Here is a 144179-nt window from a genome sequence, read left to right on the forward strand (position 1 = left end):
TTTTAAAGTTGATTATGTGTGCATGTGTGTCCCTGTCTTGGCTGTGTCTGTGTATGTCTGTGTGTGCGTATACGTTCACGCTGTGGCACTGGTTTGGAGGTCAGAGGGCAACTTCATGGACTCAGTTCTCTCCTTCCGCCTTTGCATGGGTCCAGGCTTGCACGGCAGCCATCTTTAACCTCTGAGCCATCTTGCCAGTCCTGTACATAGATTTTTAAAAAAAATATTTGAATTAATTACTAATAATTAAATGTCAGGAAATTTTTAAAGAACTTTAATATGTAAGTAAACACACATAACTGGTCAAAGTGATGAGAATAAGCGACTGTTGAACACTCAACCATAAATGGGGCATCTATAGCCTCACCTCAGGGAGCATCACAACAGGAGCAGAGGAATGTAAGAGGAAGAGTGTTGAGAACCCTGTCTTCTGGAAATACTATAGAGCCATAGCACTCACAGGGCTGGGATTACCCACACAAGGCCTGCATAAGATGGCAGCCCATTGACATTTCATCATGAAACGAAGGGACTCAAGAGACCCAATTCAAACCTGCTGTAGTCAGTTAAGGGTTGATGTTGGCAGGAGGGATATTTTCTTCAATGGTGTAGCAACTGAAAGATACCCAGGTGGCTGTAGATAACCCATCACCCAGGCTCAGGTGAACAACCCTAAGGAAGCCAACAGGTGATTTAAAAAAAAAAAAGACAAGAAACTAGAAAGATGATTCTCAGGGGAAAAGGGGATGAAGGGGACAAAAGAGTAATGGGAAGAGAGCGCGATAAAAATGCATGCCAGGCAGTGATGGCTCACACCTGTTTAATCCCAGCACTTGGGGAACAGAGGCAGATGGATCTCTGAGTTCGAGGCCAGCCTAGTCTACAGAGTGGAGTTACAGGACAGCCAGGGCTGCACAGAGAAACCAAAGAAACCCTGTCTTAAGGAAAAACAAAACAAAACAATGACAAAACAACAGAAAAATTATATACATGTGTGAAAATAACGAAACCCGGGCTGGAGAGATGGCTCAGAGGTTAAGAGCATTGCCTGCTCTTCCAAAGGTCCTGAGTTCAATTCCCAGCAACCACATAGTGGCTCACAACAATCTGTACTGGGGTCTGGTGCCCTCTTCTGGCCTACAGGCATACACACAGACAGAATATTGTATACATAATAAATAAATAAATAAATATTTTTAAAAAACAACATTTAAAAAAAAGAAAATAATGAAACCCATTATGTAGAATTAATATATATATATATATATATATATATATATATATATAAATGGTAAAAAAAACATTGGAAAAAGAAAACACAGAACACGAAACAGTACTGAATCCATGTTCCCACCAAGAAATTTCTAGCAGCTCAGTTAATGCACAAGCTGGCTACTCTCTAGGTTCTCCCTTTGCTCTCTGCCATGGGAGTTGAGGCTTGGGTCCTGTTATCAGGGATCTGGGCCACATGTTCACAGAAGAGTTAAAAGGAAGGGCTCACAGAGATTTTTCCAAAGAGCAAGGAAGCTCGGTTCAGAGCATAGTCACGGTGCAGATTATGGAGGGATGTGCTGTCAGGAACGGCAGTAGACCGTCTCAGTTACTGCTTCTAAGCTGGGATGACACATAGTGTCTTACACTTCCGTATTGCTGTCCATCACTGAAGGAAGTCAGGACAGGAACTCAAACAGGGCAGGATCCTGGACAGGGACTGATGCAGAGGCCATGGAGGGGTGCTGTTTATAGGCTTGCTTCCCCTGGCTTGTTCAGCCTGCTTTCTTACAGAACCCAGGACCACCAGACCTAGGACGGCACCACCCATAATGGTCTGGGCCCTCCCCCATGAATCACTAATTAAGAAAAAGCTCTACATGCTTGTTCACAATATGATGTTATGGAGGTGTTCTCTCAACTGAGGTCTGTCCCTGAACTTGGGGTGACATTTTCTCAGCTAAGCTGGAAGCCAGGAAGTCCCAGGGCTCCTCCTGGCTCTGCCCCTCTCTGATATGGCTTTATAGTCACTTGTGGGATGCCCAGTCCTGGTATCTGAATTCAGGTCCTGTGATTGGATAGCAATTGCAGGAGAAGTTAAATGCACAGCGGGAAACAGGCCATGCGCTAATAGAGCTGTCCTATGCTTTTGATGCTGCCTTTTCTCTACAGAATAAAGTTGCTAGGGCCATCTGGTCTGTGGAAGCCACAGATAAGTGCATCCCATACAACACAGAGCCAGAGAACAATTTATTTAAAACACAGCCGGGAGCCAAGAATCAGTTAAAATGACAATACAGGAGAGTAACCAAATGACTCTCCTAAGAAGCTCTGGGCTGTCTCATATTTTAACTGTGACAATGAAGGCATGAACATTTTGGGACACTAAAAAAAAAAAAAAAAAAAGTCAGTCTTAGCTGGGCAGTGGTGACACACACCTTTGATCCCAGCACTCAGGAGGCAGAGGCAGATCTCTGTGAGTTCGAGGCCAGCCTGCTCTACAAGAGCTTGCTCCAGGACAGGCTCCAAAGCTACAGAGAAACCCTGTCTCAAAAAACAAAACAAAAAAAGTCAGCCTTTAAAACTAAATTACAGACCTCAAACTTAAAATATCTCTTTTCTCTTGGAGGGGAAAAAAGGTCTCAGAAGCACCCTGGATACCATCACACAACTTGTATTTAAGGTTGAGTTCAAATGATTGCCGTAGGGACCCTAGGAGCCTCCTCCTTGGGTCTTCAGGAAAGCCACTCGTCCTAAAGGTCAGACCGGACTTTGAAATGTTCTCTTTAGGCTGATCCTCTCTGTTAAGACACTAAACTAACTCCTTATCAGCATGCTACAGGGACCATATTTGGACCCTGGAGATGCTGAAGCTGATCTTTGCATGTCAGGACCTGTCGACACTTAAAATGGATAGATAGGTGGAAAATAGACAGACAGACAGACAGACAGAGTGATTGATAAAGCCAAGTGAGGTGGCACACATCTTTAACCCCAGAACTCTGGAGGCAGAAGCAGGTGGATTTTCTTGAGTTCCAGGCCAGCCAGGGCTACATATGGAGACACTGTCTCAAAAACAAACAAACCAACAGAAAGCCTGAGAGTGAATTAAATACTCTTACACCTGACTTAAAATAGCCCCCCACCTCAATGCACCTTCCCTTCCAGGCTCTGTTAACCAATATAAAACCCACAGATTTAGTTAGGCTTTTGACATGTTTTCTGGAGACCTGAATCTCATAGAAGCATCATGGAATTCTTTTCCATCAACTAATGCATTCTGAATGGAATGTGGCTATGGGTTGCCTTTTCAGGGCCAACGGTTTCTTAAAGTTGAGGGCTAGGAGTCTAGAGTCAGAGACACCTGGTTTCAAATCCTGCTGAGTTACTGACAGCCCCTGTGACTCTGGACAGGTTACCTAACTAGTGTGAAGCTAGGTGCCTTCTCTGTAAAACCTGGAATAGAAAGGATTCCCGCCTCGCCCAATCACGAGTGGAATTTTAATTACAGGTAACTACACGACAAATTTCCTGCACACCTAGTGACTCAAAACAAGTTATGGACTCACAGTTCTGTGTTCTGAGCTGGTCTAGGTTGGGTGGTTTCATTCAATTTGGGGTTCCTAGGCAGTTGTAGTCATGAGCAGACTCAGCTGCTATGGCTGGATGATTCTGACTTCCTCGCAGCTGGACTGGCCAGCATACCTGGACACTGGCTGGGTCAGCCTCTCTTTCCAACTGGTTTTTCCAGTGGGTTAGCTAGATGTCTTACACAGCAGAATAGGGTTCCCTTGAGTGGAAGCTGCTGGGGGTTTGAGGTCTGAGCTCTGGAATCTACCTTTGCTATAATTTGTTGGTTGAAGGGTCATAACTTTCTTTGACTCCCTGTTTGTCAAAATGACTGAATATGGCATCGGCCACAGCACTCACCATTGCAGGGCAGCATTGCAATCAGCCCTAGTGTCACAGCCAAGGGACAGTTCTGCTTGGCACTGCACCATGATCTTTGGGCTTTCAGACTTCAAATTTTTGAGTTTTAAAAAAATTATACATACATACATACATATATTCTTTATAAAGTTGGCTTTTTCGGTGGTGGTATTTTTATTTTTATTATCTATCTATCTACCTATCCATCTACTGGGTTTTTTTTTTTTATTTTTATTTTTGAGACAAGGTTTCTCCGTAGGTTTTGGTTCCTGTCCTGGAACTAGCTCTTGTAGACCAGGCTGGCCTCGAACTCACAGAGATCCACCTGCCTCTGCCTCCCGAGTGCTGGGATTAAAGGCGTGCGCCACCACCGCCCGGCTATCTACTGGTTTTTTGAGGTAGGGTTTCTCTGACTGTCCTAGAACTCACTTTGTAGACCAGGCTGGGTTTGAACTCCTAGGTGCTGGTATTAGAGACGTGTGCCAGCATGCCTGGCAAGTTTTTGTTTCATTTTGTTTTTTTGTTTTGGCTTTTTTTAAAAAAAAAAAAAAAAAAAAAAAAAAAACATCAGGCCAAGTCCTGAAGATAGCCCATGTATTATGGTTATGTGTTTATTATTATTTTAAGAATTCATATTATTTTAAATTCTATGTACGTATGTGTTGGTATGGACATGTGCACATTAGTGCTGGTGCCCTTGGAGGGCAGAGGAGTTAGATATTGTGGAATATTATTTTAAGATGTGTTACATTTGTTTATGCTGTGGAACATTTGTTTTAATAATGCAAAAATGTATCACATTCTTTTATGTTGTATTTGTTTAACTCTGTGAAGCTGTGTTATTTTGCCTGCCCAAAACACTTGATGGTCTAATAAAGCGCTGAACAGCTAATAGCAAGACAGAAGAGAGGATAGGCAGGGCCGGCAGGCAGACAGAATAAATAGAAGGAGAAAAGGAAGGAGACACAAGATAGAACAAGGAGAAGAGGACATCAGCCACCAGCCACCCAGTTACACAGCAACCCATGGAGAAAGAAGTAAAGAAAGGTATACAGAAATAGAGAAAGAAAATCTGAGAGGCAAAAGATAGATGGATAATTTAAAATAAGAAAAGCTGGCTAAAAACAAGTCATGCTAAGGCTGGCCATCTATAAGTAAGAATAAGCCTCTGTGTCACAATTTGGGAGCTGGGGAGGGGTGCCCCCAAAGAGTAAAGGGTTAAAAACAAACAACAACTTGGCATTCTAAAGTGGAGTTAGAGCGAAAGAAGATCCAGGTACAGTTGAAGTTACCAGTAGCTGTGAATTGCCTGACCTCAGTGCTCAAAACTGAACTCAAGTCCTCGGCAAGTGCTTGTAGCCTTTGAGCCATCTCCCTGGTTCCTTAGCACTTTATATTTTAGTTAGGGTTGTAGGATCCAGGGCAGCTTAGCTATACTGCAGCCACGACAGGCTCAATAGAAGCCAGTCAAAGAGAAGGTCTAAATTTCAGTTTATTCTAAGATAATACCTGGTTCCAGGAAGGACCACAAACTGAGACCACCCAGGCAGCACCCAGTAATGAACCAATCCAACCATTGTAGACAGGATCACCAGATGTCCCTTAGCCTAGCACATACCTACCCCCTTTCACCAGGACACCCCCTGGACACATGTCAGCCAATCGGGGATCCTAAATCTTGAAAGTCCCCTCACCCTCAGCCTCTCCTATGATAAAATCCCCACCCCACCCAGGCTCGGTGCTGTTTGATTGGACTGCTGGTTGCGTTGGACACATTGAATAAAGACTCTTTGCTTTTGCATGTGAGTTTGGACTTGGTGGTAGTCTAGGGGGGACCTGATGATCTGGGTAAAACAGGGTCTCATGTAGTCCAAGATGACCTCCTTCTTGCAATGTCGCTGAGAGGGGGCTTGAATTTCTGGTCCTCTTGCCTCCACCTCCCAAGTGTTGGGACTCCTTAGGTTTTCATTTGTTTTGTTTTGAACCATTATTTCCACAATTATCTGCTGCTTTCATCATCTTTTCAAGGTGGCTGATGCTGCAGGACAGCACATGCTTCTGCCATTTGCTCTGTTTTCTCTCCTTTCCCATTCGATCTGGGTTCCTGAAAATGCAGTTAGCAATATCTCACAACCCATTGTTTACTGGCTGGTTAGCTATGTAATTTTTTTTTATTTTAGTTTCTTTGTGTGTTCTACATCTAGAGTCCCGAGTTTTAGATATTACAAATATTCTCCAAGTCAATTATCAGTTTCTTAAGTTTTTTGTCTTATTGAATGGAACAAAAATCATCATTTTTCATTTCATGTTGGTATTTTGTTTTTAAGAAGTTTGGCTCCTGGTTCAGACAAATGGCATTCTATACTACCATAGGCAGTACATTCATATTGAAACATCTGCCGATGACAAAAATGACAGGATCCAGCTTACTTTTTCTCAATAAAATTATAAAGGGAGTGATGGTGCATGCCTCAAATCCCAGCACTTGGGAGGCAGAAGCAGGTGTTTCTCTAAGTTCAAGGTCAGCCTGGTCTACAGAGTGAGTTCTAGGGCCACACAGTAAGACACTGTCTCAAAACAGAAACAAAAAACCTGCCAGTCAAATTTTTCATGCTAAGAAACACTGTACATCTGCCATGGTTCTGTGGTGCCACCTTTATGACATGCCAAGTTCCTGTTCCCTTTTGAGTTCTCCTTTCTGTTTCATTGGTCTATCTGCCTCCCACTACAAACTGTAGGTGGAAACTATTCTTTCTTTCCCCGACTGCTTGGACCTGAATAATCACACATAAACTATATTAATTATAACACCACTTGGCCTATTAGCTAAGGTTTCTTAGTGTCTAACTCTTATATCTTAAATTAACCCATTTCTATTAATCTGTGCATCACCACGAGGGTGTGGCCTACCGGTAAGGTTCTGTCAGGCAGCTGGCGTCTTTCTCCTTCAGCAGCTACGTGGCATCTCCCTGACTCCACCTACTCTCTATATATATCTCTTCCAGCCTGGCTATATTCTGCCCTGCTATAAATCGAAGCAGCTTCCTTATTAACTAATGATGATAAAACATTCATAGCAAACAGAGGAGAAATCCCACATCAACAAACTCTTTGTTACCTTTCTTTTGTTGATTTTTTTCAAGACAGAGTTTCTCTGTGTAGCTAGCCATCCTGGTACTTGCTCTGTAGACCAGGTTGGCCTGAAACTCAGAGATCCACTTGCTTCTGCCTCTGAGGACTGCAGCTAAGTGTATACGTCACCACACCCAGCCTCTTTATTATCATTGCTACTGTGATTTTGAGTATGATATGATTAGTTTTACATTTGTATCATCTTTGGTCAATTCTTGCATATTTTCTGTAAAATTTCTTACAATTTATTTTCCATCTTTGCGATATGAACAGTTTACCTTGTGCACACGGCACGTAATAGCTAGCAAGACTTTCCTAAGAACAGTAGTGAGAGTTAACTAATACTCAATATGGAGCAGGCTTTCTCTTAGAATTCTGTGTGGAAGGGCTGGAGAGATGGCTCAGAGGTTAAGAGCACTGCCTGCTCTTCCAAAGGTCCTGAGTTCAATTCCCAGCAACCACATGGTGGCTCACAACCATCTGTAATGGGGTCTGGTGCCCTCTTCTGGCCTGTAGGCATACACACAGACAGAATATTGTATACATAATAAATAAATAAAAAAAAATTAAAAAAAAAAAAAGAATTCTGTGTGGAAGCTGAAGCCACACTTCCCTCAAGTCCCATGAAGCCCCTTGAACCTCTGAGGTTAGAGGATAGAGCACCCAGGCTTGAGCCCACAGTACCCCACCTCTGTGGTTGGTTCACCCGTTGGTTGTAGTCTTCTAGCGGTCAAGGCTGATGGCCCAGCTGCAGGTGCTGCAGCCATCGCAGCTGTGACTGTGGGCTGTGCACTGGGTCACACACCGGGTCATGCTGGTTTCAATGGAAGTAGTAATGCTAAACCTACAGAGTCTGCTCTCATTTATCAGGAGGCTGAGGAAGCCAGACTGGCGCAATAGTAGCAGTGTGGTGGCCCTTGCTTTATGAGATAAAATAGTGTTGAGTGTGCCAAAACCCAGGTGACAAAGCTCTCTATCAGGGTTTCGGTAAGGGGCTCAAACATGCAGACTTGCAGGTGGATTTGCCTAAATAAGAAATCCAAATTGAAGAACTGGGCATTTGTAGCTGGCAGGATGGCTCAGCAGGGAAAGTACCGATGATCCCTGGGACCATGGTAAAAGGGGATGTATGTGCTGGCTTAAATGAGGGGGCCCCCACAGGCTCATGCCTTTGATGCTTGGTCCCCAGTCGGTAGAGGCCTTGTTGGCGGAGCTGTGCCACTGGGGGGCGGGTTTTGAGGTTTCCAAAGCCAACAGCATTCCAGTTAGTTCTCTCTGCCTCCCACCTATGGACCAGGATCTGAGATCTCAGCTGTTGCAGCCACCATGCTTTTTTTCTGCCCTCATGGCTCTAACCCTCTGAAACTGTGAACCAAGGAAACCCCTTCTTTTGTAAGTCGGCCTGGCTGTGGTGTTTTATCACAGCAATAGAAATAGTAACTAAGACAGGAGAGAACCAATTCCAGAAAGTCATCCTTTGACCTCCACACACATACTGTGGCAATGCACACCCTCACTGACACGTATGTCAGGAACACACACAATAGACACAATAGGAACACATTTTTTTCAAAATTATTTTCAAAGTACTTTATTTAAAGGGTTTTTTTTTAGATTCTATTTCTAGTTACGTGCATATGTGTGTGGGAGTGAGGTGTGTGCACGTGTGAGTACTGGTGCCAGTGAAGTCCAGAAGACGATATCAGACCTCATATTGCTGAGTTACAGGTGGTTGTGAGCCTCCTCATGTGGGTGCCAAACTCAGGTCCTCTGCAAGAGCAGTGTGTGTTCTTAAGTACTTTTCTTTCTTTCTTTCTTTCTTTCTTTCTTTCTTTCTTTCTTTCTTTCTTTCTTTCTTTCTTTTTTTCTTTCTTTGGTATTTCAAGACAAAGTTTTTCTGTGTAACAGTCCTGACTGTACAAGAACTTGCTTTGTATACCAGCTTGGTCTTGAACTCACTGAGATTTGCCTGCCTCTGCCTCCCAAGTGCTGGGATTAAAGGCGTGCACCATCACCAGGCAAAAAAAAAAAAAAAAAAAGAAAGAAAGTACATTTTACCCATTGTGGTAATTCACTAACCCCGAACTCCCTTTTTAACATTATTACTTTTTAAATCGTGGTTCTGGGAATCAAATCTAAAGCCTATGCTAAGCCATTGTTCTACCACTGAGTCAAGTCCTTCCAATACAAATTCTTATATAAAACATAGTAGTTCTTATTGGAGTCTATATCCAACCTAAAGTCCAGATCCATGTTTGCATATTCAAATCCCTGCAAGTGTTCGACAAGACAGAAAAGCTTTTATTTCTCAGTCTCTATACATACTCCTTCAAGAGACATTGTGATTGACAGCTGCAGACTAATGGGCTAGGGGGAGGCTCAATAGTAAAGTATTTGTGAAGGCCTGTGTTAGATTCCCAACACACACGCACGCACACACACACCTCTCTCTTCAATGTACAATATAGATAAAGCAAGTAAGATTTATAGGAAGCTACCATAAAGAACCCAAACTGAAGAGTAGGGAATCCCGGGGCCGGGGTTCACATTTCTAGATGGAGTCTAGAGTAACATGGTAGTTTCATGCTGGGAGCTTCAAACTTAGACAAGCCGGATTTGAAAGGAATGAGACCTATCTAAAATGAATACTGACACGGAGAGTGTGTTGATGTTTCTGTTCCTGTGAGGCGGTGTGAAGGGTTCACTTTGGATTACTGGTTCAGGGGCTTCGGTCCATGGTTGCTTGGCCCCATCTCTCTGGGCCTGTGGTGACACCGTACATCATGGCCGTGTTATGGTAAAGAATGCAGTCTGCCTCTGGGTGACGCGCCATTGCTTCCTCTCTTAAGAATTCATCCGGTGTCCCACAGGACCACCTGTCAGGAAGTCGGGACCACCTTCAGCTATGCTACAGACATGGAAGAATAGCCTTTTAATGACATAAGGTAATTTTCTTTCGCTGAATTCCCACTCCCTAGTACAATCTCTCCTAAACTACCGTGAGTGTCTGCTCTGTCTGTCTGTCTGCCTGTCTGTCTGTCTGTCTTTCTAGGTTCCAACTCAGAAAATAGCACTTTTCCCTGTTTCTTCTCTCTTTTGTCTTTTTCTTCCAGGTGCTGGCCAGACCTTAAACGTGCTTTCCCTAATACTGTGGGCATCTTTATTCCTTCTCTAAGACTCCAACCATATGGCTGCTTGTGCTTCACTCCCCCGACCTCCATTCCTGCTTAACTCAAATAACATGCCGATTTCTCTTTCTTATTTCCATCTTCCTCCTTCGAGCAGCTGCTGAGATTTACAGCTTACTGCCCCGGGGGTTTTCTTTTTAATTTAAATTTCATTTTATTTTATGTGCGTGGGTGTTTTGCCTTTTTGTATGTCTGTGCAGCACTCGCATGCCTGGGTCCCGTGGACGCCAACGGAAGGCACTGGATCCCCTGAAACTGGAGTTCCAGGCATTGTTTTCTTTCTTTTTCCTTTTTAACTTTTTAATATTATTTGCATGAGTATTTTGCCTACACATATGTCTGTGTACCAGTTGCTTGCCGGGTGTCTCACAGGCCAGAAGAGCGCATGGGATCCCCAGGTACTGGAGTTATAGATGGTTGTGAGGCACCATTTGGGAACTGAGGGTTGAAAACTGGTCCTTTGGAACAGCAGCCTCCTAACTGTTGACTCGCCTTTCCTGTGTGTTGCCCTCTGACTTCACTCACACACACACACGCTAGGGTACATGTGTGCCCCTCCCACATACAATCAATAAATAAATAGAAATTGGGGGGCATTGTGGGGATGGCTCTATAGTTAAGAGCTCGCACTGTGGAGGCGGAGGGGGCGGGACTAAGTTTTCTACAGTGGAGTGTCACTGGGTGAATCAGCCACACTCCAGGGCAGTCCCATGCCCAGCAATGGCTGGCCAACACAAAATAAACTCCATGGTTTTTTATTGTTGCTCTGAACTTTTTAATGTGTGTAGACTTTGTGGGGGGGGGGTATTTTTTTGGACATTTTTTTAAACTTTATTTTATGTGCATTGGTGTGAAGGTGTCAGATTCCCTGGAACGGGAATTACAGACAAGTGTGAGCTGCCATGTCAGTGCTGGGAATTGAACCCGGGTCCATCTGGAAGAGCAGTCAGTGCTCTTAACCACTGAGCCATCTTTCCAGCCGCCCCTCCCTTTCTTGACATTTTAATTCCTCTTATTGGTCTTTTTCCTATTTGTGCCAATTTTCAAGTGTGTGTGTCTTGTTTGATTTTTTTGTTTGTTTATTTTTGAAAGAGGGAGAAAGAATTAAGGTTAGATGGGTGAGGAGATGGACAGGTTCTGGGAGGAACACACACAGACACACACACACACATGCCCCCTCTTCTTGACTCTCACCAGTGGTTTAAGAGATTACGCTTCCCCCCAATCTCACAGGAAACTGGCTATGTTGCTCTCTGGGTTGCTGCCTCGCTTCCTTGGCTAGCTTCATTCCTCCACTCACCAAGTCTGATCTCTTCAGTCCCCACACTGGCCTCTGTAGGACTGTCCTGGATGGGCCAGTTCCCTTTATCATGATTGTCTGTGGCTTTTCTCAACAGTGCAGGCAGCTCTTGGTTGCCCTCTTCTGGGGTTAGGTTCCCAAGCCGGCCATCGCTGTCGCCAGCCACCCCTGAGTTCCAAGGTCCCAGTGAGGAGGCTGCTGTCATTCATGGGTGTTGTCCTTTACTTTATTCTGTGTCTGTGGGACCCAGGCAGAGCTATTTTACCCATGTCTCTATTGCTTTGTATCTCTCTGGGTTTTTGTTTGTCTGTGTTTGGAGACAGGATCTTGGATTGTAACCAAACTAGACTTAAACTCTGATTCATCCTGTCCTGAACTCTGAGGGGCTGGGATTACAGGCATTCACCCCCATACCAGGTTACCAGGTTTACTCATTTTTTTTTTTATCTCATAAATGTTGCAGCTATTTTTACCCACAAGGAAGGTTTGAGGAGAGATGCAATGCTAAGGCCTTTCAGATAATAAAACTTGAAGTGGATTCAATAAAAACAGCTAACAGCCAGGTGTGTACGTCAGTGGACCCAGGGTATTCAAGGCTGAGTTAGGAGGCTAAGGATTTGAGGCCAGACTTGGCTCAAAGTCAATTCAAGAACAGCCCAGGAAGAGACCTTATCCTATAAAAAGAAGAAGAAAAAAAAAGAAACAAAAAAACACAGAACAGCAGCAACAACAAAGGAACAGATAGCATTTGGCACTGTTAGTAAAATTGCTTTTTCTAAAAATGTGAAGAGATTAAATGAGCTGGGTACAGTTGGGAGGTGGAGGATGGAAGATCAGGAGTCCAAGGCCTTCCTGGACTTCTTGAAACTTTGTCTCAATCTCCTCCACCACTACCCTCAAAAACTAAAATAGAATGAAAAATGAAAAGGAAAAATAAATGAAAACATCACATGTGGAGGTGATGGGGGTAAAAAATATTATTATTAGTTTTGTTCTTTTGAGACAGGGTCCCTCTCCAGAGCCTTTGATCCACTGATGCATAACCCTGGCTTTTTGTAAACGAGGCTGGTCTCAAACTCATGGAGGTCTACCTGCCTCTGCTTCCTAGTGCTGAGATTAAAGATGTGTGCCACCCTGCCTGACCTTGGTATCATTCATAAAAGAATAGAAGACTAAGAATGGAAGCTGAAGGGCAATATTATTAGAGCTTGGACAGAGTAAGCAAGTTTCGCATCCTAGCAGCTGCCTGGAGGAGGAAGGTGGGAAAGGCAAAGAGAAAAAGTCTGGTGCTCCAGCTAAGTAGTTGTGAAGGTCAGACACCAGGCAGAGAAGTGGCCACGCAGGTGACAGCATTAGAGATGTAGTTTACAGCAAGCAAGCAAACCAAAAAAGACAAGAGAGAAGGGAAGGGAAAGTTATCTAGTCAGGATCAAGCCCTAGAAAGGTGAGCAGAACCAACAGACCCTTCTGGCATCAAGCGGGTGTGCACTATTGGACAGGAATCACAGTTTGAAAAGCCTGTTATCTTATTACATGTCTAATTATTGCTTCTGTCTTTTTAGCATGGCTGCAGGTGAACAGGCCTTCTAAGGGGTAGTCCCTTAGGCAGTGCGTTGACCTGTCCCTAGCTTGAAGCCAAGACTTGGTGAAACCACCAAACTGGACCACTCCAGGGGTAAAAGAAATGTTTATTTTATTGAGGATCCAACTGCCGAGGCTATGGGAGGGAAGTAGGGAGAAGATCAAAATGGTGGACAAGCAAGTGGATCTTATATGACAGTCAGCAGGATGGAGGCCTTTGAGCTGACTCAGGCTTTTTGGGTTGACCTGGAGCTGAATGCTCTTGCCCAAGGCAGCCGACCTTTGAGTCTGGATTAAAGAAGGCCCCTAGTAAACAGAAACCCACCTCAGGCCCCTGTTTATTCAGTTACAGTCCTTCTGTTTACCCAGCCAAAGTCCTTCTGTTTGGGACTTTGTCATCAGCACCTCCGTTTGGGGGGGACCTCTTTGGACCTAGCACCAGCCCTGCCAGAGATTCCATCTACTTGACCTGAGAAGCTCTTCTTTAGTAATGCCTTTACAGCTACTATAAACTTCGTCTCAAAAAGGAAAGAAGAATTGAAATAAAAATACCCCATATAGGTTGCATTTCCCTAACCACTAGTAAATATCTCCAATGGTTTGTCTAGGTGTTGGAGAGCTGACTCAACAGTTGAGAGCACATGCTGCCCTTGGAGAGGATTGGAGCTCAGCTCCTAACGTCTGTTTCAGGTGGCTCTGACATTCCCTTCTAGCCTCCATAGGTACCTGCACGCACACACACACACACACACACACACACACACAACTAGAAACAAGATAGATTATTAAAACCACAAGTTACATATTTTCAAAAACAAATGAGAATTTTTCGTAGGAAGAAATCACCTTATGTTCACAAGGTAGATGTTTTTCTTAGAAGCCCACAAGCGGTTAAATATTTTTTTCTTTGTATTGATTTTTCCACCATAACATCTTCACCCCGAAGCAATGATTCCTTTTTTTACTGATTAGCAACGTTTTAGGAGAGCCAAGCATATTCTAGCAGTGCCTTTGTGCGGCAGGCAGCTGTCTGCAGTTTCAGTGTAGCGGATCCCTACAAAACTCGGCGCAAGTGGCCTCGCTCACCATCTGTTTTTCTTTACCCACAATAGGGTCATTTAATTTCCTTTCACAACTTTGTTTTCTCAGTGTGCATACCAAAATCTGTGATTAATTCTCTAAGCTACATGACCAAGGAACTCAGGACTAACCTCGGGTGTGGAGACATAATTGCTTTCTTTGATCATCAGCTTGGTTTTCCACAGGCAGAATTCATGGGTCTATAAGGCATGGAACTTCCTTGTTCTTATTTTCCATCCTTGGCACATCTCACATCTAACCAAGGGAAGGTGACTTCTAGCCATTTTTTGCCTTTTTTTTTTTTTTTTTTGGTTTTTCGAGTCAGGGTTTCTCTGTGGTTTTGGAGCCTGTCCTGGAACTAGCTCTTGTAGACCAGGCTGGTCTCGAACTCACAGAGATCCGCCTGCCTCTGCCTCCCGAGTGCTGGGATTAAAGGCGTGCGCCACCACCGCCCGGCCTTTTTTTTGTTGTTGTTGGAGCAATCAGTAGAATAACCTAAAGCATTTCCCTGATCATCTTTACTGTCTTAAACACCTGTATCTTTTAGGCTAATCCAGAAAGTTCAATTACCCTGGCGGTGGTGGTACAGGACTTTAATCCCAGTGCTCGGGAGGCAGAGGCAGGTGGGTCTCTGTGATCTCGAGGCCAGCCTGGTCTACAGAGGGAGTCTCAGGACAACTAGGGCTGTTACACAGAGAAACCCTGTCTGGGGCTGGGGAGTAAAGGGCTAGCCAGGTGTGAGGGCTGCAGAGATGGCTATCAGTAAACTTCTGCATGCGTGCACACACACACACACACACACACACACACACACACAAACAGTAAGTAAATTAAATAAATAGATAAATGCCATAAAAACCAGGCTGGACATGGAGCACACTTGGAGTGCTTGCCTAGCAGGCACAAAGTCTTTGTCTTGATCCCCAGCAATGATGGTTCATGGCCATAACTCCAGTTCTTAGGAGGAGAGGCTGGGGGAATCACCATGAGTTCATGGCCAACCTGGTCTACAAAGCAAATTCCAGGCCAGTCAGGGCAATTTAGTGAGATCCTATCTCAAAAAACAAACAAACAAAAAACCAAAATAAATAATTGTTAAATGAAATAAGTTATCATTAAACAGATTTTGGCTTGGGATTAGGACAAAAATTCCAAGTACTTCCAAAATGAGCTAAATGTACATCTGCCATTTAGTGCTTGTTTATGCAAGGTGGCACTCTACATTAAAAAACATAACATCGAGAAAAATTATAAAGTCAAAATATCAAGAGATTTGGAGGGGCTGGAGAGATGACTGAGTGGTTAAGAGCATATACTTATTATTATTATTATTATTATTATATTTTTAAAAAACCTTTATTTTATGTGCATTGGTGTAAGGGTGTCAGATAGCTGGAACTGGATTTTCAGACAGTTGTGAGCTGCCATGTGGGTGCTGGGAATTGAACCTGGGTCCTCAGGAAGAACAGTCAGTGTTCTTAACCACTGAGCCATCTCTTCAGCCCCCTATTATTATATTTGAAGAGAGAAAGGGTTTCTCTGTAAATCTCTGGCTATCCTAGAACTTACTCTGTAGGCCAGGCTGACCTTGAACTCAGATCCGCCTGCCTCAGCCTCTGGGTTCTGGGTTTAAAGGTGTGCACTACTACCAGTTTAAATCTTTTCAAAATAAATTTTGGAAAACACTAAAGATTTATGTCCTATGTTATTATTCTACAGAAGAGTGTGGATGCCAGGTGGTGGTGGCACATGCCTTTAACCCCAGCACGTGGGAGGCAGAGGCAGGCAGAAACTCTGTGAGCTCAAAGCCAGTCTGGTCTACAGAATGAGTTTCCAGGACAGCCAGGGCTACTCAGAGACACTCTGTCTCAAAAAAACAAAAATCAATCAATCAAATCAATAAGTTTTGGGAGCTGTGAAGATTGCTCAGTGTGTAAAGATACCTATCACATCTACTGCCAAACTTGAGTTCAGTCCCTGTGACCTAGATAGAGGAGCCTGTCCTAGAACCAGCTCTTGTGTGCTGAGATTAAAGGCATGTGCAACCACCACCCAGCTCAAGAGACCAGTTCTGACAAGGAGAGAGAGAGAGAGCGTTCCAAGGTGCTGGACAGAGGAAGTTGGCATCTGGCAGAAATTGAAAAACAGATCAACCATTCCAGTAACTTTCTTTGTAAACTTTAAGTAAAATAATAGATTTGTTTATCACACTAAAGTTGGCCTGTTGGAAAAAAGCTTTTTTTTTGTTGTTTTTGTTTGTTTGTTTGTTTGTTTGTTTTGAGACAGGGTTTCTCTGTGGTTTTGGAGCCTGTCCTGGAACTAGCTCTTGTAGACCAGGCTGGTCTCAAACTCACAGAGATCTGCCTGCCTCTGCCTCCCGAGTGCTGGGATTAAAGGCGTGCACCACCACCGCCTGGCCTGGAAAAAAGCTTTTAATCCCAGTTCCCAGGAGGAAGAGACAGGAAGATCACAGCAAATTCAAGGCCAACCTGATCTCCACAGAATTTCAGGGCAATGAGGACTACACGGTGATATCTGTGTCAAAAAAGAAAGGAAGGAAAGAAAGAAGGAAGGAAAGGAAAAAGAGAAGGAAGGAAAAGAAAGCAGTATATAGATCTATGAGTACTGAAATTAGAGACTGTACATCTGCTTTGAAGCCAGTCAGCATGATTCTGGAATTTTCTACATAAAAGTTCCCCAAAGTGGGCAGCCATTCCCTCGAGAGCAACCTTCTTGTTGAAGACTGCTTTCCTTCTGAGGCTGGGGAGACAACACAGTGGTGGAGGGCTGCCGCGCATGCCGGATGCCTAAGTCTACACCTGCACGTACACCTTCGGCACTTGAGCATTCGGGAGGTGGATTCAGAAGGACTAGACATTCAGGGTCGTCTTTGGAGGTTAGCCCTGAATAGCCAAGGCTGTCTCAAAAACAAAGAAACAACAGAAATCCACTTGCAGAAAATATTTCTTTGCAATCAGGCATAGTGGTACACACCTTTAATCCCAGCACTTGGGAGGCAGAGGCAGGTGGGTCTCTGTGAGCTGGAGGCCAGCCTGGTCTACATAATGAGAGTTACTTAGTGAGACTTGAGGGTGGGGGCGGTATTCCCCATCACGATGTGAACTCTTAGTTGTTCCTACCAGCATGGACTCTAACTCTCTTAGCTGTAAGCCCAAATTGTTTTTTTTTGGTTTTTTTTTTTTTTTGGTTTTTTGAGACAGAGTTTCTCTGTGGTTTTGGAGCCTGGAACTAGCTCTTGTAGACCAGGCTGGTCTCGAACTCACAGAGATCCACCTGCCTCTGCCTCCCAAGTGCTGGGATTAAAGGCGTGCGCCACCACCCCCCGGCCCCAATTTGTTTTTAAAAGCGTTCTAGGGTCTGGAGAGATGGCTCAGTGGTTAAGAGCACTGGCTGCTCTTCCAGAGGTCCTGAGTTCAATTCCCAGCAACCACATGGTGGCTCACAACCATCTGTAATGAGATCTGGTGCCCTCTTCTGGCATGTGGGTATATGTGGAGGCAGAAATGTTTTATACATAATAAATAAATCTTTCTTTTTTTTTTTTTAAAAAAAAAAAGCTTTCTAAAAAGAAAAGACAGGCAGAAAGAAAATAGTCCTTTTCTTTGCAGTCTCATAGCCCAGGCTAGCCTGGAACTCCATGTACAGCCCATATACAGCTTGAAACTGTACAGCCCAGGCTGGTCTGGTGTTTGTGTTTCTCTGACTTCGGATTCCAACATGCCAGGATTACAGGTTTGCCCCACCACTCCTTCACTGTTAGAACAGGGAGCCTGTGAGAGATCTGAGAGTGTCAGAGCTTCTGAAATTCAAGCTTTCATGATTCTATCAGGTCCGGTGGTCTCAATTCATGAGCATTTTCTTTCTTTTTTCAAAAAAAAATAATTTATTTCAACTTTATTTTATGTGCATTGGTGCGAAGGTATCAGATCCTCAGGAGCTGGAGTTACAGACAATTGTAGGTGCTGGGAGTTGAACCCAGGTCCTCTGGAAGAGCAGCTAGTGCTCTTAACTGCTGAGCCATCTCTCCAGCACCCTAGTGGTTTTAAAAGTATACTCCAGATTCCCTTCAGTGTGGGGGATCCTCAGAAGTCCGTGAGGGAGAGATGGGTAGGAATGAGAGGTGTGAGGAAGTTATTGGGGAAGCCCATGGGCCACAGCCCCAGTCAGTGCTGGTTCTCAAACAATCCGAAAGGTGATCTTGAGATTCGGGATTCGTGAGGATTCTTCTGATTGTGTCTCAGACGGCAACTAGTGAGCTGACATTTACCAGTATTACTTACAGGTTTCTGTCCTAAGAAAGGACTGTGGAGTTGTACTTCCTCTTTTATGAGAGAATTACCAAGACCTTGCCAAGCTTGGAAAACAAGACAAAAACCTCAGCAGTAATGTCAGGTAGCTATACTGTGGGTCAGCACAAAACGTTCAGTTTCGCATCTTCTGCTTCTCAGTGGTTCCAAGATCAGAACCTTCTCATGTGTTTTCTATGAAACTGACAAGCACTTACGCGTTAGCTGCGTCTACCAGTCACCGCTAGTCTTCTACAGCAAAGGAGAAAACACAGACTGGGCATTAAAGGGAACATTAGATCTGTAGACTTGAGACCCACTGATCTAGAGTAAGAGTGTTTTGACTCAGCCGAGTGAGTGGCATATACCTGTAAATCCTCACACTCAGGAAGCTGAGGCAGGAGGATTGTGAGTTTGAGGACAGCCTGTACTACATAGTGAGACCCTGTTTAACAAAGGTAACAAAATAAACAAAACAAAATGGTTTTTTTTTTTTTTGCTTCTATTTGTTGTTTTTTTGAGACAAGAGCCCCTTGATACCTGCCTTGAACTTGATCCAGGTTATTTTGATCGCCACCTGCTGAGTGCCACTATGACCTGTTTAGATGTTTCTGGGAACGGAACTCAAGGACTCCACCAATGGTAGACAAGCAATTTACCAACTGATCTATATCCCGGGGTCACCTCCTTTTACACAGAACCATAAATATTTTCATAAGCAGCCCATGCTTAATTGGAACATGGGCTCACTCGGGAAGGCTATGCAGAAGATGAAATCAACTTTACCCTTCCTGGTTGTATCTATTTAAACCCTCTGTGTTGAAAGGCTCCTGTTTGCCCAGGACAAACCCCTGGGCACAATCCACAATCTTTGCTGCCATTTCAGAGTGCGGGAGAATAAGATTGGCCAGGTGAGTGATCTGTATTCTGAATATTCACCATCTCCCATTCTACCCGCTCTTGAGTCCAGAAATTCTGTGTCAGGCTGTTTTGTTTTGTTTTTTGAGACAGGGTTTCTTTGTGTAGACCTGGCTGTCCTGTTACTCACTCTGTAGACCAGGCTGGTCTTGAACTCAGAGATCTGCCTGCCTCTGCCTCTTGAGTGCCGGGATCAAAGGCCTGCAACACCTATTTCAGACCTGTAAGGGAAAGAGATTTTTAGCTATTTTTCGCCCCAACCCCACTCAGAATTTCAAGGGCATTGCCTCCTAATGTTTCCCTGGAAAGTAAGGTTGGGGGGGGGGGGGGAGAGAGAGAGAGAGAGAGAGAGAGAGAGAGAGAGAGAGAGAGAGAGAGAGAACAGTGAGAAGAGACATGAAGGCGCACACAGTTCACACAGTTGTAATCTGGTTCTGGTGCCTGTCCAGACTGGACAGGTTCCTAATGCTGATTCTCTTCTGGTAAGTGTTGTCTAGATACTTTCCCACGTGGAGACTCCCTGGAAGGTTCCATGACACCACCCCCTCAGCAGCATCACCAACAGGAGAGCAAGGATTTGAAGATGTCAGCCTTTGGGAGACATTTCTCATTCAGGCCGTCATCAGAACACTATTGTTGATGTTTAATAGTTATCTCTCTTTTCCCCCAGAATCAGACTTTTGTTTCCATAAATATTGACGGATGTAAATATCTTTAGCTCCCTGTTGAATTCTCATCATTTAGGTCTGGCTCCTAGATCAGAGTAGGGCATCAGTCCATTTAATGGGTAGATGAATGATGATACCGTCACTAAAAAAGATGTCTGGATATTAAGTTTAAGCAAAAACAGCACAGAGAGTCTGAGTAAGATTCTAGGAAAACCCTAGCCCTTCCATTCTGACGTCTCATTCTTGCTTCTCTCTCAATCTTTAATCCACCAACTTCTACTGCTATCAAAGCGATTGTCCTTTTCACGGGTTCCTTTTCCACCTCCAGTTCAGCTGCATTTGTCCTGGGCAGCAGAGAAGGGTGTGGGGTACAGGGAGATTTCCAGGGGTCTGGCTCAGATTCCCTCCGCTCTGCTAAGGTAAAAGACCTTGTGCCCTGGAAGTCGGGAAAACTGGGGAGGAGAGATTGTTTCTTTTTCAATTTATTTTCCACAAAAGGCATCCTACTCTGAGGGGAAACTTCTTCACACCCAGAATAAGTGATTGGCTTTCTCCTTTCAGGCAGCCGTGCAGCTGATACCAAAAGGGAGAGAAACGCCAGTGGTGCTGCACACACTTCTGTTGTCTCGGGTGACCAGACCCTCTACCAAAAGCTCAAGGTCTTCCTGGATTCCTCTGGAGGTCACAGATGGAGGAAAACATTTCACGGTGTCAGTCACCTTCACACGGAAGCTCTGTGTTCACAGGCACTCCCCGGAATGAGGGTGACAGGAACTCAGCACAAACAGCAAAGCCCTGAGCAGATTCTATTTGCTTGGCTCACTGCGAAGTCCAGAGGTCACTGCTTCCGGACGACTCCATCCAGTTGCTCAAAAGATGTTACGGCTCTGACTATGTCTGGGAATTGCATAAGAGAAGAAAGAAAATTCCAGGGTTTGGGGTTTTTTTTTCTACTGGAATTTCCAGATTTTTTTTTCTATTTTGTGACTCCAGTGTCAAAAGAATGGCTCCTCAGTGGTCTATATAGCAAAGCAATAGAGAAGGTTTGATTGGTGTAGCCTAAGCATGTACCTTCAAACCAACAGGGTGCTGAGGAGATGTCTTCTTTTGGTGAGGTGATCTAATGCCCCTTTCTACACCTGGATCATGGTGGGTAGGGGGGAAATGGTCAGTCAGATGCAGTAAGCCCCACTCACAACTCTCAAAATGGGTTCCTCAAGACACTAGCATGCTAGGGCCTGGAGGGTTCAGTCGTTAAGAGAACCTTCTTTCGGGCCTTCCAGAGGACCTGGGGTCTGTTCCTAGCACCCAGTCAGACAGCTCACAACTGCCTATATCTCCAGCACATCTATCCATGTGTATACACACACACAAACACACACTCACAGTAGAAAAATAAAAACAAATCTTTAAAAAAGCATTCTAAAGCCAGGCACCTAGGTGGTACACACATAATCACAAAACTCAAGAGGCAGAGGCTCCCTGCAAACTACCTGAGGGTACAGCTCAGTGGTAGAGAGCTCGCTTAACATATGTGAAAACCTAGGTTTGATGCCACTGTGTGGGGGACAGAGGAAGAGAAGGAAGGAAGAGAGAGAAGAGAAGATGAGAAGATGAGGATGGAAAGAGAAGAGAGAGAGAGAGAGAGAGAGAAGAGGAGGAAGAGAGAGAGAGAGAAGAGACAATGAGGATGGGGAGAGAGAGAGGGAAGAGCAGGAAGGGAGAGAGAGTCCATATTTTTATTTCTATAGGAATCTCTAATGTACTTCCTTTAGCTGGAATCCTGATAGGGTTGTAGAGGCACCAGACTTTCTACCTGCTCTGTGACACGGATATTAGACTTTGCTTTAATAATGCTATGGCTTGGAAAGAGAAAACAAGAGAGAAAAGGGAATAAAAACAAGGAAGAAAAAACCCACAAATAATTAGATAAGAAATCGCCCTGGGGTGAGCGTTGACTTCCACGGTAACTTGGTGTCCTGTTGGAGGCAGTTCCTAACTACTGCCTGAAACAAGCAACCAGAGCGTGTAAATCCACAGATGATGCCAGCATTTCAGTCCCCTCGTGTTTCTTACTCTTTCTCAAGCCTTCAATCAACATCGTTGATAAGTAAGAACATTATTCTGTTTGAATTCAATTCGTGTTCTCTCAATGTCAATTTTGAAAGGGAATCGCTAATAAAACTCGACATGTCTAGAAGCATTGGCGAACAAAGCCAGTAAAAGCGAAGAAGTTTGAGTCTTCATCAAATGGATCATTGCTGAAAGGAAAAAAAAAATCAATAGAGAATAAATCTACAAGTGGAAGGTCGGTGACTTTATGAGAAGCTTTGACTAAAGTGAAATCTAATCTAATCTATACATCATATATTATATGACACATAGAGCACATATAAGGACATATGTCACAGTATTTAGTTTTTTTTTGTTTTTTTTTTTTACATTCTACTTTGTGTGTTTGAGAGACAGAGTAGGAATGTTTAAGGATATATGTACCAGGTATGTGGATCAGAGGACAACTTGTGAGGCTTGGTTCTCTCCTTCCACTGTTTGGGCCCTGAGGTTGAACTCAGGTCTTCAGGTTTGGTGGCAAGCACCTTTATCCACTCTGCCATTTCACTGGCCCCTAATTAGCGTTAATAAGAGAATCCAGAAGACGATCTTGAAGTTAATGGATAACATCAAGTATTTAAGTAAAACCAGAGCACAATTGAACTACTGAACAGGTGACTGTTGTATGTAATGCCTGAAAACACAATCATAATTGCTAATTTAAAATTAAAAAAAAAATAGGCAGTGGGGCATGGGCAGATGATCTAAAATATGTGTCAAGACCTGAGTTTGAATCCCCAGAACCCGTGGGAATTGGTAGCATAAGCAACTTCAATCCCAGCTGGTACTCAAGGACAGGGACAACCTTCAGATGCTCAGGACCAGTTAGCCTGGAGTACACAGAGGAAAATTACCAAGGAGACCCTGCCGCAAGCAAGGTGAAAAGTGAGGACCAATGCTCAAAGTTGTCATCTGACCTCCACACATGCTCATGCCTGCTAACCACACCCAGGAATATGCACACACACACACACACACACACACACACACACACACACACAAAGAGGTTTATTAGACTGTCATCTCAATTTTATAAGGTATTGGCATTTAGCAAAGGATTTTCTTTATGCTTATGCTATTGATATTTTTAGCCAGGTCATTTCGCTTCTCAGATGAAAAAAAGTTTATTGTGTCCTGGCAAGATGCTAACGGCACTTGTTGGCAAACCCACTGACCCAGTACCCACATGGTAGGAGGAGACAACCAATTCCTAAAAGCTGTCCTTTGCCCTTCACCACGTGCTGGGGCACGGGTGCTCATCCCAAGACTGTGTGCTCTCTGTAGTGTAGCGGTTCCATGCTTGCTTAGCACACTGCATAAATAGGTGCAGGGAGTGATTTCTTGGTAAGATTAATACAAACGAGCTTGCTATGGAGTAGAGGACGATCTGGACATTCTGATCTTCCTGCTCCACCTGCCAAGTTCTGGGTCTTTACGGCTCTGAGACCAACCTCAGCGGTTCTCACAGACTAGGCAAGCATTCTCCTGGCTAAGCTACCTCCCCGGGGCCTGACAAGTCTCTTGATCTCCTTAAAGCCATTTCTCAACTTCCAGACTCAACTTTTTCCAACTTACTCTCCTACCTACATCCAGAATACTTCAATGAAATATTAGAGTGTGATCATGGCTCTTTCCTATTTATCTACAGAAACATCTTACCCTCCCTATGTAAATGAACCGAAGGTTCTTTCCCGCAGAGGGGAACAGATCTGAGCTGCTTAAGGTCAGAGTCTCGCCCATCTGTTCTTCTTTCCCTTTCTGGATCCCCATCCACAGAGAAGTTTTCTCAGTGACTGTTTCCCTTCAGGTCTTTGTTCTTTCTTTGGAGACAGGGTCTATGGAGTCCTGGCTGTCCTGGAACTTGCTCTGTAGAGCAGGCTGACCTCGAACTCAAAGATCCACCTGCCTCTGCCTCCTGAGTGCTGGGATTAAAGGCGTGCGCCACCATGCCTGGCTTCTCTTAATTTCTTGTTTCATCAACCTCTCCCTGGGCGTCTTTTCTGAAATGGTGGTTTCTGGGACATGAATCACTTAGGGGTGACTTAATAGCATAATTTCGTGGGCCAGTGATTGACATCAAAACAGAGGAAGATGCCAGCAGTTTCCAAAGTCAATAGGTGACTCGAACCCAGCCCTTTCCTAAATTGTGAGAGCTGGACAGTGGTAAAAAGCTTTAGGAGGCTCCTAAACTGGCAGAGCTTTACTGGGCTCAAGGTTTACTGTGGGGCTTCAGTGGAATCTTGGTTCTCATCCCTTTGAATCTGTATGAAATTCAAACTCACTGCATATTCAAAACTGGACTCCTGATTTCCATATTCCATCTAACCTGTTTCAGACTCTTACCTCAGGGAATGCCACCAGCAACCACTCAGTGACTTAAATAGAAACCAGTTGTTAGAGACTTTTTGGGGGGGGGGGATTTTCGAGACAGGGTTTCTCTGTGGCTTTGGAGCCTGTCCTGGAACTAGCTCTTGTAGACCAGGCTGGCCTCAAACTCACAGAGATCCGCCTGCCTCTGCCTCCCAAGTGCTGGGATTAAAGGCGTGCACCACCATCGCCTGGCTGGGACATTTTTTTAAAAAATGTGTTTTATCTTCATGAACATTTAAAGACAACATTCAGGGAATTCTACATACTATTTTTTGTGTGGGGGGGTGTGGGGCTGGTAATCAAGGGGCTTGCAAATCTCCAGCAAGCATTCTAGCATTGATCCTCCCCGCTCTTTTTGGAGTGTGATAGGTTCTTTCACTATGTAGCCCAGGCTGCCCCTGAACTCACAGAGCTCTGTCTGACTCCCATGTGTTGGGATTACAGAAGTAGCAAATCTGCCTGGACTTTTTGCTTTAAATTTTATTTATTGATATTATGTTTGCATGTACATAGTCTGTGTGTATGTGTGTGTGTCTTGTGTGTCTCTGTCTGTGTGTGCATGTGTGTGCATGTGACGTCACAGGTGTGGGGGACGAAGGACAACTTTGAGGACTCAGTGCTCTCTTTTCACCTTTACATGTATTCCGGGGCTCAGACTCGGGAGGGCAGGCTGGCAAGGCAAGTGCCTGTACCTGATAGTCTCTATAGTCCTCGCTTTTCTTTGATTTGCTTGTTTGCTTTGGTACGGGGTCGCTCACTATGTAGTCCTGACAATCAGGAATTCATTGTATTGACCAGGGTAACCTTCAGCTCAGAGATCTACCTGCCTCTGACTCCAGAAAGGTGGGATTAATGGCTGGATCACCACACTCAGTTCTCCCCATTCCATTTTTTTGATGCCGATTTAAGCTCTCCAGGCTTGCCCTGAATTCGATTTGTAGCTGAGGATGACCTTGAACTCATGATCCCTTATGTGTATGCCCCCCAAGTGCGCCCATACCCAGCTCCTATATACTCCTTTTAATTAAGTCCATATCACTCCACCTTCCCTTGCTTTTTATTCTTTCATTAATTCAATTCCTCATGAGACCCAGAGTCTAGTCAATGAGGCAAATATCAAGTAAATACATTTATACATAGATGTCATTTTTAAGTTATGATCAATGTTATAAGAGAGGACAAGAGGAAGGGGAGGCTTTAGAACCACTACCCACAGGACTGACATTAGAGCTAAGACTTGGAGTTTGTAAGCTGGTGGTAGAAAATGGGAGAGCACTATGTTCCAAGGAGAAGAAACGGTTTGGAACTAATGAGATGGCTCAGTGTGGGACGGTGCTCACACTGAGTTCCACCTCTAGGGCATACATAAAGGAGGAAGACAACCACACAAAGTTGTCTACTGACATTCACACTTGTGCTGTGGTTCACGCACACCTGTATAACACACACACACACACACTTTTAAAAGGCAAAGGCCATATTAACCCATCCCCACATACACACAGACATCATGCCAAGCACTCACACTACAGAAATAAGCTGATTAATTAGAAAAAAAAAAAAGAAACAGTTGTATGGTGACATTCTTCAAGGAGAATTATGGTCTTTAGGAGGAATGGAGATATGGTCCCAGCTTGGGTTGTTTTTCACCTTGTTTACTGGAAATCTCCTACATTCTTTCTCTTCCTTATCTCTTTTCAGCGGAACACAAGAAAGCCCTCCCTAAAGCAGGAATCCAAAGCCCAAGGCTAAGGAGCTAATCTCTCCAGCTTTGTCGGGTTGTGATCGTGATCTCTGTCCTCCAGTCTTGGTTCCGGGAGGACAGAAGCCTCCGTGCGGGCAATCATGGCTCTTTCCACCTGTGCAAAGCCTTTGCTCTAACTTGTTTTTATCTTTGCATCCTTCGTTGTGCAACAGCCTCTAATGGGGAGGCCCTTCCTCCTGGAATTCTTTTCAAACTGCCAGCCTCAACTTTAAAGGGTTCCTCTTGAAAAAATATGACAGCCTTTACCATAGCATTTTTGCAAAGCCTTCAAAGTCTTTTGCTTAGAAAATGTGGTATAATTGAATGACCACTCCATTCAGTGGAGATACAGTAGTGACAAAGTAGTGACAAAGTAGACATTATGTCAATTCTCTTCTTGGGCTCTAGTCATTTGGAAGGTGGACCTACATCTCCATCACTTCTGTACCCTTGACAGCTAGCCCAGCAACAGCATCTAAATCTGAACAGATGTTAGCTAAAACTCAAGCTCAGCTTCGAATGCGTCGAAAGCCATACTCTTTCTACAACTGTGTGCATCCAAATCAAGCTGAGTCCACTAAAGTAAAAAAACACTAACACACTAGTTGGGTGAAGGGGCATACACTCATAATCCATCATTAGAGAACCTGGAGCAGGATTCAGGGTTCTAGGCCAACCTCAACCACATAGCGAAGCCTTGTCCAAAACAGCAAAGGGAACCCAATCGCTTGGCATGGTGGCCAACAGCAGTATTCCAGAAGTGGAGGGAGGACCAGGAGCTCAAGGGTATATTCTTCTATGTGGGCAGTTGGAGCCCAGCCTGAGATATAAGACATAAGGTCTCTCAACAAACAAACAGGCTAGGTGTGTGGCTCACAGCTGTAATTCCCGCACCAGGGAGGCAGAGAAAGGAGACCACGAGTTGGAGGCTAACCTTGGCACATTTTTGTTTTTGTTTCTGTTTTTTTGAGACAGGGTTTCTCTGTAGCTTTGGAGCCTGTCCTGGAACTAGCTCTTGTAGACCAGGTTGGCCTTGAACTCACAGAGATCTGCCTGTTTCTGCTTCCCAAGTGCTGGGATTAAAGGCATATGCCACCACCACCCGGCTTGGCTACATATTGATTTCTAGCTCTGTCTGGGCTACAGAGTGGGAATCTATTTAAAAAAAAATCAAATCAAAACAAATCAGGAAGACTGACAGGGAGGAAGAGACTATTACAAAAATGACAGGCCAGGTGGTGGTGGTGCACACACACGTGCGCACACACACACTCGCACACACATGCACACATGCACACACGTGTGCACACACAACCCTCCTAAAATTTGTATATAATCACAAGGATTGACTAACAATAGTAAAAAGAACAAAGCTTACTAAGCCAATGGTACACAGTTCGAGGCCAGCCAAGGCTGTATAGAGAGACTTGGGATCAAACAAAACAAAACAAAAAGTACTGCTCTGAATGTATTAAAATAGCTTACTTCAAAGACAAAACAGTAATAATAATAAAATGTAATACCGGACTTCAAAACAAAACTACAGAACAAAACATAGGCTGGGGCAGTTTAAATTTGTGGTTGAGTATAGGTCTAACATCTGTGAGGGTCTAGGTTTGATCTCCAGCACTAAACACACACACACATACACACAGGTGTAATGGGAGCTGCGGGCTGTGTTCCTGCCGCCCCAGCTCCTGGTAGCCTGACTAGCTTATGCCCCAAAATAACAACACACAAACCATATTCTTTTAAACACTGCTTGGCCCATTTCTATTCATGTGTGTAGCACCCCAAGGTGCGCTTACCGGGAAGATTTTAGCCTACGTCCGTCCTGGGTCGGAGCTTCATCGCGCCTGCTCTGGAGAGGAGAGCATGGCATCTGTCTCTCAGAGGAGCTGCCCTGCATCTGAGCTCACTTCCTCTTCTTCCCAGCATTCTGTTCTGTTTACTCCACCCACCTATGTTCTAACCTATGAGGGCCAAGCAGTTTCTTTATTTTTAACCAATGACCTTCCTCCATCACACAGGTACATACACACACATACATGCATATATATGTACATATACATGCATACATACATACACACATACACAAAGACAGCAAAAAGAAAGCCATAAAACTGAAATAGTGGGGCTTGGGTGATGGCACTGGGGAAACAGGAGAACAGGTGCTTGTCAGTCCTAACTGAGTTTAATGTCGGGGACCCACAAAGTAAAAGGAGAAAACTGACTTCATAGGATTTCCTCTGACTTCCATAGGCCATATGTGTACCCCTCAGTAAATAAACATAACAAAAAATTAATACCAGAAATAGCATGGCATTGGCATAAAAAAAAAAACATGCAGAAACTGAGGGAACAGAATAGAAGAATCCCAAAATAAATCCAATTATTTATAACCAATTAAGATAACAGCAAAACACTTTGGAGAAGAAAGACTTCTCTAATAAATGGGGTGGGTGGTATGTGTGGCAGATGACTCAGCTGGCAAAGGGCTTGCTGCATCATCGACATGAGGATCTGAGTGCCTGACACCCACACAACAAAACAGAGGCGAGGGTAGTGACCTTGCCTGCAGTCTGGGTACTGGGAGGCGAGGATGGGAGGGACTTTGGGGCTCACTGCACAGCTGGCAAGCTCCAGCTTCAGTGGGAGCCTCCGACTCAAAAACCAACATGGAGGATGACGGAGGAAGACACGGGATGACAGTCTCTGACTTCCTCATGCATATGCACCTATACAACATGTGCATACATGTGCACACACACAAATGTACAGATACATACACAAGATAAATAAAAATGGTAAATCGTGCGGAGGAGACTGGATACTAACATGTAGAAGAAGCCAGATCTATCTCATCATGTTGGAGGAGGCTGCTTGTTGGTTCCCAGCTACTCAGCCCCGAAATAATCACACAGAAACTATATTATTTAAATCACTGCTTGGTCCATTAGCTCTAGCTTCTTATTGGCTAACTTTTACATATTAATTAACTCATCTTCATTAATCTGTGTTTTGCCACATGGCTGTGGCTTACCAGCTAAAGTTCCAGTGTTTATCTCCAGTGGGGCTACATGGCTTCTCTCTGACTCTGCCTTCTTCCTCCCAGCATTCAGTTTAGTTTTCCCCACCTAGCTCTGTTCTATCCTATCAGGCCAAGCCAGTTTTCTTTATTCATTAATGGTAATCACAGCATACAGAGGGAAATCCCACATAATTATCATATTAAAATCAACTCAAAATGTATGAAAGGTGTAAACGGAATGCTAGAAACCATGAAATTATAAAAAGAAACAAAGAGAATGCACTGGACATCAGTCTAGACAAAGGTTTGTCAGAGAAGAGTATAAAGTACAAGTAATAAAAACAAACTCCGACAAATGGGATTATATCAGTTAAAGAGTACCTGAGCACTGGGATGCATCAGCTCGTTGTCACGGTAACAAAATTCCTCACAGAACAACTAAAGGGAGGAGAGGTTTGTTGGGTTCAGGGTTTCAGAGGTACCAGTTCATCACTGCGGGGAGAACAGGGCGAGCAGAGCAGTTCACATCCTGGCAACTAAAAAGCAGTTTAAAAGGGGGACTGGAGAGATGGTTCAGTGGTTAAGAACATTGACTGCTCTTCCATAGGACCCTGGTTTGATTCCTAGCACCCACATGGCACTTTACCACTGTGACTCCAGTTCCAGCAGATCTGATGCCCTCTTCTGGATTCTGCAGGCACTGCATGTACATGCTGTACAGACGCACATGCAGGCAAGACACCCATTCACATAAAATAAAATTAATTAAAATAAGATTGATCAATTAATTTTTTAAAAAAGAAGTAGAAAGAAGGGAATATTGAAAAGGCCCAGGCACACTTCTGTGACTTACTTCCTCCTACCTGCCTCTTATTCTGCCTCCAGGCCCTGCCTCCTGGTCCAGCCTCCTGGTCCTGTCTCCTGCCTTGTACCACCTCCCAAGAGTGGTATCACATCATGAATGCACCAAGGCACTAGTCCCTTGGGTAGTTCATAGCCTCCTGATCTAATGATCATCTCTGGAGATGCCTTTATAGTCACCCCAGAATTGTGTAGCACTAATCTTAGGTGTTTCTTCATCTAATAAATGATGCTGACAATTAAGGTAAATAATAAACAGGGCAAAGGCACAACAGTGGAGTGTGAGAAAGGTGTCATGTGGAAAAGAATTCATATCCAGGACACACAAGGCACACACACACATACCACAGGTGGGTATAGTGCACATACCTGTATTCTTTGCACTGAGGAGGCAGAGGCAGTAGAATCACTGTGAATTCCAGGCCAGTCAGGAATACACAGTGAGAAAATTATCTTGAAAATGAAGGAAGGAAAGATGGAAGGAAGGCAGGCAGGCAGACCACGAGGAGACATCATCTCACTCTGGTTAAGTATCTATGACTGAACATCAGAAAACCAGGGGCTCAAGAGCTGACTGTAGTCATCTTAACCTAGGGTTAAGAACACTTTCGGCTTTTGCAGAGGATGGGAGTTCTTGTGTTCTGTTCTTAGAATCCACATCGGGCAACTCATAGCTGCCTGTAATTCTAGCCTTGCTTGGCACTTGTATACACATTATGCACACACACACACACACACACACACACAGACACGAATGAATGAATGAATAAGTTTTTGTCTGTGGGCTTTTTTTTTCAGAGTCTCATCCTGGCTGCCCTGGAACTCACTAGACCAAACTGACCTTGAACTCACACAGCTCCTCCTGGCTCTGTCTCCCAAATGCTGGGATTAAAGTCATGTACCACCATACCCACCTTAATAACTATATGAAGAAAAAGAAAGACAGGGCTGGAGAGATGGCTCATCAGTTAAGAGCACTGGCTGCTCTTCCAAAGGACTTAGTTCAATTCCCTATACCACGTGGTGGTTCACAACCATTGGTATAATTCCAGTTCCCGGAGAACTGACATTCTGGGTTACCACGCACACTTGTGGTATGTAGACATACAAACAGGCAAAATACACATGCACATAAAAAATGAGGGGGGGGGTGCATAGCTCAGCAGTTAAGAGCACTGGCTGCTCTTTCAGAGGACCTGGTTTCAATTCCCAGCCCCCGCATGGCACCTTATAACTGCCTGTAACTTGTTTTAGGGGATCCGGCACCTTCAGATGGACATATGTGCAAGGCAAAACGCAAATACACACGAAATGAAATAAAAATAAGTTTAAAGAGACAGATGTGGGGCTGGAGAGATGGCTCAGCGGTTAAGAGCATTGCCTGCTCTTCCAAAGGTCCTGAGTTCAATTCCCAGCAACCACATGGTGGCTCACAACCATCTGTAGTGAAGTCTGGTGCCCTCTTCTGGCCTTCAGGCATACACGCAGAAAGAATATTGTATACATAATAAATAAATAAATATTTAAAAAAAAAAAAGAGAGAGACAGATGTGTATGGTGGCTCATGCCTGTAATCCTAACCCTAGCAGTTCGGAAGCTAAAGCAGGAGCTTTAGGACTCCAAGGCTAGCCCGGGTTACACAGTGAGACTGTCTCAGAATGCCAGCGGAGTGAAGGGCCACACTCTAGATCCTGCTGCATCCATTTCCACAGTCAGTGCCCCTCAGGACTGAAAACGCAGCACAGAAGTTGGACATTGAGTAACAGCCCGCAGGGATGAAGGGAAGAAAAACAGGAAGCAGGAAGGCCCCAGGCTCTTTGATTAGATCTGAGTCTTTGGGAAACCAGGCCTATTCTGCGGGAACTGAACGTGAAGTCACCTCCAAGGGGAAAAGATCTGCAGGGCATCTCGAGCTATTTCCGAGAGTCTCTGTCCAAGGGGCACAAAGAAGAGGGTGTTTTCACGCGCACCGGAGACTGTAGGATTCTGGACAATTTCCTGGAATCAGGGGACCCTAGGAGGGAGCCCTTGTTTTGTCTTTATGAAGGCTCTGCGCAAGATCCTGGGTGCGCACCCAAGGACAGAGACTTCCCAGGTCCTCTATGATGGTCCTGTGTACCAGACCGAGGGCTGTGGAAGCCTCATTCTCTTCGGGGGGGGGGGGGAGTGAGAATGGGCCCTGCCACTTAGGATCACCGTGGAGGATCCTCTCTCCACAGGCTACTGGACACCTGCGTCATGCTGTCTTCACTGAAGAGCCACCGACTTGTTTAATGTTGTAACTGGTGGCTCCTCCGACCCCCATCTGAGAGCAAAATGTGAAATTAAATGAATGGCCCTGGAGAGAGGTGGGGGAGAAGAATAGAAGAATAGGATTAGGGTTGTAGCTCAGCGGTAGAGCATGGCTAGTTCAAACACGCGAGGCCCTGGGTTCGATCCTCAGCATCAGCACCAAAAAGAAGTGAATAAATAAATTCTGCTGAAGGGAACTCTGATACTTTTTTTTTGTAGATTTACTGATTTGTGTGTGTATGTGTGTGTGTGTGTGTATGTGTGTGTGTGTATGTGTGTGTGTTTAGAGATGGTTTGCCTGCATCCATGTATGTGCACTACATGTATCCCTGGAGGTCAGGGCCATGTCAGATTACCCGGAACTGGAGTTATGGATGGCTGCATGGTTGTGAGCCAATGTGTGGGTGCTGGGAACCAAATCCACATCCTCTGCAATAAGTGCTTTCTCAACTGCTAAGCCAACTCCACAGCCTCTCTCGTACTCTTCTGATAATAATGCAAATTAGTATCATTATTCTGGAAAACTGTATGAAAGTTTAAGGAACTGAAGGAGATGCATGGAGTCACCCACCTAGCACCCCAATGCTTGGGAGGTACAAACAGGAGGATCGATCAGGAGCACAAGGTTCTCCATCATTTGTTAGTTCAAGGCTAGGACTCCTGGAAACCTTGTCTGAAAAGCAAACCACACCAAAACACAACAAAGACCTAGAAACAGAACAGCCATCTGTCTAGTAATTCTACTCCAGGCTATACCTCCAGTCACAATGCAATCAGCACGCTGAAGAAACACTAGCATATATGTTTACTGAAGTGTGATTCACAATGGCCAAGAAACTGAAGCTGCCTAAGTGTCAATCAACCAATGAATGAATAAAGAACATATACAATAAAATACAACTCAAGAGGGATGCAATCCTGCTATTTGCTGCAGCATGGTTGGAGACCATCAGTGAAATCAGTCAGGCATAGGAAAGACAAAGGAGCCGGGTGGTGGTGGCGGCGCACGCCTTTAATCCCAGCACTTGGGAGGCAGAGGCAGGAGGATCTCTGTGAGTTCGAGACCAGCCTGGTCTACAAGAGCTAGTTCCAGGACAGGCTCCAAAACCACAGAGAAACCCTGTCTCGAAAAACCTTAAAAAAAAAAAAAAAAAGAAAGAAAGACAAAGGACATCTCTCCCTCACGGGAGCTTTGGAGTTGATCTCACAGAAGTAGAAGGGCACTTATCAGCATGGATCAGTAGGTACTAAGCTACAGTTTCAGGGGAATGAGAAGTTCTGGTGTGGAAGTTCACAGTGCAGTGGGCGTACGGAGCTATGTAGTGTATTTTACAAAAGGTAGAGAAAGAGTTCTAATGGTCTCAACATTAGGAAATGACAGTAGCTGCTCTCACATTGGGAAGGTGCTTGCTGCAGTCTGGCAGCCTTAGCTTGTTCTGTAGAACACACATACAGGTGGTTATCCTCTGACCTTCACACGTGCACCTTGGCTCTCTCCCCTTCATAAAAGTATGAAGTTTAGGGCTGGAGAGATGGCTCAGTGGTTAAGAGCATTGCCTGCTCTTCCAAAGGTCCTGAGTTCAATTCCCGGCAACCACATGGTGGCTCACAACCATCTGTAATGAGGTCTGGTGCCCTCTTCTGGCCTACAGACATACACACAGACAGAATATTGTATACATAACAAATAAATAAATAAATATTTTTTTAAAAAAGTATGAAGTTTAAAAGAAAGAAAAAAGGAAACAGTAAAAATCTGAGGAGATATTGGCTTTCCTTGACTAGTATAATGTATGCATGTATTGAAATGCCACTGTACAATTGCCACATGCGCCTTAAAATATACATTTTATATTTATATATAAAATATTCATATTAATAACACATGCATGCACACGCACACGAGCGCGCTCACCCACATACACTGTTGGAGAAATGGCTCAGGGGTTAAGAGCACTGGCTGCTCTTCCAGAGGGTCCAAGTTCTGTAGCAGCACCCAGGTCAGGCAGTTCACAACTGCGTAGAATACCAGCTTTAGGGCATCTTCAGGGACCCTCTCCCAGCTTCTATAGAAACCTGCAAAAGTGACATACACACAAACACATGCACTTAAATTAAAATAGAAGCAAACACTATAAATACAAATGTGGAAAAGATAAATTGCAGAATATTTATTGTACATACTATATCCCAATCTTGCTAAAATACACATGCATATGTGGACGACATGTACCTGCTTGAGATAAAAAAAAAATCTAAGCCGGGCGGTGGTGGCGCACGCCTTTAATCCCAGCACTCGGGAGGCAGAGGCAGGCGGATCTCTGTGAGTTCGAGACCAGCCTGGTCTACAAGAGCTAGTTCCAGGACAGGAGCCAAAACCACAGAGAAACCCTGTCTCGAAAAACCAAAAAAAAAAAATCTAGAAGGGTCACAATAAACTTACAAATATTTAATTCTGAAATATACATATTACTTTCCTACACATATTTTTGCTGTTGTTGTTTTGAGCAGAGTCTTATGTAACCTGGGCTGTCCTGGAACTCTCATTGTTCTGCATCCCAAGGGCTGGGATTATAGATATCCCTACAACACTCAACATGTTCTCAGGAACCTTTAACAAAAGCCAGTTGGTGAGCCGTGAGACGGCTCAGAGTGTAAAGGCGCTTGCCACCACCAATCCATTGTACCTTAGTCCAGTCTCCAGGACTCACATGGGGGAAAGAGCACACGTTGTGGCACACCACACACACACAGATATATGTACACACAATGTAATTTTTTAATTGAAAAAAAAAAGCCAGTTAGTGTGACCTATTCTCATTAATGTGGAATTGACCCACAACTGTGCTAATTCTGAAACACAGAGATTGAATACTGAGCACCAAATGAGAGGTTTTAGCTTTACCGCTCTAGTTTCCTTTGATCAACTTGATTATGTCTTTTACCTTGTCAATTTCCCTACACGCTCATTAGGCAATTCATTAGTCTTGATCTTATAAAGAATATTAATTCATTTGAAGGGAATAATTGTGAGGGTTTCCACATAATTGCACTGGAAGTCATTAATTCAATAAAGTTTTCAGAGCATTCTTTAGGTGATTTTAGGTCCTGTCAAGTTGACAATCTTTCATTTAAATCATTTTTAGATGGGATCTCATTCAAGACCAACCTTGAATCCTCCTGCCTCCACTTCCCAAGAGCTAGGATTATAGGCATGTACCCACTTCCATGTGGTGCTGAGGACTGAATCCACCTTCCCGACTGAGTCACATCCCTAGCCCTAACTATCAGTGGTAACCATCACAGCTGAATTATTCTCAGCTGAGGGGAGCTAGGTGGTGGTTGCTGAGGAAGGGAGATCCACTCTTCTCCGGGGGAGTGACCACTAGTGGTTGGCCCACACCACAGGGGATGACCCCACACCCATGCTCATGTGGGCCCCACTAATCTGACTCAGTGGATTAGTAAAAGAAAAAAAAGAGGACATGGAATTGGGGGGACGTCTTGGGTGGCCTGGTGGGCATTGGAAGGAGGGATTTTGAAGCAGATATGCTAAAGGTACATCGTGCATATGTGTGAAACTTTCAAGTAATACATTTAAAAAAATTTTAAAAGGGAAAGAATAACAATTATTTAACCAAATTTCATATGATAGGAGCTTTCAGAAATGAAAATCCAAAGACCTAGGGAAGTGGTGTTTTTTTTTCTTTATTTTTTTATGTGTTTCGCCTGGGGAGGAGAGAAGAACTCATGGGAGTTACAGAGCTGTGAGCTGCCATGTGGTTTCTGGGAAGTGAGCCTGAGTTCTCTAGTTCAATCTTAGCCACTGAGCCATCTCTTTAGCCTCCTCACAATGAGAGCAAAAACAAAACCCCAAACCTCAACATCTTATTCCTGAAATCCTTCTCTTTTAAAAAAATCTTATCTTGGGTTTGGAATTCACATTAGTACCAAAGTATTTGCCTAGTATAATCAATCCCCAGAACTATTAAATAAATAATAAATATTAATAATTATTAACCTTTCACTGGTTATAGAGTATTGCCTACAAGGCCAGCCCTGGGCTAGGTGCAGGGGATACTGTAGTGGACAAAGCAAGGGTTCTTCTCTTGTGAGGTCCTCTGAGGAAGATTCATTAATCAGCAATGCTTATCTGTGAAACTTGCCCGGAAGGAAGAGGGTGTGACCACACTAAGGAGAAACCGTGTTTCTGATTTTTCTCCAAGTAAGGCATTTGAACTTCCATTTGAATCCGTGGAGAGGCAGAACCCCGACCGGTGAAAAGTTGGGGAGATTTCTTGTACCTTGGCAGTGACTTCAGAGACTGGTCTGCTAATGATAGAACAGGAGCTGTGTGGGTACCATTGCTCCTGTCACCTGACTAGTAAGATCACACTAAGGGTGTGCCAAGCCTCGATAAATAATAAGACTCAACTTATTACTTAGATTTGGTCATGGTTACAACGCTGGCCTTTAGAGGACAGAAGCAGGAAGCGTGAGTTTGGGGCTAGCCTGGGTTGCCTAGTTAGATCTCAACCACTTTATTTTCTATGGAATTCTACTATGGGTTGAACCCTGGCAGGGCAAGGGGGTGAACAGAACAATGTCACCGGAAGTTGGACATGATGAAGCATGCTTATGATAATCACAACACTTGGGAGGCAGAGGCAGGGTTGTGAAAGTTCAAAGATAGCTACAGCTGCATAGCAAGATCTTATCTCCACAAACAAAACGGGGGTGTGTGGGGGGAGGACAAGAGATGGAAAAAAAAGTAAAAGAATGAAAGAACAGTGTCCCAGAGACTCGTCTATCAGGAAAAGTTACAAAAGAGGACAGATAAACAAGCCTAGCTTCAGGACAGTCGAGCTTTATCTTGCAGCTGCTGGTGGCTTCAGCTGGGTCTTTGAAGATAGTGAAAATTTGAGAAGGCGAGCAGGCAAAGAAAGGAAACAATTCTTGGGTAGCAAAAGGAAACAATTCTTTCAAGGATAAAAGAAATCCTGAATACGGATAGGACCAGGTTAACACAAAGACTAAAGGTGGGCGTGTTAGTTTCTGCTGTTACCAATGCTGGGCAGGAAGAAGGAAATTCCATCACTGAAGGGATCAGGCAAAGCACAGCAGCTCGTCTTAGTGGCCGAGAAACGAAGCAGAGGAGACAGGAAAGGGCGAGGGCAAAATGCAGCACACAGGGACACGTCCCCACTAACCTCTAACCTACCTTTCACCACCTCCCAAGAACCTATTCATGAAACCATCAATGGTTAATCCATTCATTAGGTCAGAGCCCTCTTGATCTCCGTAATTGCCCTTACAGACACCCTCAGAGGTGTGCTTCATTAATCTTGTAGGCGGTCTTCAGTTCAATCAAGTTGGCAATTAAAGTTAATCTTCACAGTGGGAAGCCATGCATTCAGCAAACATTGCTGGGGAATTTGCAGCAGGGCTGAAGCTGTACTGGTTGCTGTGGAGAACACTGACAGCTAATGCAGTTTTTAGGGGCTTTGAGTCCATGTGATAAAGACAGGTAAAAACTTAGCAATTAGGAACCCGAGAGATGACTCTGAGGTTAAGATCAGTTACTGCTCTTGGAAAGGACCGAGTTCCCAGGGCCCATTTTTTTTTTTTAAACCCTTGTCTACATGTGGAGGTAGACAGGACTTTACGATAGAACACAGAAGAGATTTCAAGGATTTTTAAAAAGGTTTCCCATATAAATATTTATTTCAAACACATATTTTATTCCTTTTAGTTGTACACTTTGGGACATTTTTATTACTTTACTTATATATGCACAACAATGTAGAGAGCAAAAAGTCCTGCTGTGATTACTATTCAAACTATTCTTTACTATTTGTGTGGGGTTGGGCATAATACTGACATGTTGACTACAAAGGCCCACAAGAAAATTCGCTTTTCATGGTCAAGAAGAAAGGTTCTGGGCTGGATATGGTGGCATACGCCTCTAATTCCAGCACTCCAGAGGCAGAGGCAGGCACACGTCTGTGAGTTCGAGGCCAGCCTGGTCTACAAAGCAAGTTCCAGGACAGCCAGGGCTACACAGAGAAACTTTGTCTCAAATAAAATAGAATAAACCTCAAGCAACAATAAAGAAAGGGTCTGGTAAAGACTCCCCGGCTTTGCAGGAGACCTAACATTTTAAACTACCCAGAACATGCTAATCCAGCTAGGCAATCACAGAGCCAAGGTCCCACTCTCCTCAGGAAAGTGAGACAATCACTAAGATGGGCTCAATTTAAACCATGCTAAAGACATAGGTGGAATAATTATCCCTTTAATAGACAATTCCTTTTTGTTGTTCTTCGAGACAGGGTTTCTCTATAGCTATGGCTGTCTTGGAACTCGCTCTGTAGACGAGGCCGGGTTTCAGAGATCCACCTGCCTCTGCTTCTGGAGTGCTGGGATTTAGATAATGCCTTTTTACATCCCAAAATCTTTACCCATGAGAACTCTCCCAATGAGCCATGCTTTTTCGGGTTGAGGTTTTTTTCTTCTTCCTCCCCCTCTTCTTCCTCCTCCTCTTCCTCCTCTTCTTCTTCCTCCTTCCTCCTCCTTCTCCTCCTTCCCCCCACCCCCACCCCAGACAGGGTTTCTCTGTGTAACAGTCCTGGATGTACTGGAACTTTTTTTTTTTTTTTTTGGTTTTTCGAGACAGGGTTTCTCTGTGGTTTTGGAGCCTGTCCTGGAACTAGCTCTTGTAGACCAGGCTGGTCTCGAACTCACAGAGATCCGCCTGCCTCTGCCTCCCAAGTGCTGGGATTAAAGGCGTGTGCCACCATCGCCTGGCTGGAACTTTTGTTTTGTTTGGTTTTTTGAGACAGGGTTTTGCTGTAGTTTTAGAACCTGTCCTGGAACTAGCTCTTGTAGACCAGGCTGGCCTTGAACTCACAGAGATCCGCCTGCTTCTGCCTTCCAAGTGCTGGGATGAAAGGAGTGTGCTACCATTGTCCAATGAGCTTTCTTATTCGCTCTCTCTTTTTGCTTTTGGTTTTTCGAGACAGGGTTTCTCTGTAGCTTTGGAGCCTGTCCTGGAACTAGCTCTTTTTTTTTTTATTTTTTTATTTTTCGAGACAGGGTTTCTCCGTAGTTTTTAGTTCCTGTCCTGGAACTAGCTCTTGTAGACCAGGCTGGCCTCGAACTCAGAGAGATCCGCCTGCCTCTGCCTCTCAAGTGCTGGGATTAAAGACATGCGACACCACCACCTGGCTATTTTACTTTATTTTTATAAACCAGTTCTTAGTGGGTGGACATTTCAGTTTCTCAGTTTTCACTCTTACTTGTAAGTTGGGGGTAAAAAGCTCAAACAGGACTGTAGATTTGACCTAATATAGTCTTGGGCTATATATTAGTTGATGTAGGCGGCTAATACCTATAAAGTTACTAAAAGAACTAATTAAATTTTCTTGTACACAAAAGAAAAAATTCCTTGTAGAGAGCTTGGTTACAGAAGTGCAAGTTCTCTTCCCTCAGATGGTATAATGTTATGCTTATTTATAAATTAACCTATTATGTGATGTGCCTTGCTAAGACATCATTAAAGGTAGCAGAAAACAATGGGAGGTCTGGTGTAGCTGGTAAGAGGGCCTTGTATTTAACTGTTTTCCCTTCTTTCTGTGATTAGACAAGTAACACGTGCTCTTAGCAGGTATAAAGAACAATTTAAAGAGCCTCTCTCAGTCTGACATCTAGAAGAGTACTTGGTTTTCCCTTAAACATTTGCAATTCTCTCAGCATTTTGAAACAAAGTCTTATGGCCTTGAACTTCCGATTTTCCAGCTTTCAACGCGCGGTGCTGGGACTGCTGGCGTGCACCGTGAAACCTGGCACTTGAAAACTTAGCTCCTTTGGTTCTGTCATTGCTGCAGGGGCAAGCTGACCAGGACACAGTCTGTACTGTGGCTGTTTGCAGGGACTCGTCAGGTAATGCTGGAACCTCGGCTTCTCTCCAGGATTTCAGGACAATAGGTAGCACAGTTAATGCATACTTAGGGCTTTTTTTTTTTTTTTTTTTTTTTTGCATAGATTTGCTCAGAGGGGTGGGTAAAAAGAGGGGCTCGGTCAAAGAAAACCACAGCAGCAGCAAGGGCATGGCCTTTTCAAAGGTGGTCACAGTTCATGATCTTTATAGGATCTCTGTGTAAGATGTTGGCATGTTCTGAGGTTAAGCTTAAAGACTTGCTAAGGAATTTAAGTAAGATCACAGAGTGATTCTTGAGGTGCACCGGGCAGTTAGCAGTTGAAAACACCAAATCATCAGGGTTGTAAGGGACTTTAGGGTGCTGTCACCATAAACAAAACAAAGCAAGCTTTGTTTCAGATTTCCAGAAATCAGGGAAAAGAGTAAGACCACGTGGGTACACACATTGAGTCCTTATGCGGACAGCGTTCCTTGCTATTTTAACTTTCTTCTTTTAAACCTGGGGCAGGGTCTCATTTGTAGCCCTGGAAGGCCTGGAATTTCACTGTGTTGACCAGGCTGGTTTGTAACTCACAGCAATCTGCTTACAAAGTGCTGGCAGGACAGGTGTGACCCATGACTCCTGGATATTTTTCTTTTTTTTTTCGAGACACAGTTTCTCTGTATAGCCCTGGCTGTCCTGGAACCCTCTGTAGACCAGATCTGCCTCTGCCTCCTGAGTGCTGGGATTACAGGCATGTGCCACCACCACCTGGCTGCTGGCCGGGGTATTTTAACTTTCTTGGATTAACTTTCTATAAAAAATAAACTTCAAGGCAAGTGTTGTTCGTTGCACTGAATTCTTGACTTAGAGTTAGTGAGAGGGCTCCTTTTTCTTCTCATGTACCCATAATTCCCACCTCTTTCTATTCTGCCCAGTTTTACACTAATTCTCAGAACCAGGAACATAAGACCGGGAGCTGTGACTTTGAAGGGATAATGAGAATTCCAGGCCAGCCTGGGCTGCCTAGCTGATATTCTAGCTAAAATTTCAAGAGCTAGGTGTGATGGGGCTGTAGCTCAAATATCAAGAGCTAGGTGTGATGGGGATGTCACCCCAGCATTTGGGAAGCAAAGGCAGTAGGATCAGGCGTTATCTTAGCTACTTAACTCCTCCGAGGTGAGGCAGAGCAAGAATCCTTGCCTCTCCGTAACCCCGCCTGCTCCCTATACAAATCCACGTAAAACAAACTGAAGTTTAACCCTGGTAATCAGGTTGAGCCAAAGTCCAGAGAGGAACTTGGAATAGTTTTTAATATAAAACCAGTTTCCTTATGTGAAAAAGGAGAAAAACACACCTTAGAGATTGGTACAGGATTAAAACAGATAGCATTTAGTTAGTTTTAAATCCTCTCTCCCACCCATGCCTGGTGGTGGCTGTGCACGCCTTTAATCCCAGCACTATGGAGGCAGTGGCAGGCAGATCTTTGTGAGTTCGAGGCCAGGCACCAAAGGTACAGAGAAACCCTTAAAAAAAAAAAAAAAAAAAAAAAACCACCACCACCAACAAAACAACCGGGTGGTGGTGGTGCATGCCTTTAATCCCAGCACTTGGGGGGGGGGGGGGAGAGGCAGGCGGATCTCTTGAGTTCGAGGCCAGTCTGGTCTATAAGAGCTAGTTCCAGGACAGTCACCAAAACCTACAACCCTATCTCTAAAATACAAAAAAAAAAAAACAAACAAAACAGAAAACAAAAACCAAACCCAAAAAACCAAAACAAAACACCACAAAAAACAAAAAAACCTTTTCCTTTGTACGCAGGAGGGCATTTATTAATTACCCAAGATTGCAATCTCCACGCTGAATAAAAGTTGAGGTGTAAATTAGGGTGAGTTTACATTGCAGCAGTTGGCGAACTTTTAGGAACACTGCACTAAAACTACAAACCCCACAATGCATATAAAGGCTTAGTTTCTGCTATATGACGTTTCCGTGGCTCTGGGGAATGTAGAGGCAAATATTGATTTTTCTTCGTTTTACGACCGTTTATACTCTCGTTTCTTCCAAACACAACCTTTCTTCTCTTGGAATGACAACTTCACCTTTTCCCAAAGTGATCCTTCAGTTACCACGTTTAGGGAAGCCGAATACTCTAACACTTATTTTTGTTTTTAAACAACAATGGTTTGCGCTATGCGGATTCCCAGGACAACTCTGCTGCAACAATCTACCCGCTGAATATTTGTTAGAAAACACGGATTACTAGCGCGACGCTATCGCGCAGCCCGTCTGCACGCCTGGGAAAGCCGGGCTCCTGCCAAGCCTCGCCCGGGTTCCGCGTGTTAACGTCCCGCACGCTCCGCGCGGCACGCGACCGCGCCGCCCAATCACTCGGGCACTAGCAGGGCCGGCTCCGCCCACGCGCTTCGGAGTGCCCGCGCCGAGCGAGCGGCCCGAGAGTCACCGCGGCAGCTTCTGGCCGAGCGAGCGACGCAACCGTCCCGGGCTCCGCCGTCCGGCAGACGCATGAGCGACGCGCACCCAGCGAGATCGCGCCCACCCGCCCGCCCGCTCGCTCTCGCTCGTGCCCGCCGCACCCCACCGTCCCAAGCTCGGGGAGGGTCGGCCCGCGGCTGGAGAGGGGCGCTCCTCCGGGAACGGCCGGGAATCCCCCCCTTCCACCGAACGTTCGGGATTGTTCACCGTCCTCGCGTCAGCAGCAGGGGGTAATCCCCGGCTCCAGCTGCTCCTGACGTCACCGCGCCGAGCCTCCGCCCCCTCCACCCCCCCACCCCCGCCGCGCGGACCAGCCTCCGGGTCTTCCTCAGAGCCCCGCCCCCTGGCTAGCCACGCCCCTCCCCTCCCCCAGGCGCCCGACGTAGAGGGCGGAGCTTCGCGGACCGGGGCGTGAGCGGTTACTTGGGCCCGAAGGTTCTGTCGTGGAGGCCGTCCTCCTGCCGCCCCGCCCCGCGGGTTCGTTTGCACGGCTTCTTCCACACCCTTTCTTCCTCCTCTTCGCCCGCGTCGCCCCGCCTTCCTCCGCTCACTTCTCAACCTCGCCAGTTCCTTCCCCGCCTCGCCACCTTCCACGATCTCGCGAGACTTGGCCCAGAACATTGCGGATCGGGTCGGCGCCATTTTGGGACTGAGACTGGTTGTGGGGGAGGGAAAAGCGGCAAAAGGGGATTATTCAAAGTACCGAAAACCTCCTCCCGGGATCGAGCGCAGCGGCACCCCCAGGCCAGGGGCACCTCTGGTGGGGCAGAAGGTAACACTGTCCGCCGGGCCCCGGACGGGAGTCCCGGGGACGAGCGGGGCGGGGGGGGGGTTGCCCGTGTCGGCGTTGGGGCTGGAGGGGGTCGGGAGCGGCGTTGGTGGCGCGAGGCGTGAGGTTGCGGGCGGCCCGGGGGGCGGCGTGGGGCGCGGGGCGGCCGCCCTCGGCGTTGACTCAGCCCGGCGGAGCGCAGGCGGGGGCGGCGGCAGTGGGGAAGAGGTGGGCGGCGGGCCTCGGGGGCCGTGGGGGGGTGCTCGGCGGAGGCCGGGAGCGGCGGCGGCGGCCGCGGCGTCGGGCTGCTTCAGGACCCGGCACGCGCCTGCCCGGGCACCGGCCCGGGGGACCGGGGGAAGTGGCGGCCGAGTTGGGGCCTGGCCGCGCTCCGCTCGCCGGCGCTTCGCCCTCCCCGCCGCGCCCGGGGCCGTGGCAGTTGCCGCGGTTGTCGCTCGCCGAGGCGAGCGCTGCCTGCGCTCCGAAGTCGTGTGGGCTCCGGGTCGGACGGGACCTGGGTTTTTGTTTTTTTCGGGGAGAACACCGTCCCTAACGCGGTGTACGAGTGGGGCCCCGTGTCCTGCACACCTTGAGTTTTGACCGAAACCTGTTTGCTTGATTCAGGGAAATAGGGATTGGCACCTTGATCCCACGGCTGCGCCCCGAGTCTGGGAAGTCGCCCCTCAGGCGAATCTTAGGGACCTCCTTGCCACGCTCCCCTCCCACCTTCCCAGCCTGACTTAGTGGGGAGCTCCAGCTGCTCCGATCTCCGAGACGTTGATTTTTGGAAGGAGCGTCCTTCTCTTTTCGCCTCTCGTCCTCGGAGTTAGGTTCACTAACGCTCCGTGGCAGCACCACCTGTCCATTTGTTTTCCTTTGGCACATGGGGTAGAATTAGGGAAGATCCATTGTGAGATGGTGTGTCCGTTTCATAGTTTTAATATTTGCTCAGAAAGTTTTGAAGTTTTGCACATAACAACCTCCGGTGTTCCTCCTGCATACAGTTCCAAGTTCGTATCGGAACTTGCTCAGTGATTCCGTCACCCAGTGTTTTCTGCCCCTCGACTTTGAAGTCCTTTTCATTTAGTAGATTTTTACTGAGGGTTAGGCTCTTTTCCCAGCTCTCTTTTTAGGAATGTACAGAAAGGAGTTCTCGCCATGGGTTGATCCTCCCCACCGCCCCAAAGTGGTGGTTAGTTTTTATCTGAAAAATAAAACTGTGATTTAAGTTTTTTTTTTTTTTTATTAATTTTACAGGTGATTGAATTATGCAGATATGAAGATCATCATCTAGGTTTTGTTTAGGCCCCGGATATTTCAAGTGGCCATTTTGGAATTACAGTTCTGTTTTTGTTTTGGGTAATTTTGCCCCAGAAGTTTATTAAAATTGACAAGAATCATCTCTGAAGTGAATTGATATTGGTAAACAAATTCATCGTGCTACTAAAAGACCCAGTCATTTCTTCAGTATTTTGGTTCAAACGGATTATATAAGTCGTTAAAGTATTTCGTCTGGTGTTATTTTTGTCTCTTCCCCTCTCCTGTTGGTGTTCTCAGCCAAAACTGTAAGATATGTTTGATTTGTGTACTGAGTAGTTTCAAATTACTGTTTAAATATTGCTGAAGTTTCGTGGCAGTTCTTTTTACCCTTACTGAAAGTTTTAGTAATTTTTGACTTCAGCTGTTTTCATATTAAAATGGGACAGCTTTTCTAAATGAAGCCATTGAAAGAATACAGAGCTTTTTTCTTTTTATCTTTTATTTCCTTGGGAATGTAAGATGTTCCATTTTGACACCAGCATGGTAGTATTGAGATAGCTATTTGTCTCTGTAGATGCTGATATTTAGAAGTCATCTTCAGATGTGGAGTTTTCTTTTTGTTTCTGCTTTTTGCACATAAATTGGATATTTCATCTGGAGTGGATAAGTACAGCAGTGACAAATACATGGAATAGTAAAGAAGACCTTGCTCTTGAATCTGAGGAACCTGGCTAATTCCGGATATAGCCATATGAAAACTTCAGAACAAATATGGGTAGCTGACTTCAAATAACTCTATGTCAAATAGTCATAGGTTAAATATCTTCAAAGAACTTGGATATTTCAGAGGATACAAAATAAAAAAACAAACTGGAAAACATAAAGCTTATAGAGAAAAAACCAGCACCCTCCTGTGCAGTCCTCTTGGGATTTGTAAGTACTCTCACGGTGAGCAAATTCACTTGTAATCATAATGTGAGTCATTGATTCTGTGTTACTCTGAAAACCTTTCAGTGTCTTGAAAAAATTTTGCTTTTAGTTCAGTTTCTGGATAGTTTGAAAGTAGTTATTAGCTATATAGTACATTGGATTGGAGACTTTCCATTTTAAGGCTTACAAATGTTTCAAACTTATTACAGTCTTAAGTTAAAATTTTTTTTCTTTTTCTTTTTTTTTTCTCTCGAGAGTGTTTCTTTCTCTGTGTAACAGTCCTGGCCTTCCTGGAACACGCTTTGTAGATCAGACTGGCCTGAAACTCACTGAGATCCTTCTGCCTCCCAAATACTGGGATTAGAGGTGTGCACCACCACAACCTGGCTAGTTTTTGTATTTTTAAAGTTAAAAACAAACATATCTGGTCGGTATTCACTTTAGACTATGAATAGCAGAATAGTAGAAACCTAGAAAAAAACCTACACATTTCACATATCTGGTTGGTTTTACATTTTAAATGCCTTACGTCTTGATTCCTAGTTTACTTTGTAAATGTGAGTTTAGACTGCATTACTATACATACAGTCTAGTGATCTAGTTTAGAGTAAGGTAGTCATAAAACAAAGTAATGCAAGTTTAGTTTCAAATCTGGTATCTTAGGAATAAGCTTGTTTAAGGTTTAGCTATTCCTAATGTTTTAACCCATTACAGATGATAGTAAGTTTATTGAAGCTGTTTTGTGTTTCACACTCTTCAGTTTTCTAAGCATTACTGAGAGAAGCAGAGGAACTGAACAAGTTGACTTAAAAACCTTTAAACTAGCATAGTAATTACATATTCCCCCTACCCTCAGGAATGTTGTGCTGGCTTAAGTTCATAGATAGTTTTATTTAAGTTGTGATATTCATTAATCTAGCAGAAATTCTTTTAATAAATGTAAGAATTTTTAGTGATAACTGAATTTTTTAGAGTTGAGTGGTTTTTTATTTGCTATTACATTTAATTTTTCAGTGTGTTAGGGGATTCCAGAGGGTTCTTTTAAAATGTATTTATTTTTGTTTTATGTACATTGGCGTTTTGCCATGGGTGTCAGATCCCCTGGAACTGGAGTTACAGATAGTTGTGAGCTGCCATGTGGGTGCTGGGAATTGAACTGGGTCCTTGTTAAACTGCTGAGCCATCTTTCCAGCCCCTGTGGTGTGATCTTTTTTAAAATTCACTTAAGTGTATTTTCACACAATTAGTAAATAGATTAATATGGCTATGTTTACTTTATTTCATCTAATACCTGTTCTGAGGTAGACGATTTTAACTTTTCAATACTCTCCCAAAGATTTGCTAGTTTTAATAAATTGTTCATTTTTTCTAAGCAGTTTTCTCCCCTTGTTAACCTGTTGAGTTCTGTTAGTTCCTTTAAAGCAAAAGAAGAAGTAGTCTAGCTGGGTGTTGGTGACACACACCCTTAATCCCAGCACTTGGAGGCCAAGGAACTTGGATCTCAAGTTTGAGGCTAGCCTGGTCTACAGAGCTAGTTCTAGGACAGCCAAGGCTACACAATGAAACTCTGTCCCAACAAAAAGGAAGAAGCATGGTGGCACATGCCTTTAATCCCAGCCCTCAGGAGGCAGAGGCAGGTGGATCTCTGTGAGTTCGAGGCCAGCCTGGTCTACAGAGCTAGTTCCAGGACAGGCTCCAAAGCTACAGAGAAACCCTGTCTCGAAAAAGAAAAAAAAAGGAAGAAGCAGTAGTCTAAATGAATGCTGGTATTTGGATATTCAATTCCCTGTGTTTTACAGACTGGATTATATGTGCTTTTTGTATGAGAAGGTCTTTAGTAGTTCTTAAACATTTAAAAATATTTGAAACAGTTAATTCATTGTGGGTGGCTGATCATCTTGACTCTAGAGTGCTGAAAGTTACCTGTGTGCTGTCATACCAGGCCTTTTGTGCGATATTTTAATACATTGATGAGAACATTTGTTTATCACTAGGGATCCAAGAGTCTGTATTCCCTGCATTCCTATTAATTGACTTTTGAAATTTATTGTATAAAAGTATGTATCTTTAATGTGAAATAGAAATTGAACTTGGTTTGGCGTGGTGGTGTGAGCCTTTTTATCCCAACATTCAAGAGTCTGGTCTTCAGCATGAGTTTCAGACCAGACAAACTAAAAGTATTGGGTGGTGGAGACAAACAAAAAACTCTGGACAGAAATTGAATTGGTATCACCTTACCTTTATTTATAGAAAATATCCATATTTGTTTTCTTGTGATCTTGAAATTTCTAGTATTTCCAAGCAACAATATTAGGGTAAATTTACTTCAGAAACCAACTTTGTATACTTGACTCTTTGGTAGTCTGTTGTGAACTTTGTCTTTAGAGTTGGTCAACAATTGATGTGTTGGGGCTGGGCTTGGTGGTGCACTGCCTCAGTTCTAGCAGAGGCTGTGATCTCTTTTGAGTTCCAGGACAACCAGGATTACAGAGAAATCTAGTCTTGAAAAACAAACAAACAAAAAAAAAATGAAACAGCCAGGATTACAGAGAAATCTAGTCTTGAAATTTGTCAAAAACAAAAATGAAACAAAATAAACCCCTCAGAGCAAATATAGAAACCAGATGTACATACTTGAAAAAAATTTCTGTAAAGTGTCATTGCCTCAACAGCCAGGTGTTAGAACCTCCTGGAATTGAAGTTACAGGCAGTTGTAAGTCGCTCTAAAATGGGTGCCAGAAACCAAATTGAGGTCCTCTAGAAACGTAGCCAGTGCACTTAATCCCTGAGCCATTTCTCCAGCACCTGAATTTTTCTTTTCTCTAAGGTCATTTCATGTAGTCCAGGGTCAAAGTCAAAAGTGACCTTAGGCTTCTGATTGCTTGCCTCTGACTCTTCAGGGTTGGAATTAAAGGCATGCCCCTCTACTCACAGGTTTGAACCTATGGCTTTGTGCAAGCTAAAGCAAACATTTTGCTAACTGAGCTACATCTCCACCCCTTCTGATTATTTTGACGGTTTTCCAATATTTTACTTTCTGGAAATTGAACTGTATAGTATTACTAATTAGTAATTAGCGCGCTACTAGGACCGATTCTTCCCCACCCCATGTTCTCTTACTCATGTTCTAAATAAGGTGCTTTAATAATTACAGATTATGGTGTCATGTGTTTTGCTGCTTACTTATACATGATAATCCACTCCCCCCACCCCAGGCTTTCTCTATATAGCCTTGGCTGTCCTGGAACACACTCTGTAGTCCAGGTTGGCCTCTGCCTCCTCAGTGCAGGGAATGATATCCATTCTTAATTCTATGAGGAAAGTAGTATAATTATAGTGGTGTAAATGAGAAAATTTAGGAAAGTTGAGGCTGGAACAGAGTTGCTTGCTTAGAAATAGAATCCAAGTGACAATGTCTCTCCACCTCATACTCTTAAAACCTCCCCCACCCCCCATGTATTGAGGATGAACCTCTTTCATGTTAGACAAGCTCTAGCCCTGAGTAGTATTCTCAGCCAAGCCTGTACTCTTAATCAGTGTGCTTTAAACTCATCTAAGCTGGACAAACTGTACACCCAGCACAGTCTATACTCTCCATTGCTGTGTTTTACTTACACTGTCTTCTTGTGGATACCACTTTTAATTCATTCTGTTTGAACATTTCTCCCACTTCTCTTTGGTTAACCCTCATTGTACTAATAGAGGTTGGGGAAGCTAAGAGAAGCTACTATTCAGTTTTGCTATTTGTTAATAGCTATTTGGATAATGACTTTCCTTGGTAGTCTCTTACAAATGTGGATCTAAATATTTGTTGTGCCTTACTTTCTCAACTGATTTTGCCCTGAAATTACTATATAGTTTTTTTGTTTTTTTTTTTTTTTTTTTTTTTTTTGGTTTTCCGAGACAGGGTTTCTCTGTGGCTTTGGAGCCTGTCCTGGAACTAGCTCTGTAGACCAGGCTGGTCTTGAACTCACAGAGATCCGCCTGCCTCTGCCTCCCGAGTGCTGGGATTAAAGGCGTGCGCCACCATCGCCCGGCTACTATATAGTTTTTGTTTTTAAAGCTGTTGGTGAGTTGGATGCACAGCAAAAGGAAAACAACAACAAACAAACAAAAACAAAAAACCCAAACATTGAAAGATGGGACATTTTAGTTTCAATGTGAAATAAATGAGAGATATGTGAACTCACGTCAGATGATTTTGTGTTTTGACCATACTGTCTTGATTGTGTGTGTGTGTGTGTGTGTGTGTGTGTGTGTGAGTGAAACAGCATCTCACTATTTCAGTGTTTAACCTTGGCTGTCCTGGAATTTGCTGTGCAGTTCAGACTGGTCTTAAACTTGAGATGATCCTCCTGCTTCTGGCTCCTCAGTTAAATGAATTATGGGTCTGTGCCATCATATTTGGCCTTGTCTGTCTCACTTATTATATTGAAAACCTTAAAGACTGTGTGCATGTGTACATGTGTTGTGTATTCATGTGGAAGTCAGGACAGCTTTCAGAAATTGGGTTTTCTCAACCATCCAGCTAAGGCTTCGCAGCAAGTGACTATATCTGGGAAGCTATTTCACTGACCCCAATGAGACTTTGAGATAATAGTTTATTTAGATGCAGGTATGATGTAAGAAAAGGATAATTTTGAGAATATCAAATACGTAGAAAAAGGAATTATGATATTGTGTATTTACCCTAATCTTTTTTTTTTGGTGGAAATAATTGCCAAGTTGTTATGTAAATTATATATACTTAAAGAGTTTACTTAATTAAATTTATATGTCAAACCAGTGTTTATAGTGTCTTGAGCTATTCTTTCTATCTCTTGTTTTTGCTAATGGCGTTACCCCAATCCCATGATGCCAACCTGAAACTGTATCTTTGACTTCTTAGGGCTACATAGCTTTGCTTCCCCATTTCAAAATTTCATTTGCTAGCTTACTCTTAGGTTGTTTTTCCACTTAAGAAAGCAGCTCATTTATTTCTTTGCTTTTCACTTTACTCTTTTAAAAGTCTCAGAAACCTCCCTAAAATATATCAGGAGTAGCTTAGCTGATGTTCTAGTTTGCTTTAGGTCTTTCATGAAATCTCTGTCGATGCCAACTAGAGCCACAATCCACTTGGATCTCCTAGAGCCAGTAATCTGAGATGAAGGAAATGTATAATACCTTTTACCAAGGTTCAGCCACTTTCTGCCTCTTTAAATGCATGTCTAAAAAGGTTTATGAAGTTAAGACAGAATAAAAGGAAATCCCACCCATACTTTTAATCAAAAGATTTATAGACCTTTTTGTAAAGTACATATGGGTGGAAGGCTTTTCACATAAATAATCAAAATCTTTGTTCCACAAGAGTAGAGTGGGGTGTTAAATAGTTTTGGGGAGAGTATATTCTGAATTTATATGCACTCAGTAGACTTAATAACTTTCCAGGTGCTGTATGACTTGTAGAGATAAGGTGCTTTGTTTTCTTTTTTTTTTTAGGGGCCTTATTAAGGGATGAATCTAGAGATTCACATTCTAGACAAGTAATTTATTGCCGAGCTATACCTCCAGTCTTGTTTATTGCTTATGCTTCCCCCACATACTGGCCTTTCAATTAGTATAGTAAATGAATTAAAAGGAAAGGTTTTATTTATTTTTTTATATGTATGAGTTTTGCTTGTATATTTTTGTGTGTACCGTGTTTGTGCCTGATGAGAAGAGGGTATTGGATCCCCTGAAACTAGAGTTCAAGACACCTGTGAACAGTCATGTGGGTGCTGGGAACTTTTGAGAGCACAGGTCTTCTAGAAGAGCATCCAGTACTCTTAATCACATAATCTCTGTCCCCCTTTAAATTTTATTATATATATATTTGTGGTTTGGTGGTTTGTTGCTAGAAGCCAGAGGTACCAGATCCCATGGAGCTGGAATTAGAGGCTGCAGCTGTGAGGTGCCTCATGCAGATGGTTGATAACCTGTCCTTTGCAGCAGCAAGGATGCTTAACCACCAGCTGTCTCTCTAGCCCTTAGTTGTCCTATTTGTAAACATTAGTTTTGATATACTTTCTCTAGTGACTTATAGAATATTTTCTTACGCTAACTGGGCCATTTGTATATCTTCAGAGAAATATTTAAATACTTAATGAAGATAACCACTGTTATCCCCCCTTCTTGCTTTGTAGCCTAGTCTGAATTTGAATTTATAATCGCCCAGCCTCAGCCTCCATAGTGCTGAAATTACAGGTATATTTCACCACACCTGATATATTTGCCCATTAAAACCTTGTTGTAGATGGTCATATATTTTAGATAGTAACCTTAACCATAATGAGCGAATCATTTGAGACAGGATCTTAGCACATATCTCAGTCTGTCTTGAAACTAAACCAAGCTGGTCTTGATTTCTTGCCTCAGATGGGTGAATGCTGAGATTACAGGGTATTCTAGCACCATTTTCAGCTAATGAATCCTAATAACTAGTCAGTACTGAATTGGTGTTCATAGCATGTCCTAGGCTATTCTAAACCTTTTAAGTTTTGGTTCTATAGACACCTGTATGGGAAGGTTTGCTTACTCTCACTTTACAGTTAGAAAACGTAGGCACAGGGATTTCAGACGTTTTTCTTCTGAACATAAGTATTTCTGTGTCAAGATTTACAGTTAATCTTTCAAGTGCTAATGAGAAAAGCAAAATACTATTCTGTTTTTAGAATATATTTTTGTCTTGGGCAGCAACTAAATTTTATTTTCCCAAGTGAATATGATAATAGTTTGCAGGTTGATAATCATTCAGGAACGTATGTATGAGTTCTGGGACTCAAACCCAAGTTCTCTGTAAGGTAAAACCAAGTGCTCTTAACCTCTGAGTCATCTCAGCTAATTCTTAGGGTCCTTGTGAACGTTAACCAGAATGAGGTATCTAAAATCAGTCATACATTAAAATTCAGTCCAAGATTAAGTAATTTACCTAAGGGGTTAGGTGAGAAAACCAGAATTTGAATTATTTATTTATTTATTTAATTTTTGAGGTGGTGCTGGGGATTGATTTTTACCAAGTATAAATTATGATCTAGTAGAAACAGTGTCCTAGTAGTGACTCTTAGCCCTTAGGTTTTCAGTTCACTAGAACTTGTGATGTGGTGGAAATCTGTTTGGAGAATGGGGAAGGGGCTTTCTCTCCCTCCTTCTCTCCTCTTTTTTCCTCTTTGCATTTCTCTTTCTTTTTCCCTCTCCTTTTTGCCCCCTCCCCCCTTTCTGTCCCTCTCTCCCACCCACCCCCTTCCTATCTTTTCCCCTCCTTTCCTCTGAGACAAGTTTCCATTTTATAGCCCAGGCTAGCCCAGAACTTAAGCATCAGCTTCCCAAGTTCTAGGTGTACAAGCAAGTGTTACATGCCTGGGTATACATCATGTATTTTGGGAACTGGAGATAGAGCTTAGGGCAAGACAAAAAAAAGGAGCACCTAGGGAAGTGTATACCACTTACCTATACCTTAGCTCTTAAGTCCTTTTAAAAATCATCTGTTAGATGTTTGCTGTGATTAAAAACCTCAAAGAAACCATGTCGAATAAGGAAAGATTTTTTTTTAGGATTCAGTCCATCATGGTGCAAGAGCAGAGCAGAATGACTCAAATTGCAGGAAGCAGAGAATATTTGAATGGTCTAACCAAGTTCACTGGCCCCTTCTGTTGTTCTCCTTTAATTCCATGCTGGCACCACCTGTATTCAGGATAGAGCCTTCTGTTAAAATCTCTGGAAGTGCACACTAGACATACACAGTCTTTTATTAATCTCCTAGGCTCTTTTTAATCCACCTTAGTTTATAGAATTAACTATCTTACTTTGTTGAAGCAAAATACCCTCTTTCATATTAGAGCAAAATATTATATACTTGTAATGAAGGTAAATGAAAGGAATTTATAATAAAGTAACACATTTAAACATTTAATGTCATAGTATGATTAGTCTAGAATATAAAGCACCCTTTACTCATTTCTTTGTGTGTCTATGCATATATGTGTTGCCATGCATCCCTGGCTGGCCTGTAACTCACTACATAGGACAGGCTGATCTTGAACTTGAAGGTGATCCTTTTTTGCTTCTTGGTTCTGTTTTGCCAGTGCTGAGATTGAAGGCATGTACCTCTAGTCAGCTTATCTTGTCTTTTAAAAACTAATGTTTTTTATTAGTTTGCACGTTTTTCCTTTTAAAAAATATTTTAAAAGTTTTTTATTGTTGTTATTTTATGTGTATGAGTTTTTTGGCTGCATGTCTATGTATGTGTGAGCATGGGCATGTTGATGTTGGTGGAGGCCAGAAGAGAGGAGTATCAGATCCCTTGGAGCTAACTGGAGTTGCATACAGACAGTTGTGATCTGCCATGAAGTCCTGACATTTGAACCTGGGTCCTCTAGAATAGCTGGGTGCTTTTAACTTCTGAGACATCTCTAGCCCTCCCATATTTTTTTCCACTCTCTTTTTTTCTATGATAGTGTCTCATTGTAGCTCAGGATGGCCAGGACTTTGACATCTTTATATTTTATCTGTGTAGTACTGGGGTTATATAGATAAGTGGTCTGGGCCACCATACCAGGTTCTAATTATTAAAACAATTAGTTTCTTACATATTATACATTGTATTGAAGACATGGCCTTGTGCATGCTAAGCAAGTAAGTATTCTACCATTGAAGTGTACATCCTTCCAGAGTAGATTTATACATTTTTTTAAGTTGAAAATATTTTATTTGTACAATATATTCTGATCATGGGTTCCCTTCCCTCATCTTCTCAGGTCTTTTCCACCTTGATACCTTTCAACTACACCTTCTCTCTTTAAAAAAGAGTGAAGATCTTTTCCACCTTACCACCTTTCAACTACGCCTTCTTTCTTTAAAAAAGAGTGAAATTAAAACAAACAACAACAAAAGCAGAAGAAACACATGCATGTAGAAGGACACCCCGCCCCCCAAAAAACCGTAAAAAAGCTAAGCTGGAACTGTTATATATAAGCAAAAGACTAGTACAGTAAAAAATAACCAAGCAAAGCAATATGATGCAAAAAATAGTCTCAAAAATACCATTGAGTTCCTTTTGTGTTGGCTATCTACTGGGCATGGGGCCTACCCTCAAATGTGGTTTGATTACCTAGTGAGACTATTGCGAAACTAATTTCCTTTGTAAGTAGTTGTCAATTGAAGATAAAATTTATACATTTAAGAAAGAACATATGAGGCTGAATACTAGTCCACTGATTAGTTTGCTTTCTTTTTCCCCTAATTTTTCTGCCAGTTTAATTGTGAATTATAATTAGTCTGCACTGTCTTGTGCCGTAGTGACATTTTTTTAAAAGAAATGATTAAAAGTGGATATCAGTTTCCCTGTACCACTAATTGAAGATAAAAATCAACATCAGGCTTGGGTTAATGGTTTTTGTAGAGGATAAAAACTAAAGTTTATTTTTATCTGTCTGTCTATCTATTTTGTTTTTCAAGATAGAGTTTCTCTGTGTACCCTTGACTGTCTTGGAATTTGCTCTGTATTGAATTCTTAGAGATCCTCCTGCCTCTGCCTCCGGGTGCTGGGTTTAAAGGCATGTGCCACCAATGCCCGGCTAAAATCTAAAACTAAGGGCAAAATAATACCAATAAAACTTTATATCTAACTCTTTTTTTAAGTAAAATATTTTATTAATGAGTACTCTATCTGCATGTGTGACTTTATGCCAGAAGAGAGCATCAGATCCCACTATAGATGATTGTGAGCTATCATGTGGGTGCTGGGAATTGTACCCAGACTTCTGGAAGAGCAGTTAGTGCTCTTAACTGCTGAGCCATCTCTCCAGCCCCTCAGTTTAATGCTTTTACACTAAAAAAAATAATATTTTAAAAATTGGGGCTGGAGAATTGGCTCACTGGTTAAGGGTGCTTGCTGTGCAATGGAGAGGAAGGACTTCAGTTCTTGTTCCAGCACACACATAAGAAGCTGGACATCAGACAAACACACACCTACACAAACACATGTACTTTGTGTGTGTACACTTCCATAGTCTCATACTCACATAAGTTTTATTTTATTTTTTTTAATATTTATTTATTTATTATGTATACAATATTCTGTCTGTATGTATGCCTGCAGGCCAGAAGATGGCACCAGACCTCATTACAGATGGTTGTGAGCCACCATGTGGTTGCTGGGAATTGATCTCAGGACCTTTGGCAGAGCAGACAATGATCTTAACCTCTGAGCCATCTCTCCAGCCCCTCACATAAGTTTTAAATAAAAATAAAAAGACTGTAATGATTCCACTAAAAAATTGATCTTTTATGCCAGGTGTGTTATTTACCTGTAATCTCAGCACTTGAGGCTAAGGTAGGAGGATGAGGAGTTTATGGATATTCTCTATGGCTAAATAGTGAGTTTGAGGACAATGTAGATGATACGAGACCCTGTTTATGTACTCAGGTTTCTTCATGGACCCACTTTGAAGGTAGTTTTATTGATGTATATACAATAATATACTCTTGAGAATTTTTTGAGAGAGGTGTCATGTTACCAAACCTGACTTGTTAATTCACCATGTAGTCATGGAGCATCCTGATCTGTCTTCAGCTCAGCAGATTACAGACATGCCTCACCATGTCTAGCTATACTTATTTATTTTTTTTACGAAAATGAAATCTTTTTTTTTTTTTTTTTTTTTTTTTGGTTTTTCGAGACAGGGTTTCTCTGGTTTTGGAGCCTGTCCCGGAACTAGCTCTTGTAGACCAGGCTGGTCTCGAACTCACAGAGATCCACCTGCCTCTTCCTCCCGAGTGCTGGGATTAAAGGCATGTGCCACCACCTCCTGGCCAAAAATGAAATCTTTGAATATTTGAAATTGTAGGGTGTAAAGTGTCTTCAGCATTTTTTTTGTTATCGATAAAATAATCAATGCTAAGAATGTCTATTCTAAGTATATTGCAAAACGGCAAAAATATTTTTAAGGCCATTTCAGAAATAGTTGAAAAAAATTTCTTACACTTGCAAGTCAAAGTTTACTTAACAGTTTAATTTCGTCAGCACCTTGGCATGGTGGTGCAGATTGTAGTCCTGACACTCGGGAGGAGGCAGCAGGACATCAGCTGTGTAGTGAGCTGTAGTCTATAGTGTGCTATGTGTGAGACCTTAAAAATAAAACCCAGTAAAAATAAAAGCATTAAGTAAACTTCCCAATTTAAAACAAAACCCAAAAAACTAAAATCAGCAGCTCAAACTTTATTTTCTCTCTCTATATATTTAAATTTATCTGTTTACTCACTCACCCACCAGTCCATTTATCCATTTATTATGTGAGTGGGTGTGAGTGCCATAGCATGCCTGTGTAGGTCAGGACAGTTTACCTGAATTGCTCTACCTTCTATCATGTGTCCCAGAAAATGAAGTCTGGTTTGACACCTTTTACCTTTACTAAGCTATCTCTGACCCTCAAAGAGCAGTTCTGGAAAATCCAACATTCTAACACAATACATTCTGTTGATGTGGTACATACTGAGGAATGGTGAGAGGAGAACACTAAGTCTTGTATTCTGTGGTTAGACCATTATTTTTAAAAGCTGAAGCCTTGTATAGATAGTAAAAGCATTGCTTTTGAGAACAATAAAGATTTGAATCTGAGGTGTTTGAGGCAGCATTTATTGTTCATTTGTGTGTAGCTTGTGTGATGAGCTATTGTGAACGTGCTATTGTGAATGTGCTTGATGCAGTATGGATCAGTATTGTCTGAACATCAGTTTATTAAATTTTTGATTATGAATTATTTTTAGTTGCCAAGCATTGAGAATCCTTTTAATCTTTTTTACTGATGCCAGATTTTACACCACTCCCTCATTCAGTTAGGTGATACCATTTGGGGTTGTTGAGGTCCACTAAGAATTTGGGATGCTGTGTGTGGAGGCTCAGGCCTGAAATTCAGGCATTTTGGAAGCGGAGTTGAAGGTCAGCCTACTCTACATAGCAAGTTCAGGCCAACCAGGACTACATAATGAAACCTTGTCTTAACAATAACCCCTCAGAAAAAACCCAAAACAGAAACTAAGTCAACCCAAAATGGGAAATTGAGGACTATGGGATCAGCCAAAAGGGATAGGGTGAATTGGAGAATGTAGGTAAATATAAAATGAAGGGACTGAAATGAGCAATATGTGTAATGTGTACAGTGTTTTACATATTTCATATATACATGAAACATTTACAATTGTTAAGACAATGTATTATACTTTGGATAATACTTAGGTATGATTACTTGAGGTATGATTACTTGGGTAATCTATGGGATGACATCATAGCTTTAAATGGTATATTTATAAAAAAAGTTAGCTTTTTTGAGACAGCATTTGGTTGGCCTGCAAACATGATGTGTTGTTGTTCAGACTGCCCTTGAACTTACGGCAGTCTCTCTCTGAGTTTTGGGCTTACAGGTTTGGATCATCATCCCTGGTCCTGTCTAGGTAATCTTAAATGTTCAGTCCAGATTTTCATATTATGTAAACATTTTTCTTGAATTCTCTACATGTTAATACTGTACTCTTATTTACTCCATACTTACAAGGGAACTTCAAGTCAGTGGTTGTCCTGTCCTCCACCCGCTTCAGTACTTGAGGTTTAACCTGGGGTCAGTGGTCTCAGACATGCTAGGCAAGCACGCTACCACTGAGCTTCAGCCTTAGCCTTTTGAGTGAAGTGATTGAATTTAGTCTTATGCATGCAAGGCAAGTGGTCTGCCCCTACCTGTTATTTCCCTTCACCCCCCCCCCCCCCGTTTCATTTTTATTTTAGTAAATAGCTTCCTGATCTACCTTATCAAAATGAAACACTTGGAAATCATCTTTGGCTTCCATTCCCCCATGGACGCATTCTATTTGTTCCACCTCTTATCTCATCTGCGTTAGCCTCCTTTCTTTACCATTTGTACTGTATAGCTTATTCACAGAACAGAATGATCCTTTAAAAGTACTAATAATTGCCGGGTGGTGGTGGCGCACGCCTTTAATCCCAGCACTCGGGAGGCAGAGGCAGGCGAATCTCTGTGAGTTCGAGACCAGCCTGGTCTACAAGAGCTAGTTCCAGGACAGGCTCCAAAACCACAGAGAAACCCTGTCTCGAAAAACCAAAAAAAAAAAAAAAAAAAAAAAGTACTAATAATTGGGACTGTAGAGATGGCTTAGGGGTGAGAAGCGTAATCTTCTTTTGTAGAGGACTTAAGTTTGGTTGCAGCTATCTTGGGAACCTCTATCTTCTGGGCACTTGTGCTGAACATGGTGGTGGACACACATAATTAAAAACAAAAAAAGTTAAATTTTTGTTCTTAAAAGCCTTCCAGCCGGGCGGTGGTGGCACACGCCTTTAATCCCAGCACTTGGGAGGCAGAGGCAGGCGGATCTCTGTGAGTTCAAGACCAGCCTGGTCTACAAGAGCTAGTTCCAGGACAGGCCCCAAAACCACAGAGAAACCCTGTCTCGAAAAACAAAACAGAAAACCAAAACAAAAGCCTTCCAAGTTGTTTTCTTTGGAATTAAGCATACTATTGTATAAGTCTTTACATTGTTTATTTTTCTCTGCAACTTTGTGATCTTAGTTCCCATTGGCCCCTGGCCACTTTTTTTCTTTGAAAATACCAGTTTCCTTGTTTAAAGTCTTTATGTTGTTTCTTCAGTTTTTTCCCTAGCCCATCCATCCACTTCCTTCTGTTTTTTTCTCTTTCGCATTTCTTTCCCTTTCAGGAAGAGGGCTGTTTTGGAGCTCTTAGGCTCCAGGGATCTTCCTGCTTTAGTCTTTCAGCAAGTTGGACTGTTTCTGTGTAGTACTGCCCCTGGCTAGTTCAATTTTAATTCAGCTGTGACAGATTTTCTCTGACTGTTCTTTGTTTGAACAACTCTTTTTATACTCTTTCATTTCTTTCAGTCCATAATACCCTTCCTAGTTCTTCAAAGCCTGAAATGACCTCTTAATTTCTTATCCCCATCTTTATATCTTCTCATTTTTGTTTCTACAGTATTATTATTGAAAGAATTATTCACATTATAGGTAATTTATTCTTTTTTGTGGTTTAAATTTGGTATATGTAGTTAGTATTTTTATTATAATTTGATGCTTAACTGCTTGGTGATTAGTTAAATTTGTTTTTACAAGATTATTTATAGCCGGATCGATTTGTTATCAGATCATTTAAAGATTTACATCTTTTTTTTTTTTTTTTTTTTTTGTTTTTCGAGACAGGGTTTCTCTGTGACTTTGGAGCCTGTCCTGGAACTAGCTCTTGTAGACCAGGCTGGTCTCGAACTCACAGAGATCCGCCTGCCTCTGATTTACATCATTTGTTGCATGAACTTCTAAATCTTTTTACCTGATAAACACTTAATTACTATCATGCTTTTAAGATTTTTTTCTCTAATTTTAAAACACCAGAATCCACTATTTCTAAGTCTTTGAAATAGAATGATAAGCACAATTTCTGACTCAGAAGTTTTGAGACTCAGGGAGGCTGACATTTATTTTTTTGCGTGTGCATGATATGTGTGTATAGAGGTAAGAGGACAAGAATGCTCTCTCCTTCCACGTTTTTGTGGCTTCTGGAAAATGAACTTGAGTTTGAACAGCAAGCATTTTTTTTTTAACCTGTTTTGTTGTCTGGCTGACCCAGCTATGACTATTTACACCAAATAATGTCTATTATGTATTGTGTTATTTAAGAGGAGGGAATGGAAGAAGGTAATGCAGATTTGTGGCATCAGGATCACATGTGCTCCCCCCTCCCCCCAACATTGTGTCTCTGTAGCCTGGCTGTTCTGGAACTATAGACCAGGCTGGTCTTGAACTTTTGAGATTTCCTTGCTCTGTCTCCCGACTGCTGGGATTAAAGGCCTGTGATACCATGCTTGACAGTGACTGAAATTTTAATCATTTGCTAGTTTGAAGTTTCTTAGTGTGATCTTTGGTTCTGTGTAAGAAAGAGTATTATAGAACCCTTTCTGGGCTTTACTTACTAGGCAGCTCTGGAAAACTGCTAAGGTGAGGCTCTAACCATATTAGGAGACGAGTGCTGAAAGATTTTGGAACCTAAATTAGGTTGAAAACTACTTGAATAGTAAGATGCTTCAAAGACTTTTCCTGTGTAAACTAGATGTCTCATCCTCAAAGTGTGTGGGGTGATAAAAGTGACTGCGAATGTTTTGATATTAGTTCTATGAAGGTAGAACCTTCCAAATACCAATTTGCTAAAAAGACAGACAGTAGTCTATTTGAAGTCTAAAAGGCCTGAGTTGACAGGGAACAAATTTTGACTATATTACTGGTTTTCCCCATAAAGATTATTAAGACCTGTATTATGGTTTGATATATAACTAGACCTCTGAGTCGGAAGATTTTGTGATTCTAGAACGTTGAATGTACTGTTGTGGGACCTGTTACTTTGTTGTAAATAGTTAGGAAAATTACTTTTAAAACATTTATTTAGGTCTGGTGAGATGGTTCAGTGCAGAAATAGTTCAAATTTGGCAGCTTGAGTTTGATCCCTAAAACATGTATAGAGTGTGAAGGAGAGAACCAAAGTCCTAATTTCCACACATTTGCTGTTGCAAACCTGTCTCCTGCCCCTCCCATCATATGCTTGCTTTTCAGACAGGGAGGAATAGTGAAAAATTTCATTATCTTTCTGCATTAGACTTTGAAGAAAGTTTTATTTTCTTCTTAGTTAAAAGTATCTTGAGGTATTGTAGTCTTTGTGACTTGGACTATGAAAGTTTTAAAACGTTAAATTAACGGTAGCTACTCTTTTATTTTAAAGGATAGTTTAAACCCTGTTCTAAAAAGTGAAATTTTACATGATAAGGTAATTTCAAGTTTTCCAAGAACGTTGTTTTTGGTAATACTATTGCCATAAAGACATTTAATTTTGTTCATGTTTCATAGAACTAAATCATCTGTAGGATTTACATAGCCTAGTAGTGTTATGTGTAAAAAACACAAATTAAGGATAAATAAAGCACCTAAGAGGCTTCACAGTTACATTTGGGTAAACACTTAAGTTTTTTTTTAAACCAGTATTAAAACTATGGCTATGTTGTAGTGTAATTCAGAAATTTTGTACATCTGTGAACTGAAAGAGAACTCGAGAAGTTACTTGAGAGTAGGCAATAGATTTTTGCATATTTTAGTAAATTCTTTGGGAAATTTTGAGAGAGATTGGTGTTTTCTTTTTTAAAGGTGTGTGTTAGGGGGAGAGATTGAGTGTGTGTGTGTGTGTGTGTGTGTGTGTGCTTGAGATAGGCTCCTGCCAGCTTTAAGCTTGTGATCCTCCTCCCTGGTCAGTGCTAAGATTATACATGTTCATCACTCTCTTACCTTAAGCAGTGTATAAAGACATGGAGTCCTATTTTCCAGATTCTGTCATTTATTGACTGGTTTTGGGATAGACTACTTATTATTTATTGGCTTTTTGAAAACTTGCTCTATGGACTATGCTGACCTCGAACTCAGATTTGCCTGCCTCTGCCTCCAGAGTTTTGGGACTACATGTGTGTCCACCACCACCCAACTACTTGTTATAATTTTAATTCTGCCCCTTTTGTCCTTCCTTTTATCTGATCCTGTAGTGTTGACGATTTGGTTTTTTTCTTTTTCTTTTTGATATAGGTGCAGGATCTTACATAGTTATCAAAGGTCGGCCTGTAGTAATTCTCAATATAGCAGTGATTGACTTTGAATTTGTAATTCTTTGCTTCTACTTCCCAAGTGCTTAGATTACAGATAGGTTGACACTATTCCTGACTGCTTTTTGACTTTCTCATTCTTGCTCTGTATCCCAAGTGGGCCATGAACTTGTAACAGTACTCTTGCCTTAGCATCCTGAGTACTGAAATTACAGAACATGTGGCCACTGTACCCGACTGGCACTTTTTTAAAAATAGTAAATACTTCTGAGAAAAAAAATTATACTTAAAAGTTTATTGAAAGGGGCTGGCTCAAGGGTTAAGAGTTCAATTCCCAGCAACCACATGGTGGCTCACAACCATCTATAATGAGATATATTCTCTTCTGGTATTTGTGTATATATAAAATAAATAGATCTTTTTTAAAAAAAGTTTCTTGTAAGGATCTGTGGCTACAATCTAGTTTTACAATTATTTATTAGCTTTTTGTTGAAGTCAGGGCTGACTGCTCTCTTGTGCCTTATATCTTCTACTGCTTAGCACAAACTGTTTATGTTGGTCATTCAGTAAATTAGTTGATTTGAATTAAATTTTGTTGCAATTAGTTCACATTGTTTACAGTACAATTCTAGTTTAAAATTTACGTTTACCAACCTTAAAACACAAAAAGTCCCTGTATACCGATTTGTGGAAGATTTAGTCTGCTTCATTTTTGGGAGAAAACTCAATAAGTATAAATTTGTGTACTTATTTTTTTTGAGATTATAATATGATTAAGTCATTGCTCTCTTTTTTCCTCTCTCTAAACCCTCCCATGCACACACACACACCCTTGTCCCTTCAAGTTCCTAGCCTCCTTTTCTTTGTTATGAAAGCACACATGTATGCACGTGTGTTTATGTGTGTATATACTTGGAAGGTCAGAAGCTCACGACGCTTCAACTTTAAATTTGTGTGCATTAAATAGGACCAGGGGACGGAGCTCAGTTCGTAGTTTGTTTGCCTAGTGTACATTTGATCCTGAGATGATCTCCAGCACCAAATAACCTGGCCTTGGTGGTCAGTACAAGAATGTAATTGCAGTACTTGGGAAGAAGAGGGAATTCCTCAAGGTCATCTCACTTAGTTTGAGACCAGCCTGTGGTAAATGAGACCTTGCCTCAGCACCACAGCAGGAGTACTGAATTAATTGCAAGTGAATAGTCAGTTCTGTTTTTAAAAAAATCATTTATTTATGTGTATGTGTGTGCATTTTCGAATGTTCCTGGAAGCCAGAAGAGGGCTTTGGATATCTTCCAGCTCTGAATACAGACAGTTGTCAGCTGCCCAGTGTAGGTGCTAGGTCCTCTGTAAGAGTACTAAGTGCTCTTAACCATCAAGATATCATTTCTTTAGCTTCATATCAGTTCTTTATAAGATTTTGGCTCTGTGTGTGTGTGTGTGAGAGAGAGAGAGAGGGAGAGAGAATATCTCATGGCATGTATGCATAGTATAAGTACTATGCTAAGGTTAAATGTTAGCTCATCTTGAGCTGTATTCCCAGCTTAAGCTATATTTTCAGCCCTGTAAAGTTTTTTTAGGTTTGTGTTTCTATTGTATATCTATTTTGCATATTGCCCATTAGAATCTTAAAAATTGAGGATTAAAACCACCCTGTTTTCAGAATATGTTTTTTGGAGGGGAGAACATTTATTAAACCCTTAAATATCAATTTTATTTTTTTATGACTTTTTCATGTAAATAAAGCACAGAAAGAATCTGGTAAGAGGTAAACTGAGAAGAATAGATCTGTCTATCTCTCCCTCTCTCCTCCCATTTTTCTTTTCCTATTGTTAAAGATTCTTCTTCCTCCTCCCTTCCCTTCTTTCCTCCTTCCCTCTCTTCATTTTTTTTTTTTTTTTTTTTTTTTTGAAGATGTATAGCCATGGCTGGCCTGGAACTCAGATCCACCTGCCTCTGTCTCCTGAGTGCTGGGATTTAAGGCTTGAATCACCCTACTCTTAAAAATCTCTTAATTATAACCACCCATACCTTTAACACTCTTAATAGGATCCCAGTTACTTGCCTTGTTTTTTTTTTTTTTTTTTTTTTTTTTGAGATCAGTTCAATACATATCCCTCTCTTTAGCCATCCATTCTACTTACTTCCAAAACCAATCTTAGTAAACTCTTAACAGCTGTTGAGGTCAAAAGGAGGCAGAGGCAGGTGGATCTGAGTTCCAGGCTAGCGTGGTCTACAGAGTGAGTGCCAGGACTGACTCCAAAGCTACACAGAGAAGCCCTGTCTCTAAAAACAAACAAACACAAAAAACAAGCAAACAAAGGAATATAGTTGACAAAATCCCAACTATGGAGAAACATAATATCTTAAAACAGTAGCATATGAAACACTAAAAACGACCAAGGCAACCCTATCCCTCTTACCAAATTACTAATCACACACTAATGACATCTAGCAAGAATGAGTTAGATGAAATTCCAGGCAGATAATTTAAAAAAATGATTTTTTTAAAAAAATTATGTTTAAAGAGATGAAAGAGGTAAAACATCCTGATTGGGAACACAAGAAAACAACAGAAGAATAAGGAGAGGGGCACAGTGCAAGATAGGAAAGTCAGATTTGTTTTTAAAGAGATAGGAATATTGGCGGGAAAAAAAAGCCGTTGTTAAGTCAAAAAAGTTTGTGGAATAGAATAGAAATGAATGAGTCAAGGAGAAGATACTACAGTATCTGAGCTTAAAGACAAAGTGGCTGAATTGAAGCAGTCAGATACAAAGATAAAGCAATGAGAAGGTACCAGTGGGAATTCCAGCATACACATGACATCCTCAAAAGACCAAATCTATGAGTGACTGTGGAGGTTCAACTATAAGTCTATTGGTAGAGACAGAATTCCCAGAAGCAATCTGGTTTTGGAGACTAGCTGAATTCCTGAGATCCAGGTTCAAACCCTTGCTCAGTAAATACATTGAGAGTGGTTGAGAAAGACATCTGGTCTCTACATTCGTGTGAATATACCTACACACCTGTGCCCCTGAGCATACATGCACATATGTTAAAAAATAAACATGTTTAACAGCTTGATCAGTTCATAAAAATACTTTTTTTGACTGATAACTTCTTTGAAATTTTAAATTACATTTTATTCATTTATCTTGCTTATACCACATGTGTACCATGGTGAATGTGAGGAGGTCAGAGCTCAACTGGAGGCCTCTGTTCTCGGTTTTAATTATTGTGGGCCCTGGGGATGGGGCTCATTTCATCAGATCAGGCAGCCCACAACTTTACCTTCTGAGCTCTCTTCAGTGTTTTGTTTTGTTTTGTTTTGTTTTGGTTTTTGGTTTTTCGAGACAGGGTTTCTCTGTGGTTTTGGAGCCTGTCCTGGAACTAGCTCTGTAGACCAGGCTGGTCTCGAACTCACAGAGATCCGCCTGCCTCTGCCTCCCAAGTGCTAGGATTAAAGGCGTGTGCCACCACCGCCTGGCTCTCTCTTCAGTGTTTTAACATCATATTCTTGAAAAAAAAATGTTTTTGGAGCTATTTTGTCTTACTCTTACAACAAATATATACCTCCCCCATATGGATTGATTTGGTTGATTGATTGCCTTTTCATGGGTTTGGTGGGGGTGAGACTTCATGCCATGTTGATATTCTGACAAGAGTTTGAGAGTCGACTCTTGCCTTATATAAACTCCATGGGTTCTAGAATTTGAACTTAGGGTGACAGGGTTGGCAGCAAGTGCGCTTAACCATTGAGCCATCTCACCTGCCTAAGTTAGTTTTTCTTGTGTTTTTCATAGAAGCTAGGGGCTTCTTTGGTGTAGATTAAGGAGAGAAGTTTGGCTTTGTTTATAGTGTTCTGCCTAGTGGCACACATTGTCAAATTATTCATTACTAGTGATGTTCACTTTGATCTGTTTATTAAGGTACTCTTTGTGAGGCTCTTTTACTACAGAACTATAATTAATAATTTTTAGGTTGGAGGTACTTAAGAATTGCATAAGGTAAGCTATTCTCATACATATGTATATATGTGCATCTAGAGATATGGTTTGTTGAATGCTTATAATGCAGTATTTCTGTCACTTCATTGAGGTAAAAATCATACTTAACATTTCTGGTGTATGGTCTTTTTTGACATTTAGTTGCACATTCATGATACACTTACATGAAATTATACAATGTGTTTATCTTTCTAAAAGAAAAATTTGGCGGCTGGAGAGATGACTCAGTGGTTAAAGAGTTCTGATTGCTCTTCCAGAGGACCTGGATTCAATTCTCAGCACCCATAAGACAGCTCACAACTGTGTGTAACTCCAGTTTCAGAGCATCTGACACCCTCACAAAGACATAACATACATGTCGTAGAAACACATACACATAAAATAAGAGACATAAAACATTTTAAAAAGTTCAGCCAAAAATGTTGTATGCCGTATTTTGCTTATTCTTTTGTCTTTTTATTGGACATTTGGGATGATTCTGTTTTGATGTTGGATAAGTGCTGATGCAAACATTGGTATACACATTTTTAAGTATGATTTTAAGTTCTTTGAGCCTACTGAATACAGATATTATGGATAATAGGGTAATTATATGTTTTAACCTTTTGAAAGATTGCCAAATTGTAGGTTTTAGTTGTTGTACAATTTTATCTTCATAACAGTAACAAGCAAGGGTTCCAATTTCTTCCTATCTTCAATACCACTTTTTTTTTCTATTAAAAAAGATTATATAGCTATCCTAGTGGGTGTGAATTAGTATCTGATCATGGTGGCTTTGACTTATATTTCTCTAATGAGCACCAGAAAGTGCTGCTGAGGTTATTTTTATTTGGGGAATCATTTTGTTTTGTTTTGTTTTGTTTTTGAGACAGTGGTTTCTCTGTATCTCTGACCATCCTGGAATTCACTCTAGACTAGGCTGGCCTCTAATGCACAGAGATTCATTCTGCCTCCGTGAGTGCTAGGATTAAAGGTGGTGCAACTGAGGGTATTTTATGTGTGTATTGAGCATTTATAGGTCGTAGGGGAAATATCTACTTGTATTTGCTTCTCTTTAAAAGAGTGTCTCTGCCCTCCCCCACAATCTTCCTTGCTTTTTTGAGGCAAGGTCTCTGTACCCTCTGCTATCTTGGAATTACCTATGTGGAGGCTAGCCTCAGATTCCTTCATGCCTCTGCCTCAAGAACTGGGATTAAAGACATATGCCACTCTTGGCAGCTTTTTATTTAATTTTAAGAGTTTCTTACATATTCTGGATACTAGACATTATCAGACATGATATGCACTATTTTTGATTAGCAACATACTCAGGGCCCTGATTATTCATTCAGGTGAGGGGGTGAGGGTTCTTTGAGTCCGTACCCTTGAATAATGTTCTTTGCATAGATTTTTTTTTATTTATAACCTTTTTCTTCCTGTTGTTAGTCCTGGTTTTGTTGTCATATTTTAAGAATATTGCTAAAGGTAGGGCCAGGAAGCTTTATCTCCTTGTTTTAAAGAGTTTGAAAACTTTAGCATTAAAAATTGTGTGTGTGTGTATGTATGTATGTAGGTTAGAGGTTATCTTGGAGTGGACCCTATCTTCCACCATATGAGTCCTGTAGAGCTGAAGTCATCAGACCTTCTGTGCTATCCCTATCTATCTATCTATCTATCTATCTATCTATCTATCTATCTATCTATCTAATCTATCTAATCTATCTAATCTATCTATCACTTGGCTTGTTGAGTAGTTTGTACAGTGTCTGTATATAGTATTTGCATTGTTTGTTATGGTGAATGTTTATAATCTCAACATTAGGAAAGCTGAGGCAAGAGAATCAGAAGTGGGAGGCCTGCCTATGTTACAAAAAATCAAATAAAACACAAAACAAACATTTTTAATAATAAATAATAAAATCATTTGTTGAAACCGTATTATTTACTTTTTACTGAATTAAGCCTCCTTTTTTTTGCTGTGTATTAAAATAATTATTTTTGTACAGGGGTGTTTATTTACAAGGTAGCCTAACATGACCGATTTAAGTATCAAATTTGACTCTCTGAGATCAAGGAACTCTGGGTGATTTGAGGTGTAGAGAAAGGTGATTGGTGATAAAGTAGTGGCTATCTTCAGGAACAAGTGCAGAAAGTAGAGATTGTTCTTTCCACTGTAAAAAAAAAAAAGTCAGCAGTCATCAGGCACTTTTGTAGGCCAGAGTGGAAGGTTGGTGGCATTAATTTTTTTTTTTTTTTCTTTTTTTTGGTTTTTTCGAGACAGGGTTTCTCTGTGGTTTTGGAGCCTGTCCTGGAACTAGCTCTTGTAGACCAGGCTGGTCTCGAACTCACAGAGATCCGCCTGCCTCTGCCTCCCGAGTGCTGGGATTAAAGGCGTGCGCCACCACCGCCCGGCCGGCATTAATATTTTTTAATCTACCTTCAAGTTGCTAAAAAACTGATTTGGCCATAAAAAGCAAGTGACCAAAAGAAAGCGAAACTAGAGGGATTAATCAGTTTTTTTTTTTTTTAAGTTTCATGACTCATACAATGTCCTGTCATCTGTAGTTCTTGTGTTACTTCCTACATGCATCCCTTGTCTGTTTGTCTGATCTATTATCCATCTATCCATCCATTTTTGAGACAGGGTTTCTCTCTACCCCTGGCTGTTTTGGAATTTGCTCTGTGGAGTAGGCTGGATTTAAACCCAGAGATCTTTCTGCCTTCTGAGTGCTGGAATCAAAGCTGTGCACCACCACTGCCCAGCTATTCTCATTCTTGTTGAGTTAATTATATTTAGAATTCTTTTTGGGTGTGGATAAGAATATATCATGAAGCTGGAGAGATGTCTTAGTAACTAAGAGTACTTGCTGCACTTCCAGAGTTCCCAAGTTCTATTCCCAGCAATAGCCTACAACCATCTGCACAGTTCCAGTCCCAAGGTATCCATCCATTTGTCCTTCCTGAGCAGCAGGAACATGTGTGGTGCACAGATGTACATGTACCCTCCCCCTGCCTTATAGATAATACCATGTAATTCACAGCTTAGGTTAGAAATAATTCTGATCGTTATTAAAAATAAGTTTTATTGAGGTATACTTTAAGAAATTTGCCCTGATTTTTTTTATATATGTTTGAATCATACATAGTTTTGTAATTACCATTAATTACCTCAATTGCTCAGTAAATTCTTCTTATAGCCATCTATTCCACACTGCAAACTGGCCTTTTTAATAACAATTTTATTATGTGAAAAGAGAAATTTATAAATTTAAATATCTTACTGAGCCTTATTTGCTCTCCTAGAAATTGGGAAACCTTTTCCTGTAAAATAGAGACCATGTTCTAATGAACTGAATGTAAATGGACTTTGTAGATATAAAGAGCTGAAGAAGGAAGAAAGAAAAAGTTTGATACTTTTAAAATTAATCTTTTAAAGAGGATACAGGGAAACAGTAATAGATAACCAATTGGTTAATACGAAGTTACTTTAGGTTACTTTTGGGGCAAGGATGAAAGTGGAGCAACAACATTAATAAGGTGTTCTAAAACTGGTCTGTTTAGAAAAGTTAGCTATTGCCTCTCTTCCTTGATTTTTTTTTTATTTTGTTTTAATATGGACAATAAGTAACTTTGAGATTGTTGATATGGAATTTTAGTATGGGAAACTTCATTTTTATTTTAGTTTGGTCTATTGGGGTCTATTTCAGGAACTTAGTTCAAAACATTAGTCTCCAGTAATTATTTAATAATTGCAAATGGAATCTTACAGTTTGATCACTGTAATTGAGGGTTTTTTTTTTTTATTTTATTTTTTTTTATTTTGAGACAATCTTTCTGTGTAGCCACAGCTGTTCTGGAACTTGGTATGTCCATCAAGCTGAGAGGCATGTACCACCATACCCGCCCAGCCAATTTTAATTTAAAGGAGATTCAATATAAGGTTATAATTTTGGCCTGAAACTGCAAGTCTAATTTTTTCCATTTTTATGACAGGGACTTGCCATGAGGTGTTGAAGCCTTGTTTCACTGAGTTGGAGAGACTGGACCTAAATGGCGCAGCATGACTTTGCTCCAGCCTGGCTTAATTTTCCTACTCCGCCATCATCAACAAAGGTACTTTCCCCCTGCATCTCTCTGCCTTTCTTTCTGCCTTGATTTTTCATATTGTACACATATTTAACCAAAAATGTGAAGACTTGGACTGTGGTTGGGTATGGCTTCCTGGTAGAGTGCTTCTCTAACCTGTCAAGCCCCTGGTTTAAGCCATAATATAAGGAAAAAAGTGAAGACAGTTTTTGTTGTCTTTGTTCAAGGGGATTTTTGTAGTGTTGATTCAGATCAGTCAAATACTTGAAACTTATCTTTGCTTTTTACAATAATTTTTATTACTTTACTGCTAATTAGTAATGATACCTTAGCATACATGAGGTATTTAAAGTTTGCAGAGTACTTTGCCAAATATTTGATCATAATTTCATGAATGTTGTGTTTTAGATTTATTTCTACTTTTTGTTTCATGAATTTCAATTACTGACCTCTTGTTTTTGGCAGAGAGAAAGTGAAATGATTGTATTCCAGAGTAAAGGACATGGGCATTGGTTACTCTGTAAAGCTGTCTGCCTCATTTGATATCACAACTCTCTGCTAGGCTCCATTAATTGCTGGTTAGTTGCTGTGCTGTTTTCAACAATGCCCTGTGGCATAAATTGCTTCTTGTTCTGACTCAATTTAATTAGATAACTGGTGGTTTTTGAGGCCAGTCTTTGAGGTTTATTCTGACTTCCAGAAAGAAGTCTCTTAGTTGTTTTCCTGGTTCTCTCTGTGCTAGCTGCCTTATTGGTTTAGTGTATTGCTATTTGTTGAGAGTAGCTATCACACTACTGTGTTGTCCCCCTACATCTCACTAAAAATCTCCATTGTTTGAGGGTCCTTTAATCATAAACTTTCTCATGTTGAGTTTTGAAGAGTTCTTTGAGCACTGCTTCTTACTATTATATATATAAAAAAATCTTTATATTAGGTAGCTGGATCAAGTGAAATTTGGGCCTCAATATTCTTGGTCTGGAAAACCTGAAATAGATGTTCAGTTGTGAATGGGGGTTGTGCAAAGAGAAAGAACCCTGGTTTCCGGACTGTTGCTTGGAATATAACCTCTTCAGTTGCAGCTGGACAGAATGCTTGTACAGAGGGAGTGGAGAGTAGGTGGTGGTGGCTCAAGTGCTGCAGATTGTCATAACACAATTAGTGGAGAGGTTGGTTAAAAAAAAAACCTTCAGAAAAACAAACATGCAGTCTCTAAAATTTGTCCTAAAGGCACATAGCAAACGAAGAGAGAGTCATTGACTCAACTTAATTCATAATAAGAATGCCTGTATCCTTCTGATTAATGGCTTTACTTTTCTGTTTTTCCAGTCACCTGGAAGACTCTTTAACTAAGCAAGATTTTGAGTTGGAACTAACATTTCAGGAATATAATTTACATAACTCAGTAACATTCACTTATTTAATAACATGTGAATCTTGGTTATTTGCTTGCCTGTTAATCTGAACGTTTATCATGATTAGGTTGCCATCTAGTACTTTTATGTGTACAGGTAGTTTTTATAAAAGTTTATTAAAAGTAGCTCTCATGAGAATAATTTTAGTTTAGAAATTTGTTCCCTTAAAATGCGTTGAGCTATTTCCCTAGGCAATAGAATTTAATTTGAAGATGAATCTTAGTGATCATATCTTGCACAGGTTTTTGGGAAGTTAACTGCTCGCTTATTTTTACATAGTAATTAATGTGGAAGCAGACATAGGCTAAATCTAGACTTTATTCTATATTCTTGGCATACAATTAATTTTGGAATGAGAGAAAATGATTAAAAATTACATTTTGTAGACTATAAGACTAATAACAAAACCTTGAAATTGTTAGGAAAGGAGGCTCATATTGGAGCTGCCAAAATTGATTAATTTTTGAAAATTTCATATTTTCCCTTTTTTCCCCCTTTTGAGACAGGTTTCTTTGTGTAGTTTTGGCTTCTCTAGAGATAGCTCAGTAGACTGAGTTGGCCTCAAACTCAAGAGAAATCCATCCTGCTGCCTCTGCCTCCTGAGTGCTGGGATGGTCTGGGCCATCACCAGTTACACCAACTTCCTCTGTTTAGCTCCTTGGAACGCCCTCTCTCTTCTTGGGAAGTTCTCTCTCTCTCTCTCTCTCTCTCTCTCTCTCTCTCTCTCTCTCTCTCTCTCACACACACACACACACACAAATTTATTTTATGTTCATTGGTGTTTTGCCTGCATGTATATCTGGTATGAGGATATCAGAAACCCTGTAACTGGAGTTAGAGGTGTGAAGTGTGGGTGCTGGAAATTAAACCCAGGTCCTCTAGAAGAGCAGGCAGTGCTCTTACCTGTCGAACAGTCTCTCTAGCCTCCACATTTCTTAAGTCAAGTTCTTATGTATTTTTTTTTTCTTTTTTAACCTGTCTTACTTCCCAAGTGGTGGGCTTATGGGTGTGTTCTATCATATCCAACTTAGATTGCTTTTTTTACTCTTTTCCTGCTTAATTTCTCTATGCATAGTTAAGATTTGTGCTGGCTTTTCTCAAATCCCTAGTTGTGCTAACCTATTCCGTTTATAGGCAGCCTCCCCTATGCCCCAAGACCAACTTTGCAGTCTATATGCGTATGGGTTTTTTGCTTACCCTTCTATTTCCTTTTGCCATTTTGTGTTTAGTAATATACGACTTGTTTTATTCCTAAAAGACTAACAACATAAACAAAAGGTATTTGGAAAGTGAAATTCCCATAACAAAAGTTTGTAAGCTTATCATTATTTAAGCATTTATAGCCCAGGATAAGGGCTAAGGACTGTTATAGTACAGTAAACTCTTAGTGCTCATCTAGAATGGGGAGTATCGTATGTATATAGTCCGTCATGTTGATGGATTTTTATTCTGTTGGAGTTGAGTATAGGTTGCTCTCCACCCCAGACTTTAGGCCTAGCAAACACTAAGCTGTTTTTTTTGGCTTTTTTTTTTTTTATTTTTTTTTTTAAGATAGAAAGGGTCTTTTATAGCCCAGAGTGACCTTCAAATCTCTGTAGTGGAGTATGACCTTTGAACTTTTGAACCTACTTCCAACTACAAGTTCTGGGACATCAGGCGTGTGGTGGTGCACCGTGCTCTTCATTTTGGGACAGAATCTCACCAAGTTGCCCAGGCTAGATTTAAATGTTCCCTTGAATTTGTGTGATCTTCCTGTTTCAGCTCTCCAGTAGCTGATCTTACAGGCTCTTGACACCTAAGCCCAGCTCCAAACATGTTACTTCTTGAGTGGTCATCAATCTGAGTGGTTATTAATCTGAATTCTTAAGATTTGAGTTTTTGTTTTGTTTTTTGTCTTACGGTAAAGCAGTGGTTCTCAACCTTCCTAATACAGTTCCTTGTGTTGTGATAACCCCAACCATGATTTTTTTTCCATTACTACCTCATAACTGTAATTGTGCTACTGTTAAGAATTGTAAATATTTTTTTGAGAACCAGTGCCCTAAAGAGACAACTTCAAGCTCGTGCTTTTTGGGATGTGAGATATATACACACATACATACAATACAATATAGTAATTTATTATAATAATAATAATATTCTTTTTGGAGACAGGGTCTTTATGTAGCCCTGGCTGTTTTGGAACTCATTGTGTAAACCAAGCTGACTTTGGACCTTAAACTCACAGAGATCTGCCTGCCTCTACCTGTGCCACTACTCCTGGCTCTCTGATGATTTCTTTTTCTTTTCTTAACTTTCTTTTTTTTTTTTTTTAAATATAACCTTGCAGCTTAGTTTTTCATCCTAAAAATCGCCAGTCTTTTGTTTGTAATTAACTGCTTGTTCTCTGAGACTTTGTATCATGCATGTCTCCGCCTTGAATCTTGTCTTAAATAAATGGAACAAACATTTATTTAGGATAAAGCATTCTTGTGTTCAGTATAATGATAGTCAGTTTTTGTTTGGAATGATGTACAGATAGATGAATTCAGGGTGATAATGTTATAACTGCAGTTATATGCCTTTCTGAGACATGTAGAATTTTAGCCCCATCATGTGGTCAAAATATAAACTACATGCATTTTACTACACCTGTACCTTAGGGCAGTTTACATAGTGTTTTTGCATATGTATAGATCTAAATAAATAATTTTAATTTGCCTTTGTGTACTAGTACAGGACTTCTGTAGCTCTTCTGTTCTCCCTCTCTCCTCTTTCTTCTCTCTCTCTCTCTCTCTCTCTCTCTCTCTCTCTCTCTCTCTCTCTCTCCTTTTGGGTTTTCAAGATGGGGGTTTCTCCGTGTAGCTTTGGAGCCTGTCCTAGAACCTACCCAGCTTCTCTTCTTGTTTTAACCCATTGCTTTAAATTTTTTTCTGAATTAATCCAATAAATTTTTTTTTTTTTTTTTTTTGGTTTTTCGAGACAGGGTTTCTCTGTGGTTTTGGAGCCTGTCCTGGAACTAGCTCTTGTAGTCCAGGCTGGTCTCGAACTCACAGAGATCCGCCTGCCTCTGCCTCCCGAGTGCTGGGATTAAAGGCGTGCGCCACCACCGCCCGGCTCCAATAAAATTTTTAAAACAATTTTTGTTTATGAGTATTTAGATTTCATTTAAGTTCCTGTACCTTGTGCATGCATGATACCCAGAGGCCAGTAGAGGGGTGTCTATCCTCTAAAACTGGAGTTACTGATGATTGTGAGCTACTATGTGGCTCTTCTGGAAGAGCAGCAGGTACTCTTAACTATTAAGCGCTGTCTCCTCCCACCCCCTGCCCCTGTTTGTGTGTGTTTCTTTTCTCAGCATTGTGTACCTGGAGGTCAGAGGACAATTTGTGGATTTGTGTTTTCTCTCTCTAAAAGATTTATTTATTTATTATGTATGTAGTGTTCTGCCTGCATGTATGCCTGCAGGCGGGAAGAGGCACCAGATCTCATTTTAGATGATTGTGAGCCACCATGTGGTTGCTGGGAATTGAACTCAGGACCTCTAGAAGAGTAGCCATCTTTTCAGCCTGGATTTGTTTTCTCTTACTCTGTAGATTCCAAGGACTCACTCAGATTTTCAGTATTGACAAGTAAGCATCTTCACCCATTTGACTAAGCTGGATGTGGTTTGCAGTAAAAGTAGCATTTTGGATAAGATGTAGTGGTACATGCTTTTAATTTTAGCACTTAAGAAGTAGAGGCAGGTGTGAATCTATGAGTTTGAGGCCAGTATGGTCTACATACCCCAAGTTGTGCTCCAGTTCAGTTTGGGGATTAGTGAGACTTTCTCAAACCTTAACAAAAACCCGAAGTATTTTGGGCTGGACAGATAAGATGGCTCTAGGTAAGACTTGCCATGGAAATATGAGGACACGAGTTTCATTCCTGAACTCACATTTAAAAAAAGGAAAAGATTGGTCTGTGCTTTAATCTCAGTTCTGGGCCTGGTGAGACATGTGCCTGGATTCCTAGGATACAGTGAGTTAGCCCAGCATAATTGGTAAAAGGCCAGTCCTGTCTCAGTTTTTTAATGTAGAAGAGACAAGTAATTCTTTAATGTAGAAGAGACAAATATGGAGGCCCTAGTGTGTTCCTGGCTGCCCGGCAGCTCAGACCTGAAGTAACTACACAGAAACCATTAATTAAATCACTGATTGGCCCATTAGCTCCACCTTTTTATTGGCTAGCACTTACATATTAATTTAACCCATTTCTAGTAATCTTTGTATTGCCATGTGGCTGTGGTTTACTGGGTAAAGTTCCCGGTGGCCGGCTTCGGCGGGGCTACATAGCTTCTCTCTCTCTTTCTTTCTCCCAGCATTCAGTTTAGTTTTCCCTGCCTACCTCTATTCCCTGTGCATGCCCAAGACAGTTTCTTTATTAACCAATGGTATTCACAGCATACAGAGGGGAATCCAACGTCATAATCCCTGTGAACAGGCTACTGTAGCTTTCATTGTGTTAGAAAAAAGAAGATCTCAGCTGGTGGTGGTGTGCGCCTTTAATCCCAGCACTTCGGAGGTAGGCAGGCAGATCTCTGTGAGTTCAATGCCAGTCTGGTCTACACAATGAGTTCTACATCAGTTAGGGTTAAACAGGGAAACCTTGTCTTGAAAAAAACAACAAAAAACACTGCTAAGAGTGCAGTGTTGAAAGGGTGGATAAGCTAACTAGAGGTGTAATTTGGTGATTGACCTTTTTCCTAGTATGCAAGAAGGGGTGGCAGAAAGGCATGTTGGTTGTAGAAAATTAAAACAAAATAATATAAATACTATGATGGAATTCTACTAGAGGTGACTTACCACATATTTGTATTTTAGTATTCTTCTGTGTCTATTGAGTATTATTATCACTTTGAATTTTTTTTTTTGTGTGTGTGTGTGTTAATTAAATACAAGATCTCTCTGTATCTCTTAGACTGGCTTCAAATTTCCTTTGTTAGTCCAGCTTGGTTTGTATCTGAGGCTGGTTTTAATCTCCCAGCATGGTCTGTTACTCTGTGTCAGCCTGGTCATTTATTCTTTCATGGCAACAATTAAAAAGCAGTGGTTATAGTAAGACTATTTTAAAACAGTATAAGCTTGCATTGAAAATACATCCTAATTGCACCTTTTGTAGGATAAGCTGATCCCAAAATTCATTCAGACTGTTTGATAGAGTTCATTGAACTATCTTTGTGGGACATATGTATTATGTAGCCCCCCCCCCCCCGGGTGTTTGTATAAACTCTTTTATTGAGGTATTCTAGTTTTCAGAGAAAATAGAAGAAAAAAATACTATTTGTTTTGTTTTGGAAGACAGGATGACCTCAAACTCTTTGTAGCTGAGGAGATGATCTTTATTTTCTCTGACCTTCTTCCTCCATCTCCCGTGTCTTGGGACTATAAGCATGCTTTTCTGTACCCATTTTGGGCATGCTAGGGATCAAATATGTTGATAGGCAAGTAAGTACTCTACCACCTGAGTCATACCCCCAGTTCCTAGTTCTAGGAATTAAAAGAATTTCCTCTCACATTTCTTTAATGAGCCATTGGTCCTTTAGTAGTAGTGTTTAGTCTCCAAGAATTTGTGATTTTTTTTTTTAATTTATTTATTATGTATATATAGTGTTCTGGGCACCAGATCTCATTATAGATGGGTGTGAGCCATCATGTGGTTGCTGGGAATTGAACTCAGGACCTGAGGAACATCAGTCAGGTCTCTTAACCTCTGAGCTATCTCTCCAGCCCGAATTTGTGTTTTTTAAATTAGTTTTATTGATTTCTAATTTTAGTCTATTGTGGTCAGCTAGAATATAGTTAATTATTTTGATCTTTTTCTTGTATTTAAGACTTTTTGTGCCCTACGATATGGTATGTCTTAGGCTGCTGAAAGGATTGCATTTTTCAGTGTTTAGGTAGTCTGTAGAATTCCTTTTATAAATAGGGAAACAGGTTGGGAAAAGAAATAATTTTTCGCCGGGCGGTGGTGGCGCACGCCTTTAATCCCAGCACTTGGGAGGCAGAGGCAGGCGGATCTCTGTGAGTTCGAGACCAGCCTGGTCTACAAGAGCTAGTTCCAGGACAGGCTCCAAAGCCACAGAGAAACCCTGTCTCGAAAAACCAAAAAAAAAAAAAAGAAATAATTTTTCCTAAAGTATTAGAGTTGCATAAGTTCTTGTAAATACTTCATTTTAAGATTTATCCTTTTTTTTTTTTAAAAAAAAATCAATGTGGTAATGCCTTTAATCCCAGCACTCAGGAAGCTGATACAGGTGGATCTGTGAGTTCCAGGACAGCCAGGACTACACAGAGAAGCTCTGTCTCTAAAACAAAACAAAGGATTTGACCTTTTGATGGGGTGGTTCTGGAGTCTGAAATCATATGCATGCTAAGAAAGTACTCTTCAGTAATTGAGACAGTCTTGTTTTTATGTTCTGAAAAATATTATACAAAAGGTGTAATAGTAAGGCTGTTAGTTCATTCCTGTCCGCTCAGCTTCGAAATAATCACACAGAAACAATATTATTTGCAATACTGTTTGGCCAGTGGCTTAAGCGTATTTCTGGCTAACTTGTATCTTAAATTAACCCACCTCTATTAATCTGTTTATCACCATGAGATTGTGGCTTACTGGATAAAGTTCCGGTGTCTGTCTCCAGTGGGGCTATATGGCTTCTCACTGACTCTGCCTTCTTTGTCCCAGCATTCAGTTTAGTTTTCCCCTCATAGCTAAGGTCTGCCTTGCTATAGGCCAAAGCAGTTTCTTTATTCATTAACCAATAAAAGCAACACAAAGACAGAAGGACCTTCCACACCAAAAAGGTTTTAATGAAATTTGTAAGCTTACAGTCACCTATATGGTCATGTCCTAAACATTTTGCCTCATTTTGGAAATAGAACGTTACCTATACAGCCACCATGTCGATACTATTTACTTATTCAGTTTGAGGTCAGCCTGATCTACAGAGTGAGTTCTAAGTCAGCTAGGGATTGCTATACAAAGAAAACCTGTCTGAGAGGGGAAGAAGGAGGGAGAAGGTGGTGGAGAGGGAGAGTAAGAAAATGAGGGGAAGGAGAGCAATAAAAGGAGGGGTGGGGAACAGAAGCAAGAACAAGTCATAGAGTCTGGACGATGAAAATCATACTGAAGTGGATGACATTGGAGTTTGCTACTATGTTGGGCATAAAGGTTCCAGAGATTGGAGGGCTCCGCTGATTACTGTCTTCCCCACACCCCAAGACAAGAGTTATTTTCATGTTTATAGCTTTATAATAGCCAAAATCCATTAATTGCTTAATTGTGTATTGAGAAACAGAGCCGGGCGGTGGTGGTGCGCGCCTTTAATCCCAGCACTCGGGAGGCAGAGGCAGGCGGATCTCTGTGAGTTCGAGGCCAGCCTGGTCTACAAGAGCTAGTTCCAGGACAGGAACCAAAAGCTACCGAGAAACCCTGTCTCGAAAATTCAAAAAAAAAAAAAAAAAAAAAAAAGATTGAAAAACAGCAAGGTTGAATTATGATGTATATTAATGCCTCTGATTTGGTTTATTTTCTGCCTAAAGTGCAGTTACTCTAACAAAGCCTCCCTTCTTTTGTTCAGATATGTGTGAATAATAACTGATGATAACAACTTGCTTTTAGAATCTTAGTGAATATTGAAGTCACAAAAAGTCATGATAATGTTGGAATTTAGAAACTCCAAATGCAGAAAAAGAATTTCTCTGAAAGTAGGTAGAGGGTAATGTTATTTTAAATTCTTTCAGGTTTTTAGGTCTGTAATATTTCCATATGAGTCCATGTACTCTTCAAATTTGGAATGATATGAATATTTATTTGTATTTTTTTTTCTTTTTCTCTCTTTTTTTTTTGTTTTTTTCGAGACAGGGTTTTGGAGCCTGTCCTGGAACTAGCTCTTGTAGACCAGGCTGGTCTCGAACTCACAGAGATCCGCCTGCCTCTGCCTCCCCGAGTGCTGGCATTAAAGGCGTGCGCCACCACCGCCCGGCATTATTTGTATTTTTTTATACACTAATAATTAGAAATTGACCATGTTACTTTTCCTAACTAGTTTGCTATGCTAAAGCATTGTTAAATTGCATGGAACCTGTTACCAACTAATTTTGTCATGTTTGCAAGTAACTTTATTCTGTAAAAATGTTGCTGTGAAGTAAAAGAATGGATAGAATTGTATACCTGTTTCCAGATTACCACTTTTACTTTATGATAAAGCATGAACAGATTTTAGACCTTGCCTGTAACCTGTAAAATACTGGTTCTTTTGTCACTTACACCTTTGAGTATTTAACTTAGTTCTTTTTTTTTTTTTTAACTTAGTTCTTTAATGGAAGTAGGAGTTCAGAAGTAAGAACGCTAAAAGACGAGAGGGGGGAGGGAGGGGGGGAAGAGGGAGAGAGAGGGAGAGGTTGTCAGAATTTTCTGGTTCCCTTCTTATTACCTAATGTCAAGAAAATGTGGTTGATCATGCAGTTAATACCTCCTCTCTGTAAACTGTGTTTACTTATAGGTTAGGCTCTTGTTTGCATTAATTGTAAAAATAATGTATTATTTGAATATGGCAACTGGCCAATTCGTCATAACTTTGTGGACATATCTGTATATACTTTTACCAGCCATATATAGAATGCCATCTTTATCACTGAATTTTGTCTCTTTTAGTTTCACTCAATGTACAAAAATACTTTTCTGTTCTTGCCTTTTTGTTGCATTTCTCTCCTTTATTTTGGTTTATAGTTTGTGGGAAACGTTCCCTCATGGCAGTAGGAGTTGGAGACAGGCTGATAATATTCCATGGGCAGACAGGAAGCAGAGAGTGAAGTAGAATTCTGCTTTGAAATCTAAAGTGGGTTTTGTCCTCTCCATCCTCTAGGCTTACCTCTTTAAGGTTCCACAACCTTCCAAACAGTGCCACCAACTGGCGATTTAAGTGACCAAACACATTAACGCTCAGCATTCCACTTAACTGTGCACAGGCTGTAGCCATTTCATAATGCAAAATGCATTTGTTTTCACTTTGCAGAGTTCCCACAATCTTTAACAGGCCCAACACTATTCAGAAACTCACTGTCTCTTCTGAGACTCCAGGCAGTCTCCTTTTTTTTTTTTTTGGTTTTTCGAGACAGGGTTTCTCTGTAGCTTTGGTGCCCGTCCCGGAACTAGCTCTTGTAGACCAGGCTGGCCTTGAACTCCCAGAGATCCGCCTGCCTCTGCCTCCCGAGTGCTGGGATTAAAGGCGTGCGCCACTACGGCCCGGCAAGGCAGTCTCCCTTTAAAATAATCAAGCTTAATATTTCAGTATGTAATAGCACAGAGAAGCATCGGAGACATTAGGCCTACCAGCCAAAAATCAGACCAAAGCCAGCTCCAAACCACAAGGACAATCCTGCAACTCTTGTGTTCAGCATCTGGGGCTTAGGGCACATCTGGACTCTAAAGGGAGCAAGTAGTTGCTCCAGCTTTCCCCTATTCCTTTTAGTTCTTCATATTTCTAAGAGTAGCTTTTTGTAACCTTTACTTACTTTTCCACATAAGAATAGCCTTATTTGTGTTGTTTCATTTAGCTCTTTGTTCATGGATTTTTTTCTGATGACACATGAAGTAAAAATTTTTGTAATTGATGAGAATTTTGATGATGATTATCATTCATGTATATATATTAAATAAACATAAATAACCTTGCACTGTATAGTTATGATTTTTGAAATGGGTTACTCTGTAAACTTTCCTTTTTTTCTTTTCACATTTAACTACATTATGAAGGGCCTAGGAAACTTAAATGTTTCACACTTAACAATAGAAGAAAACAGAATTAAAATGTTAACATCAAATAGAGTGTGGTATACAGAATTTTATACCTTGTTAAAGTGAGTCACATTTTAACTTGGTTTTCTTGGTGTTTTATTGCTACTTTTGCTGTTACTATTATTGGAGAAATAGGTGTAGTTCATGAATTCTTTCAGAAGAGTATGCTTTTTCTTTTTTTAAGCAGAAGAAAAGAGACTAACAGTGGTTAATTTCATGCATATATCAAAAGCTTGGAAATAACTTCACGTATTCTTAACCATTTAAACTCCTAGAAATATGTTGGTGTGCTGCTGGTTTTAAAGTTAAATTTAGACGTAATAAATGTGTTTGTATTTATTTCAGTCATCACTGAATTTTGAGAAGCATTCTGAAAATTTTTCATGGACAGAAAATCGTTACGATGTGAGTCGTCGACGACACAACTCTTCAGATGGCTTTGATTCTGGTATTGGACGTCCTAACGGAGGTAACATTTGCTAAGGAATGGTAGAATTTGTGATAGTTTTTTAAATAATCTTTTAGGATGTTTTGATTGCTATTCAGTCACTAAGTATAACTATCTTTGAATTTATATTACTTTACTGTTATCAAATAAAGGTAATTTTGGGAGGAAAGAAAAAAATGGATGGCGTACGCATGGCAGAAATGGTACAGAAAACATAAATCATCGAGGGGGATACCATGGTGGAAATTCCCGTTCTCGTAGCAGTATTTTCCATTCTGGAAAAAGCCAAGGACTCCATGAAAACAACACCCCTGACAATGAAACTGGGAGGAAAGAAGACAAAAGAGAACGCAGACAGTTTGAGGCTGAGGATTTTGTAAGTTTCTCATCACTTTCATACAAATGATGTTTTGTGCAAGTGCCATTTCAGCATCAGGGCACTTCTAGGTTTTTGTTGTTGTTGTTTTTGTATTAGTACAGGTAATTTTCATTTGATCTTTATTTTTTTAATTTTGTTTTTGTTTTTTCGAGACAGGGTTTCTCTGTGGTTTTGGAGCCTGTCCTGGAACTAGCTCTGTAGACCAGGCTGGTCTCGAACTCACAGAGATCCGTTTGCCTCTGCCTCCCAAGTGCTGGGATTAAAGGTGTGCGCCACTTACAGGTAATTTTCTGTAGGATCATCCTAACAGGTGCTTGTCCAGTGTGGGTGTTTTGTATTGAGTCAGGGTTTCATTATTCAGCCCAGGCAGAGTTGAGCTACTTTATTTTAAAGTTATCTACTCTATTTTAAAACTATACAGAATCACACCTTTTTAAAAATTACCTTTTAGTTTTGTTTGTGTGCTTTTATGTGTGTTGGTGTAGGCCACAGTGTGTTGTAGAGGTTAAGATATGTTGACTTTTTGTTTTATTGAGACTGGGTCTCATTTTGTAGCCCTGAACTTCCTGGAACTTACTATGTTGACCAGGGTGCCAGTTTCAGAGAATTAAAAGGGGCAAGACTCATTCTGAATTTGGACATTGTGGGCTTGGGGTTCAAATGGAATAAAAGGAGTTACTCCCTTTTTTTTGTTTCCTGCTTCCATGATCTTAATTTCACTTTTGTACAGTGACTTTCCTACTCTAGTGAGCTGAGCTTTCTGAAAACATGCACTAAAATAAACATTTCCTCCTCTATGTTAATTTTCTAGGATATTTAGTCATGGCTACTAATATAATAAAAAATGCAAATATAATACCTTGACTGTGGAATTAATGAAAGAACGTATACAGTGTGCTAAACATTGTTCTTACTAATGTTTTGAGATATGGTTTCACCATCTAACTCTTAACTGCCCTAGAACTCACAGAATAGACCAGACTGGCCTTGAACTCACTGCCTGTCTGTACCTAGTTTCCACATGCTGACATTAAAAGCATAAGTTACCTCCAGAGAATAGCTACAGGGAGTTGTTTCTTTTTCTATAATATGTGTTCTGGTAATAGAACTCAGGTTTTTGAGTTTGAAGTCAGGCACCTTTGCCTCCTGAGCCGTCTCCCCTTGCCACTTTAAAGGGATATTTTTGGTGACCAGTTTTGTCCGTAAAACAATTCCCTTCCTCCTCCGTTCCCACCCTTTTCAGAATCTTTTGGCATATTTATGTTGTTTTCATTCCTTAAGAAAATTGAATACTTTCCCTTAGAACTAGTAGCCTCGTGAGTTCAGTGGCTTATTTACAAGTGCCTCATAATCTCTAATTTTCTCATGTGCACGCACGCACGCACGCACACACACACAGATACAGACACACAGTCTTGAAAAGGTATTTTGCTGAGATGGGGTTTTACTATGCTGCCCAGGCTTGTCTGGAACTTAGGGCTCATGTGATTCTCCTGAGTTAATGAAAACAAGATTTCATTTATTTTCTTGCTCCTTAATCTCAGTATGTGTCTTCTAAACAGTAAAACATTAAAGAAAAATGACCCAGTGACTGTCTTACTTTGGGTTTTGTTGTTGTGTTGTTTTGAGTTAAGGTTTGTGTAGCCTAGGCTGGCCCCACACTTACTATGTAGCTGAGGATATCTTTGTCTTCATTTCCCAAGTGTGCTTGGCTCTGATTCATTCCTGACAATTTAAAATTCATATGTTGTGTAAGTAGAGAATCAGCACTTTTCTTTTTATATATTATTACTACTGTTTCTTAGTATGTATTTGAGTTGCTGTATTTAGTCTTATTGCTGTTCATGGCATGCAGAATATATAGTTTAATATGACAGGCAGAATCTGTGTTCTCATTGAGCTATTCCTCGTGGGAAGACTCAATATCAAATGAAAAAAATAGCTTGTATTTTGCAGAGAATTTGAATAGGAAGTGACTGAGTAGTTACTTAGGTTAGGAAAGTCTAGAGAAGTTTCTTTTTAACATTGAATCTGGGACTTAATTGATCAGAAGGAACAAGCATTACCAGCACCTAAAAACTGGGAGTGCATGTAGCTCAGGGCTGGAACATGTGCTTTGTATGTTTAAGACCCTGGGTGCGATTCCCAGCACCACAAAAACTAAGACAACCTGGGAGGAAGAAAGGATGAATTTAGTGTAAAACATTTTAGTTCTTAAATTATTCCAGTGGAAGACTAGTGACAAAAAAGTAATGCTTTGTTTGAGTACTTTGATAACCAAAGACAAAGTATTTGGACAGTTTTGGTTGCATTTCCCGTAGCTCAAGGGAAAGAATTTGATGGATTGGGTTTAGGGCAAGGGAGTGGTTAGGGAAAATGAAGAGGAAATGATTTGTTTTAGGTGTTTGTATCAAGTAACATTGATCATTGCTGCATCTTAACCATTTGCATGGTCTGTTTTCCACTTGATGATCACCAGGTAATTTAACTTACATCATCAAACTGGGATAATATTGTACTCTCATGGTGAATTAAACAATGTAGTGAGGGGCTGGAGAGACAGCTCAGTAGTTATGAGCACTGACTGCTCTTCTAGAGGACTCGGGTTCAATTCCCAGAACCCACATGTCATCTCACAACTGTCTGTAACACCAAGATTTGGAATATATGCAAGCAAAATACCAGTGCACATAAAAATAAAAATGATTAGAGAATGAAACTCTAGTGAATTAAACACATCACATATTATAAGCTCCTTTAAAATTTTAAATTTTTTAATTTAGTATTATAATAAAATTATATCATTTCCCCCTTCTCATCCTCCCATGTAAACCACCTTCTCTTTTTATAAATTCATGGCTGTTTTGTTATTCATGTATGAGAGAGAGGGAGGGAGAGAAGAGGTTCCCTAGTATATAAATACATCCTGCTCTATCCATATATTGTTACCTGTACCATTAGTTTATCCAGTACTAAATGGCTAGCTCTGAACATATATATATTAAGCTCTTAATAAAACTAATGGCTGACAGGCATGGTGGCAGAGACAGACTGATTTCTGAGTTTGTGGCCAGCCAGGGATGCAGAATAAGACAGTGTTTCACGCCCCCCTCTCCAAAAAAAAGAAAACCACGCTACCCTAATTGCTGCTATTTTATTATCTCTCACTTTGAGTTCTAGGATAGTGGTTATCAGTTATTGTAACTTTAAGTCTGGAGTATAGACATAGTTTATAGTTAATATATAAACTATACAGATTATAGTAGTGTATAATATTAGCATGCAATTAAAAAAAGATATCTAGCCATTAAATAAGCTATTTCTCTTTCTTTAGTTGTTTTCTGTGAAAGAATTAGGTGTACGGGTTTGCATATATATTATGGGGTTTTATAGTAATGTTCCATGCCAACAATAATTCATTTCTGTGCTTAATTATAAAGTATTTGTACTTGGATTCATTTTGTTCATTATAAATGTTAAGTCTTCTTTAAGGAAATCAGGCTGTGTTACCAGGTAATATGAAAAATAACCTGGTATACTGTAAAGTTACTCTAAAGAAACTGTAAGTCTTAGGATTCTAGAGTAAACATCTACCAAGATTAGCTTTAGAATATCATTAATGCTCTTAATTCTTTTGAATAATCTTAGCACCCTTTGAAAAAAATTTCATACTTTGCTTTGGGAATGTGTGTTTGCTTTGTTTCTTTTTTGACATGGAAGTTACAGAAAAATAGCATACAGTTGTATTTAGTTCCTTCTGTTGTTTCTTTGAGACAGGCTATCCTGTAGCCCAGGCTATCCTCAGTCTCATTATGTATTCGGGATGACATTGTGAATTTTCTTGCCTCATCCTCCCGTTGATAAAAACACCTAATAGAATTGGTGAAGAGTATAATTTTCATCTCTTTTGTCATAATTGTATATTGCAAAAAGCATTATACTTCTGACTGGGGTTTTTCATTCGCTGCTGTCTTGCTCGACTTTGAACTAAAGCCATTGTTCTCTATCCTTTCTAAGAAGCAGCTACTCTAGGGGCCAGTAGATAGATACCTTGGCTCTGTGTTTTTTTGTCTTTTGGTAGATAGTGTTTATTATTTAACTAGGACTGGCATGTATTAGACCAGCACTTTACCAGTATGCTACATTTCTATCCTGTGTCTTTGTTGTTCACTTTATTCCAGATGCTCTCCTAATAGTTAGGTGAAGGTAAAGATTCTCTTTGTCTTCAACTAGCAGTGAGAATAAACAGTAGACATTTTGATGGTTAGCAGAGAAAATCGAAAGAAAGTTTATGGAGAATTAGTTATTATAACTAAGAGCTGATCATACATGTTATAAGATGTGTAACCATGCGTTTTCTTTAAAGGATTACACTTACATGCCTTGGTACATTTTTAAATTTAATTTTCTTTCAGCCATCTTTAAATCCTGAATATGAGAGAGAACCAAATCAGAATAAATCTTTAGCTGCGGGTGTATGGGGTAAGTACCTATTTTTTTTTTTTTTGAGGTACTGAATATATTGTATTTGTAGGTTGCCTCTTTACAAAAAGTATAAAATAGGGTATAGTAAAACTATTTAATAATAATTACATCTAATTTGCTAAGTTGCTGAAGTAATACCTTTAAAAGGAAGGAATTTGGGGTATAAATTTGAATTGAGACACTTAATTTGCACATGCTAGTGTCATTATGCTTTTTGAGAATGATTCTAGGTAAATGCAGTTTTGAGAGCAGCCTTGATAATCTCAAATAACTCAGTATATAGTTTAAATTTTTAGTTTTTTATAATTGAAATTTAACTGGGAAAATAAGTTTCTAGTAACACGAAGTTAATCTTTTTATGTATGAAAATGGTTTTGTGTAGACTGTTAAACTAATTGTATAGATTTTCCTTTGATTAGTCTATATTAGAAATTATTTGATATGATTTTTAAAGCTTAATGAGAGTTTCTGGTAAATAACTCCCTTTAAAACTGCTGAATTTAATTTGATAATATCTTACAGAAGAAATTGCACTCATCGTAAAAATTAGAAAGTTTTAAAAGAGTTAAGTGAAGTTTAAAATAATGGAAATTTTGTAAGATTTCTGAAAAATAAACTTGAATTTGATACCAAATTAAAAGTGCTATCCATTTTAAAACTTGTACACATGTTCAATTGTAATTTTTTAATTGAAAACCAACAGCCTACTAAACAAGGATTGTGGCTTATGATTGCATGCTAGTCCTAATGATAATGGCATTATTTTAAACTTTGCCACTTCCTGTGCTAGTCTTAACTGTATTTATGGGTTAAAACTGGAAAATTATTTTGCTTTCTTTTGATCTCCCTTTTTATTTAATGGCTTTTGAGGGTGGGGGAGGGGGTGGTCAGACATTTTTGTTAGAACCATGTGAATGGCATTGTTTTTTCTGTATTGCAAATTAGTATTTCTACCACTCTCCCCAGGCCTACACGCCCAGACACACACATACCCAACCAAAAAAATCTCCCAAGCTCCTCTCTTAGGTATGTTTCCTTATTATTCAGTTTTTCTGGGAACAACTGATTGCATAAGAATATAGAATCTCCTGAAAAGTGTTAAATAGAATTTCTAAGAAATTAGGAATAATTTGGATTTTAGTGGAATGAACGTAAATTTTAAAAGTCAAGAATATCAGCATTTGTCATATAAACTATAAGATACTAATGTGGTACTGTCCTTGATTGACTTATTCTTAGTAATGATTTAAAGACAAAGACAGTTTTGAAAAGTAGGCTAAAATGTATTAGTATAAAGATTTTGGTTCTCCTGTTTCAGAGTTGATTTAAGGATTTTGAATACTAGTGGAAAAGATTTAAAATGGGAGGTAAACTCTTTGATTTGTTTAGGTAAGATGTGTCTGCATTAAAACAAAGCAAAAGGTTAATTGTGGAATGGTTAATTACTAAATTTCTAGTACTTCTTGTAGGAATACAATGAAACGCTTCATTGTATCACACTGCACTATTCCTTTCTCATTTTACACCCTGGGTTCCCAAGTATGCTTTTCTTCATAGCAACATTTAGAATAGCTATGTTCCTGAGGAAGTTGAGAGGATTTTAGCAAAGACTTCAATAGAACTTTTCTAGTGATAGTTCCAGGTAAGCAAAAATTTGCTAACAAAACTTCAGTATACATAAAAAGAAAAAAAGGTTTGTTTCCCAAACTATGTATGACTTTGTCAATCATACTTGGGGCCTATTCTTAACATAATACTCCTATTAAAAAAAATGACTTGAGGGAAATTAATTAAGCCATTTAAAATAAAGTTATTACCTAAGTTTATTTTTATTTGGGATTTAGCTGGCCTTATTGGGAACACCTTCATCCAAGCTTTCTATATTCAGAACTTCCAAACTTTTTTGGTCTTAACCAGTTTACAGCTATTTGGTAGAAAAGATTAATAACTATTAAGTAATCTCTGTGTTCTTAATTACATAATGCCAAGATAGCAATTCAGGATACTTGGCAGTGTGTTACTAAGAATTTTTATTTGTTTTTGGTTTTTTTTTTCAAGACAGGGTTTCTCTGTAGCTTTGGTTCCTGTCCTGGAACTCCCTTTGTAGACCAGGCTGGCCTCGAACTCACAGAGATCCGCCTGCCTCTGCCTCCCGAGTGCTGGGATTAAAGGCGCGTGCCACCAACGCCCGGCTACTAAGAATTTTTAAATTATTGTGTTACTTTTTTTATTTGGAGGTTGAGGAACAAGGAAAAAGATGAGTGTTTATGTTTGTACCAGAAATTGAGGACACTGTCGACACATTTGCAATGTTTCAGAAGTACTAATGGACCGTGCTTTGTGCATATCACCAGGACTGTTTTAACTGTCAGTCCTTAAGATACGAAGTCATGCAACAATAATGTTTTACGTCATGTAGTCAACTTGTCAGCGTTCATATTTGTGTGTATTTGATAAAATGACGACCTTCTAGGTTTTGCTCATAGCTGATATAGATAGTACTTTTTAAGTATAAGATATATTATTGCCGGGCGGTGGTGGCACACGCCATTAATCCCAGCACTTGGGAGGCAGAGGCAGGCGGATCTCTGGGAGTTCGAGGCCAGCCTGGTCTACAAGAGCTAGTTCCAGGACAGGCTCCAAAGCCACAGAGAAACCCTGTCTCGAAAAATCCAAAAAAAAAAAAAGATATATTATTATTAAAATATTTTTGTTAGCATTCTAAACCTAAGCTTAACCCCCGTCGTTGTTTGTTAGCTAGTGAACTGTAACATAGCTAGCTTGAACCATACAGATTGAGAAATGAAATTGCACTAAACAGAGTATGATGTTTTGACAACCAGTGAAGTCTTTTTTTCTTTTTTTGAGAAACTGGATTAAGGGAGTATTGGGTATTGGCAATAGATCATTTTGCTTGAATGTTGAAATACATTTATTTACTATCTGTCTTGTGAAAAAACTGACCATTTTGCCATTGTAGGAAAAGGGGAAGGCAACAGTTTTAATACTGAGTGGGAGAAATTAATGGAATATGAGTAGAGAGTTTGAGGAAAATAAATCTTCAATCAGAAACATGACTTACTTTGGTGGGTATGATGGTATAGACTTATAATACTAATAGTTTGGAAGCACAAACAGAAAGAAGGGTAAAATTTAAAAAGGAAAGACATTTCAGTTACTTACCATAGGAGTTGTTTATATTTGCAAAGCTTTGCTACCCATTCACCTTGAGGCAGGGTCTTAATGAGCTTGAATTCTGATCTTCCAGCCTGTGTTTGCCAAGCTCTGGAATTGCGTGGCTTGTAAGGTATCTTTAAGCCTGTTCTTTATATGACTGAAGCAGGAGATATAGAGGAAAGACACTGTGTCTGTTGATAGTAATATAAAGTTAACAGTGTTAACTTGATTAAAACAACTGTAGATTAAAACAGATTTGTTATAAAGACATTCAAACAGTAAAAATCAGTGTCTTATATTTTTTTTCAAATAATGTTTAGCAGATTGTTTTTCTCTGTAAAAATAAGTGTTACAATAGGAAATTGAGTAATTGAAAACTATAGTGAAAGACAGTGAAAAAAGAGATTGAATCAGTGAATTGAGCTGTTCAGGCTCTCTAGCCAGGTCATCCTCAAATATTCAGTCTTCCTGTCTCATCTACCTGAGTTCTTTTTATTATCTTTAGCAATATTCTAATTTTTTTTTCCTGAAAAATTTAAGCCAGTTTTCATCCTACCAGTAACTTTGATTTAAGAAATTTAAAAACTGATTCTTGTGGGCTGGAGAGATGGCTCACCGGTTAAGAGTACTCACTGCCAGCCTCGGCCTCTTCCAAAGGTCCTGAGTTCAGTTCCCAGTGGTGGCTCACAACCATCTATAATGAGATCTGGTGCCCCTCTTCTGGCCTGCAGGCATACATGGAGGCAGAACACTGTATATAATTCTTTTATTGGTAGGTAGAAGAAAGGGTGTACATGATAAGACAGCAATAAAAAGTTACTTTATTGTAAGATGAGTTATTTAGGATACTAGAAGGAAATAATAATATGAATTTAAAACACATTACCTTTATAGTTTTAGAATAGAATTAACAGTTATTATTAACAAAGATCTGAGATAGTATTTGAATCTAAAAACTTACATACTTACAAAGATGTAAAAATTGAGAAATAGTCTAAAGAGATAAATAGTAAAATAATATTAAATGATTATGTTAAGTGTACATATTAGTTTGTCACTCCTTCCATTACTTGCAGGTCATTATTGTAGTAAGAGCACCCCTCTCTCTGTGGGACTATTTGACACAGGGTCTTATTTTGTAGCCCAGGTTTGGCCCAAACATGGCCACTGAGGCCAGAAGAGAATGTTGGGTTTTCTGCTTTGTCATTCTCCACATTATTTGTTGAAATGAACACCCGAACCTGGAGCAAAGCTGACAGCCAGTGGTCCTCCTATCTCTGCTCCCTCAATGCTGGGATTACAGGCACACATGGGGCCACAACAGCCTTTACATAGATAGGTGTTAGAGGTTTGAACTTTGGTCTTTATGGTTGCACAGTGAGCAATCTGAATGACCCGCTGAGCTACCTCTCCAATCCCTAAGAAAACTTTAAAAATTGTATTTGTTTATTATTTTGTGGTTGCTTGCTTAGAAATGGCAATGGCATGTGTGTAGAGGTCAGAGGACAACTTGTGGAGGTCAACTTCTCTCTTTCCAACATGTTGATCCTTGGGGCTCGAACTCAGTTTTTTCAGGTATGATAACGTATTCTTACCTGCTGAGCCATCACGCTGGCCTCAAGAAAATTTTAACTGGGCAACTTTTGTATATTTTATCCAGAATAGCTTTATAGGATATAGATATCTTTGCATGTTTCTCTTGTAATTTTTTTCTTCTCTTACATGTTAAGTTCTAGGAAAAGCATACCTTTTGAGTTTTGTTACAGTATTGAAAATAGCTTATGCCCTTTGTATATATTTTATATACTTTAAATATAAAATATTATAATAATTATAAAACAATACTGTATCTTATAAATGAAAGGCAACTTCTATTAAGTTATATAATAAGGTTAGAGCTACTTGGAAGTTAGTATTAGAGTTTGACAATCATGTATAAAATCCTATTTTCTTGCATCACGATACTTCAGATACTTAAAACATAACACGATATAGGCTTCTCTTCACTCTAATTCCCTATCTTCTGGTACGTTTGTCATCTCTTACTTTTGCTGCTTATTCTTCTGAGAGCGACTTCTTAGGCTTCACCTTTCTTCTTTATAGGGCATTCCATCATTCTTTGCACTGAGGACCTCATTGAAGAAACATCCTGAATATTTCTTGCTTCAAGGAATCCAATTTTAGGAAAGGTGAAATTTGTAGTCAGAATCAACTTTAGGATCAAGGAAACAATTATATCTATGCTCTGTCTTCTCTGCCTCTTAGTATTTTTATCCTACACCCCCCTTTCCAGTTAGGGTCTTAGCATATAATACATACTGATCTGCACCTTCTCAAATCCTAGGTTTTCAGGCATGCACCACAATACATACCTTGTTTCTACTTTCAAAATTCAGTGCCTAATGCATAAAAAATTATATTTCTTCATGTCTTTAACCTGTGTCAAACCCATTTTCTTGCAATTTAAACACATAGAATAGGTTGTGAATTACATAATTTTGCCTGGAAAAAATCTTTTCTCCTACTATATCTTGATATTTTCATTTAATTTCATTGCTTCTGAGAGTCCACAGGGCAGATTATTCTCAGCTGTTGTATTTCTCTCTGCACATTCTAAACCAAAACTTTTGCCTTCACATCTCCACCTAGCAATGTGTATTGATCATTCCTTTGCTACTACACAGTTTATTTGGTTTCCTTGCCCACTGCACTAACTGAATATAGAAGAATCTATGAGGGAAGGAAGATGAAGTTAATTGCTTAGCCATCCATGTTGAACCAGAGGTCATCAGTCATATACTGATTGAAATGTTCTTGTTTCAAAGCCTGATATCTGCAATGATACCTTTTAAAAATCAGTTATACCTCAGATTCCTTGGTGTTATTTAAAGGCTAAGATATTGTCTTATATTTAATTTTAGTTCCCCCCTCCAAAACACCGACTCCTAACCACTGGAGTACCAAACACCTCATCCCCACCCACATTGTAAGATGAGATAATACTATGTTCCTAAAGCCATTTTGGTCCTCCTGGGCACAAGCAATCTCCCATCTCCTTTTTTAAAAGTGCTGGACCTGTAAGTCATGATTGTTTTCAAGAACCTTTTTGTTAGGAGGAATCAAGCAGGGTCTCAGTTTTAGCACAAGCAGGCCTCATACTCATCATCTTTTTGCCAAGTGCTTGTGTTTTTTTTTAAAAATTATTTCTATTATATTTTTACTAAAATTCATTGAAACAGTAGAATGTCTAGTGTTCTTCATTGTTCTCTATTTGAGATCTTCATTCCCATTTTTGGTTTCTTTGACTTCATTGTGTAATAATATCAGTAAAACTATACTTTGATGTCATAACTTTTCTTGTGTGCTTGATTTTTTTTTTTTTTTTCAGTTTTTTGAGACAGGGTTTCTCTGTAGCTTTGGAACTAGCTCTTGTAGACCAGGCTGGCCTAGAACTCACAGAGATCTGCCTGCCTCTGCCTCCCGAGTGCTGGGATTAAAGGTGTGCGCCACCACCGCCCGGCAATGCTTGGTGTTTTTTAAGCTCTTAAGTCTTTTTAGGTACCAAAACATGGGATATTTTCCTTAGTAATTGAACATATTTTTAATTTTTAGTACCAGTAACCCTCTTTTCATTTTGTTGTAAGTCTTCATTCTTTATCAGTCAGTATGGCAGTAGCAGATAAATCAGTTTTATCTTTGGAGAGTTTGATCTCTTCAGGTTTCCTAGGAGTACTTTCAGTTTTGTTAAGAGGATTCAGTAGGAAGTTGATAGTTTGGAGCGAGTGTACCAGCATAAACATTTACCTAGCTCATTAATTCATAAAGTATGCCATCTAATTTAAATTTAGATCTTTTTTTTAGAGATTTTGATATGAGTTAACTATTGTAAATCTAATTATGAAACTGATACTTTCAGAATTTTTTTTGTAAGGGATGAGAGACTATTTAGTATCTCTTTGATTATACATACAAATTGATTAAATTCCAGGAAAAATGTTTCATGTTTTTAGCAAGTACATAGTCTTGAAAATATCTTCTTTTAGCAGTTATTCTCTGGACTGACTTTAGAAAACTGACCTCACATAGTACCTTAAGTTAATATTATATGGACTGTAAATATTGGAATGAATTGGTATTGTGAATTATTTTTAGCTAATAGCTGATCAATTAGACATTAAAAGTGTTGAGATTGTGGGTCCTCGCTCATTGATTAAAAATTTGTTAGTATAATGAAGGAATTGAAGAATAGGAAAGTTTGAATTTTTAAGACTGGCTTAAGGGGAAATTAGAAATGTTATATAGAAATGAAAAAATTTTAAAGTTTTTAAAAAAATAAGTGAAAATTTATAGATTTTTATTTTATTACATCTTTCAGCCTGCAGTATTAGTAGGCATTGCCCAAACTCTTATGTTTATTAAGATAATGTTTTAGCTTTATTTCTTAAGCTGGAATTTGACTTTACTCACTTAGATCATTTTACCCCAGACCAACTGAACTATATTTTAAAATGCAGTTAAGGTTTTGTTGGGATCATTTATTCTAAAATTTAAAATTGTATATAACACATATTTGTACTTTATTTATGCAGAATATCCCCCGAATCCTAAATCTAGAGCTCCAAGAATGCTGGTCATTAAGAAAGGCAATACAAAAGATTTACAGCTATCTGGATTCCCAGTAGCAGGAAACCTTCAATCACAGCCAGTTAAGAATGGAACTGGTCCGAGTGTTTATAAAGGCTTAGTCCCCAAACCTGCTGTTCCACCTACAAAAGTAAGTCCTTGCATTTAAAACCAATTTGTTGTAGATGTTCCATTTGTGAAGTTGCACCCCACACTCAGTTACTCTCTGCACTTTGACCAGTTGCTGTTTTTTTGTGGCAGTCTCCCATCTGCTGTAAAAAGAAGCTACACACACACACACACACACACACACACACACACACACACACACACACAGAGGTTTTTGTTTTTAGTTTCTTTGTATTTTGCTTAGTAGAGAATTAAATTTTTATAGTTTCTGCTCTGTTGGATGGACTAGAGTTTATTTGCTTGGTATGTGTATAATACTGGTTTACTTGGTGCTCAGTTTTAAGTTTTTGAAAGGTTCATTAGTTTTATTATAAGACAAACCCCTCTTACAGAATTTTGAAAATAACTGATTTAGATGAAAAAATTTGTTGTTACTTTAAAAATCACATGTTTTTTGTGTAGTTGTATGTACCTGTTAAGGTGCACAGGTAGACTCATGTTTGGAGGCAGGTGCCTTTATTCACTGAGCCATCTTTGTTACTATCATCATTGTTGTCATTGTTTTGTGGTTTTGAGACAGTCTATGAAACTCTGACTCACTTAGAGCCACTGTTTAGATGAGCCTCCAATTTACAGAGATCTACTTGTTTCTGCCTCCAGAGTGCTGGGATTAAAGGCATGTGCCAGCACACCTGGGTATACCTTTTATTATTTTTAAATCATGTGTTTGAGCATATCTGTGTGTGGTATGTGCGGGTGCCTGAAGAGGCCAGATGTTTTATAAGCAATTGTGAGCTGAACTTGGATTGTCTACAAGAGCTGCTGAGCCATTTTTTTCATCCCCAGATTTAGATGTTTTTATTACATATTAAACCTCTTTTATTTGTAGAAAAATATACAGAGAGCCATACCTATAATCCTAACACTGAAAGGCCTGATAAGGAGAATAGTGAGTTCTAGGCCAGTTCCCGGGCTTTATAGATAAATACTGTCTCTACAGAGCCGCCGCAGCAGCAGCAACAAAACTAGTAATAAAGCAAAAGTTATGAAAGTCAGAGTCCATGGAGAGGTGGTGAAAGTAGTGTAAAATTACTTGAGCTATATGCGATCATTGTTTTTACTATGTTCACCTTTTCTGGTTTCATAAATTTCTTTTTGGTAACTTGATTCTTGTGTTTTTGTTCAGCCTACACAATGGAAAAGTCAAACTAAAGAAAACAAAGTTGGGACTTCTTTTCCTCATGAATCTACATACGGTGTTGGCAACTTTAATACCTTTAAGTCAACAGCCAAGAGTATTAGTCCCTCAGCAAATTCAGTGAAAGAGGTATGCCACTCAACATTTCTTGAGGAGTGTAAACCCCTTCTCCCCTCATGGTTTCACTGTGTGACCCTGGCCATTCTGGAACTTGTGGACACTTCCTTTTCTCTGCTTCCCGAATGTTGGGATTAAAGGTGTGTGTTACCACCACCTGGCTGAGGAATGTATTGTATTTTAAAGTAAAAGATGGGGTATTGCTCTGTGACCCAGGTTAGTCTGAAGCTCCTGTTCATAAATGACTATTCTTCCCAACTTCCTGATGTAGGTTGTGCTGTGATGCCACTTGCTAAATCTTGATAATTTAACAATTTATTAAATGTATAGATTCATTAAAGATGAGAAGCTTTAAATTTTTCAGTGAATTTAGTTCAGACACATGTTAAAATAATTGCGGTTTATTTGGTGCTTGTGGGAGTTTCAATGTACTATTAAACCTTGGCTATGAATAGGATTTATACAGTCTTGTTTTGGGAGTGTGGACATTTTATTAGTAATAACAATAAATTAGAAAAGAGGAAAGAAAGGTATATGTGGTAACTCAAATAATTTCATTTTTTTGAAACTCATAGTAGGGAGTTCCTGAAATAATCTAGGATCAAAGACACCTATTCTACTAAAAATTGCTTTAGGTCCCATATTAGAACATCAAAACCGTATATAATTTTGCCCTCATCTGCAGAATTTTTTGAGTTAAGATATGACCAATTTTTCTAAGTGGTTTATTGTTCTTTAGTTAATTCTAGTATATACTTTATTGTCAAGCATTAAACTTGATGATTTATTTCTGTGGACCAAAAATTGCTATCGTACAGTTCTAACATTCAGATTTTGTTTGTGTTTTACTGCTTAAAACATCAAGAGAAATGAAAAGTCAATATCATTTTCCCTTTCTCTTCCTCTCACACTAATCTCTGGGGAAATCCAATGCAATGACAAATCCTATTTCCATAAATGATTATAAAGTCTTACTGGTGATGTTTCAGATCCCCAGCACTCTGTAGCATGGTTAGGAAAATTGTTTTTTATGTGCTGTGTAAATAAGGCCAAGTTTTATATTTTAAGTTCTGTTGGTTATCTAATCTTCATTACCTCTGGAATAAGAAAGTTCTCGAGGTAAGCCATTTAATGGCAAAGAAAAATATATATTGTTATAAGTTTATTATTAGTATACTTTAAAATCAATTTCACTTTATAAATAAGTGTAAGATAAAAAGCTGTGGTAATAGTGAACTTTATTTTGATATTGATTATCTAGTTATATATTGACCAGTATCTCTGATTTTCCCATTAGTGTAATCGTTCAAATTCCTCTTCGCCTGTTGACAAGCTTAATCAGCAGCCTCGCTTAACAAAACTGACACGAATGCGCAGTGATAAGAAGAGTGAATTTCTGAAAGCGTTGAAAAGGGACAGAGTAGAAGAGGAACATGAAGATGAAAGTCATGCTGGCTCAGAGAAGGTAATTGAAATCACAGTGATTCTTGATTTTTAAACTACATGGGTGAATATTTAGAACCTTGATAAACTCTAAAACTTTATCTTTGGTTTCCCTCCGCTAAGCCCATGCCAGCAGGTTCTTGTCTTCTTCGGGTGAATATTTGAGGGTTTATATAACCCGAGCTGATCTTTAACTCTCTGCACTTGAGGTACCTTTGAACTTCTTAACTCTCTTGCTTCTACCTCACGAAAGCTGGTCATGTCATACTTGATTTGAGCAGAAGTATTTGTGAGTGTGTAACACTGATGTTAGAGTACAGGTCAGCTCTGTACATTGTCTCTGATGTGCTTGATTTGTCATTGTTCTGTGTAATCACTGAATTTTAGAAAGGAGCTCTGCTTTCTAGTTTGATTCAGTTTTGAGGAGCCCCAGCAGGAAATTGAAAAGGCAATAGTTAGATCAGAGCCTCTAATCCCATGGTTCCTTCCTGTGTGCATCTTCAACAGGCTACCTCCTTGATTCCCTTCCTATTGATGTTCTCATGGTTTCTCTGTCTTTTTCGTCAGACCTCTTGGTGGCAACAGCTTTATAGGTACTTAACCAATCTGGCCTCCATCCTTTGGGTTTCTCTTAACCCACACAGTTGTAAATAAGTCCTTGATAAGCCTATTTTGAAATTGCAGTTTTAAAAAATATTATCTGTCTATATAGAAAACTAGCCAGCTTTTTTTCCCCTCAAATAATTTCTCATGTCCAGCTCGACATGGAATTTATAATCCTTTGCCTTAGACTCCCAATCAGATGCTGAAATGACAGGTGTGCATGGCTATGCCTGGACACAAATTTATACTTTTTTTTTTTTTTTAAATCCTTTGGCTGGGCACCATGGTACATGTCTATAATTCCAGTACTCTGTAGACTGGAGCAGGAGGTTTGATGCAAGAATGAGTCCATCAGGGACTATATATATATATAGCAAGTACCAGCTGTATAATTATATACTTCTTTTCCTTCATCTTTATCTTTATGGCCTTATATATTTTTATGAAAATGCCTTTGAAATTTAGTGATTAATAATTGAAATTAATGTATTTTTCATGAGAATCTAGATAGGTTCTGTTAATTGTCAGTAACTTCTTTAGAACTCACTCTTTATTTTTTAAAATCCCTAAAAATCAGGATGACGACTCATTTAATTTGCATAACAGCAATAGTACTCATCAAGAAAGAGATATAAACAGAAACTTTGATGAAAACGAAATTCCACAAGAGAACGGCAATGCTTCAGTGATTTCTCAGCAGATCATTCGTTCTTCAACTTTCCCACAAACTGATGTTCTTTCCAGTTCACTTGAGGCAGAACACAGGTTAGTAATTATTTTTACTTTTTAATTGGCATTATCCTTGTTCAAGATTTTTTTTTTAATCAAGTTTAAGTGATTGATAGGCTGATGCTGTGTACTGGATCTAGATTCTTACTTGTTCTATACATGTGCTATAGTCTGAACCCTTTATTTTGTTCTCTCTTTCTCTCTCTCTCTCTCTCTCTCTCTCTCTCTCTCTCTCTCTCTCTCTCTCTCTCTCTCTCTCTCTCTCACCCCCCCTCTCTCCCGCCCCCCCCCCGTCTCTCTCACAACTGACTGAGTCTTACTCAAGCCCTTAAAACATTCATTTCTTCTAAGCTTACAAAGTTACATTTATATTTATTTTAGTTTACTTTTAGATTTCAGGTTTAATTTCTTTAAGAACATGTGATATCATATGTGAAAAAAGATTTCATACCTTTAATATTGACTTGACTTTCGTTATAATTCATAAGAACATATACCCTTATAGTGGATGCATTTATCAGTAATGAACAATAATTTCTAAAGATAATTCTTTTGATCATCTGGAGGGTTAAGAATATTGGTTCCCTTCTCCATTTTCTTTTAGTGTTGTTGATTGAACATAGGCCATCACAAATGTTTTTTCAGATCTTATAAATAGGAAAAATGGTCATAGCAAACACAGTCAATTCTATTAGTCTTAGTTTATAACATTTGAATTAGGTGATATTGAATGATTGAAGTAGAAATCCCATTTCTAAGGGCAGCCATCTACCTTGTAATCAAGACTGTATCAGAAAAGCCAGTGAATAGGCATCAAAGAAATAATGCCGACTCGACTTTTTTGGTCTTGAGGCAGCAGTTGAGCGTGTAACATCCTAATTCTGGTGGCAGAATACTAAAATTCTTTTTTTTTTTTTTTGCTGTAGAGTAAGCGAATTGTTTTACTTAAATGACTCTAATTCTTCCTCTGTAAAATATGAATAGCATGTTAGATGCTATTTAAATCTCTTGAGTACTAATATATTCTTTGAGACTTTTTGGTTTTTCGAGGCAGGGTTTCTCTGTAGCTTTGGAGCCTGTCCTGGAACTCCCTTTGTAGACCAGGCTGACCTCGAACTCACAGAGATCCGCCTGCCTCTGCCTCCTGAATGCTGGGATTAAAGGCATGCGCCACCACTGCCCTGCTATCCTTTGAGACTTTGAAAAAATTTTCTAAAATCAATGACACAAGTTGAAAGATGTGCAAATAGGGAGCTGGAGAGATGGCTCAGAGGTTAAGAGCACTGACTGCTCTTCCAGAGGTCCAGAGTTCAATTCCCATCAACCACATGGTGGCTCATAGCCATCTGTAATGATATCTGGCGCCCTCTTCTGGCCCGCAGGCATACATGCAGACAACTACTGAGAATACTGTATACATAATAAATAAATAAATCTTAAAAAAAAGAACGATGTGCAAATAGAAATAACAAATATTTAAGGAGTACAATTTCAAAAACGTTTATTACAAAATAAGTGGCCTTTAAAAAAAACGCAGAAACTTAAAAGTTACTACTTTTTATGTGCTTGTCCAACAAATCAAAATGGTTTCTCTGTAAATCTTTTCTTATTTCTGTTTTCCTAAAAATGGAAGTTTTTTTTAATTGAAAAGAGTAAACTGTTATTAATCATTTCTCATTATATAATTTTAGGTTGAGAACTCTGAAAAATCATTTTTCTGTTATTGTCGAACTATGCACTATGCCTCTTTTCAGATTGAATTGTGCACTGAGGATAGTAAATGCCATATATCCAAGACATTAGAAGAATATAAAATTTAAGATAGGGAAGCTTCTGCAGCCTTTCCTTTCCAAGTACAGCTAATGAGCAGCTGAAACTATGTTGGATTGTGGTTTTGAAGAAAAAGCAAAAGTGACATTATTACTACTAGTTTTAGTACAAGGATTTGCCAGTTTTTATTTTTGGCTCTCCTATTGTAAGTTTCCAGCATAGAGAACTTTGACCCTGAAGATTAAGTAATCAGGTTGTAACACAAATAATAAAATCCCAGAGACAGATAAAGGGTTAAAACTGAAGATCAGAGAAGCAGAGCAGTAAGCCACTAATGAGGGGGGGGGGTCGGGGACCCTTTTACCTTTACCATATCTCAGACCAAAGGGCGATCCTCAGACTCCACACTTCCCCTTTATGGTCCTCTCTCCTCTCTGCCATATCACTCCTGTTCCCACCTCCTTAGTGCTGGTATTAAAGGTGTGTGACTCCCAAATACTGGGATTAGAGTTGCGTGCTACCACTTCCTGGATCTGTGTCTGATTCCATCTTGTGTAGCCTAGGGTAGTCTTGAACTCACAGAGGTCTGTCTAGCTCTGTCTCTTGAGTGTTGGGATTAAAGTTGTGTGCCTTGCCTCTAGTGACAAAACTTTGCACTCTGACCTTAAGGTAAGCTTTCTTTATTAAGATACAAATAAATTATCACCTCATCGGGCAGTTTATTTTACTTACTATCAAATATAGTCTACTTGGTTAATAACTCATTTTTAAGAAAATAAACTCAGAAGTCCTTTTATATTTTAGGGACTGTGTAATCAGACTATAGATTGTGTTGTACAAAGTTTAAGTTGCATTACCCAGGTGAAGCTCTAAATTAAACTTACTTTCCTCCCTTTCAGATTATTAAAGGAGATGGGCTGGCAGGAAGACAGTGAAAATGATGAAACATGTGCTCCCTTAACTGAGGATGAAATGAGAGAATTCCAAGTTATTAGTGAACAGGTAAGGAAACCTAAACCTTTTAGATTCACTCTTAAAACAGCCCTTGAGTAGAACAGCCAAATTACAGGTAAACCCTGGTGATAGGAGAATCCTACTAGTTTTATTTGTTTAGGAGTTTGCTAACCATCATACCACAGGCCAGAATTCCCCTTCAGACAAATCTACAGTGACTATTGTGTGTACAGTGTCTAGGTAAATGAAATGCTTATAATATTTTGTTATCTAGATCTTTAATTTGGTTCTTGATTTGACATGGGTGACAAGTTTTAGTTTGCCTTTGATCCTTTCCAACAAGAATAATTAATACTCTAAACCTTATTTTAGGTCTATATACATTCCTTTCTGAAAAAGTATTAGGAAAAATTTGATATGAGCATCAAAAAGTTATTTTTCTAAATCTGTTATAGATATAAAAATATTAGTTATGGTTGAAATGAATATAGTATTTTCCTCATTGTATTTCTAAAATTTCCTTAAAAATTACCACATATAATTTACTAATTTAACCCTCTATCCTACCTCCACATTCAGCACAGTGGCTTAAATGCATTCATATTGTTTGAAAGCCATTACTACTATCTGCCTTCAATTTTTTTTTATTCTCTGTGTGTGTGTTCCCAAACATTAACTCAGTAGCACTAAGTGATAATTTTCTGTTCCTTTAGTCCTGAAACTACTCTTTTGCTTTCTGTTTGTATGAACATGGTGGTTTTCCATGCCTCATGTACATATAATCATATACTATTTGTCTTATTTCTTCTGGCATTATAACCCCAAGGTTTGTATATGTAGCACTTTTTGGGATAAGGCTGAGTAGTATTCCACTATTTGCATGTATTCGTATATTGTTAATCTGTTAGTAGACACTTGGATTGCTTTTACCTTCTGGCTACTATGAATAATGCTGTATTATAATAAGTGTAGACGTTCTTGATTTCAATGTGTGTGTCTATGTGTGTCTACAGTAGAATTGCTACTGAAGGAAATGTTGGGACCAGGTGATGATAGCTCAGCAGTTCAATGCTCTTAACACCAAACCTGACAATCTGACTTTGATCCTGGAAATCCACATGATGCAGCACTGGAGATGACTCAGCAGTTAAGAGCACTGACTGCTTTTCCAGAGGACCTGGGTTCAATTCCCAGCACCCATATGGCAGCTAGAAACTGTAACTCCAGTTCCAGGGGATTTGGCACCGTTACACAGACTAACATACAGGCAACACACCACATAAAAACAAATCTTGCACAAACTGAATAAATGTTTAAAAGAAAAAGTTTTTTATGTGGTTGAGCAAGTGTCCTTGTGGTATGACAGAACATCTTTTGGATGTATGCCCCCAATTCTTCCTCTGTAAAACATGAATAGCATGTTAGATACTGTTCAGGGCTCGTGAGTATCTTTGAAACAAAGTATGAAATTGACAGCACCTTGATATGTAATAGATACAAGTTGAAAGGTGTGGAAATAGACAAATCAGAAGTATTTATGGAATGCAACTTAACAAAAACAGTTTATCACAAGATAAGTGGGGTTTTTAAATAAATTAATTTATTATGTGTATACATGCCAGAAGAGGACACCAGATCTTATTATGGATGGTTGTAAGCCACCATGTGGTTGCTGGGAATTGAACTCAGGACTTCTGGAAGAAAAGTCTCTTACCCTCTGAGTCATCTCTCCAGTCCAAGATAAGTGTTCTTAAAAGAAACAGAAACTTTAAAGTTACTGCTTCGGGTGCAGTATACTTGACCAACAAATGAAAATGGTTATTTCTCTGGCTGTCTTTTTTTTTTTTTTAAGCTGTCTTAAAATGAAAGTTTTAGGCGGCTCTCTGGGAGTTCGAGGCCAGCCTGGTCTACAAAGGGAGTTCCAGGACAGGCTCCAAAGCTACAGAGAAACCCTGCCTCAAAAAACCAAAAAAAAAAAAAAAAAAAAAAAAATTGAAGAATAAACTGTTATTAATCATTTTTCATATAGGTAGATGATTCCCCATTTTTCTGAGAAATCGCCATAATGATTTCCAAAGTGGTTGTACAAGTTTGCACTTCTACCAACAGTGGAAGAATGTTCCTCTTGTTCCCCTTGTTCCACTTTCAGGATAGCATGAGCTGTGGTTTTTATCTTAGTTATTCTGACAGGTGTAAGGTAGAGTCCATGTCGTTTTGATTTGTATTTCCCTGATGTCTAAGGTTGTTTAAAATTCCTTTTAAGTGTCTCTTGGCCATTTGAGATTTCTCTATTGAGAATTCCCTGTTTAGATCTTTACCCCATTTTAAAAATTGGATTATTATTTTTTTGATATCAAATTTCTTGAGTTTTTTACATATTTTAGAAATTAGTCCTCTGTCAGATGTGGGGTTGGTGAAGATCTTTTCCCATTTTGTAGACTGATGTTTTGTCATATGAATGGTGTTCTTTGCCTTGTAGAAGCTTTTCATGAGGTCCCATTTATTAATTGTTGATCTTAGTGCCTGTGGTATTGGTGTTTGGTTCAGGAAGTGGTCTCCTATCCCAATACATTCAAAACTATTTCTCACTTTCTTGTTTATCAGGTTTAGTGCATCTTGGTTTATGCTGAGAAGAATATACTTGTACTTGAGCTTTGTGCAGGGTGATAGATATGGGTCTGTTTGCATTCTTCTACATGCAGGTATAGGTATCCAGTTAGACCAGCACCTTTTGTTGAAGATGTTTTCTTTTTTCTTTAAGACCCCATTACTTCTACTGGGTTGCCTTGTCTAGCCTTAGTACTGCAATTCAAAATGCCATGTTTGGTTGATATCCATGGGAACCCTGCCCTCTTCTGTAGAAATGAAGGAGGAGTGGATGTATGCGTGGTGGGCAGGGAGGCGGTGAGCAGGAGGGACTGGGAGAAGAGGAGGGAGGGGAAAGGAAGGTGTGATTAGGATAATAAAAATAATAAATCATTTTGAGACAACAAAAAAGCTGAAAACAAAGTTTCTTTTTCTTTTTTCTGGTTTGTCAAGACAGAGTTTTAATCTGGTCTGTGGGGGTGCACGCCTTTAATCCCAGCACTTGGGAGGCAGAGGTAGACAGATCTTGGTGAATTTGAGGCCAGTCTGGTCTACAGAGTGATCCAGTACAGGCTCCAAAGATATACAGAGAAATCCTGTCTCGAAAAACAAACAAACAAAACCCCCACAAAGTTGTAGGGGTGGTGAGATGACTCGGTGGTTAAAGCCTGACAACCTGAGTTGGATTCTCAGGCCCACAGGGTAGAAGAGAACTGAATCTATGTATTGTCCTCTCTCGCATGTGTTTCCCCACATACTCTGTGATGAATATAGGTGGGGGCTGGAGACACAGTTCAGTGTTAAGAGCTTCTAGCAGAAGACCCATGTTTAGTTCCCAATACTCACAATTGGCCATCCAGCAATTGGATCCCATTGCTTCTTTTGGCCTTGGTACTAGGCATGTACACAGTGCATAAGCATACATGAAGGTACTCACACGTGCACATATGAAAATAAGTCTTGTATAAATGTAATAAAAAGAAAGTTTTAGCAAGACCCTCATGTTTTCATGGAACGTGCCATTTTACATTTTCTACCAACTGTGTACATACAAGAAGAGCTCCAGTTTCTCTACATCACTGCTGATACTCATTATATTTCTATGTCTTATCTCTTTAAAGTATATAGTATAAGTTGATAATTCAGTGGTTTTGATTTGCATTTCTCTGATTAGTATCTTAGTTACTTTTCTATTGCTGTGATAAGACACCATGACCAAGAACATTCATAGAAGGGAGAGTTTCAGGGGGTTAGAGTCCATGGTGGTGGGGAATGTCTGCATCAAAACTGTCGAGCTTAAATCCTAAAGTAGGAGGCCGGAAGAGGGTGGGGGAAGAGAGAAATGGAGAAAGAACTGGGAATGGTATAGGCTTTTATGAGCATATGGGTATTATTCAGTCCACCACAGTGAAGTTTGATCATCTTTTTATAGGCTTATTAGCTATTTGTATAACTTCTTTGGGGGTAAATATCTGTTCAAATCCTTTGTGCTCACTCTTTTCTTGCTGGAGATCGTATCTATGGCCAACCCATGTTAATGCATGTATTATATCACTGAGACATCCCCACTCCCTTCCATCTTTGTGTGCGTACACACACACACACCTTCTCTAATACATTACTGCACATTACATGCCTACTGCAGTTTCTCCTCCCTCTACTCCTCTCAGTCCCTCTTCCCCAGATCAATTCTTTTGTGTGTGTGTGTGTGTGTGTGTGTGTGTGAGAGAGAGAGAGAGAGAGAGAGAGAGAGAGAGAGAGAGAGAGAGAGAGCGCACAGAGGTAGGCCTCCCATTAAACATGGCCTAACAAACAATAAAAGACTGGGCACCTCATTACAGCTGGACGAGGCAACCCAGTTGGAGGAAAAGTGTCCCACATACAGGTAAAAGAGTCAGTATAACAACTATAATGTATATACAATCCTTCCTCTTCTGCAAGTCTCACCTGGCTCTACCTTATGTTTTTTGTGGATCTCTACGCCTGACACCCCTTTGTTGTTGACAGTTGGGCTAGTATGAATATTGCAGAGTATCTAGGAATAATTTCAGTGACTTTTTTTCTTCTTCTTCTTTTTTTGTGCCAGTTGTGTTTGGTTCTATCCTGGGTCTCTGGGCTGTTGTGCCTCTGGTTCCTGGTCATCTAGGCAGTGTCAGGCATAGGCTCCCTCTTGTGTAATGGGCCTGAAGTTGGAGTAGTCATGAGTTAACCACTCCCACCAATCTCCCAGCACTTCTTGCAGGCAGGACAGATTGTAGGTTTAAGTAAGGTCTTTGTGTTTAGACCTTTCTGTCTATAATAGTGTATAGTAAAGGTGAATATTAAATTACTTTTTTTGGGCTAATGTGATCAGTACACAATAGGAAGAAACAAGGATAACTTGAATTTGATCCCCAGGACCATTTAGTTGAAAGTGAGGACCAAACCAGCTCCTGCAGGTTGTCTCTGACCTATGCATGCACACATGCACACTCTTACTCTAAGTAATAAAAAATTTAAAATAAACAAATAAATAACATGATAACCAGTACCCAAACTAAATGTACACACACACACACACACACACACACACACACACACACACACACACACACACACACACACACCTACACCTTTCTAGGCTTTCTATTTCTTTTGTCTGTGTCAGTTGAAGAGTCATTTTCTTTTAAGACAGTCTTTAGCACTGGCCACTCCTCCCTTTGTAGCCAGGTTCCTTGGATGTGCTGCTCTACCATACCTAGTTCATGCAGTGCTGGGGATCGCTAGGCATTGCCGGCTACCATACTCTACATCCCTGCACTGTTTTGATTACTGTATTTTTGTGGTAAGTTTTGAGAGTCAGGAAGTATGGTCCTCCAACTTTGTTCTACAAAATTTGTGGTTCCTTTTTATAACCATGTATATATTAATAGGGAATTTTCTTTTGTCTTTGTCTTTTAAAGCCTTTTATATTAATTTGTATTAGTTGTGCAATGGCATTGTTTTCTAAACAATTCTTTTCGAGTTGTTTATTATCAGTGTTCATTGTCTTAGAAAGAGCTGACCTTTCTTGTTGATTTTATATACTGTAACCTCTGTGTATATTCACAATATTTTTTGGTGGCTTTAGGCAGGGGAAGCATTGGTGTTGGGATTTTTGTTTTCTTCAAATAGATAATTTTACTGTCCCTTCCCGATTAGCTAATTTTTTTATTCAAAAGTTATTAATGAACTATGTTTTTTTTTAACATGATTGTAAAGTTGATGACCATATATAATAGTCTTATGAAAGACTTACAATTTTTGTTGGGAACATGCATAGTTTATATATAGAATTTCTTTTTAAATGATTCAGTCTTTTTCCCCCTCAGTTGTATAAGCTGTATATATTGAGAACAGTTCCATCTCCATCCAAATTTTTTCATTCGATCTTTATTCCCAATTCTGACCCCTAGCATCCATTTACCAGTCTGCTTTCTGTCCTTAGGAATTGGCTTTTCTATAGTACATGCTACTAGGCAAGTCCTCTACCAGTGAGCTGTCCCCAGCTTGATTTATTTTGAGTGTAAAAAATGGTATCATTCAAAATGTACTGAGCACAATTGCTATGAACAGAATTCTAAGGAAAACAATTTTATATTACTAAGATGATGACTTTAAAACCATGTGATGACTGAGGCATGTAGCTAAAACCTTATTGATAATAAAATACCTAACTGCCATAAAGGAATTATTTCTGTACACTGTGATTTGGAAACCAGTGACATACATAAAGCTGTAATTTCTGAACTAATGATAAAGGCATGGATATATTTATATTAAGTTGTTATAAAAACATTTGATATTTAGGTACCAAAAAATGGTTAAAGATGGTATCTGAATTTTCAGGGTAAGAAACCATGAAAACTTGATTATGATTATGCTTATTATGGCATTAATTCTTGGGGCAAAATTAACTTCCTTTTTTTTGACATTTTAGTTACAGAAGAATGGGCTGAGGAAAAATGGTATTTTGAAAAATGGCCTGATTTGTGACTTCAAGTTTGGACCCTGGAAAAACAGCACTTTCAAACCCACAGTTGAGAACGACGACACAGAGACAAGCAGCAGTGACACATCAGATGACGACGATGTGTGAAGGATTCCTAACAGCTTTAGAAATTTAGTGTGATACATCTCTCATGCAGTTTGGGGTGAATTGTAAAAATGAAGAACTATAATTTATGTAGTGAACTACCCCATTAGAAGATGATTTTTTTGGGGGACTTCAATATGAAGAAAACCAAGAATGTTGTGTTGGGCTGTGTTGAACATTATTTCTTTGTAAATGAATGTTGTAGAAATGAGGACTTTGGTTGATCCAACATTGACTTTCTTCATCACTGCAGCATTTCTCTGACTAGCAATGTGACGATGTAACAAATGAGATTTTCTCATTTAATAATAAAAAATTGTGTAATGTTTTGCAAAGCTTCTGTCTTAAAATGTTCAGGTCTTAAGGTAAAAGGCAGCTTACAGTTTTGCTTGCAGAGTCATATCTTTTTTTGAACAGTGGAAATCTTCAATTCTACTTTGCGCACCTCCTCACCCCACTTCTCCCTAAAACAAAACAAAACGAAACAACAAAAAGGAAAAATGTAGCATGTTGGCTAAAACTGGAGCAAAGTGCACTAAAACATTAACTTCTTGAACTGAAGTCTTGTACTAAGTCACCTTTCAAAACAAATGCTCTTTAGTCCTTCATAGTGCAGTGGATGTGAGAGGAGAGTGCCAGGTGTTCTTCCAGGTTTTTAGGAGGAGCTTGTCAAGAGCTGTATTCGGTGTACTGTCAGGTCAGCATTTTCAGAACTGATTGGAGGAGCTATGGGAAAACTTATTTTGATAAATTATTACACATGCAGAAAACCTGATCACACTGACTGGATCTGTCCACAACATGGAAAATAAACTGGATTTTCAGAATGTTGGTGTTCTCTGTAGTGTTCAAGGTATCGGTCTCCAAGTACAACATGCTATATTAATTTTTAAACTTTATTCTTTTCTTCATTAAATATGCAGTTCCTTTGAGGTTAGAAAAAGAAAGCTTAAATTTTTATCAAATTTGTAGTTATTGGATGAATGTTGACTATTTTCATTTGCAAGAAAAATTAGAATAATTTGTTTTGATGGTGTATTAGACTATTTTGGTTTTGTATATTTGTAACCAATTTTCAAGCTTTCTTTTACTCTCAGCCGCTTTTATTGCTCTATCACATCCCTCTTTTTATCAGTATATTCTATTTTTAAAAAATACTTTATTCATTTTTGTGTATGTATGTATGTCTGCTTATGAGGAGGACAGGAGGTGTCAGATCTGCTGGAGCAGAAGTCCAGGCAGTTGTAAGCTACCCGACATTGGGTCTGGATATTGAACTTGCGTCCTCTGTAAGAGCAGTATGTGCTCTTAATCACTAAGCCATCCCTCCAGCCCCAGCATATTCTTACTGTAAAGAGAATAGTAGCCTTAGACCAGAAGTATTAATGCCAGACTGGTCTGTTTTCTCATAAGGCTGCAATGTTTTATCTATTTCTATATCAGTCCCCAGCTTTCGCTAGAATCTAGGTTTTAAATTCTTGTTTTGTTTCCCCTCAAGATTGGGGTAATGGAAAAATTAAACCAAAAAAAAAACCTCCCATATTTTTACCTCCATAAAATTTTGAGGCTAAATATTAACAAATTACTAAATATGCTTTAAATAAAGAGTTTCTTTTTTAATTTTGAAATTTGCCACAGGTCAGTCTAAATGGCAGAAGTTAAATGTGTCAGCCACAAGAATACCTAACGGGTAGTTTGACAAAGCTGCCAGTGTAGCGTTCAGTGTCTTTGGGTTGCACTATTTGCATAAAAGGGTAATGAAAAATGGTTTTGGGGTATCTTTATATTCAGGCAGTTCTTTTGCCTTAATTCCAGTCTAGATAGTATTTAGCTAATGTTTATTTATACTTTAATAGAATTAGTATATAGAATACGGTGAGTTACAGTAATATAGTTCTACCCATTAAGTGATGCCGTAAACAGATTTGGTTATTAAGGGATGGAGACACATACATGTTTAAAGATAACAGCTTTAACTAAAGAATGGGCTCTTAATAAAAGTTTGGATCATATTAAAAGAAGAATCTACAAATACCGATTGGTTACATTGCATATCTAGGGTGCAATTGAACAGTTAGCTCATGGTTGTTGGGGGTGGGAACAGTTTGAATACTTGAAACTCAGTTCATTTTCTGCATAGCAAGTATTTAAACAAGTATTTTATTGAGGTATGCATTGCCACAACAACATACAGTCACCCCAAACCAAGGGAGTGAGCAATAATGCTCTGCCCCAAATTTCTTTGTCAACTCTTTGACTCCTCACTCCCACATTTCTTGTTTAAGTTGTAATTAATGAGCAAAATCCTTATGGTAGTAATTTAAGGTAGCTTCTTCAGATGTATGCTGTTTGAATTTAAAGTGAGGATTTAGAATGAATATAATTTCCATAAGTATATTAAATTCCCCCCCCCAACTAATTTTACTTGAAAGTAATTGTCTTTTAGTTTAGTTTTCTAATTTCTGACTAAATTCTGACTTTTACAAAGTTTTGAAGAAATTATAGAACATCTGAAGAAATTCTGATGCTGGAAGCCATTTTTTAAGTATAAACAGTTATTTGGCACTAAATTTTAAGTGAATGTTTATATAATAGTCTAACAATAATATTAGTCAAAAGAATTAAAGTTTAAAGACCACCACCTCCCAGTGGCTTAAATTTTAACATAAAACTGGTGCCATAAACCAATCTGGCTATGTTTGGTTTGGCTGAGTTTGGTATATTTATGGACACTAAAAGTATCTGCAGTTGGAAACTGGACGCTTGACTTTTTGGAAGTTACAAATTCCTGAATTCATAATGGTAGCTGGGAAAAGCGATGGGCGGAGGGCTTTTCAAGCAGAGTAAAATGTGCAGAATATCCAAGGATGCAGAGGCTTCGTTTCTGTTTCCTAGGTTTCCATAGGTGAGGCTCAGTACTGGATTTAACCGTAGTAGTGGTTTCCAGGCATAGCTCTGATTGTTCTAACCTAGAATTCTTGTTCAGTACTTGGGAATGTGTAGTTCAGTACTTAGCCTAGTTTAGCAGTTTTTATAATTTTATTTATTGCATATGATGGACAAATATTGTGATATTCAATATCTTTTATTGGTCTATATTATACATAATTGGTTTTATGACACTTTCATGAACATAAAGATTTTAGTCATATTCCTTTACCCTCCCATATTTTCCCTCCTAGTCTTGTTAGTCTTACTTCCCAAGTAACACTAGCACATCTATCGACTTTCATCTAGTTTTATTTATTTTTTGGAATTTGTGTTGAATTTTGTGGTTTGGATGTGTTTTTCAGTGATCCAGTGAATTTGTTATTGTTTACTGAAGCGTTGTTTACTGTAGCCACCTTAACAGTGGCTGCTACAACACTGAAGAAATGTCTCTTGCTCCCCTGTTAACCCTTAATTTAGAGTATGTGTGTACCTCAGGGAAGGGTAGGGGGGGTCTTATGAGCCCCTCCCTCTACCATTACTAGGTATTGATGGACCAATTCTTTGTAGCTCTTAAGTAGGTAACTACAGTGCTGTGATCCACTATGGGGTTGTGTTCTGTAGAAACATGGTAGGATGGTTGATATGCTGAAGCATTAGGTCCGTTAGGACACTGCTGTATGTTTTGTACATCAGGTCCCTGACTGCTGTGGTGTGTAAGAGTAGTTTAGGAGTAGCTCTCACAATTGTCTGCATGTTGGTGGTGCACTGACTAGCTTAAAGTAACAGTTAATGGTTGTGTTACCTCTCTAAGAATATTATATGGTTGTGGCCTAGGCTGTTGATTTTAAGCTCTTGCTAGGACTTCTAAATTATGGACACAAAAAGTGTCAGAAGTTTGCCTAGTTCAAAGCTTTGCCCTTTAAGAGTTGTGACTTTAATCCACATACCTAACTCTAGACATGGATCTCTGTTCCCCCTGGGATTATTGTAAGAATAAGAATCATTTCATACACTTGATTTGACTCCTAAGCCTAGTAAGCACTCATAAGTTCTAGCTGTTTGGAGACAGAGTTTCTCTTGTAGCTCTGGCTGTCCTGGAACTCAGTCTGTAGACCAGACTAGCCTTGAACTCAGAAATCCACCTGCCTCTGCCTCCAGGGTGCTGGGGATTAAAGCCGTGCACCACTAAAGCTGTTCTGCATTTAAAGTTACCCTTTGAACAGCCACTGTTGCAATGCTATGAAAGCATCTGAGTTCTCAGTTAAAATCACTGTTATTTTTACTTTGTTTGGCATGTTCAGTTATAAGTTGGCAATTTGGTTTTATTCAGCCTTTAAAAAGATTGACCCTTTGACAAATTGTGATCATTGGTAAAACCCATTGTGTGCATGCGTGTGTTTGTGTCTTATATGTGTGTGAAATAGTTGGAAGGGTAGACTTCCATACTTGTAGATACTTGAAAATGAAGGTTTATTGCTTTCTGGAATGCTAAAGGTAAAAGGATAATGGGCTGGAGAATACACTTGTAATGTATCTTATGCTTACCAGGTCTAGGCAACATGTATGTTTTGAGACAATTAGGTTGTAGGTGTCATCTCTTGAGACTTACTCTGTAATTTTTAAAAAAACAAACAGATTCTAGTGTGCTGTTTCTTAGTAGGCAGCATGTGCTGTTTGTTTTCTTAAGTGTGTGTGTGTGTGTGTGTGTGTGTGTGTGTGTGTGTGTGAAGTATGCATGCTTATATCGTGGGTGTCTGCAGGAGACTTTCAGGTCCCCTGGAGCTTTAGCTGCTGGTGGTTGTGAGCTGCCTGTGGTGGTTGCTGGGAACCCAGCTCAAGTTCTCTGCAGGAACAGCAAGAACTCTTAACCGTAGTTACTCCCTCAGTCCCCAGGATTTTTAGATTTTTCAAGTTTTACTTAATTATTTTTAGCACAGTAACTCAAAACTGGCTTTGAACTCATTCTGTAGGTTCCATGGCTACCTTTCTGCTCGGTATCTAGAGTGTTGAGATTACAGGCTGTATGTCACTGTGACCAGCCCCTTACCTCCATGTTAATAGTTTCTCCAGTGTCTAAAGAGAAGGGTAAACTCACCAATGAGTAAGTAGAGAGTTCTTTTAATGAGTTAGCATGGTGAGGTAAAAGGTATTTCTTTGGATTTAGTAGATTTCCTTAGGTCTGTGGATCTCTGTTGCAATGCATTCCACTGTGCCATTGTGTCACCAAAGCAACTGGAACTGTGTGTCAGTTACAGTGCAGTGTAATTGTGGGCAGGGGGCTGCCGGCCCTTCCCTGTTGTAAATCTTACAATTTAGGACTCTAGAAAGTTGAAAATGAAAGCTTGTGTGTGTTACATACCATTAGTTGTGCTTTTATAGTCTTAAGCTTTTAAGGAAGCTTTTTGTTGTTGTTGTTGCTTATAAAGTATCTGTAATACTGTATCTACCAAAGATAAAACATTCCATTCTAAATTAGTGAAATTTAGCATAACATAAATGAAGATATACCGAGAAAACGGGAAAACTGGTGGGATGTGGGAGACAGTTTTAAAGGACAGACATTTGCATTCTCCAAAGGGAAACATTCATCTATACAGGGGTTCTCTGTAGCTTTGAAGCTTTTCCTGTAGCTTGCTCTGTAGATCAGGCTGGCCTCGAACTCACAGAGATCCACCTTTCTTTGCTGGGATTAAGAGTGTGCCACCACCACCCAGCCTATTATTTATTTTGCTTTAAGGCAAGAGTCTAACCTTGCACCTCTGGTTAGCCTGAACTCTATGTGGCCTTGAGCTCACAGAAATCTGCCTTTCTGCTAGAGTACTGGGATTTAAGGGCATATGGCCCTGCTTTGAGATAATTTCTTGGCTTCTCTGCAGTAGATGTTTTATAGAAAATAAGATAATAGAGAGTATTTATGACCTGGGGATACAAAAGCATAGGTTATAGGTTACATGTTCTACCCTGAAACTTGTTTGAATTTTTAGTCAAGGAAAATCATAGATAGATATTCTCAGTCATAGCATCATTTAGATAATGCAAAGCAGTGGGAAGTAGTTTGCTATGTTATGGCATCCTGGGGCTTAATGAATCATGTTTTATTAAGGGCATGCAAGAGTGGAAGAAATGGTAAGCAAAAGAAGTGTTTGCAAAGGCACATTACATAGAGAATTCCTGGTGTTCAGAAAAGGTATAAGGGAACGAGGCTGGTGAAACTAGACAGGTGTGGTGGTGTACTCTAATCCTCGCATTGGGAGGTAGAGGCCAGCCTTGGTTACATGAGAATCCATAGGAAAAGGGAAGAACAAGGCCAGTGAGCCACATACAGCAAGGAGTCATCAGATGTTAAAACTGGAACACCAGACTTAATGTACCTTCCATTTTATCTTCGAGCATCTTCATTTATTTCAACATCTGTATTCTTGCTTAGTGAGTAAGGCAGGAAAACTTAAAATTGCTTCCTTTGCATGTGACCAAGTAAAGTAATCTAGAGGAGTTACCATGAAAAGCTTCCTGAGCACTGGGCTGAAGGAAAGTGCTCAAGGAGTTGATCTAACTGTTGTGTAAAGCCCTGGGACCCGCCATAGAACAGTGCCAGCTTTTGAGGTAAAGCAGGAGACTCAAATTCCATGGTTATCCTTGGCTATATAGTGAGTTTATGCTAGCCTGATATTCATTAAAAAAAAAAGTCCATCAGTAATACCCTTACACAGTGATGCTGATAGCAATGCCTTTAGTGTGCACACCTTCAGTCTCAGCACTTGAGAGCAGAGACACATTGAGGCCAGCCTGGTTTGCACAATGAGTTCCAGGATAGGTAGAATTACATAGTGGGACCCTGTCTTGAAAAACAAAAGATTTCTTTTTGTTGGTAAGATAACAGTGCTCACTGAAAGGGTGTGAACTCACATGAACAAACTCTTCTGTTTTTGTTTTGGTGTGTGTGTGTTGACTAGCCGACACACACACACACACACACACACACACACACACACACACACACACACGAACTGTCTTGGCTTCCATCTGCCAAGTGTCAGGGTTACATATGTGCATGCCCAGCAGAATTTGACAAAACTAATTTAGGTTGGCAGAAAGCATGGATCTCTGGTGCCCTCAAGTGGCATAATGTTGCAAAATATCCCAGAAAGACTATTGTATGGGTTATTAAAGTTTGGGCACACTTTAGACTTAGGTTGCTATTTCTATGTATTAATCGGACTTTTCTAGATTTTCTACACCATATGATAAACCTATATGAATTCCATCCCCACCTCTTTCATTTGGATACGAGTAAAAATGGCTCTATTCATTATGAGATAGTTTCACAATAAACTTCTTGGCAAGTGTACCATATTTGCTCATTTCTTATTTCTCAGGAAAAGTTAGTGACTTGCACTGTGGCAGTTAGTGTCCTGGCTACGAGGAGTGAGTTCTATACTTGGCAGGGTTCTTGAGCCACCTCAGGCTCTTCATCCTGCCTGTTTGCTAGTTTGCTCCCCTGACTGCCTTTCCTTTGAGAGTAGATATTTATTTAGAATGGTAAGGACATGTTTGCAGTTTCTATTTAGTTTACTTTTTGTTATGCCTTTTACAAAGTTCATGAACTTTCATGTCGATCTGTGGATTTCAAACTGAAAGAGGGAAGGAGACTTTACATTCTACTCACAGGATAATGTGGGTCCTTGTTCCTGTTCCTGTTTGGAATTTGACAAATTTGAGAACATGCTACAGGTATACTGAGTTTTCAGATCACTCGGTTACCCTCATGGTCAGCATATCAGCCCTCTCTATCTGCATGTTTTACATGTATAGATTCAACCAACCATGAGTTGAAAATATCTGATAAAAATGTGACTATCAGCACAATCTTCTTACCATTATTTAAATATTAAATATGACTCATGCTGTATTGGTATAATAAGTATTTAGAGTGTGTTATTTATTTGGGAGGATGTGTGTAGGTTATACAATTATATAAGGAACTTGAAGATCTGGATTTTGGCATCTTCAAGATGACTGCACGTAGAGAATTGCTTGTCCTAGGAATGGCCAGTTCAGGGCCCCGTGGCCCTGGGGTTCACCAGAGCCATTGAAAGGAAAGGTTGGTGAACTACAGTTCTGAGACTTTTCCATCAGGTACATCTGTGAGATGGCTACTTTTCTGTTGTATGTTTTGCTTCTTGAGGCAGCCGATATTGGCCTCCAGCTTGCTATGTAGCTGAACCAGCCTTGTTCCTGCACCCCTCACTGAAATTGCAGGCATGTGCCTCCACACCCAGTCTTTAGTTCTCATGAAGTGGAAAGATGCTTAAGCCCAGGAGTTGAAGACCAGCCTGTGCAATATTGTGACATATATTTTCTCAAAGACAATTAAATTTTTTTTTTGTTTGGTAGACATGGTTTTGATTACCCTTAATCTCAGTACTCTAGAGGGGAAGGTGGATCTCTGAGTTCAAAATCATCCAGGGTACATCATACATATACCCGAGAAGGGAAAAATGTTTATTTAAAAGACATTATTACGGTATATGTGTACAGTATATGCATTGTGTGTGTGTGGTGGGGGTTATACAACCACAATAGGTGTGTGAAGGCCTGAGGACAGCTTGTGGAATCAGCTCTCTTCTTCCCCTGTACATGGATCCTGGTGGGCAGACTAGGCTTTCAGCTTCTGTTTTAACTGCTAAGTCATTTCACTTACCCTGTTAAACAGTTTCCCTCTCTTGCCCCCCTCTCCCTCTTCCCAGCGTCTCTTTAGGTAGCCTTGACTGTCCTAGATGCCTGGAACTTGCCATACAGATTAGGTTGGCATTGAACTTGAGATCCTTTGCCTCTTCTGTGCTGGGAAGTAAAAGCGTGCTGCCACACCTGACTTCTATCTTTTTAAAAAGAATACTTTTTATTTGTTCTTTGATAATTTTACACATGTGTGCAATGTGTCTTGATCATTCTCACCCTATCTCCTCTCTCACTCTTCCCCTATTCCCTCAACACATCTCCTTCCCACCTTCACTATTTCTGCTCCTCTGCCTCTGCCCCTCCTCTCTCTCCTCCTCCTGCTGAGTCTGATGAGTGCTGCCTGCCTACCTGTTGACCTGGCGAGCTCGATCTTGTGCAGGTAACCGTGGCTGCTGTGAGTTCATGAGTGCGGCCAGCACGCTATGTCCAGAAGACAACATTTCACAATATCTTCATATTTCCCTTTTTGTACATGTGTATGAGTCTTTAGCTTGCATGCATGTATGTACCTCATTCAGGCCTTGTAGACACAGAAGCCAGAAGAGTGTTAGATCCCTTTGAACTGGAGTTACAGGTGAGTTGTGAACTTCCATGTGGGTTCTGGGACCCAAACCTGGATCTTCTGTAAGATCATCAAACTGTTCTTAAGCACTGAGCGAGCCATTTAGCCCTCTTATTTTTATGTTTTTAATTAGTACTTTTTTTTTGAGTGGGCCTGTTGGGTCAGGCCTGTAATCCCAGCTGTTAGGGAGACTGAATGGATTATATATCAAGACAGCGTCTCCCCACCTTCCCAAGCCCCTCAAAAGATAGTTCATTTACCTCATATTATAATTTGTCTTTTTTATTATCGTTAGTTTATAAGAGTATCTTCCAGGTTTTTTTTTTTTTTTTCCCATTTAAAGGCCTTTTAGTGATATGCATCACAAAGGCTATCTCCTGGTAACCTTTTTAAAAAATCCCCAGTCTGGATACGACAATCCCTTTGGGTCCCCGTGAATGTTTTCCAGACTAGGTGGCCCAGGTAATCTGCCCTTGGCCTTCGACACACTCACAAAAAAGTGCTCGGGGGAAGTGAGCTGTTTCTTTAGATACAGCTGTGCTGGGATGGGGAGTGGGAGGCCTCCTTGATGCCTTGCTGGCTGTTTCAACACCCTCAAGACTCAGATTGGCCATCTGCTACTGCAGGTTCCTAGTGTAGCTGCCAGGGCTCTTCAAAGTCATCGTCGTCACAGATGTCAAGGTACATGTCAAAGGCCTCTCAGTTGCAGTTTCCACCAGGAGTGAAGATGCATTTGTGGGAGATCCCGTCTATGCAGATGGCAGTCACCGAGTTGACATTCTTGGAAGTGTTTCAACCAAAGGTGCAGATGCATCCTGACTCAGCAGCCACAGTAAAGCTGGCCAGACTCTACTGAGAAACCACCTACAGCCCAATCAGAGACCCGACCTTGCCCGTATGAGCCAACGCAGAGCAGCGAAGATATGCACAGGGCCCTTGTCACCAGAAGCACAGAGGAAGGAGTTGTGACTGAAGTTAATGCAGAACAAGGTGGCAGGGTCAGTGCCTCTTCAAAGCTCCACCAGTTTTTCCTTGGACTGGGTGTCAAAAAGACGAATAAGGGTACCCTCCTTGGAGGCCAAGGCCACCACAGTGCCTGGGTGGTTCAGGGACACACAGGCTACATCACTCTGATGTGCACTAATGGCGAATGGAGTGGAACAAGTGCCAGGCTGTGTGCTTGCCAGATCCACAAGCTGCAGACTTCCACACTTGTGTCCAGGAAACAAAAGCAGTTGCTTCTCCAGGCTTGGGCAGAGGTCACACAGCCCCTTGAGGTTGTCTCGAGTGTCAAAATCAAACAGCTTTCGAGGACTGTCCGGGAAGGAGTACACGTAGATGCGGTTCCTCAGCACGAGCACAATCTTGTCATGGCGCATGCGCACAGCCAGCACTGACTTGGGAAAGGTGAACTTCAGCACCAGTTTGTCCTTGGAGTCCTTGCCTTCTCGGGGAATCGTCCCAGATCAGCACTGAGATCTCTGAGAACTTGGGGCTGCTACCACCGCCCATCAGGGCCAGCAGGTTGGATCGGTGCACATCATCGCTGCCTACCTGCTCGTGGTCCAGATGCCCCTTCTCCATCAGTGGCTCCACATTATAGATACGGATGCCTGTCTCCATGGCACAGCAAAAGCAGCTTTGTTCTTGGTTGAAATGTAGGCTGGTCACACCTCGAAGTGGCTGGTGAGCCATGGTCCAGAGCAGCCGTCCCGTGGATCGTGCTCCAACTGCACCATCACTTTTGGGGACTGGATCTTCGCCCCTCCCCGCCCCTTGCCCTAGCTGTCGCCATGAAGTTCTGACCTCCCTAATATTATTATATGTGTTTTTAGGTATAGATACTCTGTCCACATGTATGCCTGCATGCCAGAAGAGGGTATTAAATTCTATTATAGATGGTTGTGAGCCACTATGTGGTTGCTGGGCATTGAATTCAGGATCTCTGAAGAGCAGCCAGTGCTCTTAACCACTGAGCCATCTTTCCAGCACAGAGTATCTTCTAGCTTTATAGCTTATAAATTTCTAAAATTCTTAAATTTCAGAAAAAAACTTCTACCAAATGTGTTCTATATACAAATGAGCTTCTGATTTTAGGCAATTCCATTTTTGTTTTTCTAGTCCAGTGGCTGTTGTGAGGCAACCTTTGAAGTAATGATGTTTGTGGTTTGAGTAAGAATGGCTCCCAAAGGCTCATGCATTTGAATGCTTTGTGTTCAAGGAATAGCACTATTTGAGAAGGATTGGAAGGATTAGGAGGTGTGACTTTGTTGCAATAAGTGTGACCTTATTTGAGGACGTGTGTCATTGGGAATGGGTTTAAAGGTTTCCAGGCCATGTTTCTCTGTCTGCTTGCGGATCAGGATGTAGCTCTCATCTAATGTTTCCGCCCTTGCCTGCAGGCTGCCATGTTCCCTGCCATAATGGTATTGCACCAAATCTCTGAAACTGTAAACAAATCCTAGTTTAAAAGGAAATTAAAAAACAAAATAAAGAGGTGTATGGGCATGCATGTGCATCTGAGCATAGGAAAAAATTAAAATACCTCGTTAGGAGTAATTGTTTCTGGGGAAGGGAGTTGGATGGGAAAGGAGAGAAAATTGTGTATTAAGCTTTAATTACTCAAGTAATCAATACATCCATTATGTTTGTAAATAATTAAAGTTTGGAGACTGTTGGTGGTTTGAATAAGAATGGCCACCATAGGCTCATATTTGAAGGGGTTAGGAGGTGTAGCCTTGATGAAGGGAAGCCCCCTGCGGGTGGGCTTTGAGGTTTCAAAAACTCAAGCCAGTCCCACGTCTCTGTCTTCCTGCTGCCTGGATATCCAGGTGTAGGATTCTCAGCTACTTTGCTAGCACCATGCCTGCCTGTGTGCCACCGTCTCCCCACCATGATAATGGACTAAAGTTCTGAAAGTGTAACAAAGTCCCAATTAAATGCTTTCTTTCATAAGAGCTTTCTTCACAACAATAGAACACCAGCTAAGACAGGCAATACTGATCTCTTTGAAATTCCTAGTCTTAGTCCTATGTCTGTCTTGTTCTCAAGTAATATGCAACCTTCATGTTTTCTATTCATTTATATGGATATGTATGTTCATCGAGAGCATTTTTCAATGTATGAAGCTACGTTATATGGATCCTTCTATGACATACTTTTCTACTTCAAAGTTTTACAATGTTAAAAATGGTATTTGTTTACTTATTTATGTGTTTGTGTATAGGTGTGGGTCTGTGTGATGTGTGCAACATTGTGAGCTTGTGGACGTTAGAGGACAACTGGCAGGAGTTAGTGCTCTCTTTTTACCATGAAGGTCCTGAGGATTGAGCTCAGGCCATCAAACCCTTTACCCTCCGAACCATCTTAACAGTCTGTTCTTTATAAAAAAGTCACAGTCATAAAACATATTAATTCTGGGTAATAGTGAATACAAACTTAAAAGTGATTTAAAAAATAGATTCCATAGACATGCCTTTATTTAATTTTGTGGAATCGCCTTGAAAAGAGGCTGCACCAATTTACATTTCATAATCCAAAGGATGTTGGATTTTGTTTCCCTTGTGGTCTCTTACTGAACCTGAAACTCAGTGATTGGCTAGAGTAGCTGCCCAGCAAACCCTGGGATCCTCTAGCCTCCATCCCCTAGTACCGGGTTTACAAATTTGTGCTGCCATGCCTGGCTTTTTATGGGGATGGTGGGATTAGAACAGGGTGCTTGCACAGTCAGAATATTTTGGGGGAGGAGGGGCTTTTCAGACAGGTTTATCTGTGTAACAGCCCTGGCTGTCCTGGAACTCACTCTGTAGACCAGGCTGGTCTTGAACTCACAGAGATATGCTTGCCTCTGCCTCCCCAGTACTGGGATTAAAGGGCACAGCCAGAATTTTACCTACTGAGTTAGTCTCATTGTATCCAGGTTGTCTCTAAACTCATGATTGTCTCATTAGGGTGAGAGGGGTGTTTGTCTGTGTAGCCCTGGCTGTACTGGAACTCGCTCTGTAGACAAGGCCTCTGCATCCCAAGTGCTGGGATTAAGGGTGTGTGCTACCACTGCCTGTCCCTCGATGTCTTTAGACTGTAAATACTTATGAATCCCTAAAGGTTTCTGTCTGTATAGCTCCTTGAATGTCCCTGAAAAGTGAGTAAATGTCATGAGCAAATTTCTATTCTGTATTCTGTCTACAGATAAGGCATCTAGAGAAACAGATCTTGGAGCTTTGTGAAATTATTGACTGAGGAAAAAAAAGAGACCTTTTGGATTCACAGAAATGGAAAGAAACAATTCCTTTTTTGAAATGGCAACAAATGCCAACTATCTGAAGAGTTAATGGGATCTATCTATCCTCTCTCTCTCTCTCTCTCTCTCTCTCTCTCTCTCTCTCTCACATCTATCTATCTATCTATCTATCTATCTATCTATCTATCTATCTATCTATCTATCTTTCTATCTCTCTCATCTATCTATCTTTCTTTCTTTCTTTCTTTCTTTCTTTCTTTCTTTCTTTCTATCTCTCTCTCATCTATCTATCTATCTGTCTATCTATCTATCTATCTATCTATCTATCTATCTATCTATCTATCTTTCTATCATGATGTATGTATGTATGTATGTATGTATCTATCTATCTATGTATGTATCTGTCTGTCTGTCTATCATCTGTCTGTCTATCCTATCTATCTATCTATCTATCTATCTATCTATCTATCTATCTATCTATCATCTGTCTGCCTATTATCTATCTATCTATCTATCTATCTATCTATCTATCTATCTATTATCTATCTATCTATCTATCTATCTATCTATCATCTATCTATCATCTATGTATCTATCAATCATCTATCTCTATTTTCTCTTAGAAATTTCAACTAATAAATTTGCTAGCTTCAAATTAGTTTCTCAGAATTGAGTATTTTTGAAAACAAAAACAAAACAAAAAATCCTATCTATCATCTATCTATCTATCTATCTATCTATCTATCTATCTATCTATCTATCTATCATCTATCTATCATCTATCTATCTATCTATCATCTATCTATCTATCTATCTATCTATCTATCTATCTATCTATCATCTATCTATCTATCATCTATCTATCTATCTATCTATCTATCTATCTATCTATCTATCTATCATCTATCTATCTATCATCTATCTATCTATCTATCTATCTATCTATCATCTATCTATCTATCATCTATCTATCTATCTATCTATCTATCTATCTATCTATCTATCTATCTATCTATCATCTATCTATCATCTATCTCTATTTTCTCTTAGAAATTTCAACTAATAAATTTTCTAGTTTCAAATTAGTTCCTCAGAATTGAGTATTTTTAAAAACAAAAACAAAACAAAAAATCCCAAACAGAACATATATGCCCGTGACCAGCAGAGGGTGCCAAAGAAGTACTGGCACAGCACACAAAACAATGATTAAACTTTGTATCCAAAAAGTATCACAGATTGCATTTTTTTCTGAAGGAAGCGAGGTTAATTTATGCATATAATTATTGCACAGGTGTCTTGTTGCAGCAATCCCAAGAGTTAAGAAGGAAAAGCCTTTTGCATATAAAACTGCAGAATGCTTCAGAATTCAGCATCCCTCCTCCACACCTCCACATTCTCTCCAATTTCACACCCCAGAAACAGCCATTTTGGGAAAACACCATGTATGGACCAGTCATTTTGACCACTGACAGGAAAAATACTATAGGTTTTTTAAGTAATTTGACAACAAAGCGCACGTTTGAAAAGGCACCGAAGGGCCTTAGTGAAAGAGTTTTCTCTCCCTCTGGATCTTCAGCTTTTAGCTAATGTCCACCTCTGTAAAGATTTTTTTTTAAAGGCCTGCCACAGAAATTTCACGTAACAAATAATGATGTTAAAAAAAAAAAAGGTACCTCTATATGGCTGAAAACCCAAAAACCTTTCCAATAGGAATTCAGGAGTCCCATCTTTGTTCCTCAGGGGTGGTATATTAATCACTTATTGTGTTTATCAACAGGAGGCACTGGCTACTGGTGGCCTCCAGTGAGAGTAAGTACAGGGACAGGCAGGTTTATGTTTGCGATATGACTTGCATTCTCTATCCTCACTCCCTTCTCTAACTTTCCTATACTTGTCCTTTCGGCTATTCACGGGTCAGGCTTCATGTTTCTGCTTGGCTGGGAGAGCAAAGAAGAGTGAGCATTGACCTTGGGTGTGTGAGTGACGTGCACCCCTTTTCCTCAGTGTTCCCGTCCCTTAGCATCATCCTCTCCTTGCGGGTTCCTCTTCCAAATCCAAGTATCACCCTGCATGGTGCCTGCTCATCCTCAGACTGAATCCCAGGCTGCAGTAACCCTTCTTGTCCTTCTCTGCCATCAAAACTGAAGAAAAATAAGAAGAAAAATCCCATTTGAGTCTGTTCTTCACCAAGAGTCCCTGTTTCGGCAGCAGGTCAATAGTTTCTAAACTTGCAAGTATAGACGAATCACTTTGGAATTGTGCTTTTTCCTTTTTAATAATTAAAAAAAAATTGCATGGGGGTTGCTGGAGAGATGGCTCAGTAATTAAGAGTACTGGCTGGTTTTCCAGAGGTTCTGAGTTCAATTCTATAACTTCTGGGAGATTGGAAGGGACAGAAAAGCCAAACTAGTTGAGATTTGTTAAACTTCTTTTCTAAAAATAAAAACTGAACACCAGAGGGCAGCAAAACACTATCGGCAAAAAATTCATCCCAACTCCAAGACTTCCTGAAAAGAACGGTGTTTGTTAACTAGCTCCTAAGAAGGGCTGCTGTAATATCAGAAATGCATCTCTCTCCACGGTCTCACTCAGCTCTTCCTTCTTGCTTGTGTGTTCCTCCACATCACCTCCCTGGTGCCATATTTTCCCGTGAAGTACACTCAGTGGCTCTAGTCAGTGTTTCTGAACACTGATCCCTGCATTCCCAGTGACCCTCCAAAGACTACTAGCTTTGGTCCTCTGGGGAAAGGCAGCCTCTCCACCTTCTGTGTCTCTCTATTAATGCAGATTCTACCAAGACCCTTCCTTCCCTCAGGCGATAGAGCTTGGGAGGTCAAGTGAGCATGCTCATAGGGATGACCCTGTAACGTCTTGAAGAATGCTCCGTTCAGTCAAAGAGCTAGGCTGTGCTTGGCTTTATTTTTTGCATGCTTTATTCTAACCCTCTTTCCTCTGCATAAGATGGGGCTGATAACCCAGGATGTCTTTTTACTTGGCTGTCACCTCCAATCCCCCATCCACGTTGTGGCTGTGTAAGTGACCAAATGTAGTCATTGCTGGCAGGGAGTGGCGCTTTCTCTTTGAGACTCCCATGGCTTTGGGGTTGGGTGATGTTCTCTGGTGAGGACTTCTAATGGAGGTGCCAACAGAGCCTGGAGTTGTACGACTATGAGTGAGTCCCATCACCTCTTTTGCCTCATTTATACAATGAGGTCACCCTAGAGATTGGCTTTTGAGCAAAACTGTGCCCCCCGCATCTGATTTGAAGTAGATCTCAAACTTCACCTTCTCCTACAGAATCACATTTGGTGGTGTGGGTCTGTGGTGTTTATTTGTGGCAGAGGAGAAGTGTAATTTGGTTTGCTCCATAGAACATGCATATCTGTGCTAGATCAGTGACAGCAATCTATCTATCTCTATCTATCTATCTATCTATCTATCTATCTATCTATCTATCTATCTATCTATCTATCTATCATCTATCTAATCTATATCTAATGGGACCCACCTATTCACCAATCAAAAATGCTGCAAGTCTTTGAATTCTGGAACAGTAGTGAATGCTCAAGATTATCTGAACTAGGCTGGACACACACACACACAGACACATACACAATCACAGCTAGTATAGCAACCGGAACTTGGTTAGGTTATACTGACATCACTACTTATTTTCTAAACACCAGGGACTTGACCCTATCTGACAAAACGAACCCCACCTGCAGGATCTGAGAGCTGAGAAATGGGTGAAATTTATTCAGTGACTGGGTGGTAGGTGTCTTGGAAAGAATAGATGTTCCAGCGCCAGCAACTGTCACCTACTGGCAGGCCGATCTTGGTAGGGAGAGTTGGCAAGGTGTTTCATTTCCTGTCTCTAGTAATTGCTACTCTTCAAAGGGACTTATAAAAATCCACGGCTTGTTCCCTGGGCTGAAGGTTAGGATTCGATGAGGTGGTAGCTGTAAAAAGCACTGGGTACATTAGGAAGAGCAATGTCGCTTGCCACAGCCTTGTTGCCACCAGACTACCACATCAAGTGGGCGGCCCTCTTAGGCAGCGACGGGTGCAGTTAATGAGAGTTTGCACCCCTTGAACGAGTTCTCTGGATTTTCTCTTTCCCTTTCTGAGGACCACAGCCGGCCGGCGCTTTTGCTCTCCACCTCACCCAAAGTTCTGGAAGCTCCTCTCATGGAGTGTTCTTCTAATCACTAAACATTGTACCTTGTGGTCCAAAGAGCCTTACCAAAGCCTGCCCCCCTTTCGGTCGTTTACTTCCCTGCGAATGTAAGGTTTTATGGTAAGCTGGGCTTCAGAGATAAAGAACTTCCACTGTGGTTCGTTTGGGACTGGCCTTCTGAGGAAATGTGGGAGAGGAAGAGGGGGAAGAGGGAGGGAAGGAGATGGAGAGATAGATGCAGAAATGCCTACTTCACCCCGTCCTTGTCTCCAAGTCCCTTCCTCCATGCCGGGAGACTTCATAGCTCTGTCTCAGGCCATAGATTAAACTTTAAAAATTCTTTGTATCTCTAGATTCTTTCCCCATATTATTTTCTTTCTTTCTTGAGCAAAAACAGGGGTGGGTGTTTTATAAGGGACAACACTAACAACTTAACAACTTACTGAGGCATTTTGGGATCAGACTGACCTAAGAAATGAGTGTCCTCCCCCCCCACCCCCCGTCGTCGTCATCCCCCGTCCCCCCCTTCCGCTACCCACTGGATGGCTCATGAGGAGTCTGGCATCTTGACTCAAAGGAAACAGGAGGCACAGAGAAGCTTGTCAGGGTCACTTGTAGTGCTGACATTTTAAGGAAAGTAAAAATCTACAGTACAAAGGCTGAGAATGATGTTCTCACTCTGTTCTACCCACTTGGCCTTATGCTAACATTGGGCTGTTCCTGAAAGACAGCAGCAGCAAGGTGAGAAGCATCTGTTCGCATTGCAAATCCTGTTCCTTCACTGCTTCCGCATTAAGAGCTGTTTCTGAGGGTGCCTTGACTTGAGCGTGACATAAGGCTTTGTGCAGGGTTGTGCTTCCTTGTCACATTCTGTCCTTCAGGCTCAGCTACTCCTTGTCTCTCTGTGCACCTAAGGAATAAACAAACTGCTGTAAGGAAAGAAGAGTTAACAACAGTGTCGAGATCTTCTGGGTGGAAATCCATGAGTATCTTACTTGAATGTTGCTGGGTTCCATCTGCAATTGGCTTAGGTGATTGGTTTAGGTGTAGTAAGGAGGCCGCTAGTCTGTCCCGGTTGCCCAGAACTGAAATAATCACACAGAAACCATTTTATTTAAACCACTGCTTGTTCCATTAGCTCTAGCTTCTCATTTGCTAACTCTTAAATCTTAATTTAATCCATCTTCACTAATCTGTGCATTACCACGAGGTAATGGCCTACCAGTAAGTTTCAGCATGTCTGTCTCCATAGAGTCTCCCTAACTCCGCCTCCTTTCTCCCAGCAATCAGGCTTAGCTTTCCCTGCTTACCTAAATTCTGCCTTGCTATAGGTCCAAAGCAGTTTCTTTATTAATCAATGGTACAAAGGGAAATCCCACATCACCTAGGAAGCTACACAAGGAGTAGGAAGTCAGTCATCAGAGTTGGGTGTCCACTGCAAACTCTGAGGAACGCTTGTTTCACCATGGCCCCTGCCCCAGCCAAGGCTCTCCTTTCCTAAGTCTCTGGTTAACTCCTCCATTCTTTGGAGTCCTGACTGAGCAACTGAAAAGTATGATCCTGCCACACGGCCAACTCTGAGGAGTTTTAGGTCTTATGTATATCAGAGCACTCTATAGTTTCTTTCCCTTCTGTCAAAATGTTAGCACAGTCCTTATTTGAAGTGGGTCAATGTTCTTTTTAATGTCCTTCAGGCATGCTGTGTGTCCCAAGGTCTGTTGTGCTGTGTAGGGTCACTTGAAGACCGTCATGGAAATGATTACCTTGCCTGACTGGGAAGGGAAGTCACCTGAGGATGGGCCTAGGTCTGGGTTACTCTTTTCCTGTTTTCTGGGTGTCCAGCCAAATATGTTTGGTGTTTTCACTGTGTCCTTGATATATTTATATATTCCTTCTCTACTGCACCTTTTCGTTCCTTTGTTTCATTCTGTTTCTTCTGATAGATCGTCCAGTCCACCGTGTCTTTCTTCATTTTGATGGTAACCCAGTAGCTTGTGTTTTGATTATTCTCCAGCTCCAAATTGCACCGTTTCCTTTCCAAAGCTGTATTGTTACTAGTCTGCCTTTTTCTAATTCCTGGGTGAGTTGTTCAATTTTGTTTCGATCTCTTTGAATATGGTAATTGTAATCACTTCAAAGATTTGCCTGGAAAGTCATCATCTGGACTATGCAAGTAGGAATTTTATCATTTTTTATGCTGTCCATATTCCCCTGTCTCCTTGACGCCTGCTTGTATCCTATTATTTTGTATAATTTTCTAAAAAGCTCTTACTTAACCCAGGCTAGTCTAGAATGTGTTGTGTAGACTAGGTTGACCTTGAACTCACTATTCTCCTGCTTCTGCTTCCCAAGGGCTGGAATATAAGCAGGTGCTGCCACACTTCCTGAGGTCTGATTTTACCACATGCCCATGTGCTGGACACTGGATTTGAAAAATTTGCAAACATAATTCGAGACTTAATCTGATAACTTTCTTTGCAGAGGATTTTATTTGGCTTTCACTAGGTGCCCGGAAGTGTTTGGGCATAGAATCCAGTATCATGTTAATTGAATTGAGAAACTGAGACTCGCGGCCAAGCTGCCCGTGAGAGCAGTCTGTGCTCATTTCCAGGACGCGGCCCTCAGGAAGCCAGCCCTGAGCACTGCTCCCTCCCTGGAGGCCCTGGACTTGAGACTACCTTTTCTTTCTGTTATTCTCATAAAATGTCAAAAGTACAGCTCTGCCTTGTATCTGCCTCTTAGGGGCAACAGCTCCAGATGTGGGTCCCGTGTCTCTGAATTTCCAATTTTCACTACATCCCTACCAAGTAATTCCTCACTCGCTTGCTAGCTATTGGATCCTTTTATGAAAATATTTTTGTTCGTTTCATCTGACTTTAAAGGTTGTCTTCAGAATTCTCTAGTCTGCCATAAATGGAAATAGACCTTGGGAGAAGATCTGTGGAAGTTGGCTTGTGTTTGTTTCCACAGGGAAAAATTTCTGGTTGCTTTCTCTGCTCCTAAGCCCATCAGAAGCCAGCTCTGAGTTCACCAGAAGCCCCTTAATTGCACCGAGCCTTACAGTAATGCAGGAAGCCTGTCACCAAGGAACTGTGACCTTGACGTCCTGTATCACACAGGCAAAGTAAAACTCAGTTGAGACCAGTGCACCTTAGCAGTTCACTATGACAGTCTCACTATCGTGTCCAAACTGTCACCCTGAGAGAGAGAGAGATGGGAGGAAAGGACCTGCTGGCTAAGAGAAAGCAGTGAAACCTCTCTCTTCAGACCTGAGCTGGGGCTCACACACAAGTGCACACTCTCACACTGTGTGCTCTCCAGACCTGAGCTGGGATTTACACAGCAAGCGCACACACTTACACTGCCTCATGCTATGGACCATGAGTAGTTAGTTTTGGATGCTTGTGAGTGTTTCTTCCATTGGCTTCCACTTTCAAGTTTCAGCATGCCGTTGGGTCAGAACGGAGCATATTACAGGGTGGACTGTTGATCCCACCTGGGCTGAATGCATCTGGGCTGGAGCCTGGAATTTGCATTTCATGCAAGTTCCCAGGTGGGGCTGCTGAGCAGAGGACCACACTTAGACAATCTTCAGTCCACTGTAGTCTCTTGAGGGTGAGAAACTGTAATACACCCACCTTGGTTTTTCACATTAACCAGATGCTCAGTAGAGTAAATCACACTTATGTAATATTTATGGTTTTAATAATATAGGTTTTGCTGTTCTCCCCCCCCCCCATTCCTCTAGTGTTGGGGATTGAACCAGGGCTTTGCACACACCAGGCAAGAGCTCTGTCACTGAGCTACATTCCTGGCCCTTTATCGCTTTGTTTATAGTATTTACTTGTTTTTGACAATTTCATCTATGTATATAGCGTGTTTTGATCCTGCTCACCCCACCGTTGCTCTCTCTTATCCCTCCCACTCTTGCTATATTGTTGTCTTGGATATTGGCAGTTCCCAGCCTGTACTGGATGCTTCACGGTGGCTCTGCTGCTCATAGTCAGAATCACAGAACCCTTGGTCTGTAGTTTCCTCTTGTCCCAGATATAAAAGAGGAGGCTTCTGGGTCCTGGAACTGCTGTTGAGACATTCTCTCTTGAGGATGATTCTTCACTTTGGCCTTGAGAAATGAGCACAGTCTCTCTGAGCAACAAGCAGAGTGGTAGTGTCCAGCCCTTAACTGAAGAAAGACTACAAGAACTTAGAATGGTATATTTAGTCTAATCACAGAGGTGAAACATGGTGTCTCAGTTAGGGTTACTATTGTAATGAAAACATCACGGCTGAAGGCGACTTGGGGAAGAGTTTACTTCCCTCACAGTTTCATATTGCAGTTCATTATCACAATCAGTAAAGGTGAGAACATAAGCAGGGCAGGAACCTGGAGGCAGGAGCTAATGCAGAGTCCATGGAGGGGTGCAGCTTACTGGCTTACTCCCCATGGCTTGCTCAGTCTGCTTTCTTATAGAACCCAGGACCTCCAGGCCAGGGGTGATTCCATCCCTCGTTGATCACTAATTAAGAAAATCAAGGTTTCCCCACAGCCTGATTTCTAGTAGAGGCTCCCTCATCTCCAGTAGCTCTATCTTGTGTCAAGTTGACATAAAACTACACTAGCACACATGGAGCCAAGATGCTATACAAAATGATCAGGAAGATAAATAAAAACAACATCAAAAATAAGAGGAGAAAGAGCCTTTAGAGTTTGAATCAAGTGGTCACATATGACCTACCCCAGGCTCTGGTTGAGTGTCTGAATAAATGCCCACAGGAGATCTGTTGTTCACTGATTGCATCTGGTAGAAGGGAAAGGACTTTCACATGGGTAGGATGGGGAATAGGCAAAGCCTTTCTATGGCACTTGCTGGCTGGTCTTCTGTGGGGGACCTGCATTCATAACCCTGTATTCTCCTGGTGCAGAGAGGGGCCTTTCTGTTTGGTGAGATGCTAGATTAGGGTGTTTGATGTCTGCCACGTGCGTGACATCTCTAGTGAAAGTGAAGAAAGAAATGAAACACAGTTTGTGTGCTTCATTCTGCTGGGAGACGCAAGGCTGTGGCAGGCGTGGGCAGAGGGCAAGGATGAATAAGGAAGTGGAATGTGAACTTTTAAATACACGTTAGGACTCTTTAATCAGTCAAAGAAGATGCTAAACAGTTACAGTGGAGGAGTGGAAGAAGGGCCATTCTGTCTTGTGAAGGGCTTTGAGAGCATTGGAAAGCAACTCTTCCATGTATCCCAACCTGGTCAGTAAGTTATGACTAGAGGCTTGCAGCAGAACTCTACCGGATGCTATTGGTGGAGGATTGCTTGGTCGAATATTTTTGTTGTTGTTCATTTTTTTTTCAAGACTACACAGGTTTCTCTGTGTAGTCATGACTGCCCTGAAACTTACTCTGTAGACATGACTGGCCTCAAACCTAGAGATCGGTTTGCCTCTGCCTCCCCAGTGCTGGGATCCAAGGCGTTCACTACCAGATTGCCTGGTTGAATCTTGAAGTCTTCATTGTTAATTATTGCCGTTAATAAAACAAATCAGGATTCTGTAACAAAACAAAACAAACAAAACAGCATTCTTCTCAATGGAATGTAGGTGCCCTCACCTCCAGGTGTGTCCACAGACTCCCAGTCAGCATCGTATTGGAGCCCCTTGTGGCTTCCGTAGTAGCCATCATGGGTTGAGTGCTGTCTTTAGTTTCTGTCAGCCTGATGTGAATCTAGACATACCCGGAAAGAGGGAAACTCAGTGAGGAATTGTTTCCATTAGATTAGTTTGTGGGCATATCTTTGGGGGCTGTTTCTCAACTGTTGATTGATGTGGGAGAGCTGACCCCACCGTGGGCAGTGCCATCCCTGGGTAGGTGGTCATAGGCTATAGAAGAAAGCAGGGTGAGTGAGCCATGGGCGGCAACCACATTCCTTCATACTCTCTGCTTTGGCTTCGGCCCCCAGGTTTCTGCGTGGCTCTGGTTTTCCCTGATGATGGACTGGAACCCGGGAGATGAAATAAACCCCGCTTTCTCTGGATTGCTTGTAGTCAGTGTTTTATTGCAGCAACGGAGCGAGCTAAGTAGGACACAGAGGTAACAAAAACTCACCCGGAAGTTCAGAATTCTTTGTATCAGGAGAATAAAAGATCAGTTGATTCTATCGGAACTCTTAGAGTCTCCTGAGCCAAGTTCATAACTAATTCAACTCCAGGCTAGAGGGCAGCTAATTTCCTTGCATACCTCTAAATATTTAGACAAAATTAAGTTAATATTCACTGGAGCTAAATGTGGTCAACATGGAGTTGGCCTTCCCTTGCCCTGCCTTTGCCTCGAGTTCCCTCTTTATTGCTTGCTTTCCTTCCTAATTGCCGTGTCTGTGTTTACTTCCTCACCTGCGGAGAGCGTATCCTCATGGTAGCCGAGCTGCACAGCTATGGCTTATATTTTGCTACCATCTTGGGTACAGTTTGCTGCAAATGAGGACATTTACAATCTTCGGGAGATGTTGAAATAGTCCCCAAATAGCAGGCACACAAACTCTTTGCCTGATTAGCTGAAAACTGATTAAAACATATGGTTTACGGACCGAGTTGCCAATTTTATGTCTCCATTAAAGTGCTGTATGGTCTTGTATAATGAGGCAAATTGTAGAATCTGATGTTTATGGAACATTGAAAACTGTGGAGTTCAGAGGCATAGATCACATGGCGTTTCAGACGAATACAAGCTTTTTGCATTAGGAAGGCTCAATATCTTTAGCTTCCGTAAGCACTGAGCTACACTTGCTTTCTGTTTTAGATTATGCTTCCCATCTACTGCCTTTGACTTTATAGTGGGCAAGGTCGCTGGGTGGTGTGGGACAATTCTGTATTCTGTCAATTACGCTTTAAATAAACACTGATTGGCCAGTAGCCAGTCAGGAAATATAGGTGGGACAACCAAACAGGAAGTAGAGGCAGGTCAATGAGAACAGGAGAATTCTGGGAAGGAGGAAGCCCATTCCTCCCCAGTCCTGCCCAGATGTGGAAGAAGGAAGATGTGACCCACCCTTCTGAAAAAGGTACTGAACCATGTGGCTAACATAGATAAGAATAATGGACTAATATATATATATATATATATACATTATAAGAGCTAATACAAAGCCTGAGCTAATGGGCCAATCAGTTTATAACTTATGGAGACCTCTGTGTGATTTTCTTTGGGCCTAAACAGCTGTGGGAACTGGGCAGGACAGAAACCCCAACAAGCAGGCCTATGAGGAGGAATGTTTCCTTTCACAGTTTATGCTACAAGCTCAGTGCTGAGGGTTAAATTGTATCCTTGGGAAGACATGTTGAATGTCTAATTCCCAGCACCTCAGAATGGAAATTTACTAGTGGTGAGTATAATTTTTAAGGGATGAAGTTATACTGGTGGGGTTGGGGGGCCCTAATCCAGTGTAACTGCTGTCCCTATATAAACATGTTGTAAAGACACAGCAGCACACGGAGAGTCCCCTGTGCAGACAGCCTGTTGGAATGACACATCTACATGCCAAGGAATGCCAGCGGTTGCTGACAAGCCAGGATGAACTACCCCACGCCTCCTAGAGGAACCATTGCCCTGCCGACACCTTCTAAGACTTGCCATCTTCAGAACCCAGATAGTACATTTCTGTCATTAAAGGTTTGCTATGTTGTCCATGTAGGACAAACAACCAGTCTGTCTGTCCAGTGATCTCCTCCTCTGGCTGCTTCACTCACACAAATGGTTGAAGACGACCCAGATGGCATAATACGGTATGATGGAAAGAGGGGTGGCTGGGAAGGCAGACCAGCCGTTCGCCACACTTGCTGGTTCTTTGGCCTGGAATGTTCCAGGTTGTCTTTTGTAGTGACAGCCACTCTGTGGCTTTCTTACCATTTCCCTCCTCTTCGTTTCAGCCCATTTGATGGTGGATGAAGGGATAGGCAAGACGCTTAAAATTCTGAAGCTAGCTAGTGCTAGCCCACACTTGATCTCCCTCGAGCAATGACACATCATCTAATGCTTCACTCCAATAGCTCCCATCCCCCAAACTGCCTTTTTTTTTTTTTTGGCTCTTGGTGTTGCTAAACTTGGGAAAGTGGCAGTCATCAATGTATTGTTTCTGCATCAAGCGAATATGGCGTCTCTGACGTCATCATCAGAAACTCATGTTCTGGTGTCATTCAGCCAGCTCTTTGTTCTGGCAGATCTGGCCTCCACCTTGGCTATCTTCCAGCACCAGGTTGCACTGTAGCTCACGCCTGCATGAAGCAGCTAGCATTCCTTCCTGCCATTTCCAACAGCCCACACCAACTGCAAATCTTCCTGGAGCGAAGAGTTTGTTTTGCTTCAATTTCATCTTATAGATCCCTCTAGAATACAGGGTGGTAATTTTTTTCCTTTGCATTTTGTTGGATCCATTACAATGTAAATTTCTCGAGCCAGGAGATTCATTCCGTTTCTTCATTTTCTTAGTCTTATGACTGGGTGGCATTTGAGACTCCAGATTTTGGAGTGGGGATCAATTGCTGAACTGATAGAAGAGTGCACCAGCTGTGTGTGTAGGTAACCAGAACATTCCATAGCTGTAGAACTCTTAGTGGGAAGCCTGCGGGAGAGGCTCCTGGAAGTGGAGCTGGTCTGGGCAAAGTGAGCCCGGAGTAACACCTTCTCAGGTCTCCTCTGGTGAAACCTACAATATAGCCTCTGTAGAACTGTAGAGCTTTTCTGGGTTTGATGGATCCCTCTTCGGTGACCATCTCATGTGGCCTTAATAGAGTCTTGATATTCTCACACCCAGCTTTCTTCCCATACAAAACAGCTATGAGAAACCACACATGAATGCTAGTAAAGCATAAACCCTTCTTCCATCACACACCTCGAGGATCCTGGTGAAAGTAATGAAGAAGATGGTGCGTATGGCTTGAAGCCTTCTAGTATGGTCCATGGATTTCATAACAGATGTTGCCCTCTTAGGAGTAGGACCAGTTTAAAGCACTCAGATTTGACCAAGGTTTATATGGAGAACCTCTTTTACAAACTATAATAGCTTTTCCAAATCCTTCCTGGTTGTACTCTCCAACCTCCCATACGCCGTCATCGGGACACTGCAGATCTTGTACAAACCACTGCCCTGTCATGACAGGATGCAAAGCAGTGTGGTAATCTGACCTTACTACACTTAAAACAAAATCAAGGATTTCAATTTACCTCATTTAAAAAAGCGTTATTGAGGTCTGGTGTCATAAATCTCCTAGCTGTTTGCAATAGAAAACTCCTCAAGGACACATAGGTATTTCCGTGTCTTGTCACCGAGTTAACCCTTTGCTATGCTTTGCTATGTCAGCAAATAAAGCTTGCCTTGAGTCTGCCAGATCTGTCAACAGGAAGATTGCAGAGCTCACCAAGGAAGGGGGGGGGGCTGTGAACTAATGTGACATCGTTATAGCAAGTCCAAAAGCACCAAAGGAAACTTACACAATAGCATGAGCACACAATGGCAGCAGACGGCAAATAAGAAAAATATCACATTTTAGGATGTAATGATAAAAATTAACATAAAAGGAAATTTTATTAAGACTTAAAAAGTGGCTGGGCAGGGGACCCTTACAACTTTAATCCTAGCACTCAGGAGAAAGAGGCAGGTGGATCTCTATGAGTCTGAGGCCAGACTGCTCTCTCTCTATGTCTCCATGAGTTCCCAGCTAGCCAAGATTACATAGTGAGACCCGTCTAGAAACAAACAAAAACAAACAAACCAACCAACCCAGACAGCCCCTACTTCCAGTAAAATGTAAAGGCAAAACAAAAATGTATTCCTACTAGCAAGAATATTAGTACATGTTCGTAATCCCTCCGTACAGGAGGATGAGGCAGGAGGGGAGGGAATCAGAGATAACAAAGAGGAGATTTTCACTCATGTTTCATGCTGGCTAAAGTCACACTATTCCTGCTACTGACTCTTATATCGAGGGCGGTTCAGTTGGGCTCAGTGGTTAAGTACTTGTACCACTCTTGCAAAGGATTTGAGTCTCAGCATTCACATTAAGCCACTAAAAACCATCTGTAACCCCAGCTCCTAGGGTTCCAGTGCTTCTGGTTTCCATCGGTACCTGCATTTACGTGAATGTACCCATTGCTTAGAGGTTAAGAGCACTGACTGCTCTTTCAAAGGTCCTGAGTTCAATCCCCAGAAACCACATGGTGGCTCACAATCATCTGTAATGAGATCTGGTGCCCTCTTTTGGAAGACACCTGGTCAGTCGTCCTCATCAACTTAGATCATAAAGCCCAATATTGACAAGTTCAGCAAAACCACCAAATACAGGCTGCCCGTGCATGTGTCAGCACTGCCAGGGCATACATTTCATTGTTTTTCCAGTTTCACCCATACAAGTATGTAGATAATTAAAACTAAAAATAAATCTTTTAAAACCAGCAGTGCAGCTCATTCTTACGTATTTTAAAATTTGCAGACAAATGTAAAGTCTAGCTTTGCATTGAGATTACTGTGGTAAAAGAAGACAAAGGTCAGGTATATGTCTTAGAATATCTAGTTTAACACAGATTAGCCTACTTTGAAATTACAAATTATTTTCTACTGGATATCTACTTTTTAATTTCTTAGAAAGCAAAAGTAGAATTTAAACTTTTTTTTTTTTTTTTTTTTTTGAGACAGGGTCTCTCTACACAGCTTTGGCTGTCCTGGAATTCACTGGATGCAATGTAGATTGACCTTGAATTTACAGAGATCTGCCTGCTTCTGCTGCCTGAGGGTTGCATTCGAGACGTGTGCTAGCATACCTGGTAAGACAGAAATTTTTCCTTTTTTACTTTGGAGGATTTTGATTCTTTTCATATTTGGTTTAGATAGAATTTGAGAGTCAGTGATCTATGCTTTTAATGCAAACTGTTCTTCAGATATTGCAACATGGAAATAAGTGAGTGAAAAATACATGTTTTAGTAAAAACATATCTATGTCTTTTCGGATCACTCTATGTCCTTAAGCTGTCGTTAAGTTAGAGACAGTTGTTGGAGACAGTCTGCCTTGCTCTCCATCACCAGGAAGAGTCCTACCAGCTCATGTTTTGCACAAATGCTTTGGGGCATCCTGTCTTATTATGGGAATATCCTAGGGTCAGATGACCTCTCAGATGATTATGTAACAGTATATCATTGATTTGAGGTAACCATGGTTGTACCGTTGATTTAATAATAGTGTTTCAAGTTGGGTGTGGTGGTACACGCCTTTAATTTCAGCACCTGGGAGGCAGAGGCAAGTGGATCTCTGTGAGTTCGAGGCCAGCCTTGTCTACATAGTAAATGCCAGGCAGCTAGGGCCACACAAAGAAACTCAGTCTCAACTCCTCCCACCCCTGCCAAATAGTGGTTCAGGTAAAGCAAGAATCATCATTCTTAACTGATAAGATCATGTTGATTTCATTAATGTTGAAAAGCATGAAAAGCTACATTGTTTTCAAGAGAAACAGACTATTCTTTAGCATTTTTCTTGTATGTGTGTGTACGTATATTACTCTGTGTTGGAGATTATGCATGCTATCCTATATTATATGCATGCCATTAACCTACATGATATCCATTGTTTGAACTTTTTTATTTTCAAGCTGTCATACACACACACACATACACACATACATACACAATACACACATACAAACACACACATACATATACACACATACAAACACACACACACAAACACATACATACACACACATACACACATACACACAAACACATACATACACATACACAATATACACATACCAACACACACATACACACACATACACACATACAAACACACACACATACACACATACACACATACAAACACATACATACACACATACACACATACACACACATACACAATCTCACATACAAACACACACATACAAACACACACATACACACACATACACACATACAAACACACAAACACACATACATACACACACATACACACAAACACATACAAACACACATACATACACACACATACACACATACACACACATACACACACACTGTATGTGGAGCATATTTCCTCCTTGTACTCCTGAATCCTCTCTTTTTTCCTTCTTTCCCTCCTCCTTCTGTTTGTCCCCTCTGTCCCCCTACATAGTTCTACTTGCATGTCATATATGATTTTATATACTTATAGAATCTAGGAAGCACAAATGAGAGAAAACACACATATTTGTCTTTCTGTGATTAGCTCAATGTGATTACTTATGGTTGTATCCGTTTTCTGCAAATGATAAACTTCATTCTTTTTTATTTTTATTTTAACTTCATTCTTTATAGCTTAAAAAGCCTTCATTGCACATGCACACACACCTTATTTGGAAGTGCAGTTTGGACATACCACTACAAATTAGAAAAAGCACAGGCTGGCATTGGGCAGAAACATGAAAGAATCCCAAGGCAGTGGGGAAACCAGGCACAACAGTCTCTACTCCCATGTGGTGTCCTCACCAGAGGAAATGAGCCTACAACCTGTGTGACTATTTTGAAAGTCACAAAAGAGCATATGACTCGAATGTGATTGTCCACATTGGTTTCTACTTAGCCAAGAACAGGATGCTGCAGGTGGATCATTAGTCACCAAACTGTAAGGTGTGGGAGTCACTTCCTGGTCGTCATGGATACTTCTGGAAAGACCCAGACTTTTAATGGCCCCAGTTCACTCTCCAACTTCTTTCTATGACCTCACTCTGTCTCACCCACGCCACGATGCTACTGATGTTGTTCTGTGTACAGGGGTGAGGAGGCCGTGTGCGGGAATTTCTCAGCGTGTCACTTTAAATATTTAGGGTCCGATTATCAACTTGAAAAAGTCAAAACTTCAGAAATTTGGCTAAAATAGGTATAGAAGATGGTTTTAAATGTACATATTTTAAAACACCCTAAAAGGAGTCATTGGAGAGACATGGGATCCTTGCTGAAGAAAGACTGCTTGTTTCCCAGTGAGTGCACTGGGTGGATTCTGTTCATGGTTAGAATACAGCCTGGGAGGTTGGGACAGAAAGAGGGGGCCCAGGCCTATGCCTCAGTGACCCCTTAGGCCTCTCATCTGTCCCCTGTGGACCACAGGGATAGTTCCCCCACCCCCTGTCTGTTCCTAGCTTTCTTTATCAGTAGTAATTTTGTTGCAATAAAAAAACAACATAAACTTACCATTTTAACCATTTCTTTGTGCACACTTTAGCAACGTGAACACGCACATCACCCCACATCTGCTCTCCAGTTGTGCGTCTTGCACAACCGAGAGTCTACATCCAGTGAACAACAATTCCACATTAGCCCCGCTCCCACCTCCTGGGATACAGCACTCCATCATCTTCTGTATCCGTGATTTGGCTAACTCGAGGCACCGTGCCAAAGTGGAATCATGCCATGTTTGTCTTTTGCAGCTGGCTTGCTGAGCTTAGTGTGATGTCTTTACATCTCATCCGTATCCCAGCACACCAAATCTCTTTCCTTTTTAAAGCTAACGGGATGGGCATTTTTAAAAGGCCCAAGGGAGCAGACGACATGGAGGGTGTCTACTCATCCTTCTTGGCTGCTTTTGATTTTTCTGGAAATGATCCTTAAGGTCTTTTCGATATCCATGCCTCCAGGTTTCAACCGGCAGAACCAGTATGGACTTTCTGAGGATACAGATAAAGGAGTGAACCAGACCGCCCTGCACAAGGTCTATTTATGTCTTTTCTGCCCTTTAGAAGAATCATGCTCTTTTAACTTTGAGTGGCGGTTCTTAGTGCAGGTGGGTGGTGAGTGTGAGACTCGGTCTGCTCCTCCAGGGGACATTTAGCAGTAGTTAATATTTGCTATAATGTGGAGAGGGTACCCTTAGCATCTAGTTGGTGGAGGGTCAGGATGCTGCAGAAGGTTGAATCATCCACAATCATCCAGTCCAAATTATCCCGTGCTGATGTCAAGACGTGCTGACATCAAGACGTGCTGACGTGGAGACCAAAACTCATGAAGGCCCACTGTGTGTGGAATATGACCTATGGGGAACTTCTAGTTTTTCTACATACTGATGAGTCTCCTCTTTCAGGCCTGGCCTATCCTGAAATAGAACAACGTCCATCTACGTCACATGCTTGGAGTTGATAGAAAGATCACATCAACAGTGGCTTCTTACATAAACATCATTTGTCAAAACACAAAGCTCTTCAAACAGCTGACATTTGGGGAGCGCAGCCTCTGCCCTGCTCTGGGAGCCCCAAACTAGAACATGTTATGCTAATGTAAACAGGACAAGCCCCTTGAGCCTCTGCACTGTTTACCAGGAACCTGCTAGAGTAAACAAAGTTGTTAAGTTTAATTTAGCGAGCAGCTGGCCTCACTTCCATCTCTGCATTTGCAGACCAGTAGCAACAACTATGGGGGCAGGGATCCGACAGACACCGGTGTCCACATTTGTCAAGGAGGGGAGGGTTTCTGAGAGCTTGCCAACGGTGGTGGTGGGGTGCGGGATGATGGTCAACTTCTTTCCCCAGAGGGTAGAACCAACTTAAAAGCCAAAGAAGGCACTCTAAGCATCCTCCATGCTCTGAGCCCCCGAGGCTGTCTATCAGGGTCTGTGCCAGCTGAGCATGAAGTATGGGAGGTTCAGAGAGCATTCTTCTCCCCTCGGGTGGAAATCACCGTCTTAAAAGTTGTGCAGGGTTTCCGTTCGTTAGTCATTTAGAATTCCTATCGACAGAAGCGCAGGCAAAGAGTGAAGGCTCTTAGGGGACATTACAGCCCCACCGGCATCTCCAGAGGTTCCATGCTGCCCTGATTGGAACAGGCACATCATTTCTTGACAACACACACTGTGTTTGCAGGACTAGCGTGGAGCGCATCTTTGTTTATTCTCCGGCTAGGCTTGTTGAGTGGGAAGAAGCTCGTGTTTAAATGCTGGGACTGGTTCACAGGGAAACACAGGTTAGTTTTGTCCTCTGGGTCCCCAGTTCAGCTGCAGCTTCCCATTATTTTCTTCTACTTTTTTTGCCCTATCAACCCGATAAAAGTTACAGGTGGCCCTCCATGCAGCAGTCCAGCATCCAGACAATAACCTCAAAAGCTCACATCTTGGCTCTGGCATCACAGGTTGGGTGTGCTTGGGCAATTTTCTTGACCTTTTGCGCAGCATGTTCGCAGGTAAAAGGAGGAGGAAAAATAGGTGCACCTGCTTCAAATGGTTGTGTGGATCTGAACGGCTTAATTCTTGCAAAGAGCTCATAGGGCAGGTTCAGGTGGATGGTGGATACTTGATTTGCCAATAAACATCTGACACCTTAAACAGAAAGCTGAAAATTCATGAGTTAGGTTGTGAATTTCGTAGCCTTTGCTGTGGGAAGCAGATTCCCTAGAGCCAGCGTGCATGCATCGAAGCCCCAGTGACCCCGAGCTGATTTTCAGTTTCAGTTACAGAGGGTTTTGTCCTTCCAAGGCCTTCACTTTTTGAGGGTCCCATGTGTCCTGGAAAGTGCCCACTGGATTTCACTAGGCTGCCCTGGAGCTGACCGACCACAAGTCTGTCCTTCTACTGGGTAAATATGATCTTGGGATAGCTAGTCCAAATTGGGTAACAGAAATTTTCTGGAGCAGGGAACTGGCGTGTCTGAAGACAAACCTTGTAGTTCAGGGGTTCTCAACCTTTCTAACCCTTTAATACAGTTCCTCATGTTGTGCTGACCCTCCAACCATAAAATTTTTATCGCCACTTAATAACTATAGTTTTACTACTGTTATGAATTATAATGTAAACATGTGTGTTTTCTGATAGCCTTAGGTGACCCTGTGAAAGGGTCATTTGATCCCCAAGGGGTCTCAACCACTACTGTGGCTCCTCTGACATGAAAGTGGGTTGAAGCGATTTTGGAGAGAGCTGTGAAGAGCGTGGGTCAAGGGTCCAGCTAGGATGGCATGGGAGTCGGGGGGACCAGGATGGCATAAGCTAGGCCCTGAAGCTCTGGCTTGCTTTCACTTTCTGACTTGTGGAACCCTCGTTCAGAGGCTCAGGTAGAGGACTGGCTCATCTCTCAGGAAGCTGGCTGGAGAGATGTCCCAACACTGACAGCTTCTATCTAATTGAGTGAGGTTTTGCCGTTGAATTCCCAAGAGAAGGGGCCAGAAAGGTGGGCCCTGGAGCACTTAGGGGTGGCCTGTCTTGAATGCTCTCCTTCCTCACCTTTATAGAGGTGTTTCCAGGCCCTGGTCTTCCCCTGGAGGCATAGTTAATTAATTTTATTTTTTATTTATATTTTGATTTATTTACTGCATTGTGTAAGGGCATGTACATCAGAGGGCCTGTGTGGAAATTGGGAACAACTCGCGGGAGCTGGTTCTCTCTTTCCACCACATAGCTCCCAGGGATCAAAGTCAGGTCATCTGGCTTGGTGGCAAGTAGCTTCGCCTGTTGAGACATCCTACTGGTCTCTTTGCTAATCTTCAAGGCGGGGTCTCATGTGCCAAGTTACCAGTACTGTTGTAAGAAAATGATATTCATTTATTAGTGTGCGTGCATGCGTGGTGTGTGTGTGTGTGTGTATGTGTGTGTGCGCGCGTGTGCCTGTGTGTGTGTGCTGCAGCATGTATGGGGAAACCAGAGAACCAACTTATGGTTAGTTTCCCCCTTTTAACTGGAATGTGGGGATCAAACTAAGTTCACCCGGATTGGAAGCAAGCATGTTTACCCACTGAAGCATTTTGTTGGCCCCTGTTAGGCAGTTTTTACTGGACAATGATGGGTCTCTTTGGCTCTCCCCGCTGACCCATAGGCTCATGTCCTAATCTCCAGGACTGGTAAGTAGGAGCTTATTTGGAAATAAGGGCTCTGCAGACACCACGTATTATGGTTAGGCTCTCGGTTTTGGCCCTCGACTGATACACAGTGAGCTGATGAAAAGGGAAAACTGGAGACAGGCCCATATCCTTGGGGAGGATGTTGTATGAACACAAAGGTGCAATTCAGGGTGACGGTGCAGGGACAACGATGATGCCCCCCAAACCTCCAGACTCCAGAAGACAGAATGGATTCTTCTTCAAAGTCCTCAGAAGGAATTAACCTTGCCATGATCTCGACCTTGGACCTTTAGTCTCAAAACTGTGAGGCTACCTGTCTGCTGTTTAAGCCACTCAGTCTAAGGTGCTTTCTTGTATCAACCCTAGCAAAGGAACACTAACGTGAATGTTAGGGCTTTCTGAGAATAAGCAGTGGGCTTCCTCCCAAGCTGGGCGGTCGACCCAACATCATCAAGACAGTCCTGCTGTTATTGCCAATAATGTTTTATACAGTGACCCGTGCTCTTATTCTGCCCCAGATTCCTCTATATATCTCCAGTGGAACATTGCCTTGCTGTTCCAGGCTGTGCATGTGGGGGCCGAGAGCGGAGCTCTTTGTTTAGAATTTGCGTGGTATACATAAATAACAGCTATGAGCATATGGAGAACTTTCAAGCCAGAGGCATTTCAGAATTAGGCAAGGGAGAGAGGTTTCATTTGTCAAAGACATTTCCTGCTCAAATTCATCACAAGCTTCCCCACAGCCTCCCTTCCTGGGGCCCCCCTCTCCCAACCCCAAATATGTAAGAGGCTTTCTTAGCAGTGTAGGTCCAACAGGATGTTAGGAGAAATGGACTAAGAAGTTAATACACCAGATGAATGGAGAAAAAAAAAACCCTGTTTCTTCTGTGTATAACTTCAGAATTGGGAAAAAGAAAAAGGTAAGGCTTTTTTTTTTCCCTAGGTGGACATGCTGTTAGGTGCACATGAATTGTATAGCAAAAGCTGTCCTTAATGAGAACGACCCCGGTTGTTTCCACTTAGGAAGCACAGGCATGAAGATCCACCTGCAGGTTTTTCGTGCAGATTGCTAGGTTGTTAGTAGTCTGTGTGCTCACA

General features: G+C 40.8%; 1 protein-coding gene and 1 pseudogene across 4 annotated transcripts; one reads left to right on the forward strand and one right to left on the reverse strand.

Annotated features, from left to right (window-relative positions):
* The first annotated feature begins 43456 nt into the window (after positions 1–43456).
* On the forward strand, positions 43457–109083 carry Gpbp1 (GC-rich promoter binding protein 1). Of its 4 annotated transcripts, none has more exons than XM_057789663.1 (13): positions 43459–43692; positions 44947–45897; positions 70524–70643; positions 82193–82316; positions 82448–82671; positions 87090–87156; positions 88126–88185; positions 94926–95110; positions 96275–96415; positions 97701–97868; positions 99027–99214; positions 101848–101950; positions 108447–109083. In XM_057789663.1, the coding sequence occupies exons 3-13, from the start codon at positions 70581–70583 to the stop codon at positions 108603–108605; spliced, it is 1482 nt and encodes a 493-aa protein (XP_057645646.1). In that variant the 5' UTR covers positions 43459–43692; positions 44947–45897; positions 70524–70580; the 3' UTR covers positions 108606–109083. The 4 variants fall into 4 exon arrangements, with proteins under 4 accessions (XP_057645648.1, XP_057645646.1, XP_057645647.1 ...); XM_057789664.1 differs by having other exon boundaries at positions 44947–45882; XM_057789665.1 differs by lacking the exon at positions 88126–88185 and having other exon boundaries at positions 43457–43692.
* Positions 109084–118464: 9381 nt separating this feature from the next.
* LOC130887142 (WD repeat domain phosphoinositide-interacting protein 4-like) lies at positions 118465–119529 on the reverse strand (annotated as a pseudogene).
* Positions 119530–144179: the final 24650 nt, after the last annotated feature.

The sequence above is a fragment of the Chionomys nivalis genome, chromosome 15 (genome assembly GCF_950005125.1).
Source record: "Chionomys nivalis chromosome 15, mChiNiv1.1, whole genome shotgun sequence".
Classification (NCBI taxonomy): Eukaryota; Metazoa; Chordata; class Mammalia; order Rodentia; family Cricetidae; genus Chionomys; species Chionomys nivalis.

Bases quoted from the DNA above. Each gene is read 5' to 3' on its own strand.
- Gpbp1 (XM_057789663.1), top strand. From the start codon at position 70,581: ATGGCGCAGCATGACTTTGCTCCAGCCTGGCTTAATTTTCCTACTCCG. The intron at 82,672-87,089 runs GTAAGTTTCTCA...ATTTTCTTTCAG, and splicing joins AGTTTGAGGCTGAGGATTTT to CCATCTTTAAATCCTGAATA. The intron at 101,951-108,446 runs GTAAGGAAACCT...TTGACATTTTAG, and splicing joins TCCAAGTTATTAGTGAACAG to TTACAGAAGAATGGGCTGAG.